We start from the raw sequence: 117,714 nt of genomic DNA on the forward strand, positions 1-117,714 counted from the left end.
AATATCAGGTAGTGTAGTTGCTCTTTTGATAAAAAAAAGTGAATAATCAACATATAAATATATGTATATTTTGCCAATCAAGAGTAGCATAAAATGTTCTAAAATGGATTATTTCCATGGATTAGTTAATGCCTACTGGACCTCTGACCAAATTATAGCCCCGTATGCTTGCACTATTACAATTAAAATTTACTGTAATTCCCAATACAGTGCCCTGCAAAAGTTTTCATCGCCCTTGGCATTTTTCCTATTTTGTTGCATTATAACCTGGAGTTAAAATTGATTTGTTGGGGGGTTTGTATCATTTGATTTACAAAACAAAACATGCCTACCACTTTGAAAATGCAAAATATTTTTTATTGTGAAACAAACACAAAATTAGACAAAAAAATCAGAAAAGTTGAGTGTGCTTAACTATTCACCCCCCAAAGTGAGCCTCCATCCCAGCCTCAAATCTCTGGAAGACTGAACCAAGTTTCCCCTTGCTAATTATTTAGCACCATCCATTATTCCTTCAATCCTGATTTATGATATTTTGTTTATAACCCAACCCTGATCTCATCTGTTTGGAGAGCTCGTTGGTCTTCATGATGGCACTGGCTCATTGGTGTTGCAGACTCTGGGGCCTTTCAGAACAGGTGTGTGTGTATATATATATATATATATATATATATATATATATATATAGACACTGAGATCATGTGATAGATCATATGACACGTTGCACAAACGTGGACTTTTTTAAAGTAATTATGTGACTTCTGAAGGTGATTGACATACCTGGGAACTCTCTAGGTCTGATACGTCCCAGTGCCTGCCCATTTTTCTTTTAAATGGGGGTGTTTCCAGCTGACATCAGCGGGAACTCCCACTCACGGCACGGGATTGCCCATTGACATCAGTGGGAATGCCCGCTGTGACATTCTGCCCTGGTTTCCTGCCTCCTGTATTGTACATTTAGGTTTTTAGACTGTTCCTTGTTCAGCCTCTAGTGGCCGCTCTGCCTATGTTTCTGCTCTCCTCCTTTTGTTGTCACCTGGCCTCGTTACCTGCTGCCCTGCAGTATAAAGGGCTGTAGCTTCCTGCAAACTGGGCCTTGGCATTGTAGTAATAGGACTGTTTTGCCCTGGTCCTGTTCCTGAATTATTCCTGGCTTCCTTTTGTACCTGATTCTGTATTGCTCCTGCCTTCAGACCTGCAAGTAGGCTTCTTGTCGTGTGCCCTGCGAGTGAGCTTCCAGTCATGTGCCCTGCCGGTGGGCTTCTATTTCAGCATCAGCCTTGCCAGTTCCAGTCCCGCACTTCTGTCTGCCGTGTGCCTGTCTACCTTGCACCATGAATCGCAGTGTACAAACAGACAACCCTATCCCTGCACCGAGGCCCCTCGCTAACCTGCTTACCCAGTGTGTGACACCCGCTGACATCAGTGGGCAGTCCTGGCCGCGTCCCGCAAGGGAAGGCTCTGGTTAGCCGGAGTGAAGACGTTCCCAGATATGGTGATTGGTTGCACCGGATCTTATTTAGGGCTTTAGAGCAAAGAGGGTGGATAAATATGCATGCACCACTTTTCCATTTTTTATTGTCCAATACATGAAATCCAAATAAAAATCAATTTTAATCCCAGGTTGTAATGCTACAAAATAGGAAAAATTCCAAAAGGGGTGAATACTTTCGCAAGGTTATTGGTAATGTGAATACTTTCTAGTGCTTTTTTTTTTAATGACCCCTGTGTATACCGTACATATTGTTTCTCTGGATTATAGAAAGGAAAAGACATACAATACATTTTATTTTATTTTCTGCATGTAAAATAGGTTCTTATTAAAACAGCATCGGTTGGGCACAGCACAGCGGGTACACAAAGAGTCTTCACATCTTCACATCAATATAATTTTCACTTTTTTCGGATGTTTTTACATATCCAGTCCATTCCATCCTAAGGAGAAAAAAAGGGGAAAATGACCATGAATGAGCTGAAAAGTAGAGGGCCTTAACATACATTTATGAAAAGCACACTATACAAGGTAAACACAAGACCATCTTATTTACTAAACAGCAAATAATGTAACAGTCAGTTTGTGTCTACCAGTTGGAACGTGCCATTGTGTAAATACCATTGTACTTAAACTGTCAAGATATGCATTGCTTGCGTTACTGTTGTCTCACTGTCTTTATGAGTTAATAAAGCAATATTTCTATAATCTGGATTTGTTTTCCAAATTGTGTAAATTAGTGGTTTAAGTGTACACACGAATTTATATAATTAGCTGTTTCCACTTTCCTAACAAACATTTCAAAGACAGCAGACAGGCCAGGAGTATTGATGCCATCTGGTGACTCCTGTGGCTTTCTGGCTTTCGCCCCTATGCATTCTCCTCCCAAATTTACCAGATGTCAGTCATAAAAACCCTGTTTCTTCCTTCAGATGCGTCCTTCATTGTGTCCCATGACCCCCCCCCAAAGTTTTTACTCCTTCATACCCTCTTTCCACAGGATCTAATAATTCTAAGGCACTGATGTCCTAGAGAGTAAGATATATAGATGGCATGCAGTCTCAGTGCTTGGTTCAAGAATTACCTCTTGGCGAATGCATATACATATGAGTAAGTCAGTAGTAATTAAGTAACTCATACACTGAGCCCTTTTACCTGGATGCCTTCACCTGACAGTGCAGAACAAGCTTGGATCTGCCATGTACGGTCCCGGTAAGTGTGTAAGTTTAGTCCTGCGGCGATATCGGCTGCTGAGGCTGCACTCAGCAAATCCTGCTTGTTGGCAAACACCAAAAGGGGAACTCCTAGAAGGCTATCGTCTTCTACTAACTCTGCCAGCTCCTAAGAAAAACAAAACCAACATTTCACTTCCTAATATTTTAAGATTAAGGCCTTAACATTTATGCCTGTATGCAAATGGTCATACTGTTGGATTCTGTGCTGAAGTATTTCTTGTATATGATATGTCTTGCAATGAGTGATGCCACTGCTGCCACTCCATAAATTCCTGGGCATGATTACCCACTTTATAGATTATCCTCCCAATCTGTATAAGTAAGAATTACTGTATGTTAAATGAAAAAAAAAATCTGATTCTACCTGTCCGGTTTCTTCAAAACGTTTCCGGTCTGCACTGTCCACTACATATATCTACAGCAAAAAAAAAGAAAAACATGGGATTATAAGGTTGTTCACCATTAGGGATGATAGATCGACAACCTAAAAAAACCCAGAACATATGCAATCTGCAGTTGTTATAATGACTTAGAATCCACTTGCCTAAGTGTATACTTCAGGGATGTTTGTGTGTATACTCTAGTGTCAGTGTGTATATATAGTGCTGAAGTCAGTCTGTGAGTGTGTACAGAAACTGTAGTACCAGTGTGTTTATGTATAGTGCTAGAGTCAGTATGTCTATAGTGCCAGATTCCGTGTGTGTATGCGTGCACAGTGTTAGAGTGTGTGTTTATATATATGTATATATATATATATATAAGTATAATGTTAGCCAGTGTGTGTATGTCGTTGGATAGTGTGTGCTTAAGAGTGTAGCATAAGCATGTATGGTGTTGTGTATGTTACAGTATGGCATTAGCATGAGTGTGTATGCCAGAATAAAATGTTAGCATGTGTGTGTTTGTTACTGCACGGCGTTAGTGCGTGTAAGTGTAAGAATACTGGTTAAATATACAAGCTTTAGACTTTATGATGTAAAATACCCTTTGTCATGAAGAAAGTGTGTTTTATATTGCATTAACCCAATACACATCCTATAACTGCAAACCAGGGGTAATATATGAAAATAAAAAAAAGATTGGAAAAGATCCAGACTAAATTGTAGACCCCTGGTATACTTTATGTATATTATACATCTGAACTAGAGCATACAATATATGTTTGGGTTAAAATAGGCATTCCTTAGCATTCAGAAATAAATATTTTAACTCTTCCATACCTTGACATATGTGAAACCTTTTTCTGTTTATTCATCTGCTATGGGAAGTGTAAATGCACCTTTATATAGCCTTTGCACACGTTGTGTTATTTCATACAGTAGCGTATTTATATTTTTTTGCATTCTAGAAGGATATCTCACCAGTAGGTCAGTATTGCCAAGGTATTTTTTCCAGTGTGAGCGAATTGCCCTTTGACCCCCAATATCCCAGACTGACAGCTTCAGACCTTGCGATTGGACACTTTTAATATTAAAACCCTGGAATAGAACAAAACAAATAACAGTGGAGGGAAGTTACATGGTGTATGCCACAGGGAAACAGTAGAAAGAAGAGATATTTATTTTAGCATCCAATAGTTATAATGCTATTAATTCTATTAAAATCATATATATCACAGGCTGAGTTCGGTCATGGGCACGCTAAAAATGTGCAGCCAAGTATGGTCCCCAATCAATGCAACGGGTACCTGATCCTCAGTTCCAATCCTTATAGTAGCTCTTAAAGATTCTTCATTTAAGTTGGTTATAGTTTCACGTGGTAAAGAACTCCAATGACTGCTGCAGTCTGATGAAACCTCTCAGATAACAATCCAGTAAATTACACTGGGATTGTACCTGGGCAACCTAATCCACTGGCTTTATTTCATCATTTATTAAAAAAGTAGTCAAATCTATCAGTTGATACTTATTATCAGGAATACATTGTTTAACACCAAGACCAATCAGTTTTTACCTCTTTGTTAAATTTTATGTGAAATTGTTATCTGTATGAATATCCTCTTCAAACGCTCATCCATTTTTAAATTTGTTGTGAGGCTATATATCGCATTGCAAGGGTAACATAGTAGCACACATGCGTTATATTTGTCTTTTAACAGTTAACACCTGATATTAAGTCAATTAGGATGGTCCTGCTAGTGCTCCAGCAGGTACTCCTGTTAGGGCCCTTGAAGAAGGACATCATTAAATAAATGTTTGTAATTTTAGTGACAGTTGTCCTTTTAAATGTACTGTCACTCTATGGAAGGGCGCTTATTGCCCTCTTAACTTACCTGAGTTGGAGTTATACATCTGATCTCCTCCAAGGCAAGCCTGGTCAGAATGGTGGTTTTGCCAGCATTGTCCAGTCCCAGCAATACAATCCTTATCCCGTTTTCATCCACATCATCTATTTTTTTCAGTTCTTGCACAAGTGAAAACAAACCCTGGAGATACAGTGGGGAATCTATGGTGTTACTTAAAAAGGACCACCCGTCAATTTATTTTATGTATTTTTTTCATTAATATTATATCAAACATTCATTTATAAATATATTTGTCATTGTTTGTGTTGTTTTTTTGTTTACAACCCATTGTTACCTTCACAAAATGTAATGTTTTAGACAGCTGCAGATGCTTTATGTGTATGTGTTCTAGCTCTGTTATCTTAGTCCAGTCAACAAAAAAAACACACTGACTTCTTACAATACCGCATTGTGGTAAAAAAAATAAGAGAATAGCTCTGTCGTAATCATTCATAGACATCTTCTGACTCACGATGAGGAGGAAAGGATTTCTTTGAATAAGCAGGAATTCATTAACATCGACATAAACGCTCAACCCAGTGTGGCGTTTTCTTAGGTACTACTGGAAACAGTACTGTAAATGATCAAATTAAATGCGTTTTTAACTCTGCAGTTCAACTGTTTTATTCATTGGGGGAAATGTGTTCACTTCTAGAGTGCTGGTTCAGGATTGAACCCAGAAGTGGCCTGTCCATTCAATCGGTTTGTTAGAAATACTCCTGTGCAGGCTGTGGAGCCAGCTTCAGTTATTAGGTGAAATAAATGGCTGGCTTTTACTTGCACCCCCCACCCCAGAAGTCTGAAGAAGTATAAGCGAGACAGCTCCATGTCTTAAATTACAGTGGGAACATACCCTTGTTTTACATGGACATTGTAAAGTTTGTGAGGGAACACCAAGTAGATGGAGTTAAGCTGGACATATGGTCCCCTAGTGTGGTCCATTAGTCATCAGAGCCAATGAGCAGATTTTTTTCTCCCTGATGCTACAGGAGAAAATATTTGCACTGATCTGGCATCAAGTAATCTGACCATTAGACACAAGAGCATGTCATGTATGGCCATTAAGGTAAGCCTCACCTTAAGGGCTTTATTGGCAGATGAGACTTCACTCCATCTCTTCTAGCAGTGTCAGACTGATTTGGAAATGGCTCAGCGAACAGTAGCCAGAGGGAGGCGTCTATTCTGCTTTGTCTGTATCATGTTTTTTTCATAATTAAATCAGAACTTATTTTTTAGCACAAATCCCTAGAGTGGAAGAAGTCAAGCTATTCCATTTTGACCTTTACACATGGAAGCTAGATGTTCGACGTCTCTTTCTTTGCTCGTGTTGCAATGAATAGCAAAGTAAGATAGCTCTCCACAACTCTTGTGCCAACAATCCGTATAGTGAATAACCCCCAAATGGGTTGTATGGCCTATGGCATGGCCCATGGTAGGAAATCTCGGCTGTGTGAAAGGGTTGTGTAGCAATAAGGCAATTCTTCACGGAAAAATAGTGAAGTGGGGAAGGTTTGTCGTACGGTAAGGGTGTTGGGCAGGGAAATTGTAAGTTCTGCGGTGAGGATACTGAAAGGCATGATGGAATAGTGTGGCGTGCAGTAAGGGTACTAAAAAGGATAGTGGAACTGAATGTTATGCAGTGAGAAGTTTTATGAGGATGTGGAAACTTTATTTTATGCTGTGAAGATACTAATTTTAAAGGGGAAACTTTTGTGACACAGAATTGATTCCCAGCTTTGTCCTTCAAAATAGTGTCCGCATATATAAAACTATCTGCTTAGAGGCATCTGTCCAAAAGACACAAACACAGGCTTCCACTGCTCCGTCATAGGACTATGTCATTCTCGACTAGCACATACCTTTTGGACGTCACCCATTCTTTGTTACATTCTTTAGAGAGGTCTTCCTGCGGCAATCAATGGTCGCACTACTTCTTGGTGTAAAATAGCAGCTTTGCGGACCTTTCCTTTGCCCATTCAATTTGTTCAGTGCTTTGTACACTTTCCAAATAGGAGGGGTAGAGGGAGGATTAGGAAGCCAGACTTAGCTGCTGTTTTTGTCTCAGCATTAAATAATTACCTGGGTAATTCCACTGCCATCTGCTACCATTTGAAAGGTAGTTAGACAGGGAACAATCTCTTTCTAATCACACGTGGACCCAGAAGATTTGATCGAATTGTAAGCACTGACTGTAAGCATGCCTCTTTACCATCCTAATGTGTCTAGTGATTTTTGCCAGCGGTTACTAATATCTCCGAACTAGCTTTGGTTTCATGGCCTACTATACTGTTCAGTTGTTTGTCTTATCTTTAAAATTTGCTATGTTTTTAAAGTGGGATGGTTGAATAATAAACAAATCACTAAAGCATGGATCTCTACAGTATAACAAATCTGTGTCGTGTCGAGTAACAGCTTTCAGTTTTGTAAGTTTTGTAACTGTAAAGGTACAGTGGTTGAAGTAGCAACTACTGAGACCCTAGGCAAAATATTTATACCAAGCGTTCCCTTTGCTTGGTGATCCACATGACTGTGTCAGAAAAAGAGACCTCCATGCCGCGTCCCTCTCTGCTCTGCCCTGCTAAATCATCAATGATAGTATCTTTCTATCTGCAGAAGCAGGTATGCTGATGCTTGGTTAACACCATTTTCATAAACACTTTTATTAACATCACTTGATTCCTCTGCTTAAATATATATTTTTTCCCAACATGGTTGTGACAGTTCTGCTTTGCTGGTAATTTAAATATAATTATTAAAATATTACATTTGCTTAATAACCAGTGCAACAATCAGGAAATAAGAAAGCTTCTGTACATGCCCTAACGTAATATATTCAATAGAATCTGGTTTAAAACCTTTATTTTATATTATTGATTAATTTCATTCATTGTATTTTATTTATTTTATGTAGCACAAAATTTAACATGGACATTTTCTTTATAAAAAAAAATAAGCATAAACACACCCAGCCCAAATCATTTCAAGATAAATTATTTTATTATTGTACAATCCCTATAATGTTCAATCAATACTTTACTCTTCCGTGTTCAGTTGAATAAAAAGTATTACTGTATTTTATTCCTTACAGAAATATAGTTTAGTTTAATTTTACTGCATTTTCAACAACTGTACGCTGCTGTTCCTCTTCTTTAAATATTTATCCAGAGTCTTTGTACTCCACCAAGACCAGGGTACGATCTCCACCCGCCATTCTAGTTGGTTTTGCTCATATTATATTGCCCATGTTTGAGTTCTCTTGGCAATGCTTATTATCAGGTTCCCCTGGATCGCTCAGACAGGGAACAAAGAAAATAATCTCTTCAACTCCCTGGTCCAGATAGGCTTGTTATAGGTCCTGGATGTATTTGTTTAAATTCCTGGACTTTGGTGGTTATTTGCTTTATAGTAAGCGTTCCACAATCTCACAGTGCTATCCCATGAAGCGGAAACATACTGCAAAGAGAACGATCAACATAATTGATAGTTAGGCAAGTGTGCATTATGATACATAGCCCTAAAGCAACTTTGGAATTGGAAAATCTTAATCATACATCACTAATTATAAATATATATACATACAATAAACATGCAAGGCTTTAGCAGTTATACTAGTGTTAACAAGAGTAGCCATGAGCAATGAGCTCTTATCGTAATCAAATCTCCAGGACTCGTGTCTGAGCTTTATGTCAAAAGAGCATCTTCAGGAATGGGTCTGCTCCACTTTGATCTGCTTAGGGACCAAGGTAGACCACATCTCAAGAGTTTCATTTTGAGCTCTGTCACAATAATAAGATGAACTGAGATTACAGAAGAATCGGCTACAGAAGATTTCGTGTTACGATCAGGATTTACTTTATGGTCAAAAATGGGTAGGACTTTACAGTTTAGACAATGAATGAGATTAGGATTGAGTAACTATAAAAATGGCTGGTATTGGCATAATCACACGTTCACTCCTGGCTGTGAACAATATCAGGCATCACGTAGCATGTGTACGATGTGAGAAGGGACATCAAACATGATTAAATCACATGCATACAATTATGTTGTAACTGTACCTGCTTCAGTTCTGGAATGTGAACAACAGAGCGTATTAGGTCCTTGTGCCCCAGGTTACACTGAACTTGAAGCATAGAATCTGGATCATACACCCTGATAGATACAAAAAAACTGTCCCATTACACTAAAATAGCTTTTAGAAATGTAGACAAAACACATACAACAGGACTGTACTCAAACTATTTTGTATAACCTTGTATTCAGTCAAATCACAAAGGAAACACTGCAATTTACAGAAAATGTCATGGATTTATTGTGTTTTTTTAATACCTCTACTTAACTCTGAATAACATTTCTGTGACCTTATGTGAAAAAATTAGGAAAAATAAAAACTTACTTTTATTGGTGTAGCCTAAACAGAATATTAAAAGAAAACAGAATTTCCATAAACTAAGTAGGTATCTATATCATTTCTATAACCCCTGATTGGGGAAAAAAGCTGACATCAGAAGCAGTTATCCATCTAACATGGCAGATGGGTACACTGTTATTAAAATTGTTCTTCACACTAGGTGGGATGGCAAAAAATACAAAATGTAGATGCCACATTGGGAGACTAAAAAAGTCTAATTGTGTTCTCCCTTGTATTCTGCTTACTGAACTCACAGATGGTCACAGCCACTGGATTTAGGATTTAATTTTCTCTGTGTGAGGACCTGACCAAGCGTTCTACTGAATAATATTTCCGCAAGAAACACGGTATAATAAGGCCTTTATACTTTTTGCTTAAATCTGCACCCTAGCCTAGCTGATAGGCTTCTATGGAAACTCACTGGAAAAGATACAGAGTTTGATCACAAGACTTATGATGGACACGCTGCTGTATATGTATGTAAAGATTGATTCTTTCTACCCTACGAGTACCTTTATTTGTCACATCTTACCGGATTGTGTCTTGGACTCCAGCTACAATGCATCCGTTCACCTTGTCAATACATAGGCAAGTGACAACTTCTTTAGTGACAAGGACCTTCTCACAGTGTATCCCATGCTCACTCTGCAAAAAAAACAAAAAACTCATATGATGTTAGAATAGCTCCCACCAGGCATCAGTCAAGGATGTTCATGTTTTCATGAGAAGTGCTGCATAAATTGTTGGCGCTATATAAATAGAAAATAATAATAATAATGATGAGATTCCTCCATGTTTCGACATGAAATCTGGGGATGTTTTTTTTATTTTCTTAGTCACATAGCTGTCTTCCTTTGTTTTCTTTCTGTGTTAGTATGTACTTTATTTGTCTTATTATATTTTGATTTTATCTTTTTTTTTTGCTGTGAAATTACATTTTTTTAATCTGTTTTCAAACTTGGTGGAGTGATTGGGAAATCACTCCTTTTTTCCCTTACAGTTTTGCAGCTGTATAAATATTTTACTACATCTAACAACGTACTTGGGAAATGGCTTCATAGTGAGTTTCAGATCAGTAAAGCACTTTTAGTCATATAGCAGCTTGCTAGATTACCCATATCCGGATGGTTCCATCCTCAGAGCCACTGATCCATTTGTCTATCAGATGATGCCATATAACTGATGTGACTTCTGCTTCATGGCCTATTAGGATGTTGACAAGTGTCATTTCAGAGCTGACAGTGGAGAAATTGCGGATGTAAATTTTCCCATCGCTGGACGCATAGGCAAACTCTTTCCTAAAACATATAAATTATTATATATATTAATATATATATAATAGAAATACATTTTTCTTGAAAAAGGGATTTTTGACTAGTGAACATAGTCCTGTGTGAATTTAAAAAACGAGGATCGTAAAGTACATATTGGAAGAAAAGTTATTTGTTCATGTTAGATCTACTAACCTCTTCGGGGAATAGCATATATCCATTATGCATCCATCACAGGCAACTTCTTTCAGCTCACTCCACTGCTCTTGTTCGGGTCTTGAAAATGTCTCTATGAGGGTGCATTTTTCCAGATCCCAAACACAAAGTCTGCGGTCCCAACCACCACTAAGCTACTGGAAAACAGAACATAAACTATTTGCTCACATAAACACTTTGGTAAGCTGAATACACAGTATTACTAGTTAATCCACACAGCATGTTCTGTAAAATACTGCTCTATTTATTGTATAATGGAATGTACCGTAATAATAAGTTATATACAAATGTTTGGCTGGAATCACTTAGTTTCTAAAGGTGTCTATAAGCATTTCCAATTATTGTACCCCTGGAGAATTCTTAATACCCACCAAATAAACAGTGTTAAATCCGCACTCCTTTCCAATTATAGCTAGAGCTGTCACACTTTTAAAATGACCGGCCAACACGTTCCTGCAGGTCATACCTGTACATCACAAGAACATAGAGCAGCAAGTGAATACAGAGTAGCAGATGCAATATATATCAAATACACACACATATATGGTTAGTCATTTGTATTAATCTTAAGCCCCCAAATTTCTTATTTAACAGGTGGATCTATCAGATTGACAGATGTTTCATGTGCTTGAATGCTATGTAGAATGCTTATTACGGTAAATACCCCATTATCCAGGGGTAGCCAAAGTGTCCATACACGTACACCGGTGTACATCAGACGATATACAGAATGTCCCTCTTTGAGACTGAATACACTGATAAAAGTAACACTTACCTACTAGATGTTTGTTTAACACGTGACTTTTCTTGGAGAAACCTATGGGGCTTTCTGCTATAGATTCTGGAGCAAAAAAAGGTTCATACTTCTGTACACGAGAAAAACTCAGTTATGAATTAAGCAAACTTGTGGTAAATGCAACAATAATATTCATGTTACTCTTTGCAGTTTCACAAAGACTTTCCCGAGCACAGGCCGCATTGACTTTGATGGAGGTTAAGATTAATTTAATTGGGTAAGACAGAAACTACATTGGCACAAGTTCATAAACAACTGAACACTGCAGCAGTTTGTATATTCATTGTAAAACACTATGTGGTCCTAAGTGCTGAGTAATCCAATTGCGTTCAGTTGTTGAGGACAAGACAGCTGTGATCTAGTTCACATAGAAAAATATCTCATAACCGTTTACAGCTTCATTTTGTAATTAGACATTATGACGTGTTGTTGTACGAGGACCAAAAGAAAGCATGCCACAGTCCTAGAAAGGGATCTCTGCCTCCTTGTAAAACTGGCCCATTAAAGACATATATTCCAAAAAAGCATGAATGGTAACCTCAGAAATATGTGTGTGTGGGAATGTTCTTGTGGTCAATCATGTAAAAAAGTGGGTGAAGGTAGATAAAAGTGAGTAAAGGGATGGAATGTAAAGGTGCAAAAAGAATTGGGCTAACATGAAAAATTCAAATGGGGTTTAGGGAGAACCTTAAAATGGATTAAAGTGAGAGGATGAAGGAGAAACACTGCATCAGGCCTCTGGCAGCATGTATTTTAAACACAACATTGTATTTGCAATAATAGTACCTTCATTAGATTCTGGGAGTCATCTGGCTCTGCTGTTTCATCAGGAATTGAAGCGGTCTCTGACTCATCGAACTCCCACAAATAGATGTCCCCATTCGTTGCAGCCATAACCAACACATCCATCTCATCGGTAAACAGAGACCTGCCAAATATTTAGAAGTGGCTACTAAGATATACACACTGTATCATGATCAGGACTAGACATTGCTCATGGTGGACATTTAATGATGTTCTCTGGACCTTCACAAACCTTGCCACAGATGCTGGTGTCATTGTATGGACACTTTGCCTATCCCTAATCGTGATACAGACAGCACTAATCAAACCTCATCACTAATTACATTGGGCGACCACCGATGGAATTTTATTTACTACAACATTTTTAATATCTATGGTTTATTGAGAGTTGTTTTTATTTAAATATGGCTTGGACGCAAGTATAAGGCCATCTCGGCAATCTTTCTTTGAGGCTAAAATTCTAGAACGCACACAGTAGATGGGGTGCTGTTTTTGCTCAACCTTCCAAATTAGACGTTTGCTTTCACATAGAGACATTTAGTAACTTTGTAAGTATAATGTTAGCTATGATTTGAAACTTTACCATTGGTTTATGAGATGCATGATGTTGCACCAACCTTGTGTACCCACAGCTGTTTTTCTGCACACAGTCTGCCTGCTGATTGTTGAATGCGATGCCCCTTCTCTTCAAACCAGCACTTCCTGCTCGATAAAGCCTAGATTGGGGCCTTCTGCTCTGTTCTCTGACCTGGTCTTTTCGCAAACATTGTAGCCCGTTCCGCTGCGGTCGTGTGTCTTCCATATTGTATGATTCTTTCCTAAATTTTGTCAAGTTGAATCATGGTTAGGTAGCATCTGGCTGTAACTTAAAGGTACTGGATCCCTACTTATGTTCATCATAAAGGAAAACTCAAGCCATCATGTGCACTTAAATGCTTAGCAGTTTCCTATTCCATATTTGTTTATGGGGTTCCTGGGACACTCGAGTGTCCCTTTAAGACCTCAACTCAATTCAATGGGCACGCCAATGATCAACTTGGAGGAATAAAAGTGTTCATTTGAACCATACTTTTAACATAAAGGCTATTCCTTTAGTTATATATTTATGTATTTGTTTATTAACTTTGCCACTATATACATGGTGTGTAATGTTTTTTTATAACATAACTCAAGTGGTTTTAACTATATGATTTATCTTAGTTAAAACAGTAATTAGAAGGCCACATTTTGTGACTTCTTTGTAACTAAATAGACTTTTTTATTTTATTTATATTTACTTCCCTGCTCCTTACTTTAATGTTTTAGTATTATACCCCTGTCCCCTGCATACCTATAATTATCTTTTTAAACTTACAGTCCTTTCGATATATCCCGGACAGAAAGACTCATGTTTGCGTATGATTCATTTTTAGGGAACATTAGGTTTCCATTAAAGACCTATTTAATATTTTAGACCTAAAAGTAAGCACATGTTCCCTTCAACCAGGAACACTTCCTGGTCTTTCAATGAACCTTTCCTCCGTGTTCTTAGATAAAGGTGATTTATTTTTGTTTACCCTAATATAACAACATAAAGTTTATTTGCTTTATTTACACCCAAATATATTAATGGAACTTGTGTACATCCTACCTATAAGTAGAAGGAGACAGATCATTTCTTTTCCATTTGTCAACTGTGCCTTTGCTGTCACCAGAAAAGAGTAAGACCACATTCTTTCCAGCTTTAAAAAATAAAACACACATGTTTTTGTGTCTATATATATATATATATATATAGATAGATATACATATATATATATATATATATTATTATTTTGAATATAAGGTAGTATGTTGACCACTTACTGTATGAGATGCAATCAAGTGGATGTTTTGCATGAAGGACAGTAACACAACCCATATTATTATACTTCCACACTGTCACCTGGTTGTGTCGACTGGATCCTACAGGAAGGAACAAAGACATAATGATACTATAGGTTTGTTCAGGAATTAGCATAGCTTAATGTACAGGGCACATGTATGAGTGTGGGTGAGTGCGTAGTGATTGGTGGGTGCATGGTGGGGGGTGCATTTCAGAGGGGATATAGGGGTGAACTTTAGGTGACCTGGGGCATTGCCATTTTGATAGCCGGCTAGCAGTCACTTCCCTCCCTCCCTGTGGTTTTTCTTATGTCATTTTCCCTGTTCTCACTTCTTTTCTTTGTCACAGCAGGCGGGTGGCGTGACCTTGCTGGTCAGGAATTGGTGTGGCTGGATATGGAAGGTGGTGTTAAGGACGGAAGGCGGGTCTCAATCCTCCCCTAACCTCTTGTGGTAAGGTCAATGTCCTAGGTCGTGCCCACCAAGCTTATGGTCGGCTGGTGGTTAGCACTAGTAGATGGCAGCACAGGGAGCTGTTTTGTTATGTTGGACGAGGGGGAGGTGAGTACCTTCGGTGGTTACAAGTATGGAAGCTGGGCCCTCAATGACGGAGTTAATTTATTATTGTGTTATCTGGCAAACAGCTAGTATGTGTGTTGTGCACCCCGCAAAACACACACAGGCATACCTTGGGCTCAGTGGCCTCCCCAGCCTAAAGACTGGAAGACTAGAAGACTAGCATTTCTAATTCACCATATTATACATTACATTATTTCTCATTTTATTTATTGATATAAGAAAACAAGGAATCAGTGCACACCCAGCAAACACTATGTAAAAGTACCTTTCTGAAGCATAAATATTGGGGATACTGTCACACTATATGGCCATGTATTCCTTAGCCCAAAACTATGTCAAAGTACCCTAGTCTTGGCAAGTTCCTTCTAATCCTGGCATGACTATATTGCTTAATATGAAGCTAAATCTGTAGCACTGCATTGTATTTTAACTTACTGAGACTATCCTGAAATTTTCTTTATATACAATAAAGGAGAGGAAAAAGTATACATGCAATTTAAATTACACATGAATGGACAACATTCATGTAATTATTTAAACCATGAACTGTGAAGAGTGAAAAACGTGAAAGAGAAGTGGGCCTTGCAAGATTACACACTATTGATCAATTATTAATTAATAATTAATTCATTAGTAATCTATTTTTTACTTTCGTTTTTTGAGACAGCTTAAAGTTGAGTCCCTAAAGAAAAAAGGCACCATATCGTTTGTGTATGGCACATGCTTGTATATGGCACATGCTAAAAGATTTAATTTATCGTCAGTATGTGTTAAAAATACTCCTGTGTTATGTTGGGGGAAAAATTTATGTAATAATTTAAATGATGGCATACCAATCACATGACTTGATTCAGGAATACATACTAGCCGTTTTATTTGGGGAACATTGTCTTGGTTTTGGAAAACATCCACAAAATCCGAAATCTAGGAGAAAAAATACAAATCGGCCAGATTTCAAAATTAAGTATTATTAACACACATATGAATTATGCATATCTATTTCTGAGGCTTTATCTGCTATACCATCATACTTAGGCAACACATAATTGTAATAAGACTGAAGGAATGCAGAATTAATTAATTGGGTTTCCACCAAGTAAAATTACATAGCTTGAAAAATAAAAGAACACATGGATAAGGAAAACACTAATAGTTCAGGTATAGATATTGAACATGCTTCCATTTTAAGGAATTGATTGTTATGAATGCATTTGTATGTAATACTCGTTGGTGGAAAGCCATTGAATGTAAGGCCATCTTCTAAGTCTAGTTATGCATATGAGGGGCTGTGCAGTGATAGACACTGCCCACAGTGCATAGTAGCAGGAGACATCCCCTTACTTGTTCTGGCAGTGCCTTACAGGCTTTCCTAAAACTTCTCCACAAGCACACATAGAAGGTTGCATCACAGACACTTGGTGTCCAATGTGCTGTGTAAAGCATGATTTGCGGTTTGCCGGCATTTACACAATTTCAATCAAAAACAGTCAAAGAGGGGTTGTAAAAAACCTCTGTTTAGGGTACAAACATCAGTGGGTTATTCACAAAAACAGTAGCTGCTGCCCTAGTGAACTAAAAAGAACATGCATTGTTCATTGAATATTGTTTTCAACACATTATTCTAAGCCTTAGTGTCTGACAATGGTATAAAAAAATTAAACTTTTTCACACATTACATTTGTTCCAAATAACCAAAAAGACTACTTACAATATCCCCAGAGCGTGAGTCCAGCAGAAGAGGATGACCGATACCACTAGTGATCCACACCGTTTTGACAGGTGCCACATAGCATATCCCAGTGATCACACCAGTGAAGTTTCGCAGCCTTTGAATCAGTTGCCCATCCTGAGACCAAACACCAACAGTGCCATCAAAGGACCCTGTCAAGAACCTGGCACAAATAAAAGAGTATTATGTTAATTGTTTTGAATTCTACCATATCAAATTTATAATTTATACATCTGTATACGCCCTACATATTCTTTACATGGGATCCATCATGACTGAGAACTGGTGTTAAAGATATGCTACATGAAAAAAACTATATAACTATAGTGAATACGTTTCTTGAAGTCCTTTATCTCATATTCTGACCAGTGATCAAGCTGAGAGAAGTTTTTTTCCATTAGCAGAATGACAGTGGTAGGTGAGTGAGTAATTATCTAGGTATGTTTATACCTTGTACTCTCATGTTCCCGGACAAGCAGGAGATGTGTGATGCCAGCTTCATGTGCATGAGAATTGCAATGGACAACTTTGAGACACATTTTTTCAGGAGTCTGGTAAGTGTCAAATATTATAAACTTTCTGTCGTATCTGAACAAAAATAGAAATGAATAGGGAAACAGTTATATAATCTCTCCAGTCATATTTTGTATTATGTGTTTTGTTATTCTTACATACAGCTGACAAGTGACTGAATATGGCTCCTTTAGACAGACATGCCTGTCAACAATAATTTAACAGAACCGTAAAATAGTGACCAATGCACTAATACATACATTTTTTGTAGGTGAAGAATGAGAATGAGAAAGGGAAATGTTTGTGGATGTTATATAACTGGGAATATGTTTCACACAGAATGTAAAACTACAAAAGGTAGGCAGAAAGCAGAGGGGGGGAAACAGGTTATTAAAGCCAGAAAATCCAGAGAAGGGGCCCTTCCTGTATAGTTGTTCCAGGGCCCAAAGCTCCTCAATCTAGCCTTGGATGGAGCATTAAGGTTGCTTGGTTATTTTATGGCTGCCCTGCATTATTTCTACACCCTTGTTTGGGCTGAACTTTCTTCCAAATGATTTACCTACCCAACTGTGTAGATCTGACTGTCTACACACAACACGCATGACACAATGTCAGTGTGCATGTTGTCTGAGAATTTCTTCTTCAAGTCAATCATGTGGCCAGAAGCTTTCTGCTCATCCAACGGGTAGACAGAAAGATGCTTGCTGAAACCACACACCAGGAGATGTCGCCTCAAGTTGATTGCAATGCTGAAGATGGGGCTTCCCAACTATAGACATATACATGTTATAATTCAGTAATTGAAAGATTGTCCTTTGTTGGATAACATTACTTGTTGGTCCCATCCTGTAAGGTTAGATTTTTCATCTCTTTGAACTCACTCTAGTTTCAGTCAGGGCCCCAATTAGAAATTTTGGTAGGCAGTATATGCTTTACACCTGGGCCCTCGTACCTCTCCCATCAGCCCGCTCCTTGTCCATGTTCCACTGTCCCACCTGTTGCTCCACCCATCACTCTGCCTTAAGATTCTCCCATAAGCACGTCTCATGAGAATAGAGGCAAGCCTAGACTTAGTGACGTCTGGGTGCAGTATTTCCCCTATAACTAACATGCATACTGTGACAGAATGACCTGTCATACAGGGGCCCAAGGTACTCAGAGATGGCTCCAGCCTGGCTGCCAAACAGGCAGGAACTCTATTGTGCAAACTAATCCCATTAACAGTATGGCTACCAGGGGGATATTCAGTAACTAAAGGGGATTAAAGGTTGGGTTGTCTACATGTATCTGTTTATCAATGTTGATTTATGTTAATGAAGTTCTGTGGCTATATCAGTCTATGTTTTACAACAATAAACTGTTCATTCCTGCTGTACTCAATTCAAGGTAGTTGTGTGTCTACTTATTGGGTACACATAGTAGGGTTCCAAGGTGCGCATGCTGGCTGGTGCTGGAAGTGATTCCGGGGACAACAGGAGGATACATGTGGGTGATCTCTGAGAGTTACTACAGCTCTCTTGGTGAACCCGTTACACATACATACTAACACACTAATTCGTTTAAACACCCACTACCACTGTACACATGAATACACACACATTCTTTCTCCTGCTCCTCCTCTTGCCCTCCCAGGCACCACTAACCCTCAGCTCACCCCTGACACACCAAAAGCAAATGTCCGAAGGCCATACACGCACCCACTAGAACTATACATAAACTATACTATACCTTATAGTAATACACATGCTATGCACTATAAACTCATGCACTGGCATGCTAACCCCATACGTCATTACATACACACTCTAACACTACATGCGGATATACACAATCATGCTAATGCCATATGGTAACACACACTAACACCACACTTACACAAAATACAGCAATATACTTACACACATGTACATATTTATTTAGACTTACACATACACAACCTACCCTCAAGGGCCTTACACGCTATGTAAGTGGAATAATGTCATATTCTGACGTGCTGGGACTGAGGAAGCGCAGCCCACAGTGCCTACCTAGCAGTAGTGGTGCTAAGGGCCATTTTTCCTTGCGGTCAAGTAGGTGACCGAGCCTGGTACAATAGTACTGGTTGTATACCCTGATGGCAACCCTGGAACTTTTACTATTTAGTAAACAAACCCAGTCAACCTTGCTACGGTCAGTTTTTGGCACGTGGCTTCTATGTACTCTTAGCTTCAGATTGCACTGTAGACAGTTAGTCCAGGGCTGTGATGGGGTGCACTCCTATGCAAGCTCAGTGAACCTCCCTTGTTAGAGATCAGCTAATTAGTGTATGGTCACCTATCCTAGTTTGAACATTTCTGTAAACATTCCTTTTATTTAAAGAAAACACCATTCCACATTATTGAGTAATTTGTCTATCTTTCACTCTGTTCAGATCAAATGTATAACATACCTTGATCTTGTCTAGCACAACAGCTCCTGAGGTCCACACTATCAAAAAGCCATCATTTGAAGAAGATAAAACCAACCTAGTCTGTGCCCAGTACAACAGACTGGTGACCATTCCAGAGTGTTCAGAAGCTGACTGAGACAGACGCCCACTGTCCAGGTCCCACCACTTTATCACTCCATCTACAAACAGAGGCAAGGTGATAATGCTTAATCAGAACCAAAAAACATATAGAGCAAAAAAATGTATTTGCATGCAACTTAGGATACTTTATGAAGCCGGTTAAGCTTTTTTTAGTCCACAACAATATCTGTCATATACAAGAAAGCCTGAACATTATTATATATATTTATAATGAACGTACACATACATTAATCCTCAATTTAGGTTTACTATTTCTAAGTATAATCCCATTAAATTTACATATCAGGGTACCAATTATTGTCACACTTTTGGAGGGAAAAAAGCCAAAATGTAGGTTCACAATCGTCTAGCTGGAGCATGTAATTAGGACCAACTTTACTTGCTTACAGGTCAAAGCAGCTGGCCTTCTGCTTCTTTTGTCAACCCTACACCCATCGATTTTTTTTAAATGTTTCTTTTAGGGAAATTGACACTCAATGTAGAACATAACACATGTACAACACAACATGTCAAATGGCTGGAAGGACACTTTTGTTTTGGGGTATGGGGAGGTGCAATCTTTTATTTTATTATGTGCTTTTGTGACCTATTGATAGCTGTTTATATAACTGCATACAATCTACTTCTCTAATTTCATTTCTAAACACATTTGCAGGCTTTTAGGGGAGAAAAAACAAACAGAGGGATTAAAGCGACTGTTCCACCTCAAAAGGTATATTTGAGTGGTATATTATGAGAATTCGTACCTTCAAAACCAGTGAGAAACTCCCGTTTTGCAGAATGGAAACCAAGTGCAGTAATGGCTCGAGGGTGGCAATCACGAATGCTTAGGTGTTTCTGCATCGCCATAACTTTATCTGTTTTCTGATTGCTTTCAAATTTTGTTCTATGCAAGTCTAGAAAAAAAAATGCATCTTGGATAATGCAAACATTTGAATGGTAGTGTTTCTGACCCATAGGGAAGGTTTTTCATGAGGCGTCTGTATAATACAGTACTAAATATAAATATTATCCAACAGTTCTGTCAAGATGAACCAGCCCTGTAATGAACACTTCTCCTAAGATTCAGATACTCTTGGGTTTATTTCAAACATAAATAGAGTTATTCGCAATCATAATTAACAGTGCAACTCCTGCAGTCTGTAGTTTTAAGCCAAAAAATTAATGATAAACAGAATATACACCGTGCTACCCATGCTAAAACCTCTCAATAGAAGTAAATACTACTATAAATATTACGCAAACTCAGGTGATAGGAATTTGAAAGCAAAGCAGGTAATCTCAGACACAGCACCCACGCACCATCTCACACTACTTCATAACTTACAGAGGGAAATGCAGCATACGTTCCATCTAATGAGTATGAGACCCCCCAAGCCAGTTTGTTGGCAGTACCTGAATCAGAAGTAACCAGTATCTGCTTCACCTTTACAGATCGTGTGACAAGGGTTAGCTATGCTGCACCTACTGCGTTTTGTGTACTTGTGTTTGGCATAATTGTTTAACTTCCGGCTGCTATGGGAACCAGACACTGCATTGAAAACTTTGCTAATTTTCATTGTCAAGCAGCCAAGTAGACAATGTGCTTTGTTCCTCCGCCCACAACCTCAGAAAGACAATGCCAATAGTTCTCACGGGTTAGGACATTCAATATTCCGATTTGTTTGGACAGCTAGCACATTGCTTATCACTTAAACAGAGATAGAAAGGTGCAACACTCCACAAACAATCCTGTCAAGAACTGATACCCTACATTTACAATGTACAAATGTATGGCTGTGAACAAAAATCTGAAAATGTTCAAGGAAATGCCAGAACCTAGGAAACAAAGCCACATTTAATAGTTCAGCTGTGTTGTTCTAAAGCTATTAAATACCTCTATAAAACTGATTTAGGTCAAGTCTACTGCAGATGTTGTATGGATCATGTCAACAGAAGACATGATTGTCAACAAAAGCATTCCACCAGCATTAACAGTCATAAAAAATCCACAAAGTGATTATCTTTTAATATACAGACACTGTTAAATTATCATATTAATTACACTCCTTTAGTATTAACATGAAGGTCTGCCTAAAAACCACATATGGATGCAGATAAATAAATATTATGGATTAAATGCAACCTTATTTATTACAGACTTGTTGGTTTGCAAGTACATGCGAACATGCACCATATAGCTTAAATTGAACAGTTTTTGTTTGTAAATGTATCAAAGTTTAAGGATACTATATTTATGTATTATCTATATATAAGTTCCTCTGTAGAGTAAGATTTTTATAGGAGGGCTAGCAAAGGAGACAACTGCACCCTGATCTCTACTTAAGTCTTTTTGGGTGTTTTACTTAACGTATCATATATAAACCACCAGAGAGTCTAGAGTAGCAAAGACTTTAGGCAGCAACTGGATCCTTGTGTGTTTATGGTTTGCTTTTCTGTTAACATCTTTTGGACAGGAATGATTATAAATGCAATGAGTGCATGGTGGGCTTGTCCCAATATTCAGGGACTGTGGAGGAAAGTCCAAATTATTTGCAAGGTCACAGGCAGTGATGTCCTGCAAACTCTAGGTGTTGCCCTTTTGCACTTAACGGAGGACACTCTCTCTGGGATGAGGAAATTATTTGTACCCTTTTTCATTGCCACTAAATTATGCCTGGCTAAAAAGTGGAAGGAGGAAAGATTTTCAGTAGTAGTGGATATCTTGGACAGTCACATAGAACTCCACAGTCACATGGAGAAGATGTCTCATACTATAATATGCAACATGTCTATGATAAAACATGGACAATGTGGCTGTTCTCAGATCAGTATAGCTCCTTGGTGAGCACCGAGGGGGGGCAGGGGATGCCCAGAAGACAGGGGCTGGATGAGGGGGTGCCCAGAAGACAGGGGGACAGGTGAGACAGGTTTGAGAAGACTCCCCTGGGTAGTGTGGATGCTAATACACATTATACATAACATATTGCATATTGTGAATTTAGGAACTGAAAACATATTATCTGAAATTGGTAACCACTTATACAAGTTCATGGTATAGAGCCCCCATGTGGAATGTCTTCTAAATCTTATACATTTTATAAATTCTTGAGGTATATTACTGTCTTTTCACACACCCCTTTTTGTTTGTTTTTCTTCTTTTACCTTGCTGGATAATTATTCTTCCTCTTCATTTTGTCTTTAATGGCAGAACTACATGTGAAGGGATGCCTTAAGTCTGTAAACTTAAGCTCAACAGATTCTACACGATTAGACACAGTCCACAGTTACAAAATGTATAACTGTATACATGTGACGAAAGCTTGTTTAAGAATCATATGTTAGTCCTTTTCCGTCATGTAATGTAAGCGATCGCTCTCTCTAGTGTTACATTGTATATGTCTTGCCAGAAACATTTTACTTCTTTTTACATGGCAATTATCAACAGCAAAGATCTTTTGCAAGTTTAAAATCAAACAAAATCCAGTAAGTGTGTTGTGTGCCTTGTGTGTTTTACAAAGTCTCATTACTGGGCCACTTATATGCACATGTCCACTGGGCTGGGTATTCTCCAGATGTGCATTAATAATGCATGTATCTAAAGTCTGGGGATCTGACTGTTAAGGAAATTCTTTAACTAATTGTTTTTTTCTTACAAATTAATCTTCTTTCTAGGGTTGTTGTAGTGAGTGTCTCCGTCCTGTCCAATACCTTACTAGCCAAAAGTACCCACCTCATCTTAATTGATACGCTACACAGCACTCCTTATTCTTATGATTATAATAATTTTTTTTTAGAAAGCATTACTTTAGGATTAATATCTAGTTATTTTAAATTATTTAATTTGATTATAAGTTTTTTGTTAGAGTAAATGTAGGATGTCCTCCTTAATGCTTGACATTGTAGGCTTTGTTCTGCCATATCATTCATCTATAGAATTGAAACATAGACAGAAGGGAAACCAGGATGTACTTAAAAAAAATGATCTATACACTATGCTAGTAAACATATAGGACAAAAATGTGGAAGGTGTAAAAATCTTATCTGGAGGCAAATAGGGTGTACCTGCAAAACACTGTTAATGATCCTATAACAATGTAGGTGTAAGGTGTTGTATAGTAGTATACAGTTTTTGTACTTGTTAACTCACTTCTTCATGTCACAATTAGTGGAGACACCAACTAGAACATACACCTGTCTGGATATGGATAACTTGCAGCATAGAGCTTTTGTTGAGCATTCAAGTAAGGGAGCATTTGGGAAACAGTAAACATAATATGATGAAACTGGCAATTAACTCACAAAAGCCAACTAATAAAGGCTTTACCAAAACAGAGAATCCATGGAGCTAATTGACTGGGATTGTTTGCAGGAAGGAACACAGAGGAATCTCTTAAAACTAACATTAATGAAATCCACTTATAAGCATGTCTCCTTCGGTAACAGATACAAAAGAAGAAAATTAAACCCAATGCGGCTGAAAAGAACAGTGAGTCAGAATATAGGAAACAAAGAGAGTAAGATTTAAAGCACAAAGGGAGCTGCATCATTTACAAACTAGAAAGATGCTTACAAAGACTGCAAAAGGAAAATCAGAACAGCTTAAGTAGATAATGAGAAATGCATATCAAAGATCATAGCATCAGAGAGAGTGAGAGAGTGTGAATAAGAGTGAGTGAGTGAGAGAGCTAGAATGTGAGAGTGTGAGAGCATATGAGTGAGAGTATAAAAGAGCGTGAATAAACATGAGTGAGAAGGTGAGATAGTGAGAGCGTGAGTAAAGAGAGAGAGAGTGAGAGTGTGACTAAGAGTGAATTCCCACAGAAACCCCTTAAAAATCTTGTGCAAAGCCTTCCCAGGAGAGTGGAAGCTGTTCTAGTCATAAAAGTCCCTGTTGGTGTAATGGTCAGGTTTCCCATACTTTTGTCTAAATAAATTTAGTGAAATTGGAGAACTGGGCGATGGTAGATGAGATTTAATGCTGACAAATGCAAAGTTATGCATTTTGGTAAAATAAATCATTGTGTAAATTATACCTTAAAGAAGGGTTGTGTTAGAGAAGTAATTGAATGAAGGGAACTTGGGAAGAATTGTAGACAATAAACTTGGCAACAGTGTTTAATGTAAGGCAGCTGCAGATATTGGCATGCATAGGTATTGACTAACAGGAGAAGCACATAATTTTTCCTTTGTATAAGTCAATGGTAAGACCCCACCTTGAGTATGCAGTGCAGGTCTAGGCTACAAGGTTATGAAGAGAGGCTAGAGAATTGAATTTATTTCCACTACAAAACTATGGTATCTTAAAGGGGATATGATAGTATTATACAAATACATATGGGACAATACAAGCTTCTCTCTGATGACTTGCTCATTAACAGGAGTGTCCAAACAAGACGACATAATTGATTCAGACTTAAAGAAAGTAATTTTCAAGAACAATAACAATGTGGAATACACCACTTACAGACTAGTATGGGCCAGATTATTTTTTTTAACAAAGAAAAATATACAGGGATTTGTTATAGCTTGTTGATCCAGTAAGAAATCAGATTCAAGAAGGATTTTCCCTTGTTTGGCACACCATTCTTCTGGACAAACAGCAAGGTTGAACATGATGGACTTGATGAGCTTACTCTGTTATGTTATTCTTTTTTGCTGTTTATACAGGGAAAGGTACAACAAGTCAAGACATTCCATCATTTCTTCTCTTGACTTGGTGGACCAAATGTTTCTTATCTGCTTTCAAAATCTAAATTTCCATGAGTTAAGTTTGAGTCCTTCAACAGGAATAATGAGTAGACCAGGTGGGTCTAATGGTTCTTATCTGCCATCCAATTTAATATTTCTATGATTTAGGTTTGAGCCTTTACTTTAGAAATAATGTGCAAACTTGAAGGGCTGAATGGTCATCTGCCATCAAAGTCTATGTTTTTAAGTTAAAACTTAAACATACTCATTTTTGTAACTAGTGCACCCAATTAAATTTTGAGGAGTCTGCTTGTATATTAAACGAGTTTCCTAAGCCTGTTCGTGTTTCAAGAGCCTCATCTCACTTACATCTTATCATTATGCTTATGTTAAAGGGTTCTTTTATGGAAAGGGCTGATTGATTTTAGTACTCAGTAATAGCAGAGCACTCAAACACTTGATAGGGCTCAGTGCATTAGCCCCGACATAGTGCTTGTTTTGGTCCAAGGTACTTTCTTTCCATAATCACAGTGTTGTTTACTTTCCTGACAGAGCGAGAGCTTGCACGCTTCTCACAGACGTCAGCATCTGCAGGATTTTTTCCATAGTTCAAAAGTCTCTCCCTTTTTACACTACTGTCTGCTCCTGTCCTGATGTTCACCATATTCTCTGCTCTGAAGGGTATCATTTGCCATCAAGGATGTTCGCAGAACCTGAGAGGAAGGTAAAGCTCCTTATGTATAATATATTTTTGCTCATCGCTCCGCACTACCTGCTTCTTTGTAGCACACATGGTGCTTAGGTTCCCTTGAGCTGTTGTCTGTTCATGTATTGCCACTCTGTCTTTAATGACCTTAGTGTTACCAGGCTTCTCTTAAATAACTCCTCTTCTTAGATAACTTAGATAATGTTTCTAGATATTACAGCCTAATCTTTTCCCTCACAGTTAGCCATAACACACCAAGTGAACTACAAACAGCAAGTGATCTACAAACTTCCATTATCCTTTGCCTCATGGGCAGCCTAGATGGACCAAATGGTTCTTATCTGCCGTCAAATTCTGACATTAAATCGGACATAGCTTAGGAACTTGTTTATAAATAATAATGATGTCATCTAAAATGGCTTTTGTGTTGCTCCTCAAGTTTTACAGTAAATGACATCTTGTGTATATTATTATTATATTTTGCTAAAATTTTAGTACTTAAGGACACATACTAATAGTCGAAAACAACACAGAATATTGAGTGCGGTTGTATGTGCGGTATACAGGTTACCACACATCAAAATAGTAAAGTAAGCTCTTTTGCAAGGTTTCGATATTTGCTGATCACTAGCCAGGGATGTTTTAACTGAGTCATTTATAAAATAGCCACATATTTCTACCTGCATATTTGGAACTGTGCTTATGTTAAATAAAGCACCATATTTATGACCACTTTATTTTTACTTAATGATCCAATGATGTACATTAATCAAATAATGCCACAATGTTTATATATCTACAATGCTAAAATGAAAACACAGAAAGAGTATCCTCATTATTAAGAAAACTTTATATATTCTTGCAAATTACTGAAATATACATTAAAATGTTCTTTATTGTGGAATGACTTCCACACATACATACGGTGCATACATTCATACAAAGTACTCCCTGAAGTATTCTTCCAAATGTGTAATCTATTTGACTTTTAGTTTTATTTTATTTAGTGTGTCTCGGCTGTTTGTCATACTAGCTGCAATATGGTAAGACCATTGCTAGAAATTGGAGGTCTGACTTTACTATTTTGTAATTGTTGGCACTACATACTACGTAACAACATGCAGATCCTCAATCATAAAGTGAAAGTCATGTATGTGTTATTGATTCATACATTTTTTAATACATCGAGTCACACGTTTCATAGTGACCTTGCAATGTAATAGTATATAGTAATGTTACTGGAGCTTGGTTGCCATGGTACAAATTAGCCGTCACTAAGTGATGACTGAGGGCCCCGGTATCACTCATTGACGCCAGAAATGGAAGAACAAGTTGCCATGGCAACTTTCCTGAACAAATATTGGACAATCTGCTTGAACGCTGTTTACCTGCCACAGGAAGCAAGAAAGGTTGAACTTGCTGTACTTTGCTAAAAATCTAAAAATAATGTAATAAATATAATGTATGCCGAAAGACACAATTCAATATTATCATATCCTGGACAGTTTCATTTGTAAATGTGCTGCTACATATTTATCAAGTATCATTTAATTTGATGCACTGTGATTTTAGTGTATATTTTTGAAAGAGGCCCAATCACATATGATGGTTTTTGGACATGGATTTTTGACCTGATGACCAGGATAGAGATCCTTTGATAGCACTGTTCCACATTTTCCCTGAAGGTCTCTCTAGACTATTGACAAAATGATTGGGATATATAAAAATATTGGCTAAAAAAGAAATAGTCCATCGTTGGAAGTGGCTGACCCACTATCCGTGCTCCAGATTATAAAAAATCTCATTTGTGAAAAGTGTTTGACATATTTATTGGTAGAAATGGATCTTCTCAAAGTTTTGCTGGAAAATGACTATGACTGTGGGGTTAGAAATCTCTTTTCTCAATGTCGTTCCTCCCATGTGCCAACAGTGGGTTACATCTGGGCTATCCAGCTGGGCCCCCGTATCATTTTTACTTACTTACATAAGCTTATTGTCTTTTTTTCTGTGTATGATTAGCTGGTTCTTGTTTCTTTTTAATAAATGTAAAATCTTTTAATTAGAACAATCTTGCAGGTAAGCTTAGAAATCAGATAGCATGTATTAGTGATACCTGACAAAAGCTAAATATTTGATACATGTATGCTGTAGATTGATAATTCTTTTACTTTATTACAATTAATTTGGCATGTTCATTTGTCTATAACAACTTTTATTTCATACATTCACTCATACATTCACATTGTATTTCAGCGATTCCGGGTCATGTATCTCTAGTTCCCATCTGGATGTCCTGAACTCTCTGTGATGTAATATATCCTGCAAAGCATTTTAAAATATAACGTTAAAAAAGTCACCTTATGACCATCAATAGTACCATTCCATTGGTTGCCATGGTGATAACACAATTAAAACTTTGCATTAGAATCACTTTTGTTATAGGTAACCCCTATGTGTTATTTAGCAAGAAATTGTTTCATAATTTAATTTATGTGATGATTCTCTTGTGATCGGGCACACACAGTCAAGTGAAATATTATTGAACAATCTTATATACAATTTACGAGCAAGAATAAGTTCAAGTTAAGCTTAATTTTAAACTAAAAAATAGAAGAAAATGTTAAGTGCCAACTGTGAAATTTTAAGTGATGGCTACATGATTACAGCAGCGGTTCTGGTATATGTTGCCAGTTTTAAAGGCTATACAAAGCAGCAACCTACATTTTTTATTAATGCAGTGATCTAGGCTAGATCCATAACTAAGGATCTTGATGTCTGAGGCAAGCAAAAATCCAGAGGGTGTAGGAGGGTAGCCGATATCAGTGGGCTAATGATGACCGGATCACTTCTGACCAATAGGAGTGATCTGATCATTATGACAGCCACTTGATGTCCCCCTCCCATTAGTGACAGCTGTCACAGAGAAAGGGGTCATCCAAGGTAAAGAAACACACAAATTATGAATGAAACCCCCCCAACCATTTTATTATTGAGGAAAGGAATGCAAAGAGACAAGAACATTGATCTTTCTCTAAAATATACTAATCAAGAAACATATTGTTGTAAAGATTGTATTCAATCATGTACTCACTATCCAGACCACAGTCTACATGTGCATTCACCCTAAATGCACTTGTACAGATGGTACAGGAAATAATATTAATGTGTATCCACAAAATTGCTATTATGCAATCCAGATTATCTGCTAAATTACAGATTCCAGACTGGTTAGGCTAAAGTAAATGTGATTTGCATGTAGCTGGTTGTAGAAAAGTTTGGGTATGCATGACAATACAGATCGACTGTACAGGAGAGGTATTATGAAAGAATGGATGAAGAAAACACAAAGTAAAAGCTAAAAAATAGCTCAGCTAATATTCTCTAGCCTTATTAGCCTTCCCAGAATGCATTGTGCTAGAGTGTAATAAATTGAAATACACTCACATTAGAGTAGATGAAGCACAGCTGTCTTAGAGGATAACAATATGGTAAGCAGTGGTATTGTGTATTTCCCTCTTATATTAGCAATTCCTCCATGAGCCTTGTTTGTCATTTGAGTTGACTCAAATCCAAATATTTGATTTGAATGTCTTAACCGGAGTACCAGCCATTATTTCTATTTTCAGTAATGCTCTTTTCTTTCGTTCTCAGTGCTCTCTTCAGTTTTTGGAGTTCTCATTTTGGGAGGTCCGAAATTCCAGAAGCCGTCTGTCCACGTTGAGGAAGAAGTTCAAAGCTTCTAAATCCTTCTACATCAACCGCTCACTGGAGACAAGGGAGGTAATAAAAAAGCCTGGGGTCTTGTGGTACCTTATAGTTCTCCACTGCATTGTAGACTGCAAACAAAAATCCACTGTTTTTCAAGAGCCATTTTAAAACAGAAAACCAGTGTTTTGTGTATAGTCAATTTAGGGATGCTAATAGTAAGTAATTTTTTTTCTGTAATGTTATCTTTATCTCTTACTTTAATTATTATTTTCCAACACAGGTAGGATATTATAGAGGTTATCTAGTAGATATCACTAGAAGCTTTAGGGGGAGTACTATGGTGCACATTTTTCCTGCCTCTGATATTTAGTATTGAGAAGCATAGAACACAAACCTCTGCAGTTTTTATGTTGCAATTTCACAAGATTCACATCAAAATAAAGTATCATTTTAACAGAACTTGGTAAAAACCACAGATGATCTAAGCCACATTGTGAATAAGCCAACAAGAAAGACACAGATAAGAGCATGATATTCCCAGAGATGCCTTTAGCAATAATACAAAGATGTACTCCTGGTGGTGTGGTGGGACGATTTGCAGGGAGACTGTACTGCTTCATTTTAGACACTTTAGGAAAAATAAATTGGTTTCTTTGTATAAAGAGGATATCAAAATGACCAAGAACTGTTTGGAGCACTTGGAAGCGCTGCTTTACTTGTGTCAGATTTGGACCAAGAGACGTAATGTACCCACAGATAACATTAGCTTGAGTTGTCCACTTTATTCTCTCCACAGTCTTCCAACATAACACACGTGGCTTTCTGGGGCACATATTTTTACACTGATTGTAAATGAGAGTCATGTTTGTTTGTTTTTTTTTTTGTTAATAATGTTTTGGCATTATCCCTACAGCTGTTTGCACATGTGGCATACGCTTTTGACTCTTGAGTCCAAGTGATGTTAATAGATATCCATCAGTTTGCCAGTTTCTTCAGTACACATTCGAGACGCATAAAACTGTAAGAACTAACAGGCAGAGGAGACAAACCCTGGAGTATACACTGCCTACACATGCTGTGTAGTACAGACTCTTGCAAAGTGAACTCACATTGATTTCAGTAGGAGTTCAGTTTGCATATATATGTGCTGCAGAACACAAGTGGATAGTGCATACAGTAAATACATTGGAGTAACATGGGCTCCAATGTGCATTTACTTAAATGGGTGCCAGAGTGCTCCCTTAAGGAGGGACAAGATTTGAAAATGACACCTAGGCTAGGCAGTAGAATTGGAGACATTGATGGGAGATGTAGTCGTTAACTAAAGAGTTAATTAGAGAGTATCTGAAGGTGGATGTTTAAAGTAGCCCTTTTTTATATAGGCTGAACTTTACTGGGAGAAAAGGCATACAAAGAAAGAAGAGCAAGAGGCTTAAGTCTGAGCTTTGTATTGCAAATTTTACATATTATACTAAAGACCATCTAGATCACAGCCCACATGTACAATCACCCTAAACGCGCTTGTACAGATGGTACAGGAAATAATACTGATATGTGTCCGCAAAATTATTATTATGCAATCGTGAGATTGTCTGCTACGTTGCACATTCCAGACTGGTAGGGTTAAAGTAAACATCATTTAGACGGGCAGGGTTGCGTGGAAATTTTGGATGTGTGGTAGTATAGATTGACTGTACAGAAGTGTCACCTTTCGCCGGTGGGTCTGTCCAAGGGGCTCCGCTGCTGCCGCCCGGCCGTCTCACGTCCCGCTCCCTCGGGTGGGGGCGTCCTCGAGGGTGCCCACCGTCGGGTCCTCCAGCCATGCTCGCCGCCGTGGATCGCCCTCTTCGCCGTCCTCGGCCGTCCTGGCGACTGTCTCTCCTGCCGGGGGGTCCTGGAAGAGTTCTGCTGCCGTCCTGGATGCACTGGAGGTGCACACACGTGCACACTGTCATGGCGGCCAGGAATCCCATACCCAGCAACTGCGTATGTCACGCTAGGGGGCGGGTCCTCCCGCTTTTTATCTGATTGGCTGATTATTGCCTGCAGCTGTTTGGCACCAAATTTAAACCCCCTGCTCACTCTAATCTGAGCCCTTGTGTGGTACAAACGTTATCGCTGTCGCAGTGTGTTATAGGCTGATTTACTGGTTTCCTGACTCCTGCTTTGTTCCTGACTACTATCTGATCGCCGCCTGGATTGACTTTGGATTGCTTTTTGGATTTTGCCTGTTTGCTGTCTGCCTCGACCTTGGACTGTGACCTGTTTATGCTATTGGAACTTTCCTGCTGTTGTCCCACTATTCCTCCTGCTACTACCCGTCCTGATATCCCACTATTCTGCAAACGGGACCCGTCTCTCATCGAATCGTTACAGTACACAAGGGCCATTTAATGGATCCCGCAGAAATGGATCAGCTGTTTCGGTCACAGGAGGCAAGAATGCAAGGACTGGATCATCGTATGGATCAATTGGCGCAAGCCCTGCAAACTCTCCTCACACGCACTGATCCGCTGGCAGGTACCGCTACTCCTCCTGTTAACCCACAAGTCACCACACCGCCTGCTGCGGCTATACCGTTACGCCTACCACTTCCACCCCGTTATGGTGCGATCCAGTTTGAGCTGATGCCTTCTATGTTTCCGTCTGACCGAGCCCGCATCGGCTATATTATTTCACTCCTGACAGACCGAGCCCTAGCCTGGGCTTCGCCTCTTTGGCAAAAAGAGTCACCTTTAATCAATGACTAACGTGACTTTTTTTGGCTACCATGCAAAGAATCTTCGACTTGCCAGGTCGTGAGGCTACAGCTGCTGCATCACTCATGTCTCTCCAACAAGGCTCCCATTCCTTAACAGACTACGCCATAGAATTCAGAACGGTAGCCGCTGAACTGGGTTGGAACAATGAAGCCCTAGTTGCTGCATTCATGCATGGCCTATCTGAGAAGTTGAAAGACGAATTAGCAGCCAGAGAAGTGCCTGAGGACCTGGAGGATCTAATATCATTCGTATCACGCATAGATCTGCGCCTCAGAGAGCGACAATCACAAAAGGAGAAACAAAGGAAACCTCTTATACGGCTAGCTCCCCGATTCTCCAATTCCACACCCCAGAGACTAGACCCAGAGGAACCTATGCAATTGGGTGCTACCTCCTTAACTGAGCAAGAAAAGACTCATCATCGCACTGAAGGCCTCTGTCTGTACTGCGGAGGTAAGGGACATTTCGCTAGATATTGCCCGAACAAGCCAGGAAACGCCCGCACCTAGGTAGGATCAGGGGACCTACTCTGGGTGTTCTTTGTATCTCCCCTGAGCACCAGATCAAACGCATGACGGTTCCTGCCTCATTATCTTGGGAAAACACCAGGGTAAACGTAGAGGTACTCATCGATTCCGGTGCTGCCGGTAATTTCATCGACTCCACGTTTGTTACCCGGTATAACATACCGCAGGTCAAGAGACGTACACCACTGACATTGGAGGCAATTGATGCTAGACCTCTAAGCCCTTCCACCGTTACCCATGAGACAGAGGCCATCTTCTTTCATGTAGGGGCACTGCATCAAGAGGTTATGAACTTCAATGTGATTACATCTCCTTCCTGTCCTGTGGTGATTGGATTTCCTTGGCTCCAGAAACACAATCCGACGATAGACTGGAGAACTGCTCAAATCGTGTCTTGGGGTGAGGACTGTCAAAATCGCTGTCTTTGTAAGGTCTCGCCCGTACACAGTGTCACTATGTCTCCTCTCTCCACCAGAATTCCGAAACCGTATCAAGCATTTGCGGATGTTTTCAGTAAGAAGGAAGCGGATCGCCTACCACCCCATCGTCCCTACGACTGCCCAATCGATTTGTTGTCTGGAACCACACCTCCTAGGGGCAGGGTATATCCTCTTTCGAAACCAGAGAATGAGGCTATGGAAGCCTACATCAAGGAGAATTTGGAGAAAGGCTTCATCAGAAGGTCCACTTCCCCGGCAAGAGCGGGATACTTCTTTGTGAAAAAGAAAGAGGGGGATTTAAGACCATGTATTGATTACCGTGGTTTGAACCAGATAACAATAAAAAGAAATATCCCATACCTCTGATTCCTGAATTATTTGACCGTTTAAAGGGGGCTACTGTCTTCACAAAACTTGATCTCAGAGGGGCCTACAACCTTGTACGGATACGTGAAGGACATGAATGGAAGACCGCCTTCAATACCAGGTCAGGTCACTATGAATACCTGGTCATGCCATTCGGGCTCTGCAATGCCCCAGCAGTGTTCCAAGACTTTATTAATGATTGCCTCAGAGAATACCTCTCCCAATTCGTTTTAGTATATCTTGACGACATCCTAATATATTCACCGGATCTCCAGACGCATCGCCGGCACACTACCCTTGTTCTTCAAAGATTAAGGGAGAACGGACTCTATGCTAAGCTTGAAAAATGTCAGTTTGAGGTTTCCAAAGTTGCTTTTCTTGGTTACATCATCAGTCCGTCCGGTTTCGAAATGGATCCTACCAAATTGAACGCCATCCTTCACTGGCCTAAACCAGATGGCTTAAAACCTCTTCAGCAATTCTTGGGCTTTGCGAATTATTACAGGCGTTTTATCCGGAATTTCTCACTGGTCGCAGGTCCTCTCACAGCCCTTACTAAGAAGGGGGCCGATGTACACAACTGGCCTAAAGAAGCATACCAAGCTTTTCAGAAACTCAAAAAGGCATTTACCTCTGCTCCGGTCCTGGTTCACCCTGACCCGTCTCTTCCATTCACCCTTGAGGTCGATGCTTCAGAGAGTGGAGCGGGAGCTGTACTATCCCAAAGAAAATCTTACTCTAGTCCGCTACACCCATTTGGCTTCTTCTCTAAGAAATTCAGTTCATCCGAAAGGAATTATGATGTGGGAAACCGGGAACTCCTAGCCATCATTCTTGCCTTGGAGGAGTGGAGACACCTCTTGGAAGGCACCACCATTCCGATAACCATCATTACAGATCACAAGAATCTATCCTATCTGAGCACAGCTAAACGCTTAAATCCTCGACAGGCCCGGTGGGCACTCTTTTTGTCACGCTTTCAATATATCATTACTTACAGACCCGGCTCCAAGAATACCAAGGCTGATGCTTTATCCCGTCAACACGCTACTATCATGGAGGAGGAATAGATCGAAAAAGAACCCATTATTCCAAAGAACAGGATACTGGCCATGGTTAAAACAACACTTGAGTCTCCTCTGATAACCAGACTCAAGGCTATGCAACACCATCTTCCTACCAACCTACCACAGGGAAAATTGTTTGTGCCCATGCGGGAGAGAATCCCTCTCATGTCTATCCATCATAATACTTTACCTACTGGACATCCAGGTGTTTCTCGAACCATTTCCTTGATCAAAAGATCATACTGGTGGCCTACCATGAATAAGGACATCAAGGAATATGTGTTAGCCTGTCAAGCCTGCGCCAGGGTGAAGACACCTCGCTCAATACCTTCTGGTCTGTTACAACCACTTCCTCTACCCGAACAACCTTGGACCCATCTGTCAATGGATTTTATTGTGGACTTGCCGCCTTCCAATAGATATACTACTATTCTGGTTGTGGTCGATAGATACTCGAAAATGGCTCATTTCGTTCCACTTCTTGCTTTACCTACAGCACCAGCACTTTCTTCTATCTTCATAAGAGAGATCTTCCGATTGCATGGACTACCTAAAGAAATTGTCTCAGACAGAGGGAGCCAATTCGTGTCAAGATTCTGGAGAACGTTCTGCTCTGAGATGGGAATCAAGTTATCGTTTTCGTCTGCCTACCATCCCCAATCCAATGGGGCAGCAGAGAGGACCAACCAATCACTGGAACAGTACCTTCGCCTTTTTATTTCAGACCATCAGGACAATTGGTCCGATCTTCTTCCCTGGGCCGAATTTGCCTTCAACAATGCTACTCATGAGTCCACTAAAACATCTCCGTTCTTCTGTTGTTCCGGTGTACAGCCACATTTCCTACCTGACTCCTTCCAAATGAGTAACATTCCTACTCTGGATGACAGATTGGCGGAATTAAGAAGGACCTGGAATACAGTTCGGAAATCGCTACAGTGGGCTACCCAGAAACAAAAGAAATACGGAGACAAAAGAAGAGGTGGAACACCCTCATATCTCCCGGGTGACCGTGTATGGCTAGCCACTAAGAACATTAGGTTGCGTGTCCCTTCATCCAAACTTGCCCCTAGATACATCGGTCCTTACAAGATCCTCAGACGCATCAACCCAGTGGCTTACGAGTGGCAACTGCCTCCGACTTTAAGGATATCCCGGGTATTTCATGTGTCCCTCCTGAAACCCCTTCACTGTAACAGGTACACCACTCTGGATCCTGTTCCGGATAAGGTCCAGGTTCATAGTCACGACGAGTATGAGGTGCGTTCTATACTGGACTCCCGTTTCCACAGGGGCTCTTTACAGTATTTGGTCCATTGGAAGGGTTATGGACCCGAGGAACGTTCCTGGGTGTCGGCCAAGGATCTTCATGCCCCACATCTGGTGAAAGGTTGCCATCGCCGCTTTCCTTCCCGTCCTGGTTGTGCCCGTCCGGGGTCCGGCCCTTGCGGAGGGGGTTCTGTCACCTTTCGCCGGCGGGTCTGTCCAGGGGGCTCCGCTGCTGCCGCCCGGCCGTCTTACGTCCCGCTCCCTAGGGTGGGGGCGTCCTCGAGGGTGCCCGCCGTCAGGTCCTCCAGCCATGCTCGCCGCCGTGGATCGCCCTCTTCGCCGTCCTCGGCCGTCCTGGCGTCTGTCTCTCCTGCCGGGGGGTCCTGGAAGAGTTCTGCTGCCGTCCTCGATGCACTGGAGGTGCGCACACGTGCACACTGTCATGGCGGCCAGGAATCCCATACCCAGCAACTGCGTACATCACGCTAGGGGGCGGGTCCTCCCGCTTTTTATCTGATTGGCTGATTCTTGCCTGCAGCTGTTTGGCACCAAATTTAAACCCCCTGCTCACTCTAATCTGAGCCCTTGTGTGGTAGAAACGTTATCGCTGTCTCAGTGTGTTATATTCTGATTTACTGGTTTCCTGACTCCTGCTTTGTTCCTGACTACTCTCTGATCGCCACCTGGATTGACTTTGGATTGCTTTTTGGACTTTGTCTGTTTGCTGCCTGCCTCGACCTTGGACTGTGACCTGTTTATGCTATTGGAACTTTCCTGCTGTTGTCCCACTATTCCTCCTGCTACTACCCGTCCTGATATCCCACCATTCTGCAAACGGGACCCGTCTCTCGTCGAATCGTTACAAGAAGAAGCAAGATGAAAGACAGAAAGAAGAAAATACAAAATGAAAAGCCATAAAAAAAAATAAATGTAAATACGCAATATTTGTGCGTTGCTTTCCCAGGATAAAAATTTATAAAAATGGCATTAAAAGTGAATGCTTTATTTTCAGATAAAATATTCCATAAAAGCAAACAGTCTTGAATTTTTTAAACGTCCATTACAATTTGATTAGTATTATCTAGTGTTTAACCCCTTCGTGACAAAGGCTGATTCTATTTTTTGTACCCTTCGTGACAATGGCTGTTTTATCGTTTCTGCGGTGTTTGTGTTTAGCTGTAATTTTCTCTTAACCCATTTACTAAACCCACACAAGTTATATATTGTTTTTTTCAGGACAAGAAGGGCTTTCTTCAGACACCATAATTTTTTATATATGATGTAATTTTCTATAATAAAAATAATAAAATATGACGAAAAATTGAAAAAAAATCACTTTTATTTGAAAAATCTTTTATTCATCATAAAAAACTACTGAAAAAACCTGCTAAATAGATTCTACTATTTGTCCCGAGTTTAGAAATACCCAATGTTTTTATGTTTTTTTGCTTTCTTCTACACGTTATGGGGCAATAAGTACAAGTAGCGTTTTGCTATTTCAAAACCATTTTTCTCTGAATCTGGTAATTCTGTCTCCATGTGGTATTTGGGGCATCTTTGAAGCCAGCAAATTAAATTTACCCCACCAAACCATATATTTTTGAAAACTAGACACCCCAGGGTATTTTAGATGCTGATAGTTTAACCCTTTCCATGCACTAATCCTACCACCAACCCTTGTCAAAGTTTGTGATAGTAATTGTTTTTGCTGTTTTTTAAACATACTTTGTACTTCAGGTGTAAAATTACAGCTCCTGGTATGTTGTTGCTGTCACACAACACCCCGATATGTGTTCAGCAACATCTCCTGAGTACATTGATACCCCACATGCATGGGTTTGTCAGATTGTTTGGGGGCAAAAGGGCCAAATTTGGAACATGCCTCCTCAGCCGTATACCGCTGCATGGCAACAATTGCAGCAAAAATAGTGGGGAAGGAAAGGGTTAATGGCTCTAATAAAAAAAATTAAAAAAACCCTAAAAAAAAAGTAAAAAAATAAAAAAAAGTAAAAATTTTTTTTTTAAAAAAAGAACCCCAAAAACAATTGCCACTATGCAAGATCACTGTTTATGCAGTGATCAATGGCAATGAAGGGGTTAATATTAAATGGGTGGCTCTTATAAGAGCCTTTGGATCAATATATATATATATTATTGAGAATACCTGAAAACACACTGATCTGTCTCTCTCCCTCACTAGAAGCAAGTGAAGGAGGGAGGCAGATCCAATACTGATCAAAGGCAATGTTTAGAAAACATTGCCTTTGATTTAGCAAATCATGATCACTCTTATGAGTGATCTGACCACTAGGGGTGTTATTCACTGGATGTCCATGACATCCAGCAACACCCCCCCCCCCGATGATGACAGCAGGCTCCGCCCCCGGCTTGATGGGCGCCGCCATCTTGAAACACCGCGTGTGTTTTGAAGACGCCGGTACCGGGAAGGTAAGTTAAGCATTTAGGAAGCGATCGCGGGTCGCTTCCTTTGCTAAACAGGTGTTGCAAAGATGCCTCGATACTGAGGCATCTTAGCAACACCAGCTAAGCAAAGGAAGCGACTCGCGATCGCTTCCTAAACCCGTTTTTCGGCGGCGAGCGCCGCCATGTTTGAAAGACGTGCAGTCTTTCAAACATGTTTTTTTATTTGCTCCTAGGAGCGATCGGGGGGGGCCGGGAATGTTTTTTTTGGTGTTGCTCAATGCCTCGATGTCGAGGCATTAGAGCAACACCGTTTGAGTGAAAAAATCGATCACGGATCGATTTTTGTCACCCGTTTAAAGACGTGCCGGTCCTGGCACGTCAATTGTCATAATCGTCACGATTTTCGGTGACGTGCCCGGACCGGCAATTGTCATCAAGGGGTTAAATAAAAAAAATAAAGTCTAGACATTACATGTTTTTGTTACTTAGTTCTTCTTAGTAGCAAATGAATGTTCCAAATGGATGGAGTGACCTTTTCCTGGATTTAATCTTGTATAATTAGGTAAAGGAGAAGACTCTTGTTTGTGCAATAGTGAAACAACATGGTTGCAATTAGCATCTCTGTATGTTGTCAACAAGTTTGTCTGAGATAGTCCCAAACACAACATAGGAAATCAGCTGTCTTGATGATAGGGGTTTTGTTAATTACGGAAAGAAGTTTCTTATTGTAGTATATTATAATTAGATTTTTTTAACCATTGTTTGAAGCCACCTTGTAAATGTAATGCCAAATGGGTGAGATCTAGTCTGCCATGAGGGATGGTAGGAAAATGTTTTGCATGTAGGGAAGAGTCTCAGATAGACCATGTCTGACTTGCTTACTTTCTTTTAAGCTATGAAAAAAGTTTGTGGTTAGGGCATGGGTTTTGTGATACCCCAAAGATTTAAAATGTCATATAACACTTGTCTGGCTGCAAGTCCTGAAAATAGGGTTGCTTATGAAAAGTGAAAGTAGTAATTGTGGAAAACTGAGTTTCTTTATTAGTGCATCATATGAAATAAGTATTCTTGCAATGAGTATCTATCTCTCCGAAACATGATGGATGAAACATTGGGGGCTAGCAAAATGTTCCTCAAGGAAGAGCTTTAAACAAATATTATTAGAAGATGCGTGGATCTTTGTATTAATAGAAGATCAGCGGTGCAGATTATGAAGGGAACCATTGGCATTACTTAAAATGGTTAATTATATTGATATGGCTTATGAAATTGAGACAGTTTCTTTCTTCTATATCCTGTGAAAGTTATGCAATTATTGGGTTATAGTTGAATTTTAACCATGGTATATTGGTCTAAATATGTCTTTGTAACGCATTGTACTCATGGCACTATCATATTTGCTACGTTCTGTAATTACTGTTTGATGAGTCTTAAGTGTTCATCGTTTTTAGAGTACAGTGCATCATGTACTTATAAAAATGGCTTAAACAGAGGAAATTAAATCATGGGTGATGGAATCAGTACACTTGTAGCTCACATAGCTGCAAGCATGAAGCAATATTGCTTTACGTGGAAAATAAGAAAGAAACATGAGAGGTGATTATGATACAGCTCTGTAACGTATCCACGTTTGTCACATATGTCATGATTATAATTTTCATGCAAGAGAAGGGAAGAGTTTTTCTTCTTCTGCAAACCCAACTTCCTTCTGTGGGCTGGTTTCCATGGCAACACTTCCTGTGGCTTTGATGGAAAGAGGTAGTGTGGCTTTTGAGGATGCCAAAGACTGACAAAGCAGGGTGGTGTTAGTTTCTCCACTTAAGAAATACTCTCGTCTAAACGATGAGCCATTAAAACAGAATACAACGGGATGCTGGGCAAAATGAAATACCTGGACATTCCTAAGGGCCGAATGGTAAGTGACTCATTAAAACATTAGAGGCAGGTGACAAGAGCAGGTATGGCATTACCTTGTGAGCAAACGTCTATCTACTTAGCCATGGATTCCCGTTTACTATATATGCCGCCCACACTCAGCTAAGTTCTGTTTAATTCTAATCATTCTGTGCATGCTGTGAGCCAAGAGCTACATTCTAATGTTTTTGAGAATGTTTACAAAGTCCTTGTAGATTTTTTTGCAAGTTTCAACTATGCAGTAAACACATTATGTAGCAATCTAAAAATCTAGACAAAAACTTGTAAACAGATAGAAGCATGCCAACATCTGTCTGCTTGCTTGTTCGGGTTTTTTTTGTAAGGAATAGGGACATATGACTGCATATTTCATGCAGAAATAAATGCAGCATTAATGTATGATATTTTCGTATTCTGTCACATAAAATTCATAACTTGCACCTACTTCTTAATATGTTAGACATTGTGACCAGTGAATCAACACTGCTAATATTTGAGTGTTTTTGTGATGCTCTGAATCAGGGGAAGCCAACTGGTACCTCTCCAGCTGGTGTGGAGCTATGTAACCCAGTGGGTTGGAGATCAATGCCTACGGATTCTATCCTCACTCCTTTGCCCTTCCATGCATGGTCTGGCTATGTATCTTCCAGTAGTGTGCCAAGGCGCAATTGGTTAGTTGGAGAGCTAGAAGCACTGAACTTTAAAGGAAGACATTCTTATTTCTGCATTGAGCTGAAAGCTGAAACCAAAAATCAATGAGATATGGTTCCCAAAGCCAAAGATAAGCCCAGAATCATAGAATTGTAGTTGACAAGAGCAAGAGCCAACCTTGCCCCAAGGACAGCCCAGAACCGAAATGTGAGGGAAGAAATTCCCTGCACAATGGGGACCAACCACAGGCATAGGTTTCGGCCCTTATTGGGCAGACAGACAGAGAGCCCGCTTGGAAGGGCACGACAGACAGACAGAGAGCCCGCTTGGAAGGACACGACAGACAGAGAGCCCGCTTGGAAGGGCACGACAGACAGCCCGCTTGGAAGGGCACGACAGACAGAGAGCCCGCTTGGAAGGGCACGACAGACAGAGAGCCCGCTTGGAAGGGCACGACAGGCACACAGCCCGCTTGGAAGGGTACGACAGGCACACTGCCCGCTTGGAAGGGTACAAAAGGCACACAGCCCACTTGGAAGGGCACGAAAGGCACACAGCCCGCTTGGAAGGGCACGAAAGGCACACAGCCTGCTTGGAAGGGCACGAAAGGCACACAGCCCGCTTGGAAGGTTACGAAAGGCACACAGCCCGCTTGGAAGGGTACGAAAGGCACACAGCCCGCTTGGAAGGGTACGAAAGGCACACAGCCCGCTTGGAAGGGTACGAAAGGCACACAGCCCGCTTGGAAGGGTACGAAAGGCACACAGCCCGCTTGGAAGGGTACAAAAGGCACACAGCCCGCTTGGAAGGACACAAAGCAGGGAGTCCACTTGGAAGGACACAAAGCAGGGAGTCCACTTGGAAGGACACAAAGCAGGGAGTCCACTTGGAAGGACACAAAGCAGGGAGTCCACTTGGAAGGACACAAAGCAGGGAGTCCACTTGGAAGGACACAAAGCAGGGAGTCCACTTGGAAGGACACAAAGCAGGGAACCAGGAACAGTACAGGTGCAGAGCCACAGCAGGAAGGTCCATAGACTTCAATACAAAGGCCCTGACTGAAGGGCAGGGCAGGTTCATAAAGGCAGGGTAATCCAGGTAGCAAGGCCCAGCTGGATGTAGACTAGGGCTCAACCCAGGTAACAAGGCACACCTGAGTTCTGAGTGCTCCAGAGGGCGGCCACTAGTGGTCGCAGATGTAAACGCCACAGGTATAAAAAAGCCATGGTTCAGGTAGCGAAATATTGGTTCCTGACATCCTCACTGTAAAGAATCCCTTCCTTTGTCGTCTATGAAACCTGCGCTCTTCCAGTCTCAGAGGGTGACCTCTGGTTATTTGTATATTTCTGTTAATGAACAGGTCACTGAAGAGCTCTTTATATTGGCCCTGCATATATTTATATAATGTTATCATATCCCCTCTAAAGCCGAGAGAATATAATTAGGACCCCCAATGTTCTGTCATTGGTAAGGGACAGGGTACCTTATAATACTGACGTGTCATGATTATTCCCTTCACTGATTGTAGAACTCATAAGGGTTGGTGCCTTCTTCGTCCTGTTACCAGTGGGTATACGCGGTAGTATACTCCAGTGAGCACAAAGAGGATATGTTTAGTAATACCAAGCACCCAATCTACTGTTTCATTACACATTGTTAAATAGAAAATTACTTTTGTTTTGGTGTAGTTACATATTTTGTTTGATAAAATGTGATCTGCATACCTGGGAACTCTTGACACACCCTGCTCCCCTCCCATTGTTTTCCATTAAATGGGGGTGTTTCCCGCAGCGGGAACTCCCCCGACGTCACGGGACCGCCCACCGACATCAGCGCGACCACCCACCGACGTCAGCAGGACCGCCCGTCAACGTCAGCGGGACCGCCCGCTGGCGTCAGTGTGCAGTCCTGGCCGCGTCCCGCAAGGCAAGGCTCTGGGTAGCTGGAGCCAAGAAGTTCCCAGGTATGGTGATCTGTAGTCATAAGAAAGTAAATGGATAGTTAACTATGTGGTCCCATGAAGTAACCTATACATATGAAAATACGTTTTTGGACTAATGGATCTGTTTTGATCTATGTCTAATTAAATATATACTGTCATCCATAATTGAATAAGACCCCTCATGAGTCTGAAAACCTTATTGCAGTACATAGAAATACTCTTTGACATTTAGTGGCCTTCAGTTTGGAGCAGAAGCCAAAAATAAAGACCCTTATATAAGTACTCAACGTTATAGATTTGTTCTGCTCAGTAACCACGATTATCTTTTTTCAAATCAAATATTGCTCAGCCTTTCAAAAGTGACGAATTAGAAACTGAAGAATTAGAAACTGTGCTTTTGATAAACATACATGCAGTGCATATGGATATCATTTAATCACTACTGGTAATAATAACAAAACTGGCAATAATTATTAATACATTAATAGTTGCCTAGATTTAATTAATTTCCTAAAGTTAAAAGATGCCAACACTGATATTTGTATTATTGGTAAGATCAAATATATACATATACCGGTAATTATTAAAAAGAAAAACACATAAATGGCTTGTTTTAGTATTCAGTGAATAAATAGGTTTGTTTATTTTTTTCTAAAATGTAAAGTTTTTTTTTCTTTAAATGATATTATGTGATACTAAAATTATTTTATGTGTCCTAATAAATGCACAGTAATTCCACTATATGGTGCATTAATGCCGGTGATAATACAGGATGCTAGTGTGTCAGGCATAAATATATACAGCTTTTACCCTTAATGACCTCACTCTGCGATTTCTGATTTTGTTTCAGGTGCTGGCGGTTTCTGATGGAGGTGAGTCACAAACTTAATTGTGGAAAGAAATCAAGCACTTTGGGGAACATATTTCTGTAGCTTATTTGATGAAAGGGCAGTGACAAAGTGTGTGCAGATGTATAAATAGAAACTGGATGCATTAGGAGAGCAGCTGCCATCGTCACAGCCCACACACAGGCGTCATGACTTGTATGGTCTAACTGGTTTTGCCGTCTGTGGATGGTGACATGCTGTGTTATTAAAGACAAAGCCTACACACTGATATTTAGAGTTAAAGTGCCTGGGGTTTTTTCTTAGTGAGGTGACATATAGTAGTGTTCCATTAGAGAAAACACAATGCAAAAAAAGGATATATATATATATATATATATATATATATATATATATATATATAAAATTATGCAGGATAATAATGTAATAATGACCATGAAAGGCTAAGGAAGCTCAATGTGTATAGCTTGGAGAAAAGACGAGAGAGGGGAGATGTGATAGAAACATTTAACTACTTTAACAAAGGACAGGAGAGAAGCTTACTTCGAAGAAGGGAAAGAGGTCATAATCTAAAACTAGAGGGTCAGAAGTTGAGAATTTGTACTTTACTGAGTGGGTGGTAGATAAATGGAATTGCCTGCCATCAGAAGTTGTAGAGGCTAAATACAGTGAGGGAATTTAAATGGGATCGGCAGAAGGTTATCCTGAATCTCAGACAAGAACAAAGAGTAATTAAGGTCTGAGTCTTTACATGTGCAGACAGACTAGATGTGCCCAGCGGTTCTTATCTGAAATCAAATTTTATGTTTCTATGTATGTCAATGCTTTGATGTAACTTAAGATCATCTAACATGGAGGCTCGATGTAAATGTCAATCACTGAGCTCATGTAAGTTGTAGACTACCTGGTTGGTTTTCAGCAGTTGTTGTTTAACTGAATTAGTGTAACTTATTTACAAATGGTTATAGTAGTGTTCCAAGGTACTCATGGACAGAGTTTGGAAGGTCGAATCCAACTCATACATCACTTTAAATTATATTAAAAAATGTAGGCTTGGTTTGGTTCTGTTAGGTGCTACCATGTCTGGAGAGGGAACTGCTCCTCAGGTCTGGAGGTTTTGGAGACGGCTGTACAGGCATGGAAAAAAAGGAAGCAGAGAAAGGGGGGGGGACTGGAAATTCGGATGGTCACTTCTATAGAATTTATGTGGAAATAGGTTCACCAACTAAAGAAAAGTTTGCAAAAAATCAGCAACTGCATGTGTTAGGATGACTTTGCTTTATCACCTGAGATGTTAAAATCTATTCATGTAGAATTCCAAGATGTTACTCTAAATATGTCAAATTGAGGAACTCTACCGGACTTCAGTATTTTTGTTAGACCATTAGGCAATTTGCAGTGTATATAGTTTATAGTGGGGTGATCAGTAGGAGCTGAATGAGAAATTATTTCCATATGATCAACTAGTCCTGAGCTAACATTTCAGAGTGTACCCACAACAGCTATCATGTTTCAAGTGGATAACGATTCAAGGCGCCGGTGAATTGACAGATTCAGCTTTGCAATTAAACAACATGAAAGCAATATACTATTTCTTGCCATTTAATTAATTTCAAATGAGGAGGAAGAATCCTAGGCGGCCAAAGCCCTCAAATTATAAGGAACCCTTCATGATGTTTCTGAAAAAGCACTTTCTCAATTAAATTGTCTAAACAGGACCCCAAGCTCTAATAAGACAGCAAAATATAAAGAATAGTGTGCATTTCAGTACATTCATAGAAGGTACGACGTGAAAACAAGGTTGAAGAAGGAAATCTAAAGGAAAAGTGTGATATTGAAAGATATATACGGAAATTGTAATTTAAGTGTTTTTAAAGCTGTTATAAATATGAACTACTTGTAATGACTTTTGGAAAGAGACTATAAACAGACCATGTAAAGGGATCTTGTTAGCCTTGGGCCAAAATACAAGCACCTTGAACTGCATCCCCCAGCAACTTCGAACGCTAAACACAAATCCATTGTCTCTAAAATTCTCCTGTCGGTGTTTTGGAGATAAAAAAGTCAACAACAAGAAAAGCCTTTCCTTTCTGTGCCTACTGCTGCTTGGCATTAGTGTGTTAATCTACACGTACATAATAATTGCCTCATAACATCTTCTAAGAAATGTTTCCCTCACCACTTATTTGTATTGCGGATATTTGGAAGTTCCAATTGTTTTATGGTCTCAAGAAACATAGAGGTGAGTAGAGAGTGTTCATTGTATTGATTTGCATTCTTCCATATTTTAAAACACTTCTTAAATAACTACAATATAAAATATACACAAGCCAGTTGCTATAGTAATGCATGTTTCTCTGACGTTGGTAAATCTGTTGTTTTAGAGTTAAATAATGCTGATAAAGATGGCAGAGGCAGCGACCAGAGTCTGAACAGCCTGCCTAGTGTCCAGACGACTGGACTTACATCGGAACATTCAGTGGCCAGCTGGGCTGTGTCATTTGAGAGGCTTCTGCAAGACCCTCTTGGGGTTGACTATTTTACGGTATGTAAAATACCAGCAGATCTGTACACATCAACGCGTATTATATACCGTAATTGTGACCAGTTTTTGCATTAGGGGTTTATTTAGGATTTTACCCAAACTAACACATATTTAACCACATTTCATGGTAGGAAATGTATTTAGCTTTTTTCCAAGAATACAACCTATGTGCTATCACACGCAGGCTGCCATTATAAAGTAGTAGTAAAAAAGGCAATCTCATTGGTTGTCATGGGGATAAGACCACTGTTTTAAAGTTTTAAGGAATAACTTTTTATACATAACCCTCAATTTTAAAACAACAATTAGAAGAAACGTTCCACTGGTTTCCATGGTGATTGCTCCTCATTTAGAACTATATTTAGACAAAAAATACTTCAGTACAGCTATAGCTGGGAGGGTAGGTGTCAACTTATACTGAGTTGATGCGGGCCCAATGTTTAGGTGATTCTGTCTTCTCTCTTGATACAACAGCGTGACATTTTTTGCTGGTAATGTCAGTTATTTAAACCTACCTTCTTACCGCAGGAGTTTCTGAAAAAGGAATACAGTGCAGAGAACATATTTTTCTGGAAATCATGTGAGAAGTTCCAGAGCATTCCTGCTGGCAACACAGATCAAGTATGTTAGATGACTGGGCTGGATTAGCAAAAAATGGAACCACCGATTATGGTGCTGTATGCTGAAACTTTTTCCAACGTCTAAGTGACTATTACTCAAAATGTAATTATAATATAAGGAACCGACTTTTAAATGCAATGCAAGCAAAGAAAGAAATATAACAATATTTAGGTTCTAGATTCTTCAACTGCAATCTGTCAAAAAAGAACAATGAAACGGGAAAGTGGTCAGTTTGGAGAACCACGGTTAGTCTAGGGCAGCATGAAAAATTTTCTTTAATATAGCACACTGAATATATCTGCTCTTATGTTTACAGTTCCCTTACTGTGGGATAATATATCTACTGTTAGTTTAAGCGGTTAACCTCAGAGAAGCCCTTAAAAACACCTCAGTGAATGGTGAAGCTGAGACAGAAGCCTCTTCCTGGGTGTGTGTCTGTCTGTATTATCTACGGTGAAGCAACATCCTTACTAACTGTGTGTTTCCACCGGTTAGCTCCATGTGTATACTGCTACTAATGAACTGTTCACTGGAAAATTAAATCGGTGGCTCACTGTGTATTATTTAAGGGCCACTCTAGCACGTTTTTTATGTAAAATACATATTGGAGTCCATTTTGCATGAGTACAATGCATTTTAGTGCATGCAAATCCTGAGAGTGCGTGTGAGTAGGGACAGCTCTGGATGATTACAGTCCTCCGCAGGAACAGGAGCATGAGAGATACATTTTAAGTGTTTATTCATAAACGTTGTGTGTATGACTGATATTGTGAGTGAAGGCAGACCTTCTCTGCACTTTAGTAGCATTGTGCATAATGTAGACTGTCCATATGTTTGGATTGAACGACTCCACTGTGTCTCACACTATTTTATTGCTCAGACAAAGTGTAAGTAATTCACTATTACCTAGCAAGTTGTGCTAATATACTCATACGAAGGCAACTGAACTCCATGTTACTAAAATCCAGTAATGTGGATGTTAACGCTTTTAATATGTCAAGCTAATCAGTCTATCATTTGTTTTGACAGCTTTTAAAAGAGTCTCGGAGCATTTACAATGAATTCTTGTCAAGCAAGTCGTTGTGTCCAGTCAATGTAGATCATCAGGCCCTTATCACAGAGGAAATGCTGCAGAAGCCTTTCCCTGACATGTTCAAATCACATCAGACGCAGGTTATAACACATCTACTGTGATGACTCTAACTACACCCTGACAGCAATGGAACTTCTATTCTAAGGATAGGAATAAAAACTGGTTGGACCTATTGCAACACGTGTGCTGCTTCAATATCCTGTTCTAAGTTTACATTAAATTCATGGCATCCAGCCAGATTTTGTACATGGCAGAGTAAGGGTGTGCCTAGAACGCCATTTTTTATTTGCACCTCTGGAGATTAAGCAGAGGGCTTAATGGCACACCCATTTGTTGTGTTAGAGTAGAAGAGAGAAAAGGGAGATCTTAGTATTTACCAAATTCTAATCAATTATTCCTCAAATCTTTAAATTAAATTTTTAACATTTAACTACAAACTATATGGTATTAACATTTCTTCTCAATTCTTCAATGTGAGAATTGTTTATCATCCTCATCATTTATCTTCAGTTAAATTAGTTATTTTGATGTTTTAGATGGATCTTGAAGCAGTGAATAACTGGTGCAATTTGCAAAATGACTTCTTTAGCTGACACATTTCCATTTCCTGTGCATTTTGGTCTGCACTACATCTAAGCTACATCTAATCAATTTATATAATTTAGATTTTCAACCTGATGAAGTTTGACAGCTATACTCGCTTTGTAAAGTCATCCCTTTATCAGGAGTGCATGCTGTCCGAGGTGGAAGGTCGGCCATTACCCAGCCTCGGTTCATCACCTGATGCCATTAGCACAGACGGCAATAACCTTACATCTGGAGCGGTAAAGGTAAGGAAATCACTTGCTTTATGAAAACACGTAACCACGTCACTGAGCAGATGGCAAGTAAACTAAATTGTACTGTTGAAAAAGTATTAAAGTTTTAGATAGATTTAGCAGCTTTATCGTTAAATTGTAAAAAAAAAAAACTGTTCACCGCAAGGGCTGATCTAAACATATTACATTGTTGTAACATACTCTGAAATGTTCAAGAAAATAAGTAGTAAGAAGAAAATACATTTATGAATATGTTTTCATGACATCATAAGGGCTCCTCTTGTTATAAGAAAATACCTGTGTTCTAAAGAGACCCCCAAGGAGATCTAGATGTAGTTTTTGATTGCATCTCTTGATTGACAGATGGGATAAATGACTCCTACATGTTTCACACTTCAAGAAATTAAACATATCTATTTATTAAAGGAAATACCTAGTCATGTTTCCTCTTCCCCTCACTTAACTACCTTGATGAAGATATATTTTGTTGAACACAGTTGTGTATCAGATAAACAGTTTATATCCTTCTATGGTCTGTTTATTGTGTTTGTTACATACTGTATGTTTCCTATAAAATGTTTCTGTTTTATTAGATGACCTATATGACTATATATGGCTATAATCAATGGGAACTAGACATTAAAATCTATAAAAATGTGCATACAATATTTGTATTGTTACATTCAATAAGATACATGTTATAAAATATGAGGATTATCAATATGCCACTTTTAAAATTATGAATAAATTATTATTAATTAATAGAATTTGTTATTATTATGTTACTATTGTGACATATAGAAAGCCAGAAGTGTATAAATAATAATATATCAATCACATCCTGTCATGAAAAATACATAATTGCTGTAGTAGTACCACCACTATTATTTGTACAACATTGTGTATTTATCATTAGGTTTCAGACGATGAATATGAGTGTGCAACATTATCTACCGAATGTCTGGGTTGACTTGTTCTAAACAATAAAAAACAGCTATTATTTTATGTTTGGTAGAAGAAGCTGAGGCCTGGAAAGTCTCTCCCACTTGGAGTTGAAGTCACTGGAGTCGAGAACATTGCAGATCTTGTCTCCAAATCGACCAGAAGATCTTTCAAGAAGAAGGACAGAAGGGGAACCTGTAGAGGTAAAATTCATGTTTTCATTTTCAATGGAATTCAGCATCTTACACTTTCTTGGGGAAAAAAGACCCAAACGTCTCTTCCAGGGTACCAATACAATTCAGTCTTAGCGAAATAGTGTATTTTCCGAGTAATTGTTACCTACCTATGCTTAGCTTCATTGTCTCTGGACATTTGTGGCATTCCTTCTCTCTCGGTAGCTGAAATGCCACGTAACCTCAGCCCTGTCTTCTCTGTGCATGGTATCTCAAGCAAAACTTCATACAAATAGGTATTTAAAACAAAATAGTGGGCAGTAAAGGACATTTAGTTTAGTTGCAAGGGTGTTTAATTATCCTTTAAATGTCATCCCAAAACCATTTTTCATATTTTAATTAAAAACAGATTAACCACTACTACTTGTTTTTAGTTTATATGATATACTTTAAATAGGAAAGTCGTATCGGTGACTTTATGCACGCTGTGCATAGCTAACGTACAAATGAGCCATGCATTGAGAGTTATGTATAAAAATGAACAACTGAGAAGTGGTCTGATGACTAACGCAACCTGCTGCAATCCTGCTGATTTGATATTTGCATTGATTACATTTTAAACCTTTCCATTGATTATGGTGCATATTTTGTACCAGCATAACTTTCTATACATAACCACTGCTGTAATTAATATATCCCTTACATAAAAATATTTTTCTGATATCCAGGTCAGTTTGACAAACTTCCAATATGAATTTAAAGGAAATGTTTTAGCATATTGTCTCCGGAACTTGTTGCAATGAGGACCATAGTTTGAGGTCCTAATTTAAATTCTATTGAATCTGACAGAACGGCTGAAATGTGATTATGGGACAATCAGGGGCTAGTGCCATCCAATCAGAGGGAAAAGTCAACATAGCAAATCGGAACGTATTTAGGGTTCAACATGGAGCCATCAAAAGAGGCTATATAGAAAAAAGGGTCCCACAATAAGAGCACAAAGAGGATCCAGATAGGATGTAAATGCCGTATAGAATCTTTGTTATGCTATACGCTTTTGTGTCAAATACACAAAAAAGGCTTTTGCTAGTGGTCTAGAATGTTTAAATGAGAACAGCTAATGGTGCCCTCTCCCCCTATCACCATTTGCTCCCCTGGAAGCCATCACTATGGGAGCCATTGATACTCACGAGGATTGTTCTATGTTAAGCAGTTAGTTCCATAAACATAATGTCTTCATAAACATGGAACTAGGTGCTTATTTCGTAATGGCATGGCTTTTTGTGTCCTCCTACAGAGTCTTTGGAAAGCAATGGATTCTCATCCCGCCGTGAGTCTCAGACATCTTTCAACTCCACTACTAGCCTGGACCAGAGTTTGATCTCCAATGCAAGCAAGTCAGAGGTAGCTGATATAACCAGAATCAACATTAACCCTGATCTACAAAATGTATAACAAAGTTTTTCTAAGTGATAAGATACCTTTGAGCCTCATAAATACCCTCCATAGAAAAATGTGGATCTTTCCATTAACTCCTTCAAACAAATGACTGCTTAAATAAGAGACAGCGGTAAGTAATAACCTTGTGTGTACAGTGGTTTATTGTTATTATGGGATTGTGACAAGACTCAGACACAATTTATGCTCTTCTTGAGTTCACTGATATGTTGTTGTTGGACATGACAGGTCTCAGCAGACCTCACCAAGTTCAAATGTTTAGTCTGGCTATATGTTTATTTCAGTTTTCACCACATCTGAGTTTGTATACATCCTTCTCATAATGTGTGCGTTGCGCACATGAATGCTGTTTACAAAGGACGTCCTGAGGAATTATTGCCTTTTGCATAGACAAAAATAATAGCGTAACATATCTGCAAATTGTTTGCTTAACATGTTAACATTGAAATATATAATAAATAAGAATAATGCAATGTAAAGGTTGTGGAGAATCATTTGTTCCATGTCCATTTTTCATCTAGAATGATGATGGGAGTCTCAGCAATGTTGAACCCGAAGCAGAAGCCAAACCAGTTAAATATTGCTGTGTTTATCTGCCTGATGGCACTGCCTCACTTACAGCAGTGAAACCTGGCCTGACCATCAGGGACATGCTTGCTGGGGTCTGTGAAAAGCGTGGCTACTATCCGACAGATGTGAAAGTCTACCTAGCAGGCAACGAACAGGTACTATAAACAATAACACGTGAGTGATATAAGTGCCTTCTTTTATAACGTGCAGCAAACATTGGTAATATTTCCCAAAACACAAATAGAATTGAAATGCAAAAAAGTGTTCTGCGTGTGTTAGATCAAAATCACTTATCAAACCAGTCCTTCTTTATACAACTTGTTTTAACAATGTGTACATGTAAAAGCAAAAAGAAAAAGACAAACAACATATGTGGCTCTATATGCAATAATTACTAAAAGAAAAATCATAAAAATATAATAAAAATGGTCTCATTTACATTACAGAGCTTTTTAGAAGCCAACATACATCTCATATAAAAAAGAAATGTTAAAATACCACAGAATAAGACAAATAAACAGTAAATATTATATATAGAGATCCTAGGGTACAAGATAACAAAATGTAAAAAATATATATAAAAAAAATGAAATAAAACAGCAGCAGAAAAAAATGTTTATGTCATATAGAAATCTAGGAAATTGATCCAACTCAAAATCTAAATTAAGACCCCTCACTGTCAATGTGTCCAAATCATACATCCATCTCATCTCGGCTTGTTCTAAAGATTTTTCTATATTCCCTCCTCTCCAATGTGGAGATTTATTGTACATTATCTGAGATTTCCAGATATCTGGCTGAATTGAGATCCCATAGTGTTTGCATATACTTGAGCTGTTACCTTATGGCTGTAAGCAGGCCCGGACTGGGACAAAAAATAGGCCCGGGCATTTAAGCCTGAGCAGCCCATATTTCTTTATTTATTGTTAAAGCCCACCCTTCATGTACCCTCTTTGCATTTAATCATTCACACAAATCATTAACACATTCATTAATGCAGTCTCACAAATCATTCAAGCAATTCATCCACACATGAATTCATTAATTGTCATACGCATTCACACAATTCATCCACACATTTATTCATTCATTCTCATATGCATTCACACTACCCCCTCTCATCATCTTATCTGCCCCTTCTCACTATGTTCCCCCTTTTCACTATGTAACCCCCTTCCCCACTTCTCAATATGTACCGCCTCTATCTATCCCCTCTCCCCCTTTCTCACTACCTAACCCCCCTCTGCCCCTTCTCACTGCAGCCCCTTCCCTCACCCTATTTACCTTGTTGCCAGAGCAAGCAGCAACTGCGATCGCGCCTGTGGCAGGGCAGGATTGACTTAGGGGCTGATGGAGCTGCAGCTCCAGGCTCCTACCTTAAAATAGGCCCAGTCAGGACCGGACTGACTGGGCCTATATGGCCGCATTAAGGCAGAGCCCCTTAAGCCCGCTGCAACTGCAACCGGGTCCGCCACTCTAAGGCAGAGCCGGCCTTAGGTGTTCTGGCGCCCTGTGCGGACTACTCCTCTGGTGCCCCCCCATCCCAAAAAAAGAAAGGAATAAAAACTTGTAACAAAACTCCCCTTTCTCACTATCTATCCCCCTGTATCACTATCTACCACCTCTGCCTCTTCTCACTGTTATCATTATATACTGAGGCAGAAATTGACGGTGGTACAGCATAACACCTACCACTATATACTGAGGCAGACAATGACGGTGGTACAGCATAACACCTATCACTATATACTGAGGCACACATTGACAGTGGTACAGCGTAATCCCTATCACTATACATTGAGCCAGACATTGACAATAGTGCAGCATAACCCCAATCACTATATACTACGCCAAACATTGTTGTGGTGTAGGCCTACCACTTCATTGTCTGGCTTAGTAGTAGGGATGCACCGAAACGAATTCTGGACTGAAACCGAAAATGCAGCATTTACCTGTCCGAAACCGAATATGACCTCCCCACACCATAAAAAAAACCCTTTTATTTAAAGTAAGTAACACACCAAAATAGGACAAAACAATTAAAAAACAATATTATATGTATATATATATGATTGTTAACAGCAATCACATTCCTATCATGCCCAGGCATACCCAGATTCCAGGATGTACTCGCAGACTTGGCATGATAGGAGTATGATTGCCCTATCTACCCCTTCTCACTCCCTTCTGCCCCATCTACCCCTTCTCACTCCCTTCTCCCCTATCTACCCCCTTTCCCCCTATCTACCCCCTTTCCCCCGTCTCACGCCCTTCTCCCTATCTACCCCCTCCTAACTATCTACCCTCTCCCTCTTTGAAGTTCACTTACCTTTCAGGAGTCCTGCGGTGAGGGTGCAAGGCATCTGCCTCCCAGCTCTGCCACTGTATGGAACAGTATAGAGTGATGGGAGTTATGATGTACTTTTAGAGCATAATTAGATCATGAAAAAGACATTGGAAATGGTACAGCATAACACCCATCACTCTCACACACTTACCAATCCACACATATATACCAATCCACACATATATACCAATCCACACCTATACCAATCCACACGTATATACCAATCCACACGTATATACCAATCCACACGTATACCAATCCACACGTATATACCAATCCACACGTATATACCAATCCACACGTATATACCAATCCACACATATATAACAATCCACACCAGGCCCGGACTGGCCATCGGGCACACCGGGCGTTTGCCCGGTGGGCCGGGCCACGGCAGGGCCGCATTGACTTAGGGGCTGATGGAGCTGCAGCTCCAGGCCCCTATCCTACCTACGGCCGCATTAACGCAGGGCATAAGGGGCACCTGCCCCTTAAGCCCGCCGCAACTACGACCGGGTCCGCCACTCTAAGGAGCCGGGAAGTCCCCACCAAGGCCGGCCTTACAGGTCTGCGGCCGCACAGGGTTTAAATTAAAACATCGGGTTTTTTTTTACTTTATTTAACATGGAGGATGTTAAATAAAGTTGAAAAAAAACCCCGATGTTTTAATTTAAACCCTGTGCGGCCGCAAACCCCTAAGGCCGGCCCTGGTGGGGGCTTCCCGGCCCCTTAGAGCAGGACCGGCCTTTGGGGTGTGCGACCGCACAGGGCGTCACACTCTAGGGGGCGGTCCACACCGGGTGCCGCTCATCAGCGGGTGCCAACTTGCGGCACCCGGCACCCCTCCAGAGACGGACAGTAATGTCCGCCGCTGGAGGAGCAGGCTCGCAAGGGAGCGGTATCGGAGGTCTTTAACAGACCTCCGGTTCCCTTGAGTGATTTTAAGCCGGGTTCAACCCGGCTTAAAATCACTCAAGGGAGCCGGAGGTCTGCTAAAGACCTCCGATACCGCTCCCTTGTGATCCGCGCGGCAACAGCTGCTGTGCGCCGGGGTTTGTTGTTAGATCCCGGCGCACAACACTGAAGCCGCTCCCACCGCTGTCCGTGCCCTCTGAACCGGAAGAAGACAGAGAAGACAGAAGAACTGAAGAAGAAGAACGAAGAGGAGGAAAAGGAGCTGTAAGGAGAAAAGAGGAAAGGTAGGAAAATATTCAGTGAGAGTGGATTAGTATATATGTGTGGATTGGTATATATGTGTGGATTGGTATATATGTGTGGATTGGTGTATGTGTGGATTGTTATATATGTGTGGATTGGTATATACGTGTGGATTGGTATATACGTGGGGATTGGTATATACGTGTGGATTGGTATATACGTGTGGATTGGTATATACGTGTGGATTGGTATATACGTGTGGATTGGTATACGTGTGGATTGGTATATACGTGTGGATTGGTATATACGTGTGGATTGGTATATACGTGTGGATTGGTATATAGGTGTGGATTGGTATATATGTGTGGATTGGTATATATGTGTGGATTGGTAAGTGTGTGAGAGTGATGGGTGTTATGCTGTACCATTTCCAATGTCTTTTTCATGATCTAATTATGCTCTAAAAGTACATCATAACTCCCATCACTCTATACTGTTCCATACAGTGGCAGAGCTGGGAGGCAGAGGCCTTGCACCCTCACCGCAGGACTCCTGAAAGGTAAGTGAACTTCAAAGAGGGAGAGGGTAGATAGTTAGGAGGGGGTAGATAGGGAGAAGGGCGTGAGACGGGGGAAAGGGGGTAGATAGGGGGAAAGGGGGTAGATAGGGGAGAATGGAGTGAGAAGGGGTAGATGGGGCAGAAGGGAGTGAGAAGGGGTAGATAGGGCAATCATACTCCTATCATGCCAAGTCTGCGAGTACATCCTGGAATCTGGGTATGCCTGGGCATGATAGGAATGTGATTGCTGTTAACAATCATATATATATACATATAATATTGTTTTTTAATTGTTTTGTCCTATTTTGGTGTGTTACTTACTTTAAATAAAAGGGTTTTTTTTATGGTGTGGGGAGGTCATATTCGGTTTCGGACAGGTAAATGCTGCATTTTCGGTTTCAGTCCAGAATTCGTTTCGGTGCATCCCTACTACTAAGCCAGACAATGAAGTGGTAGGCCTACACCACAACAATGTTTGGCGTAGTATATAGTGATTGGGGTTATGCTGCACTATTGTCAATGTCTGGCTCAATGTATAGTGATAGGGATTACGCTGTACCACTGTCAATGTGTGCCTCAGTATATAGTGATAGGTGTTATGCTGTACCACCGTCATTGTCTGCCTCAGTATATAGTGGTAGATGTTATGCTGTACCACCGTCAATTTCTGCCTCAGTATATAGTGATAAGTATTATGCTGTACCACCGTCAATGTCTGCCTCAGTATATAATGATAACAGTGAGAAGAGGCAGAGGTGGTAGATAGTGATACAGGGGGATAGATAGTGAGAAAGGGGAGTTTTGTTACAAGTTTTTATTCCTTTCTTTTTTTGGGATGGGGGGGCACCAGAGGAGTAGTCCGCACAGGGCGCCAGAACACCTAAGGCCGGCTCTGCCTTAGAGTGGCGGACCCGGTTGCAATTGCAGCGGGCTTAAGGGGCTCTGCCTTAATGCGGCCATATAGGCCCAGTCAGTCCGGTCCTGACTGGGCCTATTTTAAGGTAGGAGCCTGGAGCTGCAGCTCCATCAGCCCCTAAGTCAATCCTGCCCTGCCACAGGCGCGGTCGCAGTTGCTGCTTGCTCTGGCAACAAGGTAAATAGGGTGAGGGAAGGGGCTGCAGTGAGAAGGGGCAGAGGGGGGTTAGGTTGTGAGAAAGGGGGAGAGGGGATAGATAGAGGCGGTACATATTGAGAAGTGGGGAAGGGGGTTACATAGTGAAAAGGGGGAACATAGTGAGAAGGGGCAGATAAGATGATGAGAGGGGGTAGTGTGAATGCGTATGAGAATGAATGAATAAATGCGTGGATGAATTGTGTGAATGCGTATGACAATTAATGAATTCATGTGTGGATGAATTGCTTGAATGATTTGTGAGACTGCATTAATGAATGTGTTAATGATTTGTGTGAATGATTAAGTGCAAAGAGGGTACATGAAGGGTGGGCTTTAACAATAAATAAATAAATATGGGCTGCTCAGGCTTAAATGCCCGGGCCTATTTTTTGTCCCAGTCCGGGCCTGATCCACACATACACCAATCCACACATATATACCAATCCACACATATATACCAATCCACACATATATACTAATCCACTCTCACTGAATATTTTCCTACCTTTCCTCTTTTCTCCTTACAGCTCCTTTTCCTCCTCTTCGTTCTTCTTCTTCAGTTCTTCTGTCTTCTCTGTCTTCTTCCGGTTCAGAGGGCACGGACAGCGGTGGGCGCGGCTTCAGTGTTGTGCGCCGGGATCTAACAACAAACCCCGGCGCACAGCAGCTGTTGCCGCGCGGATCACAAGGGAGCGGTATCGGAGGTCTTTAGCAGACCTCCGGCTCCCTTGAGTGATTTTAAGCCGGGTTGAACCCGGCTTAAAATCACTCAAGGGAACCGGAGGTCTGTTAAAGACCTCCGATACCGCTCCCTTGCGAGCCTGCTCCTCCAGCGGCGGACATTACTGTCCGTCTCTGGAGGGGTGCCGGGTGCCGCAAGTTGGCACCCGCTGATGAGCGGCACCCGGTGCGGACCGCCCCCTAGAGTGTGACGCCCTGTGCGGTCGCACACCCCAAAGGCCGGTCCTGCTCTAAGGGGCCGGGAAGCCCCCACCAGGGCCGGCCTTAGGGGTTTGCGGCCGCACAGGGTTTAAATTAAAACATCGGGGGGTTTTTTCAACTTTATTTAACATCCTCCATGTTAAATAAAGTTAAAAAAAACTTTATTTAACATGGAGGATGTTAAATAAAGTTAAAAAAACCCCGATGTTTTAATTTAAACCCTGTGCGGCCGCAGACCTGTAAGGCCGGCCTTGGTGGGGACTTCCCGGCTCCTTAGAGTGGCGGACCCGGTCGTAGTTGCGGCGGGCTTAAGGGGCAGGTGCCCCTTATGCCCTGCGTTAATGCGGCCGTAGGTAGGATAGGGGCCTGGAGCTGCAGCTCCATCAGCCCCTAAGTCAATGCGGCCCTGCCGTGGCCCGGCCCACCGGGCAAACACCCGGTGTGCCCGATGGCCAGTCCGGGCCTGGCTGTAAGACATGTGAGTGCACTATGATTATTCAGGCACTATTGCGTACATGCTTTTAAATGTGCACATTGTTGAAACAAGCTGTATAATAATACTAATAATAAATTGCAATTTTTATAGCAATTTTCTCAATGTGAGACTCAAAGCAATGTACAATATATATATAAGCAGACATATAAATGAAGGGTCTCTGATGGTCAGATGAGCTGACTGAATGCCTGATAGAAGAGGTGGGTCTTTTTTTGAAAGTTTGTAGTGATGATGCCTCTTTGATTGAGCCCTGTAAAGAGTTCCAGAGTTTTGGGGCAGTGTGGTTTAATGCCCAGGAAACTGAATTTGTCTTTATCTTGGGCACTGACAGGAGGGATACGTTGGCTGACCGAAGAGACTGAGATGGAATATTAGGTGTGAGGAGCTCTTTCGGGTACTATGGGCCTTGATTGTTTAAGGCTTTGAAGGTTAGCAGGCCAATTGTAATGTATGCCATTATATTGGATAAAAGGAGTGGCGAACCGGTGTTATGTGACATGAGTGAGTTTAATTGGTTAATAGTCTGGCTGCTGCATTTTATACTGCCTGTAGGCGATGGAGTTCTTTCTCTGGGAGGTCCACATAAAGTGCATTACAGTAATCTAAACGAGAGGACACAAATGCATGGATTAATGTTGGCATATTATCCAGTGGAATTAGGCGTCATGTCCTGGCTATGTTTCACAGAAAAAGAAGACAGGTTTTATTACAGAAGAAATCTGATTTTTAAATGATAGTCCAGAATCAATCAGTACTCTTTTGAACTTATGAGTTGAGAGCCTCCAAGTTTAAGGTCAGTTGGGTGATTATGACATAGTCTTGTTGCCCAGAGTCCCCTCAGCACAAGTATGTTTGTTTTGTCTGGGTTCACTTTTAGCCACATTGCATTCATCCACTCTATGAGGTCTGCTAATGCAACTATTGATGAGGCATGTTGGGTCTTTAATATCTGGGGCAAATGAGAAGTAGAGTTGTGTGTCACCTGCATAGCGATGGTATCTTAGGCTTTGTTGCCTAATGATCATACCTGGGAAATCACCGGGTTTGACCCAGAGATCACAGGTTCTCTGGTTCAATACCCGAATCCTCCGGGTCGCAGGAGCAGGGGCCACCCACCGATGTCGGCAGGAATGCCCACTGACATCCGGGGACCACCCACCGACAAAAGGGGACTGCCCACCGACAGCACAGGACCACCATCTGCTGACATCAGTGGGCAGACCTATTATAATTAAAGTCTTCAATCTTCCAGCAACTACCTGCAACAGATTCTCCTCTGTGACAAACTAAAGAAAACATCTCCTCTCATATCACCACCATTCCTGATTTTTTGTTGTAAAAAACATTGTTTTTTAAACTATTTAAAGTTCTTTTCTATGCGCCTGCTCTATTCTTCCAGGAAACATTGTTATTTTGGGAACTGACTTTTTAAGGCCATACTTGTATATTCAAAGAATTGTATTGATTTCAAATTGAAAGGATTTCACAGGAAGTCCCTTTGTAATAGCGAGGCTAAGAGCTTATCTTAATGAACAAACTGTATAATAACAATAATAACGATTGTAAGCTTGCGAGCAGGGCTCTCTCCACTTAATGTATCGTTTTTCTTAGTCTGTCAATTCTTGTCTTGTCATACCTCTTGAGTATATGTATTGTATTAAACACTTCGTAAATTGTTGGCGCTATTTAAATAAAAGATAATATTAATAATAATATTAATATTAATATGCTATTATGACACCTTACTTAGATTACTGTATATTTAAACCTTTTTTTCCTTGTACGGTAGTGGGTTAGATGTTTTTAAAAACATACTATGAAAAAATAGAATAAACATGTGAATATATATATATATATATATATATATATATATATATATATATATACATATTGCAAAGACGACAACGTATGAAAAAATAGCAAACAAAAAAAAAATTGCTGGAGTCTGTTGGTAGCCCCTGTACCTGGATGCAAGCATTGGCAATGTTTGATATGAAAGTGAATGCTGCAAATTCTCCTGTAGTAAAGGCAAGTGACCACAAGAGAGCAGTGTTATCCCACGCTGATGTGAACAGAGCCAATATCAAGTGGCCTCACACAAGTGACACCTTTTTAAAAGAGGTCTTAGTCATCCGAAGGAGTTTGGATAGTCCTTTATTAACTCCCTGACAGGTGGCTGTAGATAGTTTCATGATATAAGAACCCAAACCGGTCAGATACGTGAATGAGTTGCAAAACAGTTTTATCTCACACTTAAAGGCACTTTGTAAAACATAAGCAATTTTAATGGGTTCGTGGTAACATAACTCACACAGTATTCTTTTATACTGTTCTCCCTCAGAAGGCATTGGCACTGGATCAGGAATGCAAAGTTCTTACAGACCAGGAGGTGAGGCTGGAGAACAGAATCCACTTCGAGTGAGTTTATTTATTGGCTTGATATGGATATTTGTATGATTCATTTTAGTAACTAGAAAACAGATTAGCAGACGACAAACACATTATAAACACTGTAATGCTGCATACTTTTAGAAACTCTTTAAATAATTACATCGTAATTCAATGTATCATTTATTTGCAACAGAGCTTTCGTAGCATTTCACAGTTACCCAGAATTAGTCCCACACTGGCTGCCAACTTGATTTGTAAATTAAGTTAATGTTGCCCTCCTGTAATAATCACCTGGAAATCAATGTATTAGAAATAAAAATGAACTTTAAGTATATCTGATGTCCCAGGAGGAAATGGAGAAACATTCTGTAGCAAACCACCCAATCCGTGTAGGTTACACCTTTTGAAGCTCATGTTTTCCATCGATTCTCAACATTTTCATACGTAGACCGGACTATAAGTGTCAGTATCATACACCGTCTTTGTCAGACCTGTTTTAGGCAGGTTTAGGCTGTACCTAAGCTTTTCCCTAACTGGACTACGTATTATGTATTGGGACACTTAACCACATGCATTGTTTGTTAACAAAACACACATGATGACAGTAAATGGATCATGGTCCAGTTTTGAATCATCAATTGATCCCTAGAATTCTTAGTTTGCATTGCAAAAGCATAGGTATAACTATTGTATGTCTAGGAACGGATGACTCCACATCTGATATCGTGGTTGTTCTAAAAACAAATCAATTTTTTTTTGGGCGTCTGTAGTTTACAAATCGAATGCCTAAATAAGAATGTTCGTATAGTGTCAAAGCCCACGAAGACTATTCAAGAAGCAATACAGCCAACCATGAAGAAATATGGCCTGGAGAGTCAGCATGTTGTCCTCCGTAAGGTAAAAAATGTAAAAATGGTTTCTGCAATTTTACATTGATATTTATGCAATTGTTTATCTGTCAGATGACTGAAGGGAACTTGAATATTGTATGAATTCATAACCACTTAAAGGAACAGTCAATAGTCCATTTTTAATCCATTTTGTAAATAATCCATAGTTCCTTTCTTTCTCTGTTGTGGTGCAAGTGAGTAAAAAACAGCAAGGGCTGGCTATTTCAGCACTGTCTGTTCCCATTTTGGTTTTCTCACGTTAGGTTATTCAGGGTATGCCCAGACGTGGGTCCCTGGCCCACTACACCTAGAGGGATTAAAGCCATACCACACTGACAGAACCATTTAAGCAGCTTTATACATTATTGCAGAACAGGAAACATAACCAGTCATTTTTCTCGGAAGCATAGAATTGTCCAAAATGTCTTAGTATGCTGAAGGGGAAAATACCCTTTTGTATTCCAGTATGACTGTGCCCAGTGCACAAAGCAAGGTCCATAAAGACATGGTTGGTGTAACTGTCAGTTGTCCCAATACTTTTGTCCATATAGTATATGTGCATTATGTAAGACTGAGAGTAATGCACAGATCACAAAGAGACAGTTTTGTTTTTCATTTATTGCTTTAAATTGATTACACACTGAAGAAGGTCATTTCATGACATGGTAGCTTGCTATTTTTTGCAGGACAGTCCTGCTTCTCCAGGCAGTGGGGATCACGGGTCTGTTGTGGAGATCCTCTGATTTCTCCCTGACTGACCCTAGGAGCTGTCAATCAGTGGAGGTCTGTGCTCCATTGTAACTCCTACATGGCCACTTCATTACACTGTGAAGCTGATCGCAGGTGGGTGGTTTCACCTCTGACTCTGCACACTTTGAACCTGACCCCCCCCCCCTTTTATCACATCAAGACGGGTGTACTTAACCAAAATCCCTCCCTGTCACCGAACTTGGAATCATAGTAAATTGTATCTGAAAAAATCCTTCTGAAAAGTGAATGCAGAGTTTTCACTTCCCTGTCACCTATAATTATATACCAGCAGATGATGTGTTTTTGAAATGTCCTTGAATATTTATTCAATGTAAAAAAATGTTCGGAAATACATTGAGGAAATCATACAACACCCCAACCTGTAAAGGACATGCCGAGAGCAAATACTCAGAAACCCAATGCATAAACTGACCTAAAAGGTTTTCTGGTCTTGTATGACAGTAACTCTTTCTTTGTTTTAGATCTATTAGGCCAATAGTAACCCTGATTGTATCCCCTTGTCACTCTTATATTTGAGTTGACCTTATTTGCATGCACCTACCCAGAATCCCCTGTGGTTGTGGCAGCACCTTCTGGCTTGTCTGGTGTCTGTAGATGAGTGTTAAATAATGCTTCTACTACCCCCTTAATTTTAAGTGGAAGGGTTTTCCATTACCTTTACCCACCATAACTTATTTATATTTGTGTATTAAAGCCAAAATTATATGATGAATGGCATACGTGTATAACGATGATCAAATGTTAATATATGTATTTGTCAAGAAAAAAGTATGTCGTCAATAAATAGAAACTTCAATATTGTACTAATATGATACACGAAGAGTTGTACTGAGTCGCTGTGCATGCATATTCATTGGATGTGCTTCCCCCTGGTGGGTGAATTCAGTACTGCATCAAGCAACCCATACCTTCTCAAATGGCAGCAGAGCCAAGATTAGCCATCGAGAGGTATGGAGAGGTGAGTAGAGCTTTACGGCAGTACCCTGTCCAAGACAACCCCATAAGTACCAGGCAGGCCACAGTGCTAACAGAGGCTTTAATTAACATTTTCAAAAATAAAACCGCATGATTGATTCTTAGTGTCGTAAGCTATATCTACTTTCTATACATTAAATGGTTGTATTTATATCTCTATCACTGGACTTTCATAGGCTACAGAAACTCTCTTCATATTTTTTATTTTTGTAAGGAAAGTCAGGGCATGTTTTAGGCACAACAGCTATGAATAGCTGCTTGGATTTTGAAAGTTTGTGTTGGCCATACATAGCATAACAAAAACATTTCCCAATCTTTCACAATTTCCTTTAGGGCTATTATATTTCCCATTGTTCCTGTAAGAAAATTATGTTTTTATTGTCCACAGATAAGTAGCAGCCATTGTATTATTACTTGAAATGTAAGATGTTTTTAGATTAACCCTAACAGGTTGTACGTTTGAAAGTAAACGTTCTGTAGATTAATTTGTTATTTTATTTCTTTCTAATTTATCTCATTCAATGCAAGGATGAGCAAAGCTAACAAAATATGAAATTATATAATTCCAGAAAATGTCTCTATCGAAAGACTGGTTTGATGATAGTGTGTGCTCAATTCAGGTTAGTTCTAAGACACGCAGAGCCTAAACCCTTATCAAAGCTCCAAACTACCCAGTAGAGGACTGCATTGGGAGGCCAAGAAAGCTGCAGGCGCGGGAGGTCTTGCTGGGGTTGCGGGCGGGAGCAGGTGGCCAGGCACTGTACCTGCGGGTCCCGGTAATCCCGCAAGGCTGCCTTCTCGCTGCTCCCTTACAGTGTCTCCTCTCTTGCGCCGCCCAGGAACAAAACAGAGTCACGTGATGTGACCTCACTTCCCGTAACTCCGCCTTGTTCCTGGGCAGAGTAAGAGAAGAGATGCTGTGAGGGAGGAATTCGAGGGCAGCCTTGCAGGACTGCGCGGGAAATCTGCAGTTCAGGTAAGGAGGTGGGTTTGATTGGCCACAAATGTGGCGGGACCGGGCGGGATTGGCCACAAATGTGGTGGGAGAAGAAAGGATTGGCCACAAATGTGGCTGGAGCGGGCAGGAGTGGAGCACCCACATTTCGGGAGCGGGCGGGATTGGTCAAAAAGTCAGCGGGTGTAGACGGGAGTGGAATTAAAAAAGCAGTCCCGCGCAGGGCTCTACTCAGGGGCGTACCTAGAGTATTTGGCACCTGGGGCTGATCCTGTATGTGGCACCCCCCCACACACACACTTTAAAACTGCATAGCTTCTACCATTATATACTTCAGGCGCAGACACTGAAGGTGGTACAGCATAACACTTACTGTTATCATTATATACTGAGGCAGACATTGATGGTGGTACAGCATAACACCTATCACTATATACTGAGGCAGACATTGACGGTTGTACAGCATAACACCTACCACTATATACTGAGGCAGACAATGACGGTGGTACAACATAACGCCTATCACTATATACTGAGGCACACATTGACGGTGGTACAGCGTAATCCCTATCACTATACATTGAGCCAGACATTGACAATAGTGCAGCATAACTCCTATCACTATATACTAAGCCAAACATTGATGTGGTGTAGGCCTACCACTTCATTAGTAGTAGGGATGCACCGAAACCGAAAATGCAGCATTTACCTGGCCGAAACCGAATATGACCCCCCCACACCATAAAAAAAAAAAAAAAATCTAACACTTTTATTTAAAGTAAGTAACACACCAAAATAGGACAAAACAATTAAATAACAATATATGATTGTTAACAGCAATCACATTCCTGTCATGCCCAGGCATACCCAGATTCCAGGATGTACTCGCAGACTTGGCATGATAGGAGTATGATTGCCCTATCTACCCCTTCTCACTCCCTTTCGTCCTACCTACCCCGTCTCACTCCCTTCTCCCTATCTACCCCCTATCCCCCCGCCTCACTCCCTTCTCCCTATCTACCCCCTCCTAACGATCTACCCTCTCCCCCTTTGAAGTTCATTTACCTTTCAGGAGTCTTGCGGTGGGGGTGCAAGGCCTCTGTCTCCCAGCTCTGTCACTGTATGGAACAGTATAGAGTGATGGGAGTTATGATGTACTAGAGCATAATTATATAATGAAAAATACATTGGAAATGGTACAGCATAACACCCATCACTCTCACACACTTACCAATCCGCACATATACCAATCCACATATATACCAATCCACACACATACCAATCTACACACACACCAATCCACACACATACCAATCCACTCTCACTCACTGAATGCTTTCCTACCTTTCCTCTTTTCTCCTTACAGCTTCTTTTCCTCCTCTTCGCTCCTCTTCTTCAGTTCTTCTGTCTTCTTCCGGTTCAGTGGGCACGGCTTCAGTGTTGTGCGCCGGGATCTGACAACAAGTCCCGGCGCACAGCAGCTGTTGCCGCCCAGATCGCAAGGGAACGATATCGGAGGTCTTTAACAGACCTCCGGCTCCCTTGAGTGATTTTAAGCCAGGTTCAAGGCTCCCTTGCGAGCCTGCTCCTCCAGCGGCGGACATTGCTGTCCGTCTCTGGAGGGGTGCCGGGTGCCGGCAAGTTGGCACCCCCCTGATGAGCGGCACCCGGTGCGGACCGCCCTCCCCGCCCCCCGCTAGGTACGCTACTGGCTCTACTACCCAGTATCTGCACAGGGTAGCCTAAAGCTCAATGCTGCAGGGTCACATAGAGGGTGCCTGCCCCCTTTAGGCTCCGCCCCTTTGTCCCAGGATCCAGGAAGGGAATGTTGGTGATTATGCAGCTGTTCCCCGTTAAGCCAGTAGACAGCGAAAGATTTAGACCCCCTTGATTAACTTGCTCCAAGAGCTGTACCGCAAACTCTGTAGCTTTGGTTTATTGCCAGGTTTTTCTCCTCCATTAGCTTGTTCTATGGTACTCAGCCAAAGTTCACGTTGTAAGACCTTAGTGGATACCCATGAATTGTCAGTACAACGAAATGAGACCAACAGAGGGCCCAATGAATAGCCTGTAACACCAGATCATATACATTCCAATCAATCACAAATAACTTCAGAAATAATACAAATATTTGATGACAAATAGTAAAAGTATCAGACACAAAAATAAGCCTGACTTTCTGTGGAAAAAAACACAAAAGCAGAATAGCGTATATGATCTATATTAGAGATTCTAGATGAACAGGTTACCAGTATCATCAAGAAAAACATGTCTCAGAATTCCACACAAAAAAGGGGCCAGATTAACACGTGCAAATTTAAAAAAATATGTAAGGAACTGAATGCCATATAAGATCCAAGACCAACCACACTGCCCTTGATCAGATACTGAATATAAGATAACCGGCAAGGTATGCTTTATTATGAGCTGTGAAGTTATATATGAAAGAAGACTCTTTCAGAACATTGGAAAAGGGACGACGTGCAAACAATGCACTTACAATGCTTGGTGTGGCCTCTTTTGGTGGTTTATGAACAAGTACACGCATTTGGCTATCCACTCCCGGTATTTCCGGTGGTAAAGGAGGGCCTGTTTTGTTTTAGTGGGTGAGGTATGAGGTAGGGCTTTACGAAGCACTTTCTGTTTGACTTTCCAACTTATTCACAAGCACATATGTAACTGAGCAAGGCATTTAGAAGAACAATGCATTTTTTACACTAATTAAAAAAAACCTAAATATTTTTTATTTAATATGTCGTTTATATATACTTTGACAATATACATTTAGTAGAGCTCCTAGAAAACAGCCATGTTAGGATCGGATAGGACTCATCAAAACTGGAGTACTTTGACGTAGTGGTGGGCTAAGCAATATATGGCCATATAATGTGATGGAATCACATTATAGATACAAATGTAGCAAATAAAGAAGGACAGAGAGATTTAGGTCCCAGTGTAGGACCGTCCTTCCTAAAGGAGGACTCGAGAGCAGTAAAGACAGTAGAGAAGACAGGCATAGCAGACTCACTCATTGCCAGTACTGCTATTTTCCTTTTTAACTGCATTTGATAGTAAAACTTGCAATGTCTTTTTTTATGGGAGATTCCATTTAAGCAGAAAGGCTTTCTAAGTGGGTAAGATGCGTTTCCTCTGCCATTAAATGCTGTGTTCCTATGCCAAAAAGCATCTGGTCGCTGTCTCTTGATAAAGCAGACAAATGTCTTTGTAAGAAATTAAAATAAAGTATTTTGTAGAGCTTGTTATCTTATCCAGTGTAAGAAGTTCTTAGTGACAGATCAAAACTAAATGCAATGTTTATAGTGAATACGGGATATGTTTAAAATGTGTCTTAGTTTTTATCAAAATCAACTTCACTTTTTATTTGTTTTTTTCTTTTAAATTGTAAACATATTCATTATGAGATCATAATCCTCATTATATTAACTGTGAAGTATTCTGTCTGTATGTAGGTTGGCGACTCACAAGTTTTGGATCAAAGATGTTCTGTTAATGAGGTAGCTGGGCAGATGCTTATGTTAGATGTCACAGGTAAGACCCTAAATACATGGGCGTAGGAACCCCTAAAAATCTGGGGGGGATAGCATTTTTACTGGTAGGGTATACCTGATCATTTCACCAGCAGGGACTTTTATGACATTGCATTATAAATACATAGGCATTAATATGTAGTTGGTCCCCCTTTGCAGCTATAACGGCTTCCACTCTTCTGGGAACGATTTCCACAAGATTTTGGAGAGTTTTTGTGGGGAATTTTTGCAACCATGCCTTTATGGACCTTGTTTTGTACACTGGGGCACAAAGTTAGAAGCATAGTGTTGTCCAAAATGTCTTGGTATATCACCTTCAGCTCATAAAACGTTCTACTAGATAAATGAGAGAAAATTCCCACAGAAACAGAAAAATCTTACAACCACAGATGGACTCCACTGGACACGGCCACAGAGACTACTATGATGTATTGAAGGAACCATCTAAGACTCCTAACACGTCATGCACACAGGAACATATCCACACACTTAAACACATGAATAACATACATACACATGCACACACTAACAAACACACACACACACGCAATAATACACCCCAAAACAATCCCACCCTAATATACCTAAACACATGCCCACTATAACACACCTGGAAACATACTAACATACCCATAAAAACAGATGTGCACAATAACGTACCCACAAACATACACTATCACACCCAGACACACATTCAAACACATCCTTCACTTACTCTGCATTCCCTCTAGATTTAACACGTGGCGCTTTGTATTAGTGATGCCCTAGACCAAGTAGCACCCCGCAATATTCTCTTGTGTCCAAATGCTACATACAGTGACACACACACTCATTTTAACCAGAAATAGGCCTGGATTTAACCCTAGGTGCCCCTGAGTTAAACATGTGTTACAGGGAATCATTCTCTTTCCTTTAAGTACGACATGGCTGCTCATACACACACATATGCACTGCTCTTACGCATGCCTGCCCACAAAAACAAATATATACGCTGCAATTGCCTGCACATACACTTGCCAGTACTCACACATATGCACTACCCTTATACACGCCTGCCCAAACATACATAAACTGCTCACACACACATGCCTCCCCATAAATATACACTGCCCTTGCACATACTTACACAGACGTATACACTATAAGACAAATACACTCCTTATATACACACATATACACTGCCCATACAGACATACACATATACACAGCCCATACAGACGTACACATATACACTGCCTATACAGACGTACACATATACACTGCCCATACACACGTATGCACATACACTGCCCTATACACACACATATGCCTGCCCAAGTGCTCATACACATTCATAAACATTGCCCATATACATGCCTCACCATTTGTATATGCACACACACATATCTACCATCAGACCCCCCCTCGTTTTGCACATCAGACACCCCCCCTTCGTTTTGCACATCAGACCCCATCTTCGTTTTGCACATCAGACCCCCCCTCGTTTTGCACTTCAACCCCCCCTCGTTTTCCACTTCAAACCCCCCCTCTTTTTCCACTTCAAACCCCCCTCTTTTTCCACTTCAAACCCCCCCTTATTTTCCACTTCAAACCCCCCCTCGTTTTCCACTTCAAACACCCCCCCTCGTTCTTCACATCTCTTACCTTTCTCTTCTTCCTTTCTGCTTTCTCTTCATCCTCTCCTTCTGGTTTGCCGCTCACTCTCAGTGAAGTGCGGCTGCGCACAGCTGTTTATGCTGAGCGCCGGGGCTGGGATATAAACGTCATATCCCATCGCCCGGCGCTCAGTGACAGAGAGCACACTGATCTCCCCAACCCAACCCTGCTGCTGATCGGGCAGCTGCTGATCGGGCAGCTGTGCACCACTTACAGCCCTGGGGGGGATTTCTCTATTATCGGTCCCCCCCACATGATTACCTGGAGGGGATCCATCCCCCCCCCCCGTCCCCCCCGGTTCCTACGCCCGTGCCCAAATAAAAATATACCAAGTACACTGTTTGTGTATGTGTGTTTGTATAGAGACTGATCTAGCCTCTCTTTTTAAATCAATTTTTATTAATTATTTGGATATTATATTATATTTTGGATATTATATCTTGTATATTATATTATATTTTGTCAATTCTCCGTTTATTAAAGAATAGTACAAATTCGACATATAGTAAGCATGAATACATCAAATAACAGGTACAGAGAAATGTTAACCTATAACCAGGAAACCAAAGAAAAGAAAGGTGCGCCGGCATAAAATTGAAGTGAAATATTATATTATATTTTGGATATTATTATTATTTATTCGGAAACTACCGGTATATAATAGTAATAGTATACAATCATTTTCTTGGGTAAAATCCATAAGGAATATCATGTCTCACAGAATAAAATCTTGTTATCGATGTTCTATAATTACTCTGCAGACATAAAGGAGGCTCCTAATCGGACAGGAAACGCAGTCAATCATCAAACTAAGGTAATTTGTCTGACTAGAATATATAGCAAATCTTTAAAAATGGCTCACATAAAAAAAGCATATAAATAAGAGCCGCTGGTCGATAGCTTGCATTATTGAGGAAATAAATTGAAGTGTGTATATTTTGGAAAACTTGCAAACAAGGATTAAATATTGATACCAAAACAGTATGGGATAAAGTTCCTGAGCAGGAAGGGGTGGACAGATAAGCATTGCAGCACACCATGAGATTTCTTGGCTATCGATTTCACGCACTTTTTCTGTAGTCTTGAAAAAAATGGACAATTTCCATTCCATTTGAAAAATAACCTCAATCACCACAACAAAACGTTTATTTACAAAGTGTGAGCAGTTTCCACAATGCAATTCAAGAGAAGTACATTGGGTACAAAGGTGTTACATCTGTAGTTGGTAATTGGGGTCAGGGTGGCAAATAAAGTGTCAGCTTGGTGAGCAATGGGCCAGTTGAAGTCGTGGCGCACTTGGCAGGATATATAGTGAAAACATAACATGGTTATATGAATTTTAAACCACTGGAAGGCTGATTTGTTACAGTGCAGACATGCTAGATATTGCCTTGTCTATATATAGACTGTGACACTGGTTAGTCTGTGAGACCTGTCATTTGCTTCAAAATCAACTTGCCATTAAACTATTTACAGAAAGACTCCATAAAGGAGAAGATCAGAGAGACAAATATACCAGTGCCACGAAGGCAGACTAACCACATAAATCACATACCAGGCGATTCTGGGAAAGTGAAGAATAAGCCCCATCATCAAGCATACGACATTGAAGGTAAGTTCTTTCTACATCACTGCTGCACAACCACATACAGAATTAGGCCAGTGTTTAATGTCTCTTTTAATCCAGGTAACAAACAACTGCCCACTTCATGTGGCAGTTGAATCCCCCACTGCTAAAACTACCAAGACTAGTGCTTTTTTCCACAAAAAATATAGGTGGTTAGTAGTAAAAAATGGATGTGCTATTGTTGACGTGGCAGACGCAAAACAATGTTCAATTATTTCTGGAGAAAATATACGAATTAACAATTATTCATGGCGAGTGTTGGTGGTGTAAACAAATAGTTACATAGCATGTCGAACATCCACTAGAGATTACGCTGAGCTCTGATAGAAAGAAAACAGTTTATAGCTTTTAAAAGAGATTATATAAAAACAGGTTTGTGAATAGACCCTACAATGAGCAATAAGAGGAGATGTTTAACTGTGAAAAGGTGAGTTATGGCAGACAGCTTGTATGAATAATTTCAGACACCACACTGAGTCCCAGGTGCAAGTACTTTGCAAGCAGGAATGAATGCAGGTTTTTGTCAGCGTGTCTCATAATGCTTCCCTGGCAGTCAAAATGCCCATTATCATTTCATAAAAATGTTATTGCCACAGCTACTTAAACTAAGCATACAATTACGATTCCTTATTTCTCAAATACATTCATACCCTGGTTTCTTTTTGCTAAATTTTGTTTAATAGACATTTCAGAAACGATTAGGTCTGTTCTGTGTTGTTTTGAATACAGGATTGGTTGAGCTGCTTAACAGAGTCCAGAGCTCCAGAGCAGAAGACCAACGAGGCCTGTTGTCCAAGAAGGACCTGGAGTTACCAGAATTCCTTAAGCTTCCCGCCGTGAATAGACATGATTCATGTGACATGGCAGGTCTGAATGATTCCATAGAAAGTCCAGAGGTGCCACCCTGTAGCCTTGATGTATCATTATCTCCTGAGATCTGCAGTGAACACAAATCTTGTACAGACACCAGATCATCATTGCCAGAGTCTTTTACATCTTCACAAAAACAAATTGCAAGCAACACTGCCGCCCTGAAAGATGGGGTTCGCATAAATAGAGACACAATTCATGAGGAGATCATTTCTGAATTGAACTCCATGCATCAACCTCCATCAGCTAACAACCAAATGCAAACAGAGAGTTTTGATTCTCCACTGTAATAACCAAAATGTCCATTTTCCTGTAGCAATTGCACTCCCTGTGGTGAAATCATGGATGTAAATAAGTGATCGCAAAATGTTGCAAAATAACAATTTTTCATAGATCATCACATAAACCGACAATCTTGTATATAGTAATCAACCAAAATTATGTGTAAAAGCTTCTTCTATATATGATGAAGAGAGAAGACAGAGGCAGCCAAATTCAGGTTTATCTGCAGCATTCGTAGCATTCAGTGGAGTATATGATGACTTTGTAATACGCTTTTACATCATAGCATTTTAAAACTGAAGTGGTACAGAAGAGGTGGTACAGAAGAGGTGGTGCTTCCATAAATGCATCTCAGAACATGGATAATGAATATGTTGTCCTGCATTTACACCCTAATGTATGGAATATCAGAACATCTAGGTAGATGTCTGTATGTTAGAAAATATACACCAAAGCAGTGTAGACAAAGAGTTTATGTCCTATGTTTGACATATTATACAATTTGTGTACATAATACAACTGGTTATGTTCCATTTATATACCTTCACAGCAATATATATACGGTTACTCAACTAAGCCATCCTCCGTTAATGCAATAATCCCACATAAAACATCCACTATATATATATATATATATATATATATATATATATACACACACAGTTCAGTACAGCACTTTAACATGAATGTAAGTAAATATGTCAATTTTCATTTATGGATATATAGTATCCCCCACAGGCAATGAACACATATTGGTAGAATACTTGTAACTAGGAAATTGAATGCTAATTTCAAATACCAAAAATTGAAGAAATTCAATAAAAAACTGAATGAATGGAAAAGCACATGAAAAGCATTTTTGTATCTCTTTATTATTAAGCTTAAATCAGAAAATGTGTATATAAAGAGGCGGCCATTATGTTAAAGATATGGGAAATAAAATAAAAAAAAATGATCATATTTTGTCCTCTCTCTCAAGGCAAAAGAAACAGAAAATGCAAAAAAGTCTGTATTCTGCAATCATATGTCTCTAAATGTGACTGTTCTATTGCCACCATTTAGTATGGCTTTACTTTTATTAGTCATGGCTGACCTTTGGAGAGGGCCATATTTAATTATAATAGGGCCTTGTGCAAGCCCCTTCTAGGGGGTGACTTTCTCGCTCAAACACCACACTAAGCTGATTTTTGTGGCAATGCTAATGAAGTCCTGCTGAATTATTTCCTCTATGATCTGGATGATTAACAACGAGCCATTCTATTGTTAGCCACTTTAAAACATCCCATTAATGACAATTGCATTGGTCATGGTGAATGTGAGCATGCATCTCTGATTGCAACTCCATTGCGATCAGCAATGCAAGGCTACTGAGCCCTACTTGTGATCAGTGCATGGGAGATCAGATGGAAGAGAGTAAGAAACTAAGTTTCTGCATTCTACACATAGACGTTAATATATAGTAGGTCGCTCCTCTTTGGAGCGGCAACATTCTTCGGGGAAGGCTTTCCACAAGATTTTGGAGTATTTCTGGGGGAATTTTGGGCCATTCATCCAGTAGAGCGTTTGCGAGGTCAGGCACTGATGTTGGAAGAGAAGGTCTGGCTCTTAATCTCCATTCCCATTTATCCCAAAGGTGTTTGATGAGGTTGAGGTCAGGGCTCTGTGCGCGCCAGTCAAGTCCTTCCACACAAAACTAATCCAACCAAAGTTCATTCCCAAATTATTTTTTTTTGTCATCTAGGAAAGTGACCTGTCCGAATCTGAGCTGCATAGTCTTTCAGGAGCTTTATATATTCAATAAAAATAAAAATAATTAAATATCAATTAAAAATCACTAACTTAAAAAACTACTGGTTCTTTTTAAAAGAACTGGAAATCCAAAGTTGTGACTGTTCTTTAACAGTTCGTTTAATAGCCTGGGTTGAGAAAAAGGTTCAGAAATAATAATATACACTTTTATCCTCAGAATCATTTAGCATTTTTACAGAAGCACTCCAGGCTTTTTTTTATACTATCACTGCATGCAAATTGGTGCAGACATTATTTACTAGAATGCCCAACATGCATTAAAAAGTAAAAATAAAATTTTGGCAACTAGGCTGTTTTTTTCAAGGTCACCCAATCAAGTCAATGTTTAAATGTTCATCAAAGTTATTCCAGGGTTAGGATTGGTTAATATTCCTTCACATTGACATTGGACAATAACTTTTTTTTCTTTCTCTCTTTATAAATGGTGTTTGTTTCACCCATTATGTTTTGGACCCCGAGATTGGTCTTTTGTGTATAACATGTTGATAAAGGTAGGGTAAACACGTAGCAACCCCTGATTCTGGTTGTAACTCATTAAACTCTCATAATATACCACTCATGCTTCTGACAGCCTTGATGCTATATAAAGTATGTATATATTAACCCGTTTCCTGTAAAAAGATGCAAGTTTTGAGTAAAAATGTCTGTTCAGAATCATAATCTTCGTTAGCAGTGATGTGTCAAACATGAGAACTGTCTGCAGGAGTCATAAGTGTTCTGAGAAACAATAGTATGGCACCACAAGGCAATTTAGAAGAATATCTGACATTTTTCACTCTGTACAAAAAAAAAAAAACGGTGACAGACTGGTTTCTGCACCAAGCAAGATTCAAGGCTTCAAATAAATAGAATTCTATCTCAATGAAGGAGTAGTTGAAGTGAAAGTAATAAGACTCTCAAATGGAAATGAGAAAGACTGGACTAATAGGCTTTGTTGTGTTGTAATAGAGAGCACAGCTTTTTATTTTGTTCTGGCAACATAAAAAGAAATAACTGTTGAGAGCAGAGACGGATAATTTTTCTGTATGTTTCAAAACCTATAGAAATTACAAACATGAAACAACCATGAGCAGAAAACTATTATCAGCTATCTGATAAGAGACAGGAAGGGTTTGGCTTTGTGACAGAAGGACCCAATGGCCAATGCAGAAACCCACAGAAAATTAATATTGCTGGGTTAAAATCAGCGTTGCCCTACATGATACATTTTATATTACCGTCCCCATCACCTGGAGGAGCATAATACATGCAGATACAAAGTATAGTATAGCGTTTCTTTTACAGTATTTTGGAGATGTGTCAAAGGCACTTATTATAAAACACCTATATAAAATGCTTTGGCAGCCAATGTCCTTAAAGTGAATCCATTAGATAACTGTTGTAGTTTATGTGTCATCCTCATTGTATATTCCCATAAAATGCCACTAGCACATACTAACACCACTTGGCAAGAGTGTAATGAATACTAGCATACTACATCTAGTGACATTTGTTGTTGATGTTGAAGCCCAAGGTGAATCGTGGTCCCTCGGTCTGATATGATGATGTGAACAAGTTGTTCAAAGTGGTAGGGCCACTTTTAGATAGGGTGACTTTTTATGCTGCCTAATTTAGAGAGGTCATTTATGTATTTGACTGGATAGGTTGCATTGAGCAATTTGAAATGTCCAAGTGTCCAAGTGTCTCGCCTTATATTCCAGGACACCCCCCCCCCCATTACCCAGCACAACAAGCAACTGCTGAAGAACCTTAAGCTTTTTCTGAATGTGTCAGAATCTAGCTCAAAAAACAGCAAAACAGAAAGGCTCAATTGTGAGCGACTATTGATATTTTAGCATTACAGGAGAACTATTCTCTATCATCGCATCAGAGTATACACAGTGCTAATAACACCCCAGAAACAGGCTTCTTGTATACACCCAAAAAGAACAACTTTCAAGCTACAATCCCATCCTCAATAAAGTCAAGGGAAGGGACCCATGTTTGTACTTTGCATTTTACGCTTAAGGGGTGACCATAAAGTCTTCAATATTATATTCCGAGTCTGAATGCAATCAGTCTGATTTGTTGACTTTCTAGCTAGCCAAAAAAATGAAGGGAAAACAAACAGGCATATATTAACTAATACTGTTCACAAGATATTATGAAGAGGTTGTTTAAACATATTAAAAATATTACGGTAATTTATTTACGTGTACAAATCCTCTTTAGTTGTTACTAATAAGAAAGCATTTGTATGTTTCTATCTGTTAGCCTTTAGTACTGACTCCTATTCATTCTAGGGGATATTCCAAAAAATAATCGCTCGGAGACTGATAAAACAGACGTGCCAACATTATTCTGTTGGTCCTAGAAGATTTTACACTAAAAATAAATCTGCAGTTAACTCTTAGGAAAGAACTTGGCAATAAACTAAATTGCAGACCTCTCAGAGAGGATGAATACACAAAGGAGTAATGATTCATAAGATGTTCCCACACAATCTAGCCATCTGATTACTGTAACATAGTCCACTCATTGGACTGTTTCACCATTTTTGGGGGGACCAGAAATAGCTCCAGATTTTTATCTATGTAAGTATCAAAGTAGTATTCAACATGCAGGGAGCGGCCATGTCACACTTTATTAAATGTAACATTATTAAGAAATATATAACCTGTAGTGTCACACAAACCATAAAAATAAACAAATAAATTCATAGCATTTACGGTGCAGGACTGGACAGGTGGCAAATATATCCAAGGGTGCCATTTATTCATATACGGTTGTCTGCCTGAAGAAGAGAACAGCAAAAAAGCCAACTTCACCTAGGTTAAGCTCAAGAAAATCTCCATCTGCTTTTTGAGGTGTCGTTCTTAGATTTGTTGTCTAAAAAGTAGGTGAAGCCGCAGAAAAAAAAAAAACAGAACTGACATAAAAAACGAAATACATACTATATATATAAATATAAAAAAAAAAACACATGCAGAAAAACGTGCAATGTGAGATGGATAAACCTTAAAGAAAAGTGCTTTCAAGGTCGGCACCTCTAGCTGGCTGGAATTATACAAATCAAACCACCAACAGCAAAAATATACAAAAGTGCATAGGAAGTGAGTCTATCTATGGTGCTCTTGCCAGCCCAAGCAGGTGGTAGCGGTTGGGTATGTGTTAGCGTGCGCCCCAAAACAACACTAGTGGTATGTGTTGGACCTAATGCTTGCCTACATCCCCAAAATAAGCTACTATAACAAGTAGCACTGCTGGGAGTAGATTAAATTTATGTCAAGTCCTTTCTGCCAATAACAATTATATCCACAGGGTGTGATAATACTAAAATGGTATTTGTAACACTAAGTGTATATCCTTTAGAAAGCATACCTCATATAGTCCACGTACTTCTCCATTGTAGTAAAATATGTTTATTTAATTAATAACAATTAATAACAATATTCAGAAGGCACAATGTGATATCAACACTACATAACTCCAGTTCAGCATATACCTACCCATTTCCGCACACAAAATAACATTCTTTGTTCTTTATTTACACTTTAGTTTATTATATAAATTCATATTGGTGCATAATCCCTTGTAATGTACTTCATAAATAATTACAATTGTAGAATTAAGACATATTGTATAATATTATTGAACACCAGCACGGCATGTTTTAAGCCTACTAATGTAAGGCTAAGGTATAAATTGTGAACATGAGGCATGTAGTGGTATGTAGCGTTGATATCGCATTGTGCCTTCTAAATATTGTTTTTAATAACATGATTTTAAAAAAAAATAAAATGTGGATTATATGAGGTATGCTTGCTAATGCGGCATCGATCAGGCTAACCACTAGACACAAAGTCATGGCATGCATGGCCATTAAAGGAGGCCTTCCTCCTAAGGCCCTTTATGCATGCTTGGAAACTGGGAAGTATGCATGTATGACTGTACGTTAGAGTGTATAACTGTTTATGTGTGAGCATGTATGTGTGTCAGCATAAATGCGTATGTGTGTGAGTATGAACGTGTATGTGCATGGATGTGTATGTGTGTGAGCATGGATGTACACATGCGTGATCATGGAAATGCATGGTTAAATGTGTTGGAGCATGAATCAGTAGCGTACCTAGCGGGGGGCGGTCCGCCCCAGGTGCCGCTCGTCAGGGGGCTGCCGCGGGCTAGGGCGACCACATGTCCCGATCCCTGGCAGCCTCGTCAGTTTTTTTTGTTTGTTTTTTTTTTTGCACGGAGGAGAGAGAGGGGCGCCTAGCAACCGCTCCGCGCCCCTCAGTCTCCTTCACGAGGCGTCTAACTCCATCGCAGTGCCGGGGAGATAGTGAGAAGGGGGAGGGGGGTAGATAGTTATAGGTGGGTAGATAGTGTGAAGGGAAGGATGGGTAGATAGTAAGAAGGGAGAGGGGGTAGATAGTGAGAAGGGAGAGGGGGTAGATAGTGAGAAGGGGGTAGAAAAGGGGGAAGGTAGATAGTGAGAATGAGTGAGAGAATGAATGAATGTGTGGATGAATTGTCTGAATGAGGGAGATACAGGGCTGGCCCAAGACAAAATGCCGCCTAGGGCGAAGTTTAAAATACCGCCCCCCCCATTATCTAACCTGCCGCCCCCCCCATTATCTACCCCCCCCCCCCCTTGTACTTACCTTTCAGCAGTCCTGCGGTGAGTCTCCCTGCTCGGTCTCGGTGCCGGCTTGTAATGCTGGGCGCCGGAAATGACGTCATCTTCCGGCGCTCAGCATTACAAGCCGGCACCGAGACCAAGTTAGAGGGCTCGCAGAGGGGAGATAGAGGGGCGCCGAGCAGGTACTGACAACTTGGTAAGTGAAAACCACTTGGCGCCCCTCTCTCTCTCTCTCTCTTCCGCTTTAAAAATAAAAAAAGGGCTTGGGGCGGCAAAGTGACACCCCTTCAAAAGTGCTGCCTGGAGTAGTTGCCCCACTCGGCTCCATTGTCGGGCCGGCCCTGGGGAGATAATTAATGAGTTTGTGAGAATGCATTAATGAATGTGTAAATTTGTGTGAATGAGTGAGAGAATAAGTGATTGTGTGAATTAATTATTTGAATGAAAGTGTGAATTAGTGAGTGACTGTTAAAGTGTTTGTATGATGTATGATGTATAATTGATTTGTGGAAAGGCAAAGATGGCACAAGCAGGATGTTTGAGCCTTGGGGACCAAGATGACACAGGCAGGGTGTTTATGGGACAAAGTTGACTCATGCTGGGCTGTTTGGGGACCAAGTTGACTCATGCTGGGCTGTTTGGGGACAAAGATGGTAAATCCTATGTGTGTAATCTGGGTGCTGGTCTATGTGGGCAGTGTGGACGCCAGAGCTGGCTTTGGGTTGTGCAACTTATCATCTATGGCTGTAGTTGTATCTGTTGCTATGTTTCCATACATTATTATTGTGTATCTGCAAATACGGGCTTTGTATGTCTGATTCTATGCCTCCAGTGCTGAGTTCACATGTGAACAATAATAATAACAATATATATATATATATATATATATATATATATATATATATATAAATGATTGCTAACATCAATCACACTCCTATCATGCTAAGTCAACTAGTACATGCTGTAATCTGTGTATGCCTGGGCATGATAGGAGTGTGATTGCTGTTAACAATCATATATTTATATTAATATTGTTATTGAAATTTTTTGTCTTATTTTGCTGTGTTACTTACTTTAAATAAAAGTGTGAGATTTTTTTTATGGTGGGGGGTCATATTTAGTTTCGGACAGGTAAATGCTGGATTTTCGGTTTCAGTCCAGAATTTTTGTTTCGGTGCATCCCTAAACCAGACAATCAAGTGGTAGGCCTACACCACATCAATGTTTGGCTTAGTATATAGTGACAGGAGTTATGCTGCACTATTATCAGTGTCTGGCTCAATGTATAGTGATAGGGATTACGCTGTACCACCGTCAGTGTCTGCCTCAGTACATAGTGATAGGTGTTATGCTGTACCCCCATCAATGTCTGCCCCAGTATATAGTGATAACAGTAATGCTGTACCACCTTCAATGTCTGCGCCAGTATATAACGATAGACGCTATGCAGTTTTAAAGTGTTTGTGGGGGGGGTGCCACATACAGGATCCGCCCCAGGTGCCAAATACTCTAGGTACGCCCCTGGCATGAATGTATATGGGTAAATGTGTTAACCTTGATGTTTATGTGTAAGTGTTTTAGTTTAACTGTGTATCTGTATGCGTAACTGTGTATGAGCATATATGTGTGAATGTTGCCAAATATAGGATCTGCCCCAGGTGCCAAATACTCTAGGTATGCCCCTGACTGCAAGGTCTGGGCTGTTCGTCAGCCTTGCTCAAGAGAAAGCTTTTTATTGTTTTCCCAGCAGGTTTATGGGTAAAGTCCAACAAAGGTTTGGATTAAGGAAGATGCTCTGATTTTATGTTGAGCCAATGTACATTGTTACTGTCTTCTGTGCAGATCACAGTCTGTGAGAGAACTCAAACAGACCAGCAAATAATTCAGCAATGCTTCAAGAGTAAAGGTCAACTGCGGGAAGTCAGAGAAGATGCTGGACATAAGGACCTGTCTTTCACATCACTACAGACTTTATCAAGATCCTAGGGATGGCAAGGATGATGTAGCCTTAAAAAGTGTATTTACAATGAGTGTTCATGATGGTACAGAAGTTGATTGTACACAATATATACTACTTTAATGTAGTAGTATAGATTTTACCAAACGGTTCTTTTTTGCAAATAAATTCTCCAGCTATGTAAAAGTTATTAAGCCAACAGTAGATGGGAGTTCTTTTTTATTTACTAATGCATACAATAATTGTAATAATAAACACTTAATTTCAGAAGGACAAACTTTGACAGGCTAAGGTCCACCATGGAATGTATAGACTGGGATGGATTGTTCTCTGGGTTAAACACAGAGGACAAATGGAATACCTTTAAGCACATATTGCAAAGTTACACATCCCAATATATACCCATGGGAAACAAATACAAAAGAAACAAATCAAAACCAATGTGGCTTACCTGGAAAGTAAAACAGGAAATAAGGAATAAACAATTGGCATTAAAGCATTATAAAAGCGAGGGGTCGGTAGTATCATTTATGGCATACAAAGATGCCAACAAAGCCTGCAAAAAGGAGATTAAAATGGCTAAAATAGAAAATGAGAAATTTATTCCCAAGGAAAGTAAAACCAATTCCAAGAAATTGTTCAAGTATGTGAATGGAAAAAAGTTAAAGGTAGAGAATGTTGGTACGTTATTATCTGAAAATGGAAATTTGATTAGTGAGGACAGAGAGAAAGCCGACATATTAAATGCTTTTTTTTCTTCTGTTTATACCAAGGAAGAGCCAATGACGGAGCCCCTGCTGGCTAATTTTAAGGAACTATTACAGCAAACATGGGATTGGCTGACGCAAGAAAAAGTGCTCAAGCAATTAAATACTGTTAAGGTAGACAAGGCCCCTGGACCGGATGGTATACACCCAAGGGTACTGAAGGAACTAAGCCTAATTCTGGCCCAGCCACTATTGCTAATCTTTAAGGATTTTTTCTGCTCGGGCATAGTTCCATTAGCAATTACAGGCCAGTAAGCTTAACATCGGTAGTGGGGAAATTATTTGAAGGGTTGCTAAAGGTATACATTCAAGATCATATCTTGATCCATAATCCAATTAGTAGTAGTCAACATGGATTTGTGAAAGACCGGTCTTGTCAAACCAACCTTTTAGCATTCCATGAAGAAGTTAGTAAAAATATAGACCTGGGGTTGGCTGAAGATGTGATTTATCTGGACTTTGCCAAGGCGTTTGATACGGTTCCGCATAAAAGGTTACTCTATAAATAAACAGAAATAGGCTTAGGGGCAAATGTCTGTATGTGGATCAGAAATTGGCTAAAAGATAGAATGCAGAGGGTTGTTGTGAATGGATGTTTCTCAGCCTGTAAGCAGGTATTAAGTGGAGTGCCTCAGGGGTCTGTCCTCGGTCCTCTTCTTTTTAATTTATTTATAAATCATCTCCCAAGCTGCATTGAGAGTCATGTCACATATTTTGATGTTGACACAAAATTAGGCTGGGTAATTCAGACTAATCTTGATGTTTCTTCATTGCAGGAAGATTAAGACAGAGTTGGGGACTGGGCGTGCAAGTGGCAGATGAGGTTCACTATAGAGAAATGCAAAATTATGCATTATGGTAAAAATAATAAAAATGCAACCTATTCTTTAAATGGAATATCCTTGGGGAAAACTACCAATGAGAAGGATTTAGGAGTAACGGTTGACAACAGACTTGACAACAGTGCGCAATGCCAGCAAGCAGCTGTGAGGGCATGCATAAAAAGAGGTATTGATTCAAGGGAGGAGGATATTATCTTGCCTCTTTACAGGTCATTGGTAAGACCTCACCTTGAATATGCGGTACATATAAAAAGGACATTATGGAATTAGAAAAAGTGCAAAGGAGGGCTATGAAATTAATAAAGGGATTGGGAGATACTAGTTATGAAGAGAGACTAAAAAACTTAAAATTATATACACTGGAAAAATGGCGTGTCAGAGGGGATATGATAACATTATATAAATATATGCAGGGCCAATATAAAGAGCTCTTAAGTGACCTGCTCATTAACAGAAATATACAAAGAACAAGAGGTCACCCTCTGAGACTGGAAGAGCGCAGGTTTCATAGACCACAAAGGAAGGGATTCTTTACAGTGAGGACAATTAAGGTATGGAATTCACTTCCAAGGGAGGTGGTGTTATCAAATACATTAGATGCCTTCAAAAGGGGCCTCAATATTTTCTTAGAAAGGCATGATATACAGGGATATAAATAGAATAACATTAATATTTTAGAGCTTCTTGATCCAAGGAGAAATCCGATTGCCTCTTGGAGTCAAGAAGGAATTTTTTTTCCCTTGATGGCAGAATTCGAAGTAGCTTAATTAGGGGTTTTTTGCCTTCTTTTGGATCAAGAATAGGAAGGTTAGGGAGACGGGTTGAACTTGATGGGCTTAGGTCTTTTTTCAACCTTATGAACTATGTAACTATGTACTTTAACTTCTAGTGTGCCCCCCCTTTAGAAACATTGACCTTACTGGACCTTTTCAGTTGGGTAACTGCATTGAAGGTTAAAGTAGAAAATGATTATACTGACATGAGGAAAGGAAAAGATAAATGGAAAAAAATAAATTATGTAGAGGGTCAAATGTGTGGGGAGGAGCAAAAAAGCTGTTAATTTGCTTTCAGCTACCCAGCTCTTGGGAAAAAATGTAGACTTCCAGGAGGTCTTGGTCCGTTTACTTAGTTTTCCCTCTGCAGATCCTCATGCAAACTTGGAGGAGCTCGTTATACACCTTTCACTGACCTGGACAGGTTTGCAGATGTTGAAGAACTTCTATTCTACAGTTATTCATGTTGATGACTGGTGGTGGCATTCATTCACTAATTCAGCCGAATTGTTTTATGTTTCTCCTTAAAAAAAGGCTGAGCTCAAACAATTTATTGGTATCGAGACATGCAAAACGTCTCAGTTGAAATGGTAAATATAAATGCATACTTGCCAAAAAAATTTACCTTATTGTTTTATCACGAGTAAAAAAAAATCCATTGGTAGCGGATTATAGTATTGGTTAAAATAGTCAGACCATCCGTGGTGCCTAGAAGAGAATCGTGGTGTGATGAAGGCATGTTGGTGTAAAGTTTCTCAAAGAAAGGGTTAAGAGAAAGGCATGTTGTTTTTCAACTTGTGTGTAAAACAGAAACTTTATCTCAAGATGATGTTGAAATAACATACACCAACGCATCATTGCACCTAGTGTGGGGGCAAGTTTCTAAAGTTAATGACCACGTTTTGATAAACCACAGGTTTCTAGATAAGCGTTAATGAGCACACTTGTTAATGGTAAACAGCTTCTTACAGATTTTTATTTATTACCAAAGATATAAATGTTGGCCCCTTCAAGCTCAGCCCCGTGAAGAAGCACATACTGTAGCTTTGAGGATCTCCATGTGCAGAAAGTACTCTTTTATTGCTGTTTATTATGCATGTATTTTGATTTGGTAAACTTTTTTTATCCAATGCTTGAAAATATCATCTCTATATGCTCAAGACTAACACCAACCTGTCCACGCACGTGTAATTGTGGGTTGAAACCCAATAAAAAAATTAGCAATATATCATATAGAAACATAAATTCCATCCCTTCCATACATATTCCAATTTAACTCAGGGTAGGCTTGTCAGGGGAAAATTGGAAAAATCATGATTTAATGATTATAAGCCAGTGTCACATGTGTTTTTTAATTCTTGCAGTGTCGCCCTAGGGTAGCAAGGATTTAAGGCAGCATTTACTTCACGCCTGGACTGACCATCTGTCACGGACTGGGTCCAAACAGATGACTAAAAGACCCAGCGCGCCCAAAGATTGTGTGCAGGAGTTACGGTGCAGTAGTGGAGTTGATCTAGGGATGTGCAGCCAAACACCAGTGCCCTGATACGGCAGCAGATGTAGTCCAGAACAAAGTGAAATCCTGCAGGCACCCTGGAACAGGCATGAGACATCACACAAGAATCACGTGCAGGATGCTGCAGGCTGGGAGTATGGAAGCTAAGCAGAGAAATATAGCAGACACATAACAAGCAAGGGACAGGGAGACCAAGCACGAAACATAACCAGACAAGATATACATATTACTGAGCACAACAGTGAACAAGACAAGGAATAAACATAACTAGACAAGATATACATAACACAGGGCACAACAGGGAACAAGACAGGACACCCCGCTGCCGGGGATACAGGACAGGACACCCCGCTGCCGGGGATACAGGACAGGCTGACACACATAAATACAGAAACTAGCCTAGGACTGATTGATAACAATTGGAGATTCTGTCACATCTTATGGCCATAGTATGCTTAGCCCACCACTACGCCAAGGTACTCCAATGACGGTGGGTCCTAACGCTAATCCCTGCTGACAGTGGTACGAAACAAACCAAAGATGTAAACCAAACACATAACACTGAGACATACCTTAGACTGAAGACTGAGACAAACAGAACACACCGGTGGGGCACACCTTATAAAGGAAACAGAGCTGAAGCAAAGAGCTGAAGCAGAAGCAAGGAATGGAAGATCAGAACAGAGCAAAAGGAAATCCAGGAATGGATCGAAGCAAAACAGGGAAACTGAAAGAAGACAGATATGCAGCTCTGCAGCCTGGGCAGAACGTGACACCATCTGACACGTATGAAAAATGACCACTGGCCTGCAGGGCTTTCTATGCAGTATATTTTGGTGAATGTGTCAGACAGCACATATTAGATATTACTGTTTACTACATCCAGAGGAAGCGGCTGCTGTAGTTACTTCATTTACCCGGTCTATGACAAATACATCCTGGCCTATGGCTGGATACCTTAAATTAGTGAATTTATATCTTTTCTTTATAATACATTGTATTAGGGCGTTGCGTTGACATGGTATACAGGTTGGTTTTGCTCAGTTAAACCAAATTAATTTTAATCATTTTATTAATGTTATATAAAGGGAAAGATCCAGCTTTGGAATGACTAACATTTGGCTGTCCTTCCATACAAGTAATTAAAGCTGATAGGCTTTCACCTTGAAAGGTGTTCTGAGGAGTGACTCATGGCTCCACAGACAGATCAGTAACACGAGTTTATCCATTAGAGCCTTCTGTTCAGAGCCAGATAATGAGGAATATGTTTCTTCCTCTGCACAGACTGTTGGTTTTCCTCCCCATGCAATTGGCTGGCACCAGGCTTCGTGCCAGGCTACCACTTGACCTACCATTTTATAGATGATGGTAGTGGCATCAGTACCTTGTTTATATGTGGAGAAATGAATCATCTGCAGGTTGTGCAATTATTTAAAAGAAAAAAAATTTGTTTAGAATCTTTTTTTTTTTTTTACACAATACGTGCCGCTGATGAATAATGACCCAAGTTATGTTCGACAACAGACATTACAGACATACCCCACATAGATATTTTTTATGTTTTAGAGGGCCACATCAGTCCCTTAAATAGTACCCTCTAGGGTAGTATGTTTAATATTTCTGGCTTAAGGGTTTTGGGAGTAGTGAATGAGGGAGGTTATCATTTTTACATGTAGTGCTAGGGCAATGGTATGTCTTTTTTTATTTTTTTTATGAATAAATAAATATATTTATGTCTAATTAAAAAAAATAACAACACTTTTTTTTACTTTTTACTTTTGTGGGAAGAGGGAGAAATTTTGTTTCTTACTCTCTTCCCTCTAATCTCCCATGCACTGATCACACTGTGATCAGCAAGCAGGGCTCCATAGCCTTGCATTGCTGATTGCAAACGAGCAATCGGCTAGGAGAGGGGCAAAGGAGATCCCAGCTGTTGGATATCTCCTCTCCTTCAAAGAGCCTCCGGTGGGTGTCTGCTGACACCTAATGGAAGGGATTCTTCTTTATGTAACAGTGTTCTGGCACTAACTGTGTTTTTCCCCTGTATGTGACATATTTACATTGTCAGAAGGGTGCATATCAGTGTGTGCTAAGTAGGTTTTTGTTACTTGAGGCAGGAGAGCCAGCAAATTCACCTAAAGTTTGTTATGAGTGTTCCTTGGTTCCTGTTTTCCAGTGTGATTTACATATAGTTCATCCATGTTTGCTAAAGTGTCACTGTTCATTGCTAGAATTCAGACACTAGGAGCTGCTAGCCTGAGCTGACATCAGACATTCCGTTTGTGAAGCAGAGTTTTGTCACAAATAAAAGTCACCTACAAATATGTATACAATCATGATGAATGTTGCATCGGATGTAACATAATCAGTGCTGTCTCCCAATCTCCAAGAGGCGTTTGGATTGTTATAACTAGCTCCTTAAAACAGCACAGAATTATGGGTGGATTGGTACTCACATGAAGCATAAACATAAGTTATAAAATTACTATTTGTGAGACTTTCTGCGGCAAATACTATATATACTACATAAACAACCAAACAAATTATGGAGAATGTTCCCCTTTAAATGTAACATACTATTTTGTCAGGGATCTTCCCACCCTTTTTATATACCTTTTATATACCCTTTTTATGTACCTTTTATATACCTATAAAATACCTAAATGATATATAAAGGTATGGAGAGTGTTCCCCTTTAAATGTTACATACTATTTTGTCAGGGATCTACCCACCCTTTTTATGTTTTTTATGTTCCTTGATTGCCCCCCGAGAACCTAGGTAAAGAAAGTGAGCTGGACATGAATCGAAAAAAAATGTACTTCTTAAAACCAGCAGCCTCCCCTACAGTTTGTTTCAGTATTCCCCTTCTTTTGGTGAATATATTAATTTTAATTAAATTGGTCCAAAGGGAGAGACTAGGCAGTAAGTGATCACAGTGAATCATTAATGAATGTCAAAACCTGTAGGCACTGATTTAAAACCATAAGCAATGTACCGTTATTACTTTTATATAACGTGCAGGCCTCCATTTTTTTAGGAGATTGACAGTCTTTTAAATTTTCCCATAGAAAAAAAATAATGAATTCTAAATGCACAGTTGTGCGCTCACTGTAATTGCGTATGAGGTCATCACGGCCACAAAACCATCAGTGCATTCCCAAGTACATGGCTCATGACGCAGGAGGTCCTCACAGCATACTTCATATTACAATAATAAAATTGTATCAACTAACCTGGCTTTGTATAGTATCAATGTAACAAAAGAAAACAAATGATACAAATCAACAGTGATTTTTAAGTACTCTTCAACTTTTTGAAGTGGAGTTATTTTTTTTTGATCAGTATACTAATCAGATTAATAGTTTAATTCTCTGTTTCAACAAGAATTTTTATTAAATACAATGTTTGTAACCTGCATTTTGTTTTTTATGTGTTTAGATGTGCCATGTCGGCCCTACACAGATATTCTAGGTTTATATCATAGATTGTAAACTCTCACCACCTAATGTATCGGTTTGTCTTGGTCTGAATTCTAGTCTTGTCACCCCCCTTGAATAGATGTATTGTATGAAACACTGCATAAACTGTTGGCGCTATATAAAGAAAAGATAATAATAATAATACTGCTTTGTGGTAAAAAATAAAATCTCTTGATCTTATTAAAACTAGCACTTATAAAACAACTATACATCAATTTACAGATGCCAAATCCAGTTTATGAAAATTTTAAGAAAAAGTTTCAGAAACATTCTTAAATAATTTTGGCATAATATGTATTCTTTATCTGACTTTACAAGAAGGTTGTAGTAATATTTTAAATATCTTATCTAAAGGAAAGCAAAATGTGTTGACAGAGGAAAACATGCTATTGTACGCATGGCTCTCCTTTATTAGATATACAAAAATATAAGAATTGGCACAGATAATTCATATGATAGAGAGATGAAAAAATAAAGAGAAAGCCTATGTGCTGAGGGTTAAGAAGGGAAGAGAAAACAGTAATATATGAGATTAATAGAGTGATAGACGTTGGAAGAAACTAAGAAAGAAAAGAAAACCTTAACATACAATAAATCAAATAGTTGTAGGTGGTCGCTGTGTTTCTCCTCCTGTTTCTCATATATTAAAGGAATCATCGTGCTTTATTTAATAAGACCATTGGTGAAATGGAATTGGGTTCTTGGTCCCAAAGGCTGTGAGACCCTGCCTCTCTAACGGGAATTTTACTATTAGTCAGTGACAAGATTATATTTTCTTACCAGGCCTGGACTGGCCATCTGGCATTTATTTACCGATACTGTTGCTCCAGTGGAAGATCAGGTCATTCAGTGTGCCCGCCATCTGGATAAGCACCACTGCCCACTGCAAGATCATAGAAACAAAACCTATCCTGCCATCGGCCGCACATATGTCATTTGGCGGCCTTAAAACGACAGGACCGCTTAGTTGTCCCCAGTCCGGCCCTGTTTCTGACCATCATCATTACTTATGATTTCCACTTCCCATGTATGATTTCCTTTTGTGTGTTGCGTCAAAAACTCCAAATAGCGTTGACTCTCAATTTTAAGTGTTTCTCTAGCATGGTGTTAAAACTCAATAGCTTGTATAATGTATTCCCTCTACTTTGCACATGGGTAATCTTATGATGTATGCTGTTAATAAAGTATTTATTGTCAGACATGGACAAGGTATTTCTTATCATATCACTGTTTTTTAGAGTAAAATCTGTGCTTTAGTTGTCCTATATGTGCCTATGTTCATAGAAACAGACAGGATACCATTTTGTGTTACATCACTGTGTATTAAACATGTAAGGGGTACATGTTATGTGTTAACTCAACACATGCTATCTAGGGCTGCCTGTCATACGGAAGGCTGTAGTACACTTTAACTCACGTCCCCCCCGCATGCACATGAATACTTTATACAGGAGGAAATCTGGTGAAGGTGCGTCCCGTGACATATTCTGGATTATGTTGAATAGGAATATTGCAGCAAGCCCAGTGGAATGGCAGCCCTGGGACCACTTTACTTTACTTGTGGCTTAATGGGCCAGCTGGGGAGATCCCCCTTAAAAATGATCCATTTACACCATGTCTATACAGACCACAGTATCTTTTCAGAGCATCCTAAAGTGGAGCGCCAGTTGTTTAGTACACCTAGTGTGTCCACGCCACCTTTCACCATTACAACACTGATGGCCTATAAATTCTTAATATGTGTAGACGCAATATCAGGTTGTTCATGTTAAAATACTAGCAAACCTAGGTAACAAAACATAACTTGTTTCAAACTACATTAAAAATGTAAATGCATTGTCTACTGCTGCCATGAGAGCTATAGAGATTAAAATTAGGGAATACTCTTAATTATCAGTGAAATGTAATGCCTTTTCGTGCATGATAATAAATCTACCATTAATAAATAATCATACTATAATTAACCCCTTAAGAACAATGGGCAGTCCCTAAACCCATTGAAAACAATGCATTTTGAGCCTGTACATGTACAGGCCTTGTCATTAAGGGGTTAAACCAATTCCCTCATTTCTTCTCACTGTATAGTACAGAGTCTATCTTTGAAATTGGAACACTATGTTGTCTCCCTCTGTCACAGTGTCACAGTGTCGGGAATTGGGCACCGAGAGCACCTACCGCGGCACTTACCACTGCCACGTTTGCATTTCCGTCACAAGCATGGGATAAGTTTTAAGAAGGCAGTACGCTAGGGCAATGATGTATCGGGACTGATGCCGTTTGGCTTTTTATTTTCTAAGCATGATGGGAACAGAAGCCTGCAAACCACAGATGTGTAATTGTTTTTCTAGCTCCTATATGGGTTTTTGTTTTGTGAAAATCTAAAAGCAAATTAAAATAGATTTATTGATTAGCAATCAGCACTGAGATCCATCAATGTGAAATTAAAAATAATAAATAAGTAATAACATAAATTTGTGAAAAATGGTACACTTAATAAGGCGCAGTTGCTTGTTTGTTGTAATGTCCTTTGGAACCATTGTTCAATCAATTCTATTGTTCTACACTGTATGACTTAGGCCCTTCCAGTCGTGAAAGTGTTAAGACTAACAAGAGCAAAGCCCATCACTGCCATTCTGTTGGCTGGCTCTGAGAACCATGTGACAGTTCAGTGCCTGCCTGGGCTGTCTGAGAGCGCTCTGTGCATTGGAATCTACATAAAGAATGCATTGGAGATCCAGCAGTAAACCTCAGGAAGCTCTCTCGAGCAGGTAAGGAGCCTCCTGCCACCTCGCAGTGAAGGACAAAAGAACCGAGTAGATACAATTGGAAATGGATATTATGCTTAGTGTTGGGTGGCAGTTCTTTGTCTAAATATTTGCCTAGTTTGTAGCCAGGCAGCGTATAATCTTTGCAACAATGTGCATGCTGTCAAAAGCTCTAGCATTTGATTTTGTTATCTCTTATGCCAGCAGACTCTATGTGTGTGAATTCATCTATGAATAATTCCATAATTATAGGCAAGCCATATACTGTATATATATATGTGAATTTCTTTATACATGTGCATCGAGAGTGTGTCCCCGATAAGACTTTTGCACAGACCGTGTTAATAATTTTCTGGTAGATTGCTTCTGTCCTGATGAATTAAGAATCAAGCTTCTGCCATCTCAATTTATAGCATGCAGCCCGCTCTATTTATTCAACCACTGGCGCTTCTACTATTGTTTGGTCTTTGTGACAAATTGAGAAGGATGCGCCAATTAGTATTGTATAAGCTCCCTGCTAAATCTAGGGTTTGGATAAGATTATTGCATGAGACTCTAGACCCTGGTGTTCTTTCACAATCCTAATTTACTGATTGCCCTTTTGTATTGTCTGACAGTCAAACTCAGGCCACACCATGCTTTGTCCTATACCGCCACAGCCCTGGAGAGTTGGGAAAAGGCCCTCCTTTATTTCTTGATGTAAAGCTTTATCACTGACTGAGGTCATAATGCATGAGCACAATAAATGCAAATATTTATTTATTTGAATAAATCAAAATATATAAGGTATTTTTTTATTAAATAAAAATATAAAATATATATAAAAAACCTCCCTCCCATTTCAGTTTACAGATGTGGTGGGGGGCACAAGCTTCTAGCTATAAGTTTCCTTACTCTTATTATTTAGTGATTTATAAAGTACCATCATATCTGCAGTGCTGTACAATGAACAAACATTCTATTACAAGTACTGCATAACAATTCCGACTTACAGAAACAAAAGAAGGGCCCTCCTCAAACAGGCTTATTCGTAACTTAAGGTCTCAGGGGGGGGGTCCTTGATGAAACAGAGAACATTTTCTAGTCCAAAGGAATATCGAATGAGATGCGAGTGTAGCATTGATCATTTCTGACAGATGCTTCAGTAGCTTTTTGTTAACCTTTCTCGCCATTTTGTTGTGAGGTCTACAGTTAAAGGTGATATGTTTTGTTGGGCCAACAAAGAAAAAAGTGTAGCGTCACATACGCTGTGTTCTTCACCTAAAAAGAGACCTCTAAAGAAGAGACATCTGAGGTCCAGAAATCTTATGTTATTCTACCTACATATTCTACTATATTTCAACATGGGTATGGGATTGGGTCTAGCCAGTTATCCAGGTTTTAGTTAACTGTGATACGTCAGCAGTGACACGTTGTAACATTAAAGAATTTTAACAGACTCCATATTACTCCCATGTGTATTGCTCCTTTAAAGAGTATAATTCCCATAATCCATTTCTTTTTGCAGTTGAAAGCAAATCCTCAGATCAGTGTCCCTACGTGAATAAGATAAGCTACCCTGTTCCATAATTGTCTCCTTTGTGACGTGGCAGCCATGGAAGTGGATCCAAAGGTGAGATGCATCACTGCTATTATATCCTTACAAAGGATATAAAGAAATCATAATCAGCGCGTTCATTATAGGTTTCCAGAATGTTAAAATGGTTTTCTCTAAAGTAATACTTTTGAAAGATTCATTCGGTCTGCATAATTCTTAGACTAATGCGTTTTTAATGAAGGAATACAATTCCAACTGATTCTGGAGGTAATTTGCTTTAAATATTTAATGACTGTTGAATCTGTGTGTTCTCACATCTGTCACTTTTGTAGCCAGATAGTGGGTAACAAAGCAATGTACTTACATGTATAGAGACTGGGAATGATGCTTAAAGTTCTCTTTGCCATTGCTTCTTACAAGCATACCCATGGCAGTATGTAGAATGTCATGTTTAACAAATTACTGGTGACTTAAATTATTCAAATCATATGAGCATAGGAAGTATTGTTCCCTTCCTTTGTAATGCCCTAGACATCACTGTACAATGCAGTAGACACCATAGTCTATTTTTCCATTTTTATTTGTTAAAAATACACAGTAGGAGGGTCAAGCCATTGAAGTCTCAAACTTAGCCGAACATGATTTTTGGTTAAGCTTGGTTTGGTTTCGGTTCCTGAAAAAGGTGACGTTTATTACGGTATATGTTTTTATACTGAATTAATGATACTATTAGGGTTATGTTCCTCCTACTGATACCCAGTTTTCTCATAGAAGTAAACGTGGATCTACCATGAGGTGACTTGAGTTCAGGCTCAAAATGGAGCCATGTTGTAAATCTGACTTATTGTAGGACAAGTCAATGTAAAACGATGATGTGCGTTTATTGCCATTTGCTTTGTGAACAAATGTTCATTTCCAGAAGTTAACTCTATGTGTATGGACAGGCCTCTTCTCCACAGAAGCACGGCGTGAAGGGACGTTCCAGATCAACAGAAGAGATCCAACAGGCAAAGAAGGTGAGGTACTTTCTCTTACCCTTAACAAATAAATATGGTATAATGGTCTTCTGATATATATCTATACATTCATCTCTTAGGCGTTTCACACAACACAGAAGTCTCTTCCGAGCACAGGAGAAGAAGCTAACGTTCAGGTGAGGAGTAGAGCTATACCTTAATGTAAAGTATATCACATACTAATACATAGGTCTCTTTCCTGTTTGATGAGATATATTGATATATCAACTGAAAAGCACTGGCAGCAGTACTTATTTTCCATAAGGTCATGACACTTTAAAGACAGGGTCTTTTATGGGAAGGATTTGAACTACAAACATAAATGTCTTTCTAGTAGCACTATGACATCTGATGAGGTAATGTGGTAGATATTGGGAAAATGTATCAGAAGAATATATTGGAAATGCTACTTCTTACCTTAACCTCGAAGAAACAGGGCTGTATAGCTCATGTTCCCGTGTTGCCTACGTCAGTAACTAGTATGAGAGCATAGGGATGAACAGCAATTCTGCATGAGGAGATTAATAAAGATTATGTTATTAATTGGGCTGATGGGGTCTTCTACCTGACCACAAACCAGAAAAGCTGGTATCTACATTGATAACTGTTTGGGAACTTTAATAGACAATTGGTGTGTCTGTCTATAATTTTACATATTTTGTTCATATTTCATTGGCCTGCATGTTGTTGTCCTGCTTGTTGTTCCTGCAGGAGCCGGGAAACTCCACAGAGGAGGCTTCTTCAAAGGAGCAAACATGTAATGATCAACCATCCCATTGACACAAGGAACGCTTGCCAAGATTTCTGAAACGGCATTTCTTGTCATACAATTCACTCATTCTCTTTCGGTGTTTGTGCCTTCATGTGGATATTACTGTGTGTAAGTTTGTATGTATATAAATGTATAAACGTGGATCATCCTACAAGCTTTATGAGATCTCACTTCCTGCTATAGGCAGAAAACACAAATCATTAAAAAAAGTATTTGTAGCAGCTTAACATTTTAATATCGGATGTTTTTTTTTCTATAAAGCCTGTGCAAACATATGTATTACTCCTCCAATGGAGTGCTGGTAACATTCGCCATGGAGGCTATTCATGCTAAGTGCCAAAGTAATAAAGCAGCACAAACGTGCTTGTTACTCTTGATCCTGAAGGCAATATGTGGATTTGCAAAGTAAAATACACAAAAAAAGCTGCAGATGGTATCGCAAAATGGCTAAATCTGAGCAGCCCTTGCAGCCATTGTCCCATTTCCCACTACTCCATTTACCTATGTCAGGCAGCTTTAATTGGCCCTAAAAACATGTAGAGCAGGGGTGTCCAAGTTTTTTCTGCAGTAGGCCACTTCATCAGAATTGTATACGTGCGCGGGCCGCACTCATTTTTCACTGTGAGAAAATATGGCCTTTAATAAAATATGCAGATTAAAATAAAGTAAATGACACAAAACCTTTCTTGTGACTACAAATTCAGGATTCTGGATAAGTAAAAATGAAATAGTTCTAGTTATCCTTGGGATGCACCAAAATGAAAATTCTGGACCAAAACCGAAAATTCAGGGTTCAAAAAAAACGACCCCTCCCACCTTTAAAAATAAACAAAAATATCACACACTTTTAACAAAAGTAAGTTACACATATAATATATATATATATATATATATATATATATATATATATATTATGATTGTTAACAGCAATCTCAGGCATACCCAGATTCCAGCATGTACTGGTTCGCTGGGCATGACAAGAGTGTGATTGCTGTTAACTATCATATATAAATTAATATTGTTATTGTATTTTTTTGGCCAAATTTGGTGTGTTAACCACACTTTTATTAAAAGTAAGTAACACACCACAATCGGACAAAAAAATTCAACAATATGACTTGGCATGATAGGAGTGTGATTGCTAACAGAAATCATGCTCCTTTTATACCCAGGCAACCAGTAAATGCTGGAACCTAGACATGATGGGACTGTGATTGCTGTTAGCACACTCCTATCATGCCAAGTCAGCCAGTACATGCTGGTACATGGTGGCTGTAAGTGATGTGCAGACCCCAAACTGCTGGCAGCATCAATACACAAGGGGGGCAGCTAGCCAGGTTTCAGCATGTACTGGCTGACTTGGAATGATAGGAGTGTGATTGCTAACAGCAATCACAGTCCCATCATGCCTAGGTTCCAGGGCCGGCCCAAGGCAAAATGCCGCCTGGGGCGAATTTTAAAATGCCGCCCCCCCCATCTACCCTTCCTCTCCCTCCGTCCCTGCCGCCCCCTCCCCATTATCTACCCCCCCTTGTACTTACCTTTCAGCAGTCCTGCGGCGAGTCTCCCTGTTTGGTCTCGGTGCTGGCTTGTAATGATGAGCGCCGGAAATGAGGTAATCTTCCGGCACTCAGCATTACAAGCCGGCACCGAGACCGAACAGGGAGACTCGCCGCAGAGGAGAGAGAGAGAGGGGCGCCGAGCGGGTACTGACAGCTTGGTAAGCGGAAACCACTCGGCGCCCCTTTCTCTCTCTTTCGCTTTAAATAAAAAAAAAAAAGGGCCTTCAAAAGTGCCGCCTGGAGCGGTTGCCCCACTCAGCTCTATTGTCGGGCCGGCCCTGCTAGGTTCCAGCACTTACACATCCATGCTATCACACACACTAATTAATTCATTTACAGATTCATTCCCTCAATCACGCATACTCATACCCTCTCCATACCCTTCTCACTATCTACCCTCTCCATATCCCCCCTTCTCACTATCTACCCTCTCCCTACCCCCTTCTCACTATCTACCCTCTCCCTACCCCCCTTCTCACTATCTACCTTCTCCCTACCCCCCCTTCTCACTATCTACCCCTTCCCCCTTCTCACTATCTACCCTCTCCCTACCCCCCTTCTCACTATCTACCCTCTCCCCCTTCTCACTATCTACCCTCTCCCTACCCCCTTCTCACTATCTACCCTCTCCATAATACCCCTTCTCACTATCTACCCCCCTTTGTAGGTCACTCACCGTGCAGTCCTGTGGTTGAAGCGCTGTCTGTCTCGCTGCTCTGCCGCGGCTTCACTGCTGAGCACCGGCATATGACGTCATATGTCGGCCCTCAGCATAAAGTACAGGCACCCGAGACGGACGCCTCACACTCCCACCACTTCATTCGGGGCAGCGCTGAGGCAGGCGGCGGCAGGGAGCAGAGGAGACGCCGAGCGGTTGCTGAAAACGACCGCTCGGCACCCCTTGGGCCCCCCTGACTGGCAGAACTCCAGGGCCCGGTCGCAGTCGCGACCCCGGTATGCAAATTAGGATGTCAGATGCGCATGCGCATTATGCATTCTCCAGTGTCCCAGGCACCGGGGAATGAAATTGGGACAGTAGGGTTGTGGAAAATCAGGACTGTCCCACACAAAGCGAGACAGTTGGGAGCAATGATATATATATATATATATATACCATACAAAAAGAATATGAGATGCTCACCAAGAACAGTCGCTTCATAGCCTGCCCTACGGTGCTTTCCCTCTTGTGCCTTTACAAAGGAAAAATCTCCATCTACATATCAGTCTCACCACACCCAAAATGGCAGTCCAGAACCAGAAAAGAGAGGTAAATTTCCTCTGCACAAGGGAACCAACAGCCCCCTCTGCACAAGAGAACCAACAGCCCACTCTGCACAAGGGAACCAACAGCCCCAGCTGTACTAGTGCTGGAGCAGCTCTGATTTAACTGTTAAATGTTTTATTGGCATGTAACTTAACTGCGCACAACAGCAAACTACCTACCACAATGCACACAGTTTCTTGAAGATAGCCTTGCATGCTCTTCTTCATTTTCATGAAGAGTATATTCAGATCTTTATTTTCTGACTAAATTTCCAATGTTTGTTAAGCCAAAATGAAAGATAATTGTGTGTTCAATATGTCCAGTCTTCTTGTTTTCAGCCATGAACTCCACTTGGTTGTTCCTTGCCAATTATCATGAATTTGGCCTTTTTGGCATTCAACTCCAACTTCTTTGTTATTGCTAGCAGCAGGGTCGGACCTACCACAAACTAATATTGATCCTGGAAAGCAGAGTTAACTCATTAGGTATATCAGCCAGCAGGACAGTGTTGTTTGTATGGCTAATGTAAATGCTCTCTGCTAATTCAGATGATGTTACTTGTGAATTCTTCTGTTATATATCTCTGCAGTCAAGGTATTTACATCTCAGAATTCTCAGTAGTTCCCATTACATCTTTACAAAGCTACATAAACTTAATAATTTAAAAATAAAAACTCTGAATGGATGATTTATTATCGTTATGGCCACGAGCCATTAAGCAAGGCAAGCTTGCAGTTTTGTGTTTGATAAACAAACATTAACTCAAGAGTATTTTTATAAAAAGGATATGAAAACTATCTGCATGTAAAAGGATTACTCCAACCATTATATGTACTTTCATGCATATGATTGCTGAGAGGTCCATTTACATTTATGTGGTGTGCTCCTTGCAGACGCATGGAGGGGGATCGGAAAAAATTGGCAGACTACATGCGCCCAATGGTTCTGCCATTAAATTATATGTTTGTATATTATTATAAGGATTATAAAAAGTATTTTTGTTTAGTGGAGTATTTCAGGATAATAAAATAACCATCCTTCGGGTATTCACATTCTTTCTATCTCACCTTGTGGGATCTCTATCCCCCTCCCCAAGCCATGCTGTCCTCTCCCCATACCCCTCAGTCTACGCAAGTGGATCTGTACATCTGACAGATTTTCCCCCACAGCACTCACTACAATTACCGTACCATCCTGGATGGCATTGCATTAGCTGAAGCTTAGTATCTCCAAGACTGAGTTTATGGTAATCCAACAATCTGCTGTATCCACAATTCCTGACATCTCTATCACTGTCGACAACTCCACTATCCAACCGACAGACCACTTGACACTTGACTCTGCTCTCTCACATCCTTCCCTCACCAAATCCTGCTGCTTTCACCTGAATTCACTCATGCTTCACACAAGAAAGTACCAAAATACTAATCCACCCCCTTGTGATATCCCATATGGATTATTGCAATTCCCTACTAATTGGTCTTTCCCTCTCCTGCCTGTGTTGCTGAATTAAATATACCTCACTGAACTATTGGAGTGCTGAACGACTTTATTTGTGACAATACTGCAGCTAGACTAATCTTTCTCTGTCACCATTCCTCATCTGTGCCAATCATTCCACTGGCTGAAACCGAATCAAATTCAAACGTTTGACCCTGACCTACAGAGCCCTTAACAACTCTGCACCCCCTATATATCTAGACCCTCTTATCTAAATATACCCCTAACCGTCCTCTTTGTTCCTCTCATGACCTTCGTCTCTCATGTACCTTAATTACCTCTTCACAAAAGCATCCGTACCCTGGGCTCCTGGAAGAGCCTTGGGGGCCATCCTCCTCCCTCCATAATATGGGCCCTGGCATTTGGGGTTTTGTTTTTGGGGAGGTGGGTACAAGGGGTCTGTTGGGACTACTTGTTCACCCTAGTACAGAGTGCCATGCTTTCCCAGTTATTAGAGACTTTAAAGACTGTGGATTTTGGATACAGATTTGGGGTACTTGCATTTTGGGAGGGGGTTTTGTGATGTTTTACTCTCCATTGTGTCAGAACTTACAGGACAGCTCTTTATGGCCAGTACTTGCTCCAAGAACTGATATCCAGCAGTTTTAAACTGGTTTTGGCCAGAAGTATACAATAGTGACACCCTACAGGGCTGAGGTGGGCACAGTGAAAATACTGAGCAGTGTGCAAAGGAAGGCCTGATTCAGAACTATTTGTGTTTTGCTGTGACTATTGTATGTAAATTAACCCCTTGTTCTATTTTAAATACCAGTGTGTTTACCATTAAACCGAGTTCCTAATTTTACCTTCAAGCATCTAGTCTTGGCTGATATTTCTTGAGGGGAAGGCGTTAGCGGCCGATATTCTCATATCGGGCGATAACAAGCAAGAGCTTCAGAGGTCAGAGTAGCAGAGGAAGCCAACTTGACCTAACTTGACCAACTGATCCCCATCCAAGCAGTCCTCTCCTACTGTTTCACTTTCCCTTCAACCGACTAGATTGTAAGCTCACATGAGTAGGTCAGTCTTCTCCTTTTGTACCAGGTTGTTATTTTTTGTGATTTTAAATTTATTCTACTGACTCTGATTTTAAAGAGCTACAGAATCTGCTGGCTCTATATAAATAAATGAAATGTAATTAAGCACTTACTTTTTCCTTAATGAGGAATTTGCAGGGTATTACAACATTTTGGCAAAATAAATTCTTAATTATAAAATAACTGCAGAATGTTTATTGTAATTAAGCCAATAGACGTAGCCAAAATCCAAAATCCAGTTTATAACATCTGAACGTTCATTTGTTTGTTTTCTATGTTTTATGAGTCCTTGTGGAATATGACACTCCAGTCAAATGTTCTGCCAAAGACATTGTCAACTATAAGGAGGGTTAATCCCTGAATAGTGTTCTGTGCTGTAAGGTTACATAAAATCAAGATTCATTTTCAATATTTTCCACCATGTAAATAAACAGTATTGTATTTCTTTTCTCTGATATATATTAATGTCTGCAGTAATGAATCACTGGCATCTGTACAAATTCCACACTTGTCCATTCCATTAGTTAACAAAATCAGTCACTAAACAGAGAAAGTTAGATATTCATCGCATTCTGGACTGATAAGGCCCCACAGATAAGTTGCACAATTAAATTTGCATTTAATTTTAATGGTTCAAAGTCAGGCAAAATGGTCGGCCCTCACACACGTTCACTTCATCAAATCTGGCACTCTTCGAAAAAAGTTTGGACATGCCTGATCTATGTAGTATCTAGTAGTTTTTGAGGGAGAAACTACTGGGAAGGTTTTCCACAAGATTTTTCTGTGGGAAGTTTTGTCCATTCTTTTAGTAGAGCATTTGTGAGGTCAAGCACTGATGTTTGACCTCACAAGGCCTGGCTCGCAATCTCTGTTGCAGTTCATCAAAGGGCTTGAGGTCAGGGATTCGTGCTGGCCAGTCAAGTTCTTCCACGCCAAATTCATCCAACCCTGGCTTCATGGACCTTGCTTTGTGCACTGGAGTGTAGTCATGGTGGAATATAAAAAGATCTACCCACAAAGTTGGAGGCATAACATTGCCCACAAGGTCTTGGTGTGTCCCCTTAAGCATACAAAACATTTTGAAAAATTATTTTAAGAGTAACAGCTCAGCCATGAAGCAATTGACCACACAAACTCACAGATTGTGGCTTCTGAGTGCTGAAGTGCATAGCGTGTACAAATTGCCTGTCCTCTGTAGCACCACTCACTATAGTCTTCCAAACTGTCTCTGGAAGCAACATCAGCACAAGTACTGTCTGTAGGGTTTCCATGACTGAACAGCTGCACTCAAGCTGAAGATCACTATACAAAATGCCAAGTTTCAGTTGGAGTGGACACTATAGCAGTGGAAGCACTGATGGATGAATCTGGGTTTGGCAGATCCAATGGCAGTGCCCTGACCTTAACCCCATTGAACACCTTTTGGATGAATTGGAATGCTGATTACAAGCTCGTTTGGCTGAATGAGCCCAAATTTCTACTGACACACTATAAAATCTTGTGGAAAGTCTTCGCAGAGGAATGAAGGCTGTTATAGCCACAAAGGGGGTTGGGGCAGCTCCATATCAGTGCCATGGTTTTGGAATGGGATTTTCAACAAGCTCATTTGGTGTGATGGTCATATACAGTATCTCACAAAAGTGAGTATACCCCTCACATGTTTGTAAATATTTTATTATATCTTTTCTTTAGACAACACTGAAGAAATGCCACTCTGCTACAATGTAAAGTAGTGAGTGTACAGCCTGTATAACAGTGTTAATTTGCTGTTCCCTTAAAAATAACTCAACACACAGCCATTAATGTCTAACACCTTGGCAACAAAAGTGAGTACACCCCTATGTGGAAATGTCTAAATTGGGCCCCTATGTTGAAATGTCTAAATTGGGCCCAATTAGCCATTTCCCCTGCCCAGTGTCATGTGACTCGTTAGTGTTACAAGGTCTCAGGTGTGAATGGGGAGCAGGTGTGTTAAATTTGGTGTGATCGCTCTCACACTCTCCCATACTCGTCACTGGAAGTTCAACATGGCACCTCATGGCAAAGAACTCTCTGAGGATCTGAAAAAAAGAATTGTTGCGCTACATAAAGATGGCCTAGGCTATAAAAAGATCCTGAAGATCCAAGACCCTGAAACTGAGCTGCAGCACGGTGGGCAAGACCATACAGCGATTTCACAGGACAGGTTCCACTCAGAACAGGCCTCGCCATGGTTGACAAAAGAAGTTGAGTGCACGTGCTCAGCGTCATATCCAGAAGTTGTCCTTGGGAAATAGACGTATGAGTGCTGCCAGCACTGCTGCAGAGGTTGAAGGGGTGGGGGGCATCAAATTGGTCTGCATGGCTGTCGTCCCAGAAGGGAGCCTCTTCTAAAGATGATGCATAAGAAAGCCCACAAACAGTTTGCTGAAGACAAGCAGACTAAGGACTTGGATTACTGGAACCACGTCCGATGAGACCAAGATAAACTTATTTGGTTCAGATGGTGTCAAGCGTGTGTGGCGGCAACCAGGTGAGGAGTACAAAGAAAAGTGTGTCTTGCCTACGGTCAAGCATAATGGTGGGAGTGCCATGGTCTGGGTCTGATGCCGGCACTGGAGAGCTACAGTTCATTGAGGGAACCATGAATGCCAACATGTACCGTGACATACTGAAGCAGAGCATGATGCCCTCCCTTCGGAGACTGGGCCACAGGGCAGTATTCCAACATGATAACGACCCCAAAAACATCTCCAAGACCACCGCTGCCTTGCTAAAGAAGCTGAGGGTAAAGGTGATGGACTGGCCAAGCATGTCTCCAGACCTAAACCCTATTGAGCATCTGTGGGGCATCCTCAAATGGAAGGTGGGGGAGCTCAAGGTCTCTAACATCCACCAGTTCCGTGATGTGGTCATGGAGGAGTGGAAGAGGACTCCAGTGGCAACCTGTGAAGCTCTGGTGAACTCCATGCCCAAGAGGGTTAAGGCAGTGCTTGAAAATAATGGTGGCCAATGGTGATCTATATTAGCATTACATTTAATTGCCATTCCTCTGCCCCTTAGTTAGGTTGCTGATTGTTGTTTACTGCTCCAGGCTACCTTTTTAGGAAAGATCCTGAAAATAACTACATTAATTGACGGGGGGGGCACACACGGTAATTTTAATAAATGAGTGTACTTAAGGTAAAGGTTGTGGAGACAACATAGTTAAGTCTAACTAATGTGCAGGTTTTAGAAATGCTAACATCTGCAAGATGGAATTACATGACCCGTGAAGCTTCAATAATCGCATTCTGATCTTTGGACATGAAGGATCACCAAGATGGGTAATGAAGTGTAGAAAACAGGTAGACTTACGTATAAGTATATCATGGGCATGCTCAGTCTAACACATCTCCTGTGCATATAAAATGGCTGGGGGTGGGGAAAGTGGTAAATACACATGGAGAGATTCTGCATAATCCCCCATGCATTAGCAAGGGGGACACCACAATAATTTTAAGGGACCACACAGCTGTGTGTATGATGGCTAGAGTATTCCTTTAAGGTGTACTGAGGATATTATTGACTTAATATTATGATTATCACTTGATGTTTGTGTTTTGTAGTGCAGTTTTTGCAGTTTGCCTTGTATGTAATGTAATTGTTGTTCTCGTATAAAGTCAATCAAGTGGCCTATCTTCTCAAATACACACATAATGTGAGATAACAGTGTGACTTCTGTGATCACTGGACCTGAACCATTTCTAGTCATCTTCAAATAACCCTGGTATCATGGAACAGGGCATGCTAACATGGAAACCACCCACCTGCCTCATTTACCTATTATTAACCAGGGGGAGCAGATCATTTTGGAGACAATACTTCAGACCACATTCTTTGAAAGGACGGACTCCTCAAAATATAATACATATTAAAAGTACATTGTACGTACATTAATATGGATTCCTTACCTGTAAGGGAAAATCTAGTTGCTTACACTTAAGAGAAGCTGCAGCTCCCAAACTGCAGTGCAGTGCCTCCTACGCTATCTAGTATTCACGTCACTTTAGGCTGCTAGAAGCACATACATGAGAGGAGTCGGATTAGACCCCTTGGAACTCTTGCGCAAGCCAGTGCTGTTTGTCATTGACATAAAGTGCATATGATGGCTGGAGTGTCCTTTAAAATATAGCTATCCTTTTTTATTCAACCCAAAATAATAATGAATTGTGGCAACAATAAATGTTTATATTGTGTTTTTACAATGTATATTTTAGTAATTGGGGTAATCAAGTGGCATGATTTTATTCCCTTAAACATTAAGGGACAACTGCCAGTAGCCAGATTCCCTATATAGAATTATCCAGTATTGTGCAAATAGTATTTACTGTTCCCTAATATAATCCCCATTTAATCCATATGCAAATAATTACTACATGAGATTACTACATGAGAGCGCAGATGTCAACAGTAATGAGCTGGTTGTTGTTTAGGACATCTCGTACATTTTAATTATCTAGGTTATGAGGGTAAACACAGCTACGACAAAACGACAGAGCATACTGTATGTAAAATCTTTATTCCGGCTTTGCATAAAATAACAAAAGACATCTTGCTGGCTCATTGTTTATGATTCTAGTGATTATTCAGAGTGGAGGGCACAGTCAAAGAGGAATTATTCTTGCTTCTCGAATTTCACAGTCATTATCTCTTCCACCTTCAGTTGTATAAATAGCATGTTATACCCCGGTACGTCTGTTCTGTCTTTAATTGTATGGATACAAGGCTCAATGATATGGGGTGATGGTGTTGTCTACTTGCATGTGCACTTGTTATTTGTATAAGTGGCCATGTCTGTTTCAAAAATATTAAGCTTGCAATTATCTCTTATTCTATCTTGTATCTCCCCCACTCGTGCTCTCTTTCTATTGTCTCTCTCCACCCTCTTTGCCTCTATTTTCTTGTTTCCATTCTCTCTCTTGATCACTTCTCTCCCTCCTAGTCATTTCTCTCTCTGGCTCATTTAGCTTCATCAAATCAATATGTGATGTTATGTGTGGAGGGCTGTTATGAAGTCATATCTATTAGGCCCTTAACAATGGCATTGTCTGCATTGTGATATACTCAATCAGGACTATCCAGATCTGTACAAAGAACAAATACAAAAAGATAATACATAAAAAGCCTATAATAGGTGCACAGAATGGCTCTAGTCATGGTGTAAATGCTACCTGAAGTTCTAATTACCCTAGGGTCTATATCACTTTAAGTAGTATTGATATTTGTGTGTATTGTTTCTTAATATGAATAGTGAGTTCTGTTTAATATTAAGATACAAACAGCCACCCAGGAGAGGTGGTAGAGGCAGTATTCTCTCATGTCACATGATCTTGACTGAACTGAACATTAATGGGTTACATACAGGATGTAATGACTACATACAGTACACAACGCATACCCATGCATTTCCTTGGCTCCCCACTTTGTGTCTCTCATTACCTTTTTCCCAATGTCTATTCATACGGCACTAGTTTTTTTTCTGTTTTTTAGTTAGATTACTGCATTTTTTTAAATGTTGTTGCTCATTGCTGTCAATTATTACTTAAACTGTCTCACTTCCAATTAGACATTTTCTAATGTACCTTTTAACAGCTGCAGAAATAAAGAAAAATGCCCTCAATGATCTGTTGTTCACATGTCTGGAACAGTAAACATTGCTTTCTGGGTACACAATAGCCAGGAACAGAACAATGCCTACAGGCTGTACATCAAATCATTGGCACACGATTCCGCCACAGGGTGCCTCTTCAGCTTTTCTGTAATTGAAGGCTTAGTTTTCTGCTTAGGCTGTTCACAACATACATAAAAACAATGTACATAAAAACATGTTATACAATTATATACAAATATTACATATGATAATTTAACTGCTAGTAGGCATATCTAGTACAACATATTCCCAAAAAAGATCAACAGCCATGACAGCTACATCTCCTCCTCTCCTTGCCTACGTGTAGATTCAATCCTATTTCAGTGTTTTCATCTAATTTCTGCGTAAATCTGTACACATGACCTTTTGTATCGTATAAGGTTCTTATGTATGTCAAGCACATTATATTCTAAACTGGTTATGAAGGCCCTGCCACACCTGACTTGAACCTGACATACACAATTGACAGTGACTTGGGCAGACAGGAATCCCAGTGACCATAGAGTTCAAGTCTTGTGATTCCTGACATATACCTGGAAACAAAAGCTGAGGGGCAGCAGATGAGCCTTGATAATGTCAACATTCATCTCTGTGGTGTTCCCTTATCAAAGCTCTCGTGGTGAGTACTCTGTGTTTTGGCCTACAGGGGATCTAGTAAAAGGATCACTACCAGTACAGATAAACATAACAGATCAAATACCATGCTAGTACAATATGGTACAATAGGTATTCAAGATATTTTTTTATCATAAAATATATCAGTATGAACAAACAAGAAATTGCAGTAACTGAGACAATTCAGTTAAAACATGTTAAAAGTAATGCATTATAACACGAATTTACAAATTTGAAAATTGAATTAAAAATGAAAAACATTCAAAAAAGTAATAGAATAAAAAAGAAAGGGGTATAAAGATTTTCAAAGCAATATTGAACAAGGTCAGCCTCCACCCAACTCCCAGGACACCTTTTAAGGCATATCTTTTGCACTACAGGACAGCATTAATCTACAGAAATGCTAGTTTTCCTATTCAACCACAGTTTCCAGATTTTGTCATGCTGGCCAAGATTTTTAGCTATGGAGTGTGACATTTTTTCTATCATTCTGTGACCCTCCAAGATCAGGAGGACTTTGGATAAGGTTGGAGGGAATGTAGATTTCCCCCTCGAACTATAGCTAGTAGGAAGATGAGTAGTTTTCTAGTGCAAGAGGGAAGGGCATCAGCAGAAAAGTTCAACAATTCCACCTCTGGGGCGCAGGGCATGTGGAGGGCTAGCACAGGGTTTATGGTCTTGAATAGGTCCATCCACATTGCGTGGAGCTTTGGGCAATGCCATCATATGTGCAGCATTGACCCCTCTGACCACATTGTCTCCAGCACTCCGGAGAAACCCCCTTCATTGTTTCCTCTGCCTCTTGATAGGACAAACGGTCGATTTCTGACCTAACTCTTTCTCCCACATCACCTTATGTGGCAGTTTGTTGTTTGTAAAGTGATCCAGGATACTAGCATAGCACCAGGATATCAGGCCTGATATGCATGGAGAGTTTTTACAAGCCTAAACTACTGGATGAGAAGAAACTGATGTAGACAAATTAAAGCGAGGGGGAAAACTATTGTAAACTTATTCATATAAGGCACCCAGCGAGATACCCTGTCCCAAATCAATATAAAACTAATATAAAACAATCTAGTGGAGGGAAATGTGTTGGGTAGCTTCAGTCTATCGGCTGTCTTAAGATAACATCTGGGGAGCTGTTTAAGAGGCTAGAGGTCCATTCTCCTGAGCTACCCATATAGGTGGTTAGTTTGTGTGTAAAAAAGTATCGCTTGAGAGAGTTTGCCATTTAGTGGTAGTAGTCAATGTTAGGGACCTCCAATCCACCTTTCAATCTCAGAATGTACAAGGTGTTTTTAGAGACCCTAGACTTACCTATAATCGCCATGCAGTGGATGCCGTGGCGTGAACATAGTGTGGCGTAGCAGGAGACTACTGCCGAGCATTTGAGCATATGAGAGGGGATGTTTGATATTTGCGAGAGCTAGTTCTGCTGTTATATATATCTGTGATCCATGAATCTCACATAGGAGCTGATCTCTGAGCCAAATAATCAGGTCACTCATTGCTAGCTAAAACTGGTTGGGTGTTATTGAAGCTGCCCATGCATACTTACAGAGGAAAGGAAAAAAAGAAAAGGAAAAGTGAGAGACCTTATGAAAGCTTTCAAATAAGCTTTTATATCTATATGAAATAATATAAATAACAATATAAGATCTATGGAATATATTAAGTTGGACTGCTGGGAAGTACTTTGAATTAAAGCTGCAATATTTTTATTGTAAAGTGCCAAACATTATAAGCTAGTTATGATATATTAAGCAAGGCCTGTTGGATTATTAGGTTTTGACTGGTTTTACTCTAGAGGGATTATTATACTTCTGTAGCCTGGGAAGAGACTGAATTTTTCGGTCCCAGTTTCAAATATTATTTTATACATCTGCAATACATGCAGGGACTGGAGAGGATTGGAAAGCTGCCAAATGTAACTATGAAATCTAATATTGGGAACACGGATTTTGATGCATTTTAAATATTAAGTCTTGTTTTTCAAAACAATTTAATATAGCCAGTAAAGGTGGGTGGGACTCTAAACATCTAACAAAGAAAAAAGGAAGGAAAATTAAGGAGGAAAAGGGAAAAAAAAGGTCTTCTTTATTCTCACCCAGGCCATCAATTGGAGAGAGTTTACAGCTTTCAATAAGATCCTCTGACACAAGGTGACTTGAAGAACACAATTTCACTAGATTTATTAAGTGATATTGATTTATAGGAGATGTCTAGCTTTACAGCTTGAACAAATTAAAAAAGAAATGCAGACAAATACTAAAGAGATGACTACCAAACTTAAACATCTAGAAGAAAAAATAGGATTCAATGAAGCTCAGATTGGGGATGTCCAGGTGAAATTGGGACAAGCACAAACACAGCCTCAAATGTTACCAGACAAGGTTAAAATCTTCAAACTGAATCAAACTATGTCAGAGGATAGAGATAGAAGGAATAATTTGAGATTAAGAAGGAGTCAACTCCAGCTCTCTAGAGGAATATTTTGGAATTATGCACTTTACTAAAAGCTGGAGATACCCATGATTTAATTGTGGAAAGAATCCATAGGCTACAGAAGCCCAAAGTGATATCTGAAGAATCTCCAAGGGAGCTTTTATTTAAGCAATAAGAGAAATTCTGGAAGGAATGAATGCCAATGCTGTCCACCTAGGACCTAGGGTGCCACCTAGGGTGATGACATGTCCCGAATTGCCCGGGTCCCGGGCAGCCTCGTCCCTTTTTTTTTACGCGGAGGAGAGAGAAGGGCGCCTATGTGGGCAGTGTGGACGCCAGGGCTGGCTTTGGGTTGTGCAACCTATCATCTATGCCTGTAATTTAGGGGGTTTTATCTATACCTTTATTGCTGAGTTTTCATGTGATTTCCAGTTGATCTAAACCTGCAATGCTATGTTTCCATACATTATTACTGTATATCTGCAAATACAGGATTTGTATGTCTGATTCTATGCCTCTAGTGCTGAGTTCACATGTGAACAATAATAATAACAATATTTATATATATATATATATATATATATATATATGATTGCTAACAGCAATGACACTCCTACCATGCCCAGCCAGTACATGCAAGACACTGGGCATGATAGGAGTGTGATTGCTGTTTACAATCATATATATTAGGGCTGCAACAACTAATCGAGAAAATCGATAATAATCGATAATGAAAATCGTTTGTTGAATCGACTTTTATCGATTATAAAATTAGGTTTTTTTCAGAGCAAACACTCTGAAAAATACCCCTCATTATATAATCCGTTTCAGTGACTCACAGCAGCAGTTCCTACTTACCAGTCCCTCCCTGTAATCACTGTGACAACTGGCCCCGCCCCTTCCTTCTGCCAGAACCACATGGCTGTGACACTCATCTAACTGTAAGTATAAAATAATTATTTGGGCTGCTGAAAGTTAGGGGAGGTGGGGGTTAATTTAGGGGCAGTTATGGTTAATGGGGTGTTTAGGGTTAATTTAGGGGCAGTTATGGTTAATGGGGTGTTTAGGGGCAGCTATTGTTAATGGGGCAGTTATGGTTAATAGAGTCTTTAGGGTTAATTTAGGGGCAGCTATGGTTAATGGGGTGTTTAGGGTTAATTTAGAAGCAGCTGTGGTTAATGGGGTGTTTGGGGTTAATTTGTGGCAGTTGTGGTTAATGGTGTGTTTAGGGTTAATTTAGGGGCAGTTATGGTTAATGGGGTGTTTAGGGTTAATTTAGGGGCTGTTGTGGTTGATGGGGTCTTTAGGGTTAATTTAGGGGATGCTGTGGTTAATGGGGTGTTTAGGGTTAATTTAGGGGCAGTTATGGTTAATGGGGTGTTTAGGGTTAGTTTAGGGGCTGTTGTGGTTGATGGGGTCTTTAGGGTTAATTTAGAGGATGCTGTGGTTAATGGGGTGTTTGGGGTTAATTTAGGGTAGTTGTGTTTGATGGGGTATTTAGAGTTAATTTAGGGGTAGTTATGGTTAATGGGGTGTTTAGGGTTAATTTAATGATGAGGACTGAGGGTTAATTTAATTAATTTCATAAAGTAAACTTAAGGTGCAGTTAGAGATAAAGGGGGGCAAACTAAGGGGAATCTAAATCCTGGGGGCACTGAAGGTTAACCCAGTACGGTGTCAGTGTGATGCGAACGGGTCTATGAGGGCACTATGAGATATCTGGGGGTATAAGGCATATCTGGGGAGGATGGAGTGACATATCTGGGGGTATAAGGCATATACGGTATATAAGGCATATGTGGGGAGGGCAGTGTGGCATGTCTGGGGAGGACGGAGTGGTGTATCAGGGTGTATAAGGCATATCTGGGGCCACAGTGGCATATCTGGGGATAGAGTGGAGTGGCATATCTGGGGGTAGAGTGGCATGTCTGGGAGGCAGTGTGGCATGTCTGGGGAGGATGGAGTGGCGTATCAAGGGGTATAAGGCGTATCAGGCACAGTGGCATATGTGGGAGGCAGCGTGGAGTGGCATATGTGGGATGCAGCGTTCAGTGGCATATGTGGGAGGCAGTGTGGCATATGTGGGAGGCAGCGTGGCATGTCTGGGAGGCAGCGTGGCATGTCTGGGAGGCAGTGTGGCAAGCCTGGGCTCAAATGTGCATAAATTGGGGAGGCTGGTTGGGAAATAAAGACAAGAAATGCATTTTATCAAAGTTTTTTTTATTCTGCTGTTTGTATTTAACATCATTTGTTTATTAAATTATTTTAAATAAATGAAAAATTTACATTCATTTTTTTATCCGATTAATCGAAAAAATAATCGGCCAACTAATCGATTATGAAAATAATCGTTAGTTGCAGCCCTAATATATATATTATAGATTTTTTAATATTATAGGATTTTTTTGTCCAATTTTGGTATGTTACTTACTTTAAATAAAAGTGTGAGGTTTTTTTTATGGTAGGGGGGTTATTTTTGGTTTCAGCCAAGTAAATGCTGAATTTTCGGTTTCGGTCCAGAATTTTCATTTCGGTGCATCCCTACTTACTAGGCTAGGCACTGAAGTGGTAGGCCTACACCACATCAATGGTTGGGTTTGTATATAGTGATAGGGGTTATGCTGCACGATTGTCAATGTCTGGTTCGATGTAGTGATAGGGATTACGCTGTACCACCATCAATGTCTGCCTCAGTATATAGTGATAGGTGTTATGCTGTACCACTGTCAATGTCTGCCTCAGTATATAGTAATAGGTGGTAGGCAGACATTGACTGGGTACAGCATTAGTATATAATGATAACAGTTATGCTGTACCACCGTCAATGTCTGCCTCAGTATATAGTGATAGGTATTATGCTGTAATACCGTCTATGTTTGCCTCAGTATATAGTGGTAGGTGTTACGCTGTACCACCATCAATGTCTGCCTCAGTATATAATGATTACAGTAATGCTGTACCACCTTCAATGTCATGCGCCAGTATATAACGATAGAAGCTATGCAGTTTTAAAGTGTGTGTGTGGGGGGGGTGCCACATATAGGATCCGCCCCAGGTGCCAAATACTCTAGGTAGGCCCCTGATTGGTAGTAATGCAGCTTTTAGGTTGTTGTCTGATAGATCCTGTCCAGCCATCATTATTGCTTGGCCATTTGCCACCGCTTGCCCCCATGAAAGTTACCATTCCATATCTGCATACTCTCAGAATGTAAAGGTTATGTAAAGGTGTGTGTGTGTATATATATATATATTTATTTATTTTTTTCTTTTGCATAAAATAAAGTTTTTCAATTCTGCACTTTTGAGCTCATGCATAAGTTACAAATGCTGTTAATGAGGTGTGCCATAGATCGTAAAATTAGGTCTAAATCCAATAATATTTTTGTTAACCACTAAAAACAGGAAGTGCCATACATAGTATGTTTGTGTTATTTTTCCCCAGAATATATTACTCCTATCTGGCACTGTGCCTTTGAACTCAGTAAGTTCAAATGTACAGTAAGCAGTAATATCAGAAATAACGGATGATACACAAATGCATTATTTAATGTGATCAAACATATAGCTTATCCTGACAGACTGCAGGCCTTTTGTAAGCTCTTGCATTTCTCTGACTTTGGCACATTGGTCACCGAGTGAAACCTCTTACACCGGACATACCCTGTATTTAGAACTAAGTTAATTTTCAAGTACAGAAATATATTAAATGCAGGTTATGGAACTAGTGCTTACTCTACCAGGCTTGTAACTATTTTTACTGATATTGTACCTTCACATTAATTGCAATTGTTTTTTTTGTACTAAAACATAAAAAATTAGTTTGCATTGCACTCAAAAGTGAATAACAAATTTAAAAAACACACAAGCGCATACTTGGAATTATAACTAAACTTGGGCAACTGCCCTTAGGATAAACAGATAAAGCAAGTTGGCCATAGAGATTACAGAATACTTTAATGAAAACAAAACATAACTAATTTAGTCTGTCCAGTGATCCATAGCTATTTAATGGCTTTAATTCTACTAAGGAACAGTGACTCAGTGTCGTGTCATGTCAAGTAGAGGAAAGATCACTTAGGGCAACTGCACTTACTTGGCAGCTAAATATTTCTAGACCCAGTGCTAATGTGAAAACCAAGGTACTGATACAACATTAAGGATAAATACCCCACTTGTGAGGCTGTCGTTGTGTGTTGGGTAGGTGGCAGAAGTATCAAATCTGACACTTGCTTACTTTTCATCGTCTATGAGTGACACTACCATACATGCCTATTTCCATACCTGGAAACTTTTGGGCGCCTGCTAGCCGGAGCCTTCCCTTGCGGGACGCCACCAGGACACAGTGATGTCGGTGGGCGGTCCCGCTACGTGGGGAGCGTTCCCACTGAAGGCAGCGGGAAACATCTCCATTTAAACGAAAATGGGCATGGAGCGGGGCGTGTCAAGGCTCCGCTCCCGCGAATCGGAGGATTCAGGTCTTGACCCGGAGAACTGGAGAAGCAGTGCTCACCCGGCAATCTCCGTGTCAAACCCGGAGAGTTCCCAGGTTTTTTTTTCTCACTAACCATTTTTTTTCTTCGTTTTGTTTTTCAGCATGGGAGAAGAGCTTTTAAAAGATAGTGGAGCATGGCTGAGAAAAGTTCTCAGTGGCCTGCCTCAGAAGTCACCAATCACACAGTGGTTTATTCACTAAAGGGAGTCTGATGGGTTAGTAAAAAACTTTATGTTGCTTGAGTTATTTCCCTTAGTTCTGGCTCTGAAACCTCTCGGCAAATAGCTGTGCAATAAAAAGGTAGTTTTTCTGGTTAATAATAATAATATTGTGGGTTTGTGATAGAAGAATGTGTCTTCTTCATGTTTGGTTCTAACTTGCCCCTTGGGTTTTGAAGTTTTTTTTTAAGTAAAATTGTATTTGCAGTACAGAAGCACAGAAAAAGTGGTGTAAAAAAGAGCTGTGGTGGATCGGCAATAATTCTGGTCGGCAACTATATAAGTCACAGCCTTCGGAAATATATCCAAGGAATTTGTGGCACTGTGACAGAATATTTGACCACCATTTATTATGATAATGCCGATGTAAGAAAATAAAGTTCCTTGGCACATGATAAAATGTCCAGTAACATAACCCAGGTTCCACAATAGTTCACAAGTACGCTATGGTGCACAGTGATATGAAAAAAAGAAAATGAGTAAAATAAAAAATGTTAAAAAAAAATTGGTTAAACTAAAGGAAGGAATGGTGTGTAAGCGGGGTTATAGGGAGGCATGTCGACTTTACTATACCCCTACTTGGAATGCCTATTCCAATGTACAGGTGTACTTTCCACTCCTGGCCTTTAGCACTTTCTTCTAATCTACCTCGCAAACTACTTGAAGGTGACCATCTCAAAGAGAGAGCTCCTGGTTATCACCATGTCTGTACTCTCCCCTATTGTAATAGCACAATTGAATCTGATGCCTCTCTCTCTATTACAGAAGATGAAAATTACCAATAACATTAAGACTGACAATATACAAAATTAGAATAAGACAAGATGTTAAGATATAAGGAGAAACGGGTCCTGCTCTTGAGAATTTGCAATCTAATTATTAGACTTGGGCACCAGGGGGCTCTTCGTGTTCGTCTTCGTGCTCGTCTTCGGGGAAAAAAAAATCTTCGTATTCCGCGAATATTCGCCCGTTCCTGTCTTCTCTTCGGGCGAATATTCGTTTTTTCTTCGTTTTTTCCGGTTAAGGGGTTAATACGGGGTTAACGCAGCTCTGGCGCCAGTACTTTAAATGTGTGTATCAGCAACTCCATTGGTCGCCAGCAGGGGGCCTCCTGCTGTCGACCAATGATCACAGTACCATATATAGCTAATATATTCTGGGGCAGAATATTCTGCTACTCAGTGTAAAACCAACAGAGGGCAGCATTCTGTCCGATGATATATTAGCCATATGTGGCAGTGTGTTCATTTTCATTTATTAATTATTTAAATAAAATATATTTCCATGATCCGCTGGTCTCCCCACTGCAACAGTTAAATGTCCGCACTCACGGACATTAATTTTGTCGAATTTACAAACTCTTTTTTTCTATTTATTTTGGGTTTTTTTGTATTAAACTGTTAGACGAAAGGATCATGGGAATAAATGCAAATGAGCTCACGGCCCCATATGACTTATATATCTTTGGACAGAATGCTGCCCTCTGTTGGTTTTACATTAAGTAGCATATGTTTGAAATCCAAAGTTATTCTGCTACTCAACGTAAAACCAACAGAGGGCAGCATTCTGTCCGAAGATATATTAGCCATATGTGGCAATGTGTTCATTTTCATTTATTAATTATTTAAATAAAATATATTTCCATGATCCGCTGGTCTCCCCGCTGCAACAGTTAAATGTCCGCACTCGCGGACATTAATTTTGTCGAACTTCCAAACTCTTTTTTTCTATTTATTTAGGGTTTTTTTTTGTATTAAACTGTTAGACTATGGCTAATATATCTTTGGACAGAATGCTGCCCTCTGTTGGTTTTACGTCGAGTAGCAGAATAACTTTGGATTTCAAACATATGCTACTTAATGTAAAACCAACAGAGGGCAGCATTCTGTCCAAAGATATATAAGCCATATGGGGCCGTGAGTTCATTTGCATTTATTCCCATGATCCTTTCGTCTAACAGTTTAATACAAAAAAACCCCAAAATAAATAGAAAAAAAGAGTTTGGAAGTTCGACAAAATTAATGTCCGCGAGTGCGGACATTTAACTGTTGCAGCGGGGAGACCAGCGGATCATGGGGATATATTTTATTTAAATAATTAATAAATGAAAATGAACACACTGCCACATATGGCTAATATATCTTCGGACAGAATGCTGCCCTCTGTTGGTTTTACACCGAGTAGCAGAATAACTTTGGATTTCAAGCATATGCTACTTAATGTAAAACCAACAGAGGGCAGCATTGTGTCCGAAGTTATAGTAAGTTATTTATGCTAAGTTAAATGTCTGTACCGGCGACTTTGTTGGTCGCTGGCACTGACATTTAACTGACACAGCGGGGAGACCACTGGTGTCTCTGCTGTGTCAGTTAAATGTCCGTACCGGCGACTTTGTTGGTCGCTGGCACGGACTTTTAACTGTTGCAGCAGGGTCCCAGGTTATTTTTTTTTTTCTGCCTAGCAACTAGTGGTAAGGGGCCGTGCGAGTGAGCCTATTGGTCGCTTGCACAGCCCTTTACCCTACGGATTTCTGCTCCCGTTATCCAACGCAGCATCGCAGGGGTTAACGGGAGCGGAAATCCCGCGATGCTGTGAAGATAAGGTAAGTTAGATGGGGAAGGGACCGGGGAGAATAGTAGACGTAGGCGAAGATTCTTCGTGTGTGAGTCTTCGTCTTCGCCTACGTTTTACCGGCACTGTCTTCTCTTCTTCATGTCTTCGGAACGAACACGAAAACGCACTCTTCGTGTTCGTTTTCATGTTCGCCCGAAGACGAATGCACAAGTCTACTAATTATTACTAATGCCATCAAGACATACAAGGTGTCTTCAAAACACTAATTTACTACTAGTCTAATGTCACTAGGGAGAGCTTTATGACTCTTTTTATTGCAATTGACTTAAACAAAGTATTGTTTTACTTTTCTACATATTAGAACTTTTTTGGTTTTTAAATTAAAAAAAGCCTTTTAGACATTGCTTCTATTTTTCACCTATATAACAAATAAACTGAAGTAGGTTTCACCATCCAGCTTGCTTAATCCTTGTAATCCTTGTATTACAATACACAGGATCTAACAGGAGACCCTATTTGTTGTGAGTTCACTCCAGAGTTCATTAAACAGTATTCAGCCCTACTATTGAACGAAACTTGTCAGTGCAGCAGAGATGAAATGAGGCACCTACACATTCATAAAATGGTTTAATCAGGGCTTGCTTTTGATCATAATTACTTTTTATACAGCAGTGTTATCTCCTGCATAAGTTGAGAAGTTGAGTCAGATAACGACACAGTAAAACATATAAGGGTATAATCATGATATCCACTAGAAGGGTCAAAACAGGTATCTGCCCTTCCCAGGATGTCTACTCTCAGCAGGTTCATTTAAAACAAAAGGTGTGCAGTAGGTGTTAGAATTATGGGTTGGAAGTTTTCAATCAGATCCCAGATAAGGTCACTAATCTCAAACAATCTGATGGGTATAACTTTCCCATCCTTCATTGCTGCCAAAGGAAAGTAGTGAGGTCAAAGAGGGAAAGGTGGTGTTGGCGAAACAAAAGTCTTACCTTTTTGGGGATTATTATTCAAAAGGGGGTTGTAGGTGACTTTCAGTGATGTGAAATATAATAGCTGTCTGTATAATCTAGGCGTTTTGCAGGGCCTACCTTTTCTTGTAGGACAAACTCACCAGGGAACCTTCATAATTCATAGTTAAATAGATGATATGTTTCAATTTACTGTGGATTAGGTTTCAGTGGGTCAAACTGTTCAAAGCAGCTCAAGTATTCCTGTACTGTAACAAATTAATTGTTTACTGGGCCAACTGGTATGCATAAAAAATATCCAGCTGATTATGTGGCTGGAATTCTTCAACACTATTTAGCAATTGGGGGACTTTGCTCAGACACCCATCAAATTACAAAAGCCTGGTTAATGAGTGAGCAGTCATAAATCAGATTAATTATTGTACATGTTATAACAATACAGAGCAGAAGACAACAAGCACCTTTTTCAAAGTAAGTAGCTCTTAGACACTGGAGCTAGACTAACAACTCCAGACTAACAGTTGATATAGGAGCCACATTTTCAGAATTTATCAAAATGCTTGTTAAAAGGTTAAATTGCTTTCCCTATGAAGACCCTACAGTGACTGATATGGCTCGATTAGATGCTACAAATTAGCAGTGAAAAACATGACCAA

General features: G+C 40.0%; 3 protein-coding genes across 3 annotated transcripts; 1 reads left to right on the plus strand and 2 right to left on the minus strand.

The window, feature by feature from the left end:
- Positions 1 to 1,893: 1,893 nt before the first annotated feature.
- LOC149299412 (ADP-ribosylation factor-like protein 3) lies at positions 1,894 to 6,888 on the minus strand. The gene is made up of 6 exons (XM_089486137.1): positions 6,871 to 6,888; positions 5,000 to 5,152; positions 4,089 to 4,205; positions 3,092 to 3,142; positions 2,648 to 2,833; positions 1,894 to 1,935 (listed from the first exon to the last, which is right to left on the minus strand). The coding sequence occupies exons 1-6, from the start codon at positions 6,886 to 6,888 to the stop codon at positions 1,894 to 1,896; spliced, it is 567 nt and encodes a 188-aa protein (XP_089342263.1).
- Positions 6,889 to 8,380: 1,492 nt separating this feature from the next.
- On the minus strand, positions 8,381 to 20,611 carry LOC149299413 (telomerase protein component 1-like). The gene is made up of 15 exons (XM_089485981.1): positions 20,509 to 20,611; positions 19,622 to 19,800; positions 17,757 to 17,962; positions 17,131 to 17,268; positions 16,660 to 16,843; positions 15,785 to 15,875; positions 14,420 to 14,453; positions 12,492 to 12,633; positions 11,685 to 11,775; positions 11,281 to 11,375; positions 10,889 to 11,043; positions 10,537 to 10,720; positions 9,955 to 10,067; positions 9,070 to 9,163; positions 8,381 to 8,464 (listed from the first exon to the last, which is right to left on the minus strand). Exons 1-15 carry the CDS (start codon positions 20,609 to 20,611, stop codon positions 8,381 to 8,383), a joined length of 1,893 nt encoding a protein of 630 aa, XP_089342107.1.
- Positions 20,612 to 40,571: 19,960 nt separating this feature from the next.
- On the plus strand, positions 40,572 to 72,862 carry LOC149299414 (regulator of G protein signaling 14-like). Its single transcript, XM_089485983.1, has 15 exons — positions 40,572 to 40,616; positions 44,059 to 44,080; positions 46,438 to 46,598; positions 47,127 to 47,219; positions 48,249 to 48,392; positions 48,978 to 49,142; positions 50,146 to 50,275; positions 51,543 to 51,649; positions 52,225 to 52,428; positions 61,231 to 61,307; positions 62,051 to 62,177; positions 68,342 to 68,420; positions 70,837 to 70,889; positions 71,552 to 71,687; positions 72,432 to 72,862. The coding sequence occupies exons 1-15, from the start codon at positions 40,572 to 40,574 to the stop codon at positions 72,860 to 72,862; spliced, it is 1,974 nt and encodes a 657-aa protein (XP_089342109.1).
- Positions 72,863 to 117,714: the final 44,852 nt, after the last annotated feature.

The sequence above is a fragment of the Sceloporus occidentalis genome, unplaced genomic scaffold (assembly GCF_023333645.1).
Source record: "Sceloporus occidentalis isolate IW3139 unplaced genomic scaffold, rSceOcc1.0.p SCAF_28, whole genome shotgun sequence".
Classification (NCBI taxonomy): domain Eukaryota; kingdom Metazoa; phylum Chordata; class Lepidosauria; order Squamata; family Phrynosomatidae; genus Sceloporus; species Sceloporus occidentalis.

What these genes read in the sequence shown, in the direction of transcription:
- LOC149299412 (XM_089486137.1), bottom strand. An exon ending in TTGGCAATACTGACCTACTG is followed by an intron (nt 3,143 to 4,088) that starts GTGAGATATCCT and finishes TTTTTGCTGTAG; the next exon opens with ATATATGTAGTGGACAGTGC. An exon ending in GTTTTGAAGAAACCGGACAG is followed by an intron (nt 2,834 to 3,091) that starts GTAGAATCAGAT and finishes TGTTTTTCTTAG; the next exon opens with GAGCTGGCAGAGTTAGTAGA.
- LOC149299414 (XM_089485983.1), top strand. Translation starts at nt 40,572, where the DNA reads ATGCTGGGCAAAATGAAATACCTGGACATTCCTAAGGGCCGAATG. An exon ending in TTACATCTGGAGCGGTAAAG is followed by an intron (nt 49,143 to 50,145) that starts GTAAGGAAATCA and finishes TATGTTTGGTAG; the next exon opens with AAGAAGCTGAGGCCTGGAAA. An exon ending in ACCTAGCAGGCAACGAACAG is followed by an intron (nt 52,429 to 61,230) that starts GTACTATAAACA and finishes GTTCTCCCTCAG; the next exon opens with AAGGCATTGGCACTGGATCA.
- LOC149299413 (XM_089485981.1), bottom strand. Translation starts at nt 20,611, where the DNA reads ATGGCGATGCAGAAACACCTAAGCATTCGTGATTGCCACCCTCGAGCC. An exon ending in GATTTAACACTGTTTATTTG is followed by an intron (nt 11,044 to 11,280) that starts GTGGGTATTAAG and finishes GTTTTCCAGTAG; the next exon opens with CTTAGTGGTGGTTGGGACCG. An exon ending in ATATGCTATTCCCCGAAGAG is followed by an intron (nt 10,721 to 10,888) that starts GTTAGTAGATCT and finishes TATATGTTTTAG; the next exon opens with GAAAGAGTTTGCCTATGCGT.